This window comes from Xenopus laevis, chromosome 9_10L (assembly GCF_017654675.1).
Source record: "Xenopus laevis strain J_2021 chromosome 9_10L, Xenopus_laevis_v10.1, whole genome shotgun sequence".
Taxonomy (NCBI): Eukaryota; Metazoa; Chordata; class Amphibia; order Anura; family Pipidae; genus Xenopus; species Xenopus laevis.
This window is the reverse complement of record NC_054387.1, coordinates 136,051,398-136,161,005: the sequence shown is the minus strand read 5'-3', so window position 1 is coordinate 136,161,005 and position 109,608 is coordinate 136,051,398. Positions and strand designations below refer to the sequence as shown.

Genomic DNA, 109,608 nt, shown 5'->3' with positions numbered 1-109,608 from the left:
TTCCACTTACTGTGGTACTATAGAGAGAGTCTTGTCTTACTGTGGTACTATAGAGAGAGTCTTGTGTTACTGTGGTACTATAGAGAGAGTATTGTCTTACTGTGGTACTATAGAGAGAGTCTTGTCTTACCGTGGTACTATAGAGAGAGAGTCTTGTCTTACTGTGGTACTATAGAGAAAGTCTTGTGTTACTGTGGTACTATAGAGAGAGTCTTGTCTTACTATGGTACTATAGAGAGAGTCTTGTCTTACTGTGGTACTATAGAGAAAGTCTTGTGTTACTGTGGTACTATAGAGAGAGTCTTGTCTTACTATGGTACTATAGAGAGAGTCTTGTCTTACTGTGGTACTATAGAGAGAGTCTTGTGTTACTATGGTACTATAGAGAGAGTCTTGTCTTACTGTGGTACTATAGAGAGAGTCTTGTGTTACTGTGGTACTATAGAGAGAGTCTTGTCTTACTGTGGTACTAAAGAGAGAGTCTTGTGTTACTGTGGTACTATAGAGAGAGAGTCTTGTCTTACTGTGGTACTATAGAGAGAGTCTTGTGTTACTGTGGTACTATAGAGAGAGTCTTGTCTTACTGTGGTACTATAGAGAGAGTCTTGTGTTTCTGTGGTACTATAGAGAGAGAGTCTTGTGTTACTGTGGTACTATAGAGAGAGTCTTGTGTTACTGTGGTACTATAGAGAGAGTCTTGTGTTACTATGGTACTATAGAGAGAGTCTTGTCTTACTGTGGTACTAAAGAGAGAGTCTTGTGTTACTGTGGTACTATAGAGAGAGTCTTGTGTTACTGTGGTACTATAGAGAGAGTCTTGTGTTACTGTGGTACTATAGAGAGAGTCTTGTCTTACTGTGGTACTATAGAGAGAGTCTTGTGTTACTATGGTACTATAGAGAGAGTCTTGTCTTACTGTGGTACTATAGAGAGAGTCTTGTGTTACTGTGGTACTATTGAGAGAGTGTTGTCTTACTATGGTACTATAGAGAGAGTCTTGTCTTACTGTGGAACTATAGAGAGAGTCTTGCGTTACTGTGGTACTATAGAGAGAGTCTTGTCTTACTGTGGTACTATAGAGAGAGTCTTGCGTTACTGTGGTACTATAGAGAGAGTCTTGCCTTACTGTGGTACTATAGAGAGAGTCTTGTGTTACTGTGGTACTATAGAGAGAGTCTTGTCTTACTGTGGTACTATAGAGAGAGTCTTGTGTTACTATGGTACTATAGAGAGAGTCTTGTGTTACTATGGTACTATAGAGAGAGTCTTGTGTTACTATGGTACTATAGAGAGAGTCTTGTCTTACTGTGGTACTATAGAGAGAGTCTTGTGTTACTGTGGTACTATTGAGAGAGTGTTGTCTTACTATGGTACTATAGAGAGAGTCTTGTCTTACTGTGGTACTATAGAGAGAGTCTTGTGTTACTGTGGTACTATAGAGAGAGTCTTGTCTTACTGTGGTACTATAGAGAGAGTCTTGTGTTACTGTGGTACTATTGAGAGAGTGTTGTCTTACTGTGGTACTATAGAGAGAGTCTTGTCTTACTGTGGTACTATAGAGAGAGTCTTGTGTTACTGTGGTACTATAGAGAGAGAGTCTTGTCTTACTGTGGTACTATAGAGAGAGTCTTGTCTTACTGTGGTACTATAGAGAGAGTCTTGTCTTACTGTGGTACTATAGAGAGAGTCTTGTGTTACTGTGGTACTATAGAGAGAGTCTTGTCTTACTGTGGTACTAAAGAGAGAGTCTTGTGTTACTGTGGTACTATAGAGAGAGTCTTTTGTTACTGTGGTACTATAGAGAGAGTCTTGCGTTACTATGGTACTATAGAGAGAGTCTTGCGTTACTGTGGTACTATAGAGAGAGTCTTGTCTTACTGTGGTACTATAGAGAGAGTCTTGTCTTACTGTGGTACTATAGAGAGAGAGTCTTGTCTTACTGTGGTACTATAGAGAGAGTCTTGTCTAACTGTGGTACTATAGAGAGAGTCTTGTCTTACTGTGGTACTATAGAGAGAGTCTTGTGTTACTATGGTACTATAGAGAGAGTCTTGTCTTACTGTGGTACTATAGAGAGAGTCTTGTGTTACTGTGGTACTATAGAGAGAGTCTTGTGTTACTGTGGTACTATAGAGAGAGTCTTGTCTTACTGTGGTACTATAGAGAGAGTCTTGTGTTACTGTGGTACTATAGAGAGAGAGTCTTGTCTTACTGTGGTACTATAGAGAGAGTCTTGTGTTACTGTGGTACTATAGAGAGAGTCTTGTCTTACTGTGGTACTATAGAGAGAGAGTCTTGTCTTACTGTGGTACTATAGAGAGAGTCTTGTCTTACTGTGGTACTATAGAGAGAGTCTTGTCTTACTGTGGTACTATAGAGAGAGTCTTGTGTTTCTGTGGTACTATAGAGAGAGAGTCTTGTGTTACTGTGGTACTATAGAGAGAGTCTTGTGTTACTGTGGTACTATAGAGAGAGTCTTGTGTTACTATGGTACTATAGAGAGAGTCTTGTCTTACTGTGGTACTAAAGAGAGAGTCTTGTGTTAACTGTGGTACTATAGAGAGAGTCTTGTGTTACTGTGGTACTATAGAGAGAGTCTTGTGTTACTGTGGTACTATAAAGAGAGTCTTGAGTTACTGTGGTACTATAGAGAGAGTCTTGTCTTACTGTGGTACTATAGAGAGAGTCTTGCGTTACTGTGGTACTATAGAGAGAGTCTTGCCTTACTGTGGTACTATAGAGAGAGTCTTGTGTTACTGTGGTACTATAGAGAGAGTCTTGTCTTACTGTGGTACTATAGAGAGAGTCTTGTGTTACTATGGTACTATAGAGAGAGTCTTGTGTTACTATGGTACTATAGAGAGAGTCTTGTGTTACTATGGTACTATAGAGAGAGTCTTGTGTTACTGTGGTACTATTGAGAGAGTGTTGTCTTACTATGGTACTATAGAGAGAGTCTTGTCTTACTGTGGTACTATAGAGAGAGTCTTGTGTTACTGTGGTACTATAGAGAGAGTCTTGTCTTACTGTGGTACTATAGAGAGAGTCTTGTGTTACTGTGGTACTATTGAGAGAGTCTTTTCTTACTGTGGTACTAAAGAGAGAGTCTTGTGTTACTGTGGTACTATAGAGAGAGTCTTTTGTTACTGTGGTACTATAGAGAGAGTCTTGCGTTACTATGGTACTATAGAGAGAGTCTTGCGTTACTGTGGTACTATAGAGAGAGTCTTGTCTTACTGTGGTACTATAGAGAGAGTCTTGTCTTACTGTGGTACTATAGAGAGAGTCTTGTCTTACTGTGGTACTATAGAGAGAGTCTTGTCTTACTGTGGTACTATAGAGAGAGTCTTGTCTTACTGTGGTACTATAGAGAGAGTCTTGTGTTACTGTGGTACTATAGAGAGAGTCTTGTCTTACTGTGGTACTAAAGAGAGAGTCTTGTGTTACTGTGGTACTATAGAGAGAGTCTTTTGTTACTGTGGTACTATAGAGAGAGTCTTGTCTTACTATGGTACTATAGAGAGAGTCTTGTCTTACTGTGGTACTATAGAGAGAGTCTTGTGTTACTGTGGTACTATTGAGAGAGTGTTGTCTTACTGTGGTACTATAGAGAGAGTCTTGTCTTACTGTGGTACTATAGAGAGAGTCTTGTGTTACTGTGGTACTTAGAGAGAGAGTCTTGTCTTACTGTGGTACTATAGAGAGAGTCCTTGTCTTACTGTGGTACTATAGAGAGAGTCTTGTGTTACTGTGGTACTATAGAGAGAGTCTTGTCTTACTGTGGTACTAAAGAGAGAGTCTTGTGTTACTGTGGTACTATAGAGAGAGTCTTTTGTTACTGTGGTACTATAGAGAGAGTCTTGTCTTACTGTGGTACTATAGAGAGAGTCTTGTCTTACTGTGGTACTATAGAGAGAGTCTTGTGTTACTGTGGTACTATAGAGAGAGTCTTTTCTTACTGTGGTACTAAAGAGAGAGTCTTGTGTTACTGTGGTACTATAGAGAGAGTCTTTTGTTACTGTGGTACTATAGAGAGAGTCTTGTCTTACTGTGGTACTATAGAGAGAGTCTTGTCTTACTGTGGTACTATAGAGAGAGTCTTGTCTTACTGTGGTACTATAGAGAGAGTCTTTGTTACTGTGGACTATAGAGAGAGTCTTGTCTTACTGTGGTACTATAGAGAGAGTCTTTTGTTACTGTGGTACTATAGAGAGAGTCTTGTCTTACTGTGGTACTATAGAGAGAGTCTTGTCTTTAAAGTTTAAAGTTGTACTATAGAGAGAGTCTTGTCTTACTGTGGTACTATAGAGAGAGTCTTGTCTAACTGTGGTACTATAGAGAGAGTCTTGTCTTACTGTGGTACTATAGAGAGAGTCTTGTCTAACTGTGGTACTATAGAGAGAGTCTTGTCTAACTGTGGTACTATAGAGAGAGTCTTGTCTTACTGTGGTACTATAGAGAGAGAGTCTTGTCTTACTGTGGTACTATAGAGAGAGTCTTGTGTTACTGTGGTACTATAGAGAGAGTCTTGTGTTACTGTGGTACTATAGAGAGAGTCTTGTCTTACTGTGGTACTATAGAGAGAGTCTTGTCTTACTGTGGTACTATAGAGAGAGTCTTGTCTTACTGTGGTACTATAGAGAGAGTCTTGTCTTACTGTGGTACTATAGAGAGAGTCTTGTCTAACTGTGGTACTATAGAGAGAGTCTTGTCTAACTGTGGTACTATAGAGAGAGTCTTGTCTTACTGTGGTACTATAGAGAGAGAGTCTTGTCTTACTGTGGTACTATAGAGAGAGTCTTGTCTAACTGTGGTACTATAGAGAGAGACTTGTGCTGGTGGGTATCAGTATAGAATGGGAACAGCACAGGGACACAACAAAGATCTCTGTAGAGAATTGTTAGAGCAGCACATGGAATTATAGGGATCCCCTAATTACCAGTCTGATAACTGTACAAAAGACATGTTATTTGATATGCAAATTGTATAATTAAGGCTGTTTTTTCACGCGTCTCATACACTATTTTCTCTGTTACAATCTGGCAGTATAGAAAACTGCAAGAGCTGGACACTACAAAATCTGTTTCCCACAGCCAGTCCCTCTTTTAAATTCACTGGTATAAAAATTTAGTTATAAAAGTTATTATTTTTCGGATAGTGTTGCACAGGTCTTTTTAGATGTACAGATTGTATAAAAAATTTAAATAATTTGCTCGTCACTTGAGCATTATTTGTAGTCTCGCTGGAGTTATATAGAGACATATATATATATAATATGTAATGCAAGTCACTGGAATATAGATTTCATATTATAGATTTCAGTGGAGTATGAATTACTAGAAGAAGGCACATGTCACTTTAAGTTTTATGAGTATTAAAGTTGAAGTAAGGAGTAAGGGTGATATTGAGAAATGGGTTTTGTAACTTCTGGATGGAAAACGTAATGGTTAAATATTCGTAACATTAGTAACACCATAAATCCCTTCTTAAAGGGGAACTCCGGCTTCCAAGATAAAATGTGATAAAGAGGCCACATAACACAGAAACCCCTAATATTCCCATCACAGTTACCTGTTTCTTCAAAAAATCTGAATAAATGGCATTTTCTTGCTGAAATCCAGCTGTGAAACATTTCTTCTCTTTCTGCATCATAGGAAATCCTGGCAGGGAAGGAGGGACTAAACACTGATGTTACACATTGTACTTACAGACACATGCAGGAACTACATAACCCACAATGCATTGCACTGGGATTTCCCTTTCCTTATTGAAATGACTTGTGCAGGGAATTGTGGGCTTTGTGATGATACAAAGTAACAGTAGTCAGGCAGCTCAGCAAAGTAGTCAGACAGATCAGCAGGAGAACAGTGGGCTGGGCTTACAGAACTGTCAGAAACCATTAAAAATCATGAAAAGTCTGCATATTTTTTTATCTGATGCATATTACAAAGTTGCTTGAAATTATGTTTACTTTTCAAAAAGCTTAAGTTACGTTTTTGTGGAGTTCCCCTTTAAATTGTGAGATAAAAACTAGAAAGCATTTTACCTTGTGTCTATTTATGTATTCTTTATTTATCAGTTATTTATCCCTTTTTTTCAATATACACTGTTTTTATATTGTTGTTTTTATTATTGCACCATGGGGGGGTTTTGGGTAGAACAAAATGTCAATGTACTGAAAAGTATATTGACAATAAAGTTATTGAATTGAATTAATTAGCTAATTAGCATGCAGACTTCCCATTGTACTGAACATTTTATACACACACAGTGGATACTGAGGATCAGACTCACCAGCTTCAGGCTGTTATAACTAGCCCATATCTATACCCATGGTCCTTTTGCAGAATTTTCGTAAAGCCTAACAAAACCCAAAAGAAAAGAGGAGGCCAAAAAGCCACAGGTAACAACATGGGAAGCCCACACCTGTGTCTCCTCCCAATAATCACTAGATTGAATCTTGTGCCTCGCTGGACATATAGCGGGGGGGCTATTTTAGCACAGGGCTAGGACCATGGGGATACCCACACCTGCACTTCTTCCCAATAAGTGATAATTTACAGATTATGCGTCTTGGGGCATCAGGTAAATTCTTCTCCATTACCTGGGAATCATCCCTCTGTGTCTACACAGAGATAAAAAATAAACAAAACAAAAAATACAAAAACTGTTTTTGACTTCTATCAAAATTCACCAAAAGAGTGAGGAGGGAGATCCTACCTCCCTGTTCAATAGGACAAAAATAACTGTGGTGAGAAGGAAGTCATGTGATCATATAGGTCATGATTCATTTTGATTGGCTGTGTTATAGGTCCTACCTCCTAGTCTGTGTGTACTGACATGGAGGGACACAGACGAAAGATATTTGACCAAGGAAAACTATTCAAATAGGGATTCTGAGTGTTGCACTAGGTGACAAAAAATACATTGATCCCTGAGAGGTTTTATTGGATTTTAGTCATTTTATTGCAGTGTCAAAGTCCAGGGTCGGATGAATTCAACCCAATATGAACAAATTGTTCAGGATAATGTTCAAGCATCAGTCACAAAGTTGAAGTTCCGCTGCAGGGGTCGGATATTCCAACAAGACAATGACCCTAAACTCACTTGGAAATCTACAAAGACATTTATGCAGAGGGACAAGTACAATATTCTGGAGTCCCCCGACTTGAATATCATGGAAAATCTATGGGATGAGTTGAAGCAGACTGTCCATGCTCGGCAGCCATCACATTTAACTGGAGAGATTTTGTATGGACCAATGGTCACAAATAGCCACATCCACAATCCAGACACTCATCAAAGTCTATAGGAGGCGTCTAGAGGCTGTTACATTTGTAACTAAGTATTGATGGAATATCTCTGTTGGGGTGCCCACATTTATGCACCTGTCTAATTTTGTTATGATGTATATTGTATATTTTCTGTTAATCCAATAAACTTGATGTCACTGCTGAAATACTACTATTTCCATAAGGCATGTTATATATTAAAAGGAAGTTGCTACTTCGAAAACTCATCCAATGATAAACAAAACTCCAAAGAATTAAGAGGGGTTCCCAAACTTTTTCATATGACAGTATATATTTTCATATTTTTCATATGACTGTATATATTTTCATATTTTTCATATGACTGTATATATTTGCAACACAAGTCTACATGGACAAGATGTACAAACAAGCAGTCACATAGTTTATATGAATTAGACTCAGGGGAGAGTTATAGCAGAGGATAATGAGATGATTCCCCCTTGGTGAGTAATATTTAAGGAACTCTGAGAATAGAGTAAGTGTGGGAGCTTGTGTGATGCAAGGTGGGGGGCATGCTCCAGCAGAGCTTACAATCTACACTATCTCTTCCATAGAGACACAGGCTGGCTTATGTTATGGACTTCAACAGTACCAGTTACACTACTGTGTATAATGAGCAAGAGATGGAACCCACCCTGGTACCAACCAAACCCACGAGTCCAACACTTTGTGTCCCAAACCAACCGCTGTGTCACTGGGGATTGTTCTTAGGGAATAAATATCAGTCTTTCTTTCCATTGCTCTTTCCTTCCCCAGGGTTTCTGTTTCTCCTACAAAAAAGACAACATTACGAAATACATTTTCTGATACACAAAATACTGACTATAAATAACAGGCTGTATGCAGCACAATTTATTAAGTTAATAACATAAATGATATTTTCATTATAAATGAGACATATAGGATAAGTGAAAATCCCCCCCAATGTTGTTGGAAATTATAAATAATAAATGTAATTGGTTCATTTTGTGCTAAATCTTTAAAGGGGTAGTTCACCTTTAAGGTAACTGTTTTATGTTATAGAACAGCCAATTCTTATCAACTTTTCAATTGGTTTCCATTATTTATAGTTTTATAGTTAATTACATTTTTCTTTTGACTCTTTGCAACTTTCAAATGGGGGTCACTGACCCCATCTAAAAAACAAATGCTCTGTAAGGCTACAAACGTATTGTTATTGTTACTTTTTATTCCTCATCTTTCTATTCAGGCCTCTCCTATTCATATTCCTGTCTCTTATTCACATCAGTACATGGTTGGAATTTGGACCCCAGCAACCCGATAAGATGCAAATTGAAGAGCTGCTGAATAAAAAGCTCAATAAGTGAAAAACCTTCAATAATAAAAAATGAAAACCAATTGCAAATTGTCTCAGAATATCAGTCTCTACACCATACTAACAGTTATCGCAAAGGTGAACAACCCCCTTTAATAAATGTCCCCTTTATTGGAGCTCCCTATAGATGTTCTCTGGTCCCTGTCTGTGTTTCAAATGAGGGGTGGGCGTGTCCCTGCCAGAAGCACAGTAGGAAGGGACAGCCAATCACAGCCCTGCAGTCACACAAGCACAGACAGGCTTCAGTTCCCTATCAGGTCCTGCTAGCTGCTGATTGGTTCCTGTCCTACAGTGCAGTGAGCTGAGTGCACAGCCTGGGAATTCAGGGAGCAGCAAGTGGAAGAGAAGGGAGGGATTATTAGGGTTTTTGCAGAAATATTCAATAAATCAGCCTGAAACACTACTTTTCCCAGCACATTTCTTCTATATATAAAATAGTATATTGCACTGGTACATTCTTGTTTTTTACACCACACGTCTCCTTTAAGTTTATAGTTCAAATGGTAATGAAGTCTGACACATGAGCAGCACCTTCTGTAGCTGGCCAGCTAAGACCTGTCCTAGGTTACTATTATGGTTATATATGTATGCACCAAAACCTGCCAATAACCTCAGTACAGTTCTTATGTTCACATGTTTAAGTAAAAAGCAGAGTTTGCCTGTAATTAATGTTTCTGAATGTGAATGTTATAACATTTATATGCATTGTGTTAGCAGAAGCAGAAAAAGAAAATATACCTTTAACCCTTTCCCTGCCAGCCGTTTTGTCCTAGATGCGAACATCTACTGCCAAGCAGTTTTTAGATATTTTGCACTCTTTCACTTTAAGGGCCCTTCCTGGGGCGGTCTTTTAGTTTACCCAGGAAAACAATATATTGTTTTTTTCAGGACAACCTGAACTTTCAAAATATGCAAGAATTTTGGTGTAATTCTACTTCTGTAAAAAAATATAGGCTTCTAAGTGTCCAATAAAATGAAAAAAATCATGTTTCACAAAGAACAATCACATATATCAGAAACATTATTTACTTTATGTATGAGAACACAGCTGATTTGGAAAGGTCTATGTCTCCTGAACGCGGCAATACCAAATATATATAGTTTTATGGAGATTTCTCACTTGTATAGATCAAAATCTAAAAGCAGTACACTAGCAAATGTCCAAAGCACCGCTCCCCAAACGGCATACTTCTGATTTCAAGGCCAAACATTCCACTAACAGTAGGTTTACCCTAGAAAACTACCCATTATTAGAAAGAACAGATTCTGGTGAATCAAAAATGGGTAAACATATCGTTGTACTCCAAACTACCAAGTTGCAATTGTTTCCTAAAGTTATAATGTTTTATAGAAATTGGTGAATTTTTTGAAAAATGACCTCAAAGCTTCCAATCTACAGAATCGTATCTCCCACACATCATTAGGTATCAATGTAAAACACCCCAAATATGAAAGCCTGGGGTCCACTGAACAGTTTGATGCCCAATATGTATAGGTGTACCCAAGCACGTGACATATAGGGGCCCTAAACTGTAGACACCTCATTTGAGCTATCAGTTCTGTAATTCCAGATACTGCAAAATCAACACATTTGCATTGTTTTGGGGTGGGGTAAAAGTAAAAAAAAATAAGTTCATCCCAGAAAACCATATATTTTCGGAAAGTACACATTCCCACGAATCTAAATTGGGTATGCATGTCTTTGTACTACAAAGTACCAAGCCGCAAACGATTCCTAAATTTGGTGATTTTGGCGACATTTCCAAAAATCACCTCAAAATTTCTACCCTGCAGCATCGTATTACCCACATACTTTTAGGTATCAAGAGAAATCACCCCAAATATGAAAGCCTAGGGTCCTCTGAACAGTTTGATGCCCAATATGTATAGGTGTACCCAAGCACGTGGCATACAGGGGCCCAAAAAGGAAGACCCCCATATGGTCTGTCATTTCAGGTACTGCAAAATCAACACATATACATCGTTTTGGGGGGGTCAAAAGTAGAAAAAAGTGGGTTCATCCCAGAAAACCATATATTTTCGGAAAGTACACATTCCCACGAATCTAAATTGGGTATGCATGTGTTTGTACTCCAAAGTACAAAGCCGCAAACCATTCCTAAATTTGGTGATTTTGATGATATTTCCAAAAATCACCTCAAAATTTCTACCCTGCAGCATTGTATTACCCACATACTTTTAGGTATCAAGCAAAATCACCCCAAATATGAAAGCCTAGGGTCCTCTGAACAGTTTGATGCCCAATATGTATAGGTGTACCCAAGCACGTGGCATACAGGGGCCCCAAAAGGAAGACCCCCATATGGTCTGTCATTTCAGGTACTGCAAAATCAACACATATACATCGTTTTGGGCGGGTCAAAAGTAGAAAAAAGTGGGTTCATCCCAGAAAACCATATATTTTCGGAAAGTACACATTCCCACGAATCTAAATTGGGTATGCATGTGTTTGTACTCCAAAGTACAAAGCCGCAAACCATTCCTAAATTTGGTGATTTTGATGATATTTCCAAAAATCACCTCAAAATTTCTACCCTGCAGTATTGTATTACCCACATACTTTTAGGTATCAAGCAAAATCACCCCAAATATGAAAGCCTAGGGTCCTCTGAACAGTTTGATGCCCAATATGTATAGGTGTACCCAAGCACGTGGCATACAGGGGCTCCAAAAGGAAGACCCCCATATGGTCTGTCATTTCAGGTACAGCAAAATCAACACATTTACATCGTTTTTTGGGGGTCAAAAGTAGAAAAAAGTAAGTTCACCCCAGAAAACCATATATTTTCAGAAAGCACACATTCACACGAATCTAAATTGGGTATGCATGTCTTTGTACTACAAAGTACCAAGCCGCAAACCATTCCTAAATTTGGTGATTTTGGTGACATTTCCAAAAATCACCTCAAAATTTCTACCCTGCAGCATCGTATTACCCACATACTTTTAGGTATCAAGAGAAATCACCCCAAATATGAAAGCCTATGGTCCTCTGAACAGTTTGATGCCCAATATGTATAGGTGTACCCAAGCACGTGGCATACAGGGGCCCCAAAAGGAAGACCCCCATATGGTCTGTCATTTCAGGTACTGCAAAGTCAACACATTTACATCGTTTTGGGGGGGTCAAAAGTAGAAAAAAGTGGGTTCACCCCAGAAAACCATATATTTTCGGAAAGTACACATTCCCACGAATCTAAATTGGGTATGCATGTGTTTGTACTCCAAAGTACCAAGCCGCAAATCATTCCTAAATTTGGTGATTTTGGTGATACTTCCAAAAATCACCTCAAAATTTCTACCCTGCAGCATCGTATTACCCACATACTTTTAGGTATCAAGCAAAATCACCCCAAATATGAAAGCCTAGGGTCCTCTGAACAGTTTGATGCCCAATATGTATAGGTGTACCCAAGCATGTGGCATACAGGGGCCCCAAAAGGAAGACCCCCATATGGTCTGTCATTTCAGGTACAGCAAAATCAACACATTTACATAGTTTTGGGGGGGGTCAAAAGTAGAAAAAAGTAAGTTCACCCCAGAAAACCATATATTTTTGGAAAGTACCCATTCCCACGAATCTAAATTGGGTATGCATGTCTTTCTACGCCAAAGTACAAAGCTGCAAACCATTCCTAAATTTGGTGATTTTGGTGATATTTCCAAAAATCACCTCAAAATTTCTACCCTGCAGCATCGTATTACCCACATACTTTTAGGTATCAAGAGATATCACCCCAAATATGAAAGCCTAGGGTCCTCTGAACAGTTTGATGCCCAATATGTATAGGTGTACCCAAGCACGTGGCATACAGGGGCCCCAAAAGGAAGGCCCCCATATGGTCTGTCATTTCAGGTACTGCAAAATCAACACATTTACATTGTTTTGGGGGGGTCAAAAGTAGGAAAAAGTGGGTTCACCCCAGATAACCATATATTTTCGGAAAGTACACATTCCCATGAATCTAAATTGGGTATGCATGTGTTTGTACTCCAAAGTACCAAGCCGCAAATCATTCCTAAATTTGGTGATTTTGGTGATACTTCCAAAAATCACCTCAAAATTTCTACCCTGCAGCATCGTATTACCCACATACTTTTAGGTATCAAGAGATATCACCCCAAATATGAAAGCCTAGGGTCCTCTGAACAGTTTGATGCCCAATATGTATAGGTGTACCCAAGCACGTGGCAGACAGGGGCCCCAAAAGGAAGACCCCCATATGGTCTGTCATTTCAGGTACTGCAAAATCAACACATTTACATTGTTTGGGGGGGGGGACAAAGGTAGAAAAAAGTACGTTCACCCCAGAAAACCATATATTTTCGTAAAGTACACATTCCCCTGAATCCAATTTGGGTATGCATGTCTTTCTACTCCAAAGTACCAAGCCACAAACCATTCCTAAATGTGGTGATTTTGGTGACATTTCCAAAAATCACCTAAAAATTTCCACCCTGCAGCATCGTATTACCCACATACTTTTAGGTATCAAGACAAATCACCCCAAATATGAAAGCCTAGGGTCCTCTGAACAGTTTTATGCCAAACATGTATAGGTGTACCCAAACACGTGACATATAGGGGCCCTAAAATGAAGACCCCCCCCATATGGTCTGTCATTTCAGGTACTGCAAAATCAACACATTTACCTCGTTTTGGGGGGGGGGCAAAAGTAGAAAAAAGTAAGTTCACCCAAGAAAACCATATATTTTCGGAAAGTACACATTCCCACAAATCTAAATTGGGTATGCATGTCTTTGTACTCCAAAGTACAATGCCGCAAATCATTCCTAAATTTGGTGATTTTGGTGACATTTCCAAAAATCACCTCAAAATTTCCAACCTGCAGCATCATATTTCCCACATACTTTTAGGTATCAAGATAAATCACCCCAAATATGAAAGCCTAGGGTCCTCTGAACAGTTTGATGCCCAATATGTATAGGTGTACCCAAGCACGTGGCATATAGGGGCCCCAAAAGGAAGACCCCCATATGGTCTGTCAATTCAGATACTGCAAAATCAACACATTTACATCGTTTTGAGGGGGGCAAATGTAGGAAAAATTAAGTTCACTCCAGAAAACCATATATTTTCGGAAAGTACACATTCCCACGAATCTAAATTGGGTATGCATGTCTTTGTACTCCAAAGTACCAAGCCGCAAACCATTCCTAAATTTGATGATTTTGGCGACATTTCCAAAAATTACCTCAAAATTTCTACCCTGCAGCATCGTATAACCCACATACTTTTAGGTATCAAGAGATATCACCCCAAATATGAAAGCCTAGGGTCCTCTGAACAGTTTGATGCCCAATATGTATAGGTGTACCCAAGCACGTGGCATATAGGGCCCCAAAAGGAAGACCCCCATTTGGTCTGTCATTTCAGGTACTGCAAAATCAACACATTTACATAGTTTTGGGGGGGGCAAAGGTAGAAAAAAGTATGTTCGCCCCAGAAAACCATATATTTTTGGAAAGTACACATTCCCACAAACCCAAATTGGGTATACATGTCTTTGTACTCCAAAGTACCAAGTCGCAAGCCTTTCCTAAATTTGGCGATAAAAGCAACGGTTTTTACATTTCTGAAAATCGCCTAAAAATATTGCAATTGGCCGCATTTATCTCACCCAACTTCTTACATACAATTGTAAAACACCATAAATACTGATGCCAAGGGTCTACTGAACAGTTTTATGCCCAATATGCATTGATATACCAAGGCAGCTGGCATGTGCGGACCCCAAATGTAAATAGGGAATATGAGTTTTCTCTGCTGCCGATTCGCCTTCTGTAAACATAGACCATTGACTTCATATTATGTGCCTCAAGACCCTCCTTACAGCAAAGACCCCCCAAAACCATATGTTTTTGGAAAGTACACATTCTGACGAAAACAACCAAGATAAAGACGTCTTTCTACAGCAAAGTACCAAACTGCAAAACTTTTATAAACATAGAGATTTTTACATTTCTGAAAATCGCCTAAAAATATTGAAGTATGCCACATTTATCTCACACAATGTTTTACGTACAAAGAAAAATCACCCCAAATATGGACATCAGAGGTCTACTGAATAGTTTGATGCCCAATATGCATAGATTTACCAAAGTATATGGTGTGTACGGCCCCAAATGAAAAATGTGCATATGAATTTTCACACTGGCCAACTAAGCTGCTAAAAAGAGAACCCCAACTGTGCGTTATGTGCCGTAAGACCCCCAAACTGTAAAAAGACCCCAGAAAACCATATATTTTTGGAAAGCATATATTCTGACGGATCAATCTAAGTAAAATAATATACCAAAGCACCAAACAGCAAAACTATACTAAAGATACATAAGGAACAATAATCCAGGGATAAAATTGCAATAAAACCACAAAAATTGTGCAAATCAATGAAATAACAAAATAACTGCACCGACAGCGTAATTAGTGGCCGAAATCGATTATCCAATAGTCATGCTGCTGAAATAAACAGTTTTTATGGGTAAAAAAAACACAAATTGGTGAAATGAAAAAGTAAAAAAAATAAAATGTGTATACATGTGTGTACACTTCCAAGAATTGTGTGACAGTGTATAAGTGTGTATAAGTGTGTATATAAGTCCATATAAGTGTATATAAATGCATATAAGTGCATATAAGTGGAAAATGAAAAATTAAAAAAAACGTTTTTTTTTTGTTTTTTTTTACTACTAAAATATGTGTGTATGTGTGTATAATGTAGGTAGGTGTATGCAAGTGTGTAAAATAAAGGGCACTTACCGTTTTTGGCTGATCTAAGAGCTGGAGAAGAGAGATCTGCAGATTCACAGCAAGCAGGAAGTGTGTGGGCGTCGCTGGAACACGAGGTGAGCAGGAGGAAGCAGAGCAGCAAGGCAGACACGCGATTTGCTGTGTCTGCCTCTTTTAGGTCGGCCCTGCGACAATCCAGTCGCAGGACCGACATGACAGCCCCCCAGCCTCGTTGCCCAGGGGGCTGTCAATGCTGCTAAGCCTCTGCAGAGGCGGCTAAAGCCGCTGATGCAGAGTACAGCATGTAAAACTGCAAGCACGTACAATGTACGTGCTTGGCAGTTAAAGCCCTTGCCTGCCAGAACGTACGGTGTACGTGCTTGGCAGGCAAAGGGTTAAGAACCATTATATAGGTAAGCCAATCATAGCCAGCCTCACACTGCACAAGAGCTTCAACCAATCCCAGTCAGCTACACAATTGATCTGTGTGGGAGTTCCCCATGCCAGATCTTTCTGAGGCCATTACTTATCAGACAAAGGGAGGAAACAGAGAGTTCCAGTCAGAGATAAGTTTTATGGAAGCAGAGAAGGCCAAATAGGTATTTAATACACTTATTTATGTTCCCCTATTGTTTAATAGTGTGAGTAGGTCTGTATATTGAACCTGTATATGTGTTTACTTATAGTTCCACCAATTTCAGACCTATCCAAGTACCAATTTCAGACCTATCCAAGTACCAATTTCAGACCTATCCAAGTATCAATTTCAGAACAATCCGAGTGCCAATTACAGACCAAATACAGATGCAATTACAAATCCAAATGCAAATACAAAGGTGAATTGCTTACTGCTGATATAAAGCAAATGCACAGTCCCATACCAAAGTGCTATACCTGAGAGTGAAATACATCCACCATCTTAAGTTATCTGTTAACTGTTGAACTGCCTTTTATGGTTTTATTCACCACGTGTTTGTACATGGAATATCCGCTGCACAAGCAGCAGTGTTATATGAAGAAAGTTGAAGTTATTAAAGAAGTTATTTAAAAGTATTGGTGTGTTCTTTAAACCTACTGCCTCCATAGAACGGCGCTAGAGGAATTACACAGTAAAAGAAAGTCTGATTAGACTAAAGGGACAGAGATTTTATAATTCTTCTAATGCCACAGCGCACAAGGCTCTGTGTAGTGCTGCGCCTGCCACAGTGGAACTATAACCTTCTGAGGGCAAAGCAATAGTGCTCCTCAATTTGCACAGTAAAGAGCGCATTAGAGAAGCGGAGTGCCAGCATATACCGACAAGCAGCAACTGTTCCCTGAGTGAGCACGCAGAGATACCTCAGCGGAGCTACCATACAGGCCATAGAACGTGGGCATTAGTCAGACTGCAGCCGACTCTTAAAGTGGCAGAACGGCAAAGGCAAGATAGTCAGAGAAAGAACGCCAACCCTCATGCAATTCATAGAGAGAGAAAGAGACGCATGGTGGGAGGCCAGAGTCCAGAGCTAGAGTGTCCGCACCGCTATCCACCAACAGACTACGTCTTGAATCCAGCTAGTTTCCCACAACTAGGCCCAAAGCTTGCAGCAGCGCACCGCAAGTCATCACAGAGCATCACAAGTCAAAGCAGAGCATCGCAAGTCATCGCAGAGCATCGCAAGTCATCACAGAGTATCGCAAGTCATCACAGAGCATCACAAGTCAAAGCAGAGCATCGCAAGTCATTGCAGAGCATCACAAGTCATCGCATCAAGGAAAGACAAGTCTCCTTTAAGATTGACATTTGTTCCTGCAACCTTCAGATCACAGTATCCTGCTCTTCAAATAAGGTCAGAGCTTTCCCTTTTATAACTTGTCCTTGCACATAGGTTTTCCAAGAGACATCTTTTGTGTTCAGGAAAAACAGACTTTAAAGCAAAAAGGACAATTTATAGTATATGGACTCTAAAGTATTTAAAGTGAATGTCATTTATTCCTGCATCTACTGCCATTACATTTAAAGTGAAAGTCATTTATTTTTTGCATTTGTCAGTATTGCATTTAAAGTGACAGGTCCTTATTATTCATATTAATTATTATAGCATTAAAAAAAAAAATGGCTGAGCCTAGTATTACCACTCCACCATTAGAGGATGCAGAGAAAGATATAGTAGAAGATGGAGAGCAAGAGAACCTGTCTGAGTTAGAAAGATCTAATGTAACAGTAGTCTTGCCCCAAACAAATATAGCCCAAACAGGTGAACTAAGACGTTCATCACGTGACAGAAAACAGACCCAAAAGGTGCTAGAAAATTTGGAGCAAGAGGCAGCGCTGAAAAGAAAAAGGTTTGCCCGAATGTATGAGAGGTGGAAATTATACATCATAGGCATTCGTAAAAAGCTAAAACAAGAAAGCATAAAAGGGAACCTGTGTGAAATGATAGAGTCAGTAGAAGAATCTGAGTCAGAGCTTATGGCAGCATATGTCAACCTGCGATCGTCTATGATACCTTCCCAGGATATTGTAAGGAACATGGACACATGTACAGCAGTCACTAGGGATTTAGCAAAGCTCATGAGAGAACTATCATCTGCAGCAAACTACGATGAAGTTAAGGCACGAAAGGGAATGAATGAGTTCTTCAAGAGAGACTATGCCAGGTCCTTAGGGGGAACCACAATCTCAAGTGCGACTTCCTTTGCTAGCAGAAGTACCAGCCAAATATCAGAGTCCTCAAATACTTCAGCCAAAAGAAAGGAATTAGCTGAACAACTAGCTGCCAAGAGAGCAGAAGTAGAGATGGAATCTGCCATTGAGATGCAGCGTCTACGGATAGCCGAAATGGATGCACAACGCAATAAAATGGAATCTGAAATGAAAAGTCTGGAAAGGCAAAAGGAAGTTAAGATTATAGAAGCCAGACTCAGAGTACACGAAGAGGATATGAATCAGGGTAGTCATAGGTCCAAATCGTTACTAAGTGAAGAAGCCGACTCCTACTTTCTTCCATACACCCAGGAGAATGGAAGGAAATCTCCAGCATGTTGTGAAAAAATAAGTCGTAGTCCTTCCATCCCTGCTCTGAGAAACAAAGAGAGAGACTCACCTAATTCAGAACCAAGTGAGAAAATAGAACCAGATAACTCTATCCCCGTATGTCATGGCAACGGACACGAGGATGTTACAGCTGTTGTCCCAGCGAGACCCCAGAGAAGATTCCTCACTAGACTTCCTGTTCCGGAACCTACTGTATTCTCTGGAGACGTACTGAAGTTCATAGAGTGGAAAGCAAGTTTTGAAATGATCATTGAGCATCATTGCTTCCGTCCAGTCGACAAGTTATTCTACCTTCAGAGATATACTGGCGGAGAAGTAAAGAAAGCTCTTGAAGGTAACTTCTATAGGAAAGATGAAGAAGCCTACAAGCAAGCCTGGGAAAAATTAAATGCAAGATATGGTCATCCCTTCTTAGTACAAAGAGCCTTCAGAGAGAAATTAATAAACTGGCCTAAAATAGGTCCTAAAGAACACTTCAAACTCCAAGAGTATGGTGACTTCCTGCAAGCATGCAGCAATGCCATCCCACATGTTCAAGGACTAGAAGTACTGAACGACTATCTAGAAAACCACAGGATGCTAACCAAGCTACCTGAAGAAGTGGCTTCTAGATGGAATCGCTATGTGACTAAACAGTTAGATCAAGGCAAAAACTTCCCAAGTTTCAAAGAGTTCTCTGTGTTTGTCAATGAGGAAGCACGGATAGCATGTAATCCAGTAACAGCATCTTACGTCTTAAAACCCTTAGAAGAAAGGCCTGCAAGAGAGACAAAACGTGCAAGAGCAACTAGCTTTACAACCAACACAGCTACTAAAGGTCCAGATACCTATGAGAGCAAGTTCAAAGTCACTACTGGGATCAGTAAAGAGTTAGAACCGACAAATCTTCAGACTACCTTCAAGTGTATGTTCTGTGGAGAGAACCACTCTATACATAAGTGCCAACAATTGAAGGAAAAGTCTCCAGATGAAAAGAAGAAGTTTGTTCTTGATAACCAACTGTGTTTTGGATGTCTAAGAAAAGGCCATGTTACTAAGGAGTGCAAGAAAAAGGCCACATGCAGCGTTTGTAGAGGACGCCATCCTACACCACTACATGAAGAGCGTCCAAAGAAAGAGAAATCCTTAATGCCCAGAGATACTGAGGAAGAAAAGAAAGTATCAGTATTCTCTTGCAGAGTGAGGGAAGGAGAAATCAATGGCACGTCAATGGTTGTACCAGTGTGCATTTCAAATCCTAAAAGGAAGAACAAGAAGGTATACGCCTATGCACTACTGGATGCTCAGAGTGATGTCACCTTCATTGATCAAGAAATCTGCAAGAAATTACAAGTGGCTACAGAACCAGTGAAACTCAAACTCACCACAATGACGGGAAGAGACACATTGGTGAACAGTCAAAGAGTCAAAGGACTGAGAGTTAGAGGACTTCATTCAAACTGCATATTAGATCTACCTCCAGCTTATACAAAAGACGACATACCTCTAGATCGAGACCGCATACCTACCTGTGAAACAGCCAACAAATGGGAGCACCTATCTGTCATATCCCATGAAATGTCCCCGCTGAAGGAGTTTGGTGTTGGACTGCTGATAGGTTACGACTGTCCTGAGGCGTTGGTACCACGAAAGGTAATCACAGGAGGAAAGGGTGAACCCTACGCAGTTCAAACTGATCTAGGATGGGGTGTTGTTGGAGGAAAACAGCAGATTGCAAACTCAAGACAGGTGACAGGAGTGTGTCATCGAATATCCGTCTTAGAGTTACCAACTGTAAGTCCAGCGAAAGTAATCAAGATCCTAGAATCCGACTTTGCAGACGTAAGTTCTAGTGAAAAGAGTGTATCCCAAGAGGACATAAAGTTTGTACACACTCTAGAAGATAATATTCAGCAAAATCAACAAGGTCATCTTGAAATGCCCTTACCCTTTAGAGAACGACCTCATCTGCCAAACAACAGAGTTCTTGCCCTAGCAAGATTGAAAGGCTTAAAGAAAAGGATGGGAAGAAATCCCAAACTCAAGGATGATTATTTGAAATTCATGAAAGACATCCTCAAAGAAGGACATGCAGAGAAAGTTGATAGTCAGCCTAAAGAAGGAGAAGTGTGGTACATACCACATCAAGGTGTCTATCACCCAAAGAAACCAGATAAGATCAGAGTAGTTTTTGATTGTTCAGCAAAATACAATGATGTTGCATTGAATGATCATCTACTAAAAGGACCAGATCTTACAAACACTCTGCCTGGAGTACTCTGTAGATTTAGAAAGTATCCCGTAGCAGTCATGTGTGACGTTGAAAAGATGTTCCACCAGTTTCATGTGAAGAAGGAAGATAGAGACTTCCTGAGGTTTCTATGGTGGGAGGACGGTGATATAGATACAGAGCCAGCGGAATACAGGATGAAAGTACACTTGTTTGGTGCAGCATCATCTCCAGGTTGCGCCAATTATGGTATGAAATATCTGGCCAAACAGGATGAAAACGATTGTCCATCAGCATCAAATTTTCTGAAGAAAAACTTTTATGTAGATGATGGTCTTATAAGTCTAGAGTCCACAGAATCTGCAATTCAATTGGTGAAAGAAAGCCAAGAGTTATGCGCAAGGGGAAACCTGCGTCTTCACAAATTCATCTCAAACAACAGAGAGGTACTGGAATCCATCAGTGACTCTGAACGTGCATCAACAATGAAGAATGTAGATCTTAACTATGATCATCTTCCAGTTCAGAATGTACTCGGATTGGGATGGAATGTAGAAGATGACAATTTCTTCTTTGAAGTATCCATTGAAGAGAAAGTTCCAACTAGACGTACCATTCTTTCCACAGTGGCTTCAATATATGATCCATTGGGATTCTTGGCACCAGTAATTCTCAAAGCAAAAGAAATGCTGCAAGAATTATGCAGACAGAAATTGGGATGGGATGAACCCATACCTGAACGCTTGAGGCCAAGGTGGGAGAGTTGGATAAGAGACTTGCAAAATTTGAAAGAAGTTCGGATACCCAGATGTTTTGTACCTCCTGATTTCGGAAAGTACAAGAAAATAGAACTTCATCACTTTTCAGATGCCAGTAGTCATGGTTATGGTCAGTGCTCCTACATCAGAGTGATAGGAGAAGAAAAGATACACTGTGCCCTGGTTATGGGAAAGGCCAGAGTCGCACCAAACAGTATTCAGACAATACCAAGACTTGAACTGACAGCAGCTGTCGTTTCAGCATCAGTAAGCCAATTTCTGAAAGAAGAATTGGAATTGAAAATAGATGAGGAGTATTTTTGGACAGACTCACAAGTTGTCCTAGGATACATAAACAATGACGCTCGAAGATTCCACATCTTTGTCGCCAACAGAGTCCAGAAAATTCGAGGAACAACAAATCCAGAACATTGGCATTATATTGACACAAAGCATAACCCAGCAGATCATGCTTCAAGAGGCCTGAATGTAACAGAATTGAAGAATTCAAACTGGTTCACCGGTCCAGAGTTCCTTTGGGAAAAGGAAATTATACCCAGTGAAGGTTATACAGAACTGTCTATGGGTGATCCAGAAGTAAAGGTTGTTCAAACATTGAGCACTGCCGCCAAGTGTCAAGATGACATACTTGAAAGACTAGCCAGATGTTCAAAGTGGAATACAGTCATAAATGTAGTAGCTCGAATTCAACGGTTGGCAAAAGGAATCAGAAAGAAGAAATCGTTGAATGTAGAGGAAAGAATGAAAGCTGAAGAAACAGTCATAAGACTCATTCAACAGAGATTCTACAGTGAAGAATTGAAGAGACTTAGTCAAGAACCTAAAAGGCTTCCAAACAACCACCCATTGTACAAGCTTAATCTTGTTCTGCAGGATGGTATATTGAAGGTGGGAGGGAGACTGGAAAATGCATCATTACCTGGCAGAGTTAAGCATCCAGCAATTCTACCCAAAAATTCTACCTTCACAAGATTGATTATTGATCACTACCACAACAGATCCTTGCATCAAGGAAGAAACTTTACCCAAAACTGTTTGAGAGAAGGTGGTTACTGGATAGTGAAAGGAAGCAAAGTTATAGCAAAGTACATAAGTAAATGTGTAACCTGTAGAAAGACACGTAGACCTACAGAAGAACAAAGAATGGCTGATCTACCGGCTGATCGTGTGAACCCATCACCACCATTTCTTTATAGCGGAATGGATTGTTTTGGCCCATTTATCACCAAACAGAACCGCAAGGAGTACAAGAGATATGGACTAATATTTACATGTCTAAGCTCCAGAGCAATTCACCTGGAAATGTTGGAAGATATGTCAACTGATGCATTCATCAATGCCTTAAGATGTTTCATAGCCATTAGAGGTACTGTGAGAGAGCTTAGATCTGACCAAGGATCTAATTTTGTTGGAGCAAAGAATGAATTGAACAAGGCTCTAAAAGAGATGGATAAAGAAAAAGTAACTGAGTACTTGTTAGAGAAACAGTGTGATTTTCACATGAATGCTCCAAATGCAAGCCATACAGGAGGAGTTTGGGAGAGGCAAATCAGAACTGTAAGAAATGTGCTAAGTGCAGTGTTGAAAAGGAACGCCGGAAGAATAGATGATGCTTCACTTAGGACACTATTCTATGAAGTAATGTCTATTGTTAACAGTCGTCCACTTACAGTCGACAACATCAACGACCCAACAAGTTTGGAACCTTTAACTCCCAACCATCTACTTCACCTTAAACCTGATTACATACAGCCACCGCCTGGCAAATTCACCAAAGAGGATTTATACGCCAGAAAAAGATGGCGAAGAGTTCAATGTCTATCAGAACAGTTTTGGAATAGATGGAGTAAAGAGTACTTAGCTCATCTCACGCTAAGAAGTAAATGGCAAACACCCAGAAGAAATGTCCAAATTGATGACATAGTGTTAGTAAAAGAAGACGACTTACCTAGAAGTCAATGGAAATTGGCCAAAGTCCTAGAAGTTCAAAAGGACGAAGACGGACTAGTGAGAAGAGTATTGTTACAAATAGGAGACTCAAAACTTGACAAAAAAGGAAAACGTCTCACAATTCCACTCAAGTTGGAACGTCCAATTCAAAAGTTAGTTGTTCTGCTTGAGAGTAACAAAAGACACTTGAGAGTTGAGAACCAGATGGAAAATTCCTCAAATCCATGTTGAAATCCTACTACTGAGAACATAGAGTTGTAGGTAATTTTGGTGGGAGTGTAGCTGGCCAGCTAAGACCTGTCCTAGGTTACTATTATGGTTATATATGTATGTACCAAAACCTGCCAATAACCTCAGTACAGTTCTTATGTTCACATGTTTAAGTAAAAAGCAGAGTTTGCCTGTAATTAATGTTTCTGAATGTGAATGTTATAACATTTATATGCATTGTGTTAGCAGAAGCAGAAAAAGAAAATATACCTTTAAGAACCATTATATAGGTAAGCCAATCATAGCCAGCCTCTCACTGCACAAGAGCTTCAACCAATCCCAGTCAGCTACACAATTGATCTGTGTGGGAGTTCCCCATGCCAGATCTTTCTGAGGCCATTACTTATCAGACAAAGGGAGGAAACAGAGAGTTCCAGTCAGAGATAAGTTTTATGGAAGCAGAGAAGGCCAAATAGGTATTTAATACACTTATTTATGTTCCCCTATTGTTTAATAGTGTGAGTAGGTCTGTATATTGAACCTGTATATGTGTTTACTTATAGTTCCACCAATTTCAGACCTATCCAAGTACCAATTTCAGACCTATCCAAGTATCAATTTCAGAACAATCCGAGTGCCAATTACAGACCAAATACAGATGCAATTACAAATCCAAATGCAAATACAAAGGTGAATTGCTTACTGCTGATATAAAGCAAATGCACAGTCCCATACCAAAGTGCTATACCTGAGAGTGAAATACATCCACCATCTTAAGTTATCTGTTAACTGTTGAACTGCCTTTTATGGTTTTATTCACCACGTGTTTGTACATGGAATATCCGCTGCACAAGCAGCAGTGTTATATGAAGAAAGTTGAAGTTATTAAAGAAGTTATTTAAAAGTATTGGTGTGTTCTTTAAACCTACTGCCTCCATAGAACGGCGCTAGAGGAATTACACAGTAAAAGAAAGTCTGATTAGACTAAAGGGACAGAGATTTTATAATTCTTCTAATGCCACAGCGCACAAGGCTCTGTGTAGTGCTGCGCCTGCCACAGTGGAACTATAACCTTCTGAGGGCAAAGCAATAGTGCTCCTCAATTTGCACAGTAAAGAGCGCATTAGAGAAGCGGAGTGCCAGCATATACCGACAAGCAGCAACTGTTCCCTGAGTGAGCACGCAGAGATACCTCAGCGGAGCTACCATACAGGCCATAGAACGTGGGCATTAGTCAGACTGCAGCCGACTCTTAAAGTGGCAGAACGGCAAAGGCAAGATAGTCAGAGAAAGAACGCCAACCCTCATGCAATTCATAGAGAGAGAAAGAGACGCATGGTGGGAGGCCAGAGTCCAGAGCTAGAGTGTCCGCACCGCTATCCACCAACAGACTACGTCTTGAATCCAGCTAGTTTCCCACAACTAGGCCCAAAGCTTGCAGCAGCGCACCGCAAGTCATCACAGAGCATCACAAGTCAAAGCAGAGCATCGCAAGTCATCGCAGAGCATCGCAAGTCATCACAGAGTATCGCAAGTCATCACAGAGCATCACAAGTCAAAGCAGAGCATCGCAAGTCATTGCAGAGCATCACAAGTCATCGCATCAAGGAAAGACAAGTCTCCTTTAAGATTGACATTTGTTCCTGCAACCTTCAGATCACAGTATCCTGCTCTTCAAATAAGGTCAGAGCTTTCCCTTTTATAACTTGTCCTTGCACATAGGTTTTCCAAGAGACATCTTTTGTGTTCAGGAAAAACAGACTTTAAAGCAAAAAGGACAATTTATAGTATATGGACTCTAAAGTATTTAAAGTGAATGTCATTTATTCCTGCATCTACTGCCATTACATTTAAAGTGAAAGTCATTTATTTTTTGCATTTGTCAGTATTGCATTTAAAGTGACAGGTCCTTATTATTCATATTAATTATTATAGCATTAAAAAAAAAAAATGGCTGAGCCTAGTATTACCACTCCACCATTAGAGGATGCAGAGAAAGATATAGTAGAAGATGGAGAGCAAGAGAACCTGTCTGAGTTAGAAAGATCTAATGTAACAGTAGTCTTGCCCCAAACAAATATAGCCCAAACAGGTGAACTAAGACGTTCATCACGTGACAGAAAACAGACCCAAAAGGTGCTAGAAAATTTGGAGCAAGAGGCAGCGCTGAAAAGAAAAAGGTTTGCCCGAATGTATGAGAGGTGGAAATTATACATCATAGGCATTCGTAAAAAGCTAAAACAAGAAAGCATAAAAGGGAACCTGTGTGAAATGATAGAGTCAGTAGAAGAATCTGAGTCAGAGCTTATGGCAGCATATGTCAACCTGCGATCGTCTATGATACCTTCCCAGGATATTGTAAGGAACATGGACACATGTACAGCAGTCACTAGGGATTTAGCAAAGCTCATGAGAGAACTATCATCTGCAGCAAACTACGATGAAGTTAAGGCACGAAAGGGAATGAATGAGTTCTTCAAGAGAGACTATGCCAGGTCCTTAGGGGGAACCACAATCTCAAGTGCGACTTCCTTTGCTAGCAGAAGTACCAGCCAAATATCAGAGTCCTCAAATACTTCAGCCAAAAGAAAGGAATTAGCTGAACAACTAGCTGCCAAGAGAGCAGAAGTAGAGATGGAATCTGCCATTGAGATGCAGCGTCTACGGATAGCCGAAATGGATGCACAACGCAATAAAATGGAATCTGAAATGAAAAGTCTGGAAAGGCAAAAGGAAGTTAAGATTATAGAAGCCAGACTCAGAGTACACGAAGAGGATATGAATCAGGGTAGTCATAGGTCCAAATCGTTACTAAGTGAAGAAGCCGACTCCTACTTTCTTCCATACACCCAGGAGAATGGAAGGAAATCTCCAGCATGTTGTGAAAAAATAAGTCGTAGTCCTTCCATCCCTGCTCTGAGAAACAAAGAGAGAGACTCACCTAATTCAGAACCAAGTGAGAAAATAGAACCAGATAACTCTATCCCCGTATGTCATGGCAACGGACACGAGGATGTTACAGCTGTTGTCCCAGCGAGACCCCAGAGAAGATTCCTCACTAGACTTCCTGTTCCGGAACCTACTGTATTCTCTGGAGACGTACTGAAGTTCATAGAGTGGAAAGCAAGTTTTGAAATGATCATTGAGCATCATTGCTTCCGTCCAGTCGACAAGTTATTCTACCTTCAGAGATATACTGGCGGAGAAGTAAAGAAAGCTCTTGAAGGTAACTTCTATAGGAAAGATGAAGAAGCCTACAAGCAAGCCTGGGAAAAATTAAATGCAAGATATGGTCATCCCTTCTTAGTACAAAGAGCCTTCAGAGAGAAATTAATAAACTGGCCTAAAATAGGTCCTAAAGAACACTTCAAACTCCAAGAGTATGGTGACTTCCTGCAAGCATGCAGCAATGCCATCCCACATGTTCAAGGACTAGAAGTACTGAACGACTATCTAGAAAACCACAGGATGCTAACCAAGCTACCTGAAGAAGTGGCTTCTAGATGGAATCGCTATGTGACTAAACAGTTAGATCAAGGCAAAAACTTCCCAAGTTTCAAAGAGTTCTCTGTGTTTGTCAATGAGGAAGCACGGATAGCATGTAATCCAGTAACAGCATCTTACGTCTTAAAACCCTTAGAAGAAAGGCCTGCAAGAGAGACAAAACGTGCAAGAGCAACTAGCTTTACAACCAACACAGCTACTAAAGGTCCAGATACCTATGAGAGCAAGTTCAAAGTCACTACTGGGATCAGTAAAGAGTTAGAACCGACAAATCTTCAGACTACCTTCAAGTGTATGTTCTGTGGAGAGAACCACTCTATACATAAGTGCCAACAATTGAAGGAAAAGTCTCCAGATGAAAAGAAGAAGTTTGTTCTTGATAACCAACTGTGTTTTGGATGTCTAAGAAAAGGCCATGTTACTAAGGAGTGCAAGAAAAAGGCCACATGCAGCGTTTGTAGAGGACGCCATCCTACACCACTACATGAAGAGCGTCCAAAGAAAGAGAAATCCTTAATGCCCAGAGATACTGAGGAAGAAAAGAAAGTATCAGTATTCTCTTGCAGAGTGAGGGAAGGAGAAATCAATGGCACGTCAATGGTTGTACCAGTGTGCATTTCAAATCCTAAAAGGAAGAACAAGAAGGTATACGCCTATGCACTACTGGATGCTCAGAGTGATGTCACCTTCATTGATCAAGAAATCTGCAAGAAATTACAAGTGGCTACAGAACCAGTGAAACTCAAACTCACCACAATGACGGGAAGAGACACATTGGTGAACAGTCAAAGAGTCAAAGGACTGAGAGTTAGAGGACTTCATTCAAACTGCATATTAGATCTACCTCCAGCTTATACAAAAGACGACATACCTCTAGATCGAGACCGCATACCTACCTGTGAAACAGCCAACAAATGGGAGCACCTATCTGTCATATCCCATGAAATGTCCCCGCTGAAGGAGTTTGGTGTTGGACTGCTGATAGGTTACGACTGTCCTGAGGCGTTGGTACCACGAAAGGTAATCACAGGAGGAAAGGGTGAACCCTACGCAGTTCAAACTGATCTAGGATGGGGTGTTGTTGGAGGAAAACAGCAGATTGCAAACTCAAGACAGGTGACAGGAGTGTGTCATCGAATATCCGTCTTAGAGTTACCAACTGTAAGTCCAGCGAAAGTAATCAAGATCCTAGAATCCGACTTTGCAGACGTAAGTTCTAGTGAAAAGAGTGTATCCCAAGAGGACATAAAGTTTGTACACACTCTAGAAGATAATATTCAGCAAAATCAACAAGGTCATCTTGAAATGCCCTTACCCTTTAGAGAACGACCTCATCTGCCAAACAACAGAGTTCTTGCCCTAGCAAGATTGAAAGGCTTAAAGAAAAGGATGGGAAGAAATCCCAAACTCAAGGATGATTATTTGAAATTCATGAAAGACATCCTCAAAGAAGGACATGCAGAGAAAGTTGATAGTCAGCCTAAAGAAGGAGAAGTGTGGTACATACCACATCAAGGTGTCTATCACCCAAAGAAACCAGATAAGATCAGAGTAGTTTTTGATTGTTCAGCAAAATACAATGATGTTGCATTGAATGATCATCTACTAAAAGGACCAGATCTTACAAACACTCTGCCTGGAGTACTCTGTAGATTTAGAAAGTATCCCGTAGCAGTCATGTGTGACGTTGAAAAGATGTTCCACCAGTTTCATGTGAAGAAGGAAGATAGAGACTTCCTGAGGTTTCTATGGTGGGAGGACGGTGATATAGATACAGAGCCAGCGGAATACAGGATGAAAGTACACTTGTTTGGTGCAGCATCATCTCCAGGTTGCGCCAATTATGGTATGAAATATCTGGCCAAACAGGATGAAAACGATTGTCCATCAGCATCAAATTTTCTGAAGAAAAACTTTTATGTAGATGATGGTCTTATAAGTCTAGAGTCCACAGAATCTGCAATTCAATTGGTGAAAGAAAGCCAAGAGTTATGCGCAAGGGGAAACCTGCGTCTTCACAAATTCATCTCAAACAACAGAGAGGTACTGGAATCCATCAGTGACTCTGAACGTGCATCAACAATGAAGAATGTAGATCTTAACTATGATCATCTTCCAGTTCAGAATGTACTCGGATTGGGATGGAATGTAGAAGATGACAATTTCTTCTTTGAAGTATCCATTGAAGAGAAAGTTCCAACTAGACGTACCATTCTTTCCACAGTGGCTTCAATATATGATCCATTGGGATTCTTGGCACCAGTAATTCTCAAAGCAAAAGAAATGCTGCAAGAATTATGCAGACAGAAATTGGGATGGGATGAACCCATACCTGAACGCTTGAGGCCAAGGTGGGAGAGTTGGATAAGAGACTTGCAAAATTTGAAAGAAGTTCGGATACCCAGATGTTTTGTACCTCCTGATTTCGGAAAGTACAAGAAAATAGAACTTCATCACTTTTCAGATGCCAGTAGTCATGGTTATGGTCAGTGCTCCTACATCAGAGTGATAGGAGAAGAAAAGATACACTGTGCCCTGGTTATGGGAAAGGCCAGAGTCGCACCAAACAGTATTCAGACAATACCAAGACTTGAACTGACAGCAGCTGTCGTTTCAGCATCAGTAAGCCAATTTCTGAAAGAAGAATTGGAATTGAAAATAGATGAGGAGTATTTTTGGACAGACTCACAAGTTGTCCTAGGATACATAAACAATGACGCTCGAAGATTCCACATCTTTGTCGCCAACAGAGTCCAGAAAATTCGAGGAACAACAAATCCAGAACATTGGCATTATATTGACACAAAGCATAACCCAGCAGATCATGCTTCAAGAGGCCTGAATGTAACAGAATTGAAGAATTCAAACTGGTTCACCGGTCCAGAGTTCCTTTGGGAAAAGGAAATTATACCCAGTGAAGGTTATACAGAACTGTCTATGGGTGATCCAGAAGTAAAGGTTGTTCAAACATTGAGCACTGCCGCCAAGTGTCAAGATGACATACTTGAAAGACTAGCCAGATGTTCAAAGTGGAATACAGTCATAAATGTAGTAGCTCGAATTCAACGGTTGGCAAAAGGAATCAGAAAGAAGAAATCGTTGAATGTAGAGGAAAGAATGAAAGCTGAAGAAACAGTCATAAGACTCATTCAACAGAGATTCTACAGTGAAGAATTGAAGAGACTTAGTCAAGAACCTAAAAGGCTTCCAAACAACCACCCATTGTACAAGCTTAATCTTGTTCTGCAGGATGGTATATTGAAGGTGGGAGGGAGACTGGAAAATGCATCATTACCTGGCAGAGTTAAGCATCCAGCAATTCTACCCAAAAATTCTACCTTCACAAGATTGATTATTGATCACTACCACAACAGATCCTTGCATCAAGGAAGAAACTTTACCCAAAACTGTTTGAGAGAAGGTGGTTACTGGATAGTGAAAGGAAGCAAAGTTATAGCAAAGTACATAAGTAAATGTGTAACCTGTAGAAAGACACGTAGACCTACAGAAGAACAAAGAATGGCTGATCTACCGGCTGATCGTGTGAACCCATCACCACCATTTCTTTATAGCGGAATGGATTGTTTTGGCCCATTTATCACCAAACAGAACCGCAAGGAGTACAAGAGATATGGACTAATATTTACATGTCTAAGCTCCAGAGCAATTCACCTGGAAATGTTGGAAGATATGTCAACTGATGCATTCATCAATGCCTTAAGATGTTTCATAGCCATTAGAGGTACTGTGAGAGAGCTTAGATCTGACCAAGGATCTAATTTTGTTGGAGCAAAGAATGAATTGAACAAGGCTCTAAAAGAGATGGATAAAGAAAAAGTAACTGAGTACTTGTTAGAGAAACAGTGTGATTTTCACATGAATGCTCCAAATGCAAGCCATACAGGAGGAGTTTGGGAGAGGCAAATCAGAACTGTAAGAAATGTGCTAAGTGCAGTGTTGAAAAGGAACGCCGGAAGAATAGATGATGCTTCACTTAGGACACTATTCTATGAAGTAATGTCTATTGTTAACAGTCGTCCACTTACAGTCGACAACATCAACGACCCAACAAGTTTGGAACCTTTAACTCCCAACCATCTACTTCACCTTAAACCTGATTACATACAGCCACCGCCTGGCAAATTCACCAAAGAGGATTTATACGCCAGAAAAAGATGGCGAAGAGTTCAATGTCTATCAGAACAGTTTTGGAATAGATGGAGTAAAGAGTACTTAGCTCATCTCACGCTAAGAAGTAAATGGCAAACACCCAGAAGAAATGTCCAAATTGATGACATAGTGTTAGTAAAAGAAGACGACTTACCTAGAAGTCAATGGAAATTGGCCAAAGTCCTAGAAGTTCAAAAGGACGAAGACGGACTAGTGAGAAGAGTATTGTTACAAATAGGAGACTCAAAACTTGACAAAAAAGGAAAACGTCTCACAATTCCACTCAAGTTGGAACGTCCAATTCAAAAGTTAGTTGTTCTGCTTGAGAGTAACAAAAGACACTTGAGAGTTGAGAACCAGATGGAAAATTCCTCAAATCCATGTTGAAATCCTACTACTGAGAACATAGAGTTGTAGGTAATTTTGGTGGGAGTGTAGCTGGCCAGCTAAGACCTGTCCTAGGTTACTATTATGGTTATATATGTATGTACCAAAACCTGCCAATAACCTCAGTACAGTTCTTATGTTCACATGTTTAAGTAAAAAGCAGAGTTTGCCTGTAATTAATGTTTCTGAATGTGAATGTTATAACATTTATATGCATTGTGTTAGCAGAAGCAGAAAAAGAAAATATACCTTTAAGAACCATTATATAGGTAAGCCAATCATAGCCAGCCTCTCACTGCACAAGAGCTTCAACCAATCCCAGTCAGCTACACAATTGATCTGTGTGGGAGTTCCCCATGCCAGATCTTTCTGAGGCCATTACTTATCAGACAAAGGGAGGAAACAGAGAGTTCCAGTCAGAGATAAGTTTTATGGAAGCAGAGAAGGCCAAATAGGTATTTAATACACTTATTTATGTTCCCCTATTGTTTAATAGTGTGAGTAGGTCTGTATATTGAACCTGTATATGTGTTTACTTATAGTTCCACCAATTTCAGACCTATCCAAGTACCAATTTCAGACCTATCCAAGTATCAATTTCAGAACAATCCGAGTGCCAATTACAGACCAAATACAGATGCAATTACAAATCCAAATGCAAATACAAAGGTGAATTGCTTACTGCTGATATAAAGCAAATGCACAGTCCCATACCAAAGTGCTATACCTGAGAGTGAAATACATCCACCATCTTAAGTTATCTGTTAACTGTTGAACTGCCTTTTATGGTTTTATTCACCACGTGTTTGTACATGGAATATCCGCTGCACAAGCAGCAGTGTTATATGAAGAAAGTTGAAGTTATTAAAGAAGTTATTTAAAAGTATTGGTGTGTTCTTTAAACCTACTGCCTCCATAGAACGGCGCTAGAGGAATTACACAGTAAAAGAAAGTCTGATTAGACTAAAGGGACAGAGATTTTATAATTCTTCTAATGCCACAGCGCACAAGGCTCTGTGTAGTGCTGCGCCTGCCACACCTTCCCATTGTTACTGATTTTAGCAGCGTTGTTGGATATTGTAGGATTCTCTGCGCCACATCAGTTTCATTTTATCGACTTTATTTCAGTTTCAGGCTCTAATAAGAGTTACTTGTGCTTATTTTCATTGAATCTCTGGTTTATAACACTAGGAATTATCCTCTTATTTACAGTGACAAGTTCATGGAACTTACTGGACTCTTCAGCTCCTCTCCACAGGCCCAGAATTGCTGGGGGCTGTATCTTGGGATTTAGGCAATGGGTTCAGTTTCTGCCCCTCTGACAGCAGATAATAGACTCCTGTGGGGAGAAAGGTACAACATTATTTATATTATTATGATCTTATTGTACATCTCACACTCCCAGTTCTGCACTGGTGCCCATCTGAGTGACACTAGGGGTCATTTATTTACCACTTAGCATTGACTGGCCCCTCATTGAACTGCACAAAACCCCCATGTTCTTTAAAGCCACTTGCACCATCATGTGCTCCTTGTACTTCTGTACAATTACACTCAGTTCTGCTGCTTTCTGCCTGTTCCAGACCCAGTGCTGCTGTGATTTACCCCTGCAGTTAATGTCACCTCCAAACCCAAAATCTCCTCCAGGGTTCCCACACATGAACCACACATTGTGAAAACATTGTGGGGTAAAAACATGGGGATTATGTTCAGAAGGGCTCTTTGTATACTGGACATGCAAGTAAATGCCGCTTACAGGCAAGAGGAACTATTGGATATTCAGTAGTTACAATTAGAGGTTTTAACTTTCCCCTATACCCCTAAATTGGATCCCCCATAAACTCAAGTTAAAATCTCTGGAGCAGGTTGAAACCCTATTCCTGTACTGCACAACAGCCCCCCAATAGCCTGCTTTGCCCTACCTGTTCCCAAAAACAAAGGACTGCAGTGAAGTTGGCAGAAAATATCTCAGACTACACAATAGTGGCCATTAAGCAATTGCTAAAGCTACACATGCCCAGTTCAGCAGTTGAGTCCAGAATTTGGTAGAAAATGTTCCTGCTGTTTCTCACATGATCCAATTGCTCAGCCCATAAATGATTAAATCAGTATTATTTGCCCAACCCTGGGTCTGGCAGTTTCAGAAGATTCCCTATGGGATTTGGGACACATTAGAAGAAAGGCTCAGGCCAGATTAAACCCAATCCCCAACTCCCTGGTTCCCAAGCTGTGTAGCAAGTTGTACTTGTCTTACTGAGCATGCTGGGAAATAAAATGTTGATGGTGCCATTGGGTGCAGCAATCTCTCAATCATATGAAATCAATTCTGTTGCCAAACTACAGCTGAATCTATTCTCTGTACAGATCTGATACTGCTGTGTATAACTGGGTTATTGAACTCACACAATACAAAGAGTCACAAGGGATATTTTGGAGGGGGAGTTACATTAAGATACAAAATGCATAAATCTTAGATATTAATTGTCATTGTTATACTACATAGAGGAACAACAAGGCTACAACTGAGTCAACAGTCACTATCCCCCAAAGTTACACTTATCCCAAGTAGCCAATAGCATCACTTGTAATCACTTGGCCCCACAGAAAAATCAATCTAGGGCCCCCCTATACTTTAGCAATGAGACATTTTGTCACATAAACACTAAAACATTTATCATTCAGTTTTTCATTTGCCTCCTCCCCAAGCCTCCTGGGCTCCTCAGCAGTACCTCGGGTTACTTTTTGCACAGTTTTATCCCTATGTGTACCCCCAAGATATTTATAGGATGAAACACAGTTATTTGGCTGTTACCTCTCTCCCATTGGAAATCCCTCTGGATTGGAGAGTTTAGTGTCTCATGTTGCACCTGAGCAGTGAAGTACAAATCAAATCTATTCATCTTATCCATAAGATCAATTCCATCACATATACTGGTGAGTCTGTAGGAGCCGTCACTGTTTGGAAATAGTTTATTCTGTATAAAGTCATCAGAGATCATCCAATAATCCTTCTGCCTCCCCACAGCTTTGTGCCAGGTAATCTCAATGTTCTGTGGGTAGAACTGATCTATTTCCATGATGATGTGTCTGTACTTCTGTCTAATGTTTGTCACAACTGGGACCCCTGGGAATGAGACAGTGATTACTAACAGGCTGCTGACTGGTAAAAACAACTGAAGCAAATAAATCAACATAAAATGATAACTATTTGTTATTAATAATGATGGGCAGATATATTTGGCAGGCATGGATTCATGGCAAATTTCTGCACTTCGCCACCTGTGAATATTTTCCTGAAACTGCTGCAAAAATTCACCATGGAAAAATTTGTAGTGGCAAAAAAAGTTGCTCGTGTAAAAATTGCTGCGGATAAAAAATTTTTTGACGGCCATTGATGCATTTGGACGAAAGAGTTGCATTTGTACAATGTGTTGTGCGCATAAAAATTGTGCGTCAAAATGATTTTGACACCCATTGCCTTCAATGCGTTTTTACAAATTTTTCACCATTTTAAGAGTTTTGCAAATTTTTTGGCTAAGCTCATCACTAGTTATTAACTGTTTTTTAAAGTAAAGTTTTTATATTTAAGTTCTGTGGTTTAATTTTTTATTTTGTTTATAAGAAATGAAGGTGCCGTGTAGTGTAACTACAACTCCCACAGGCTACTGTGCTTTAACCTTGTTGTACCCAGGCTCCCTGGAAACATCCAGCTGGGTCAGCATCCAGAAGCCAAAGAGAAAGCTCCACCCCTTCTCACTTACTATACCAAAGTGTGACAGGAAGTGGTCACAACACCTCCTGGCCAATAACTGCTATATGTAAATTTCAACTAGATACATGAGCATCTTTAGGGCCATAGGGGCACATTAACCTCATGGGGCCCTACAGTACCAATGACAAAGTAAGAGGAGGGGTGAAGTCATCAAGAATGATTCAAAAAAAAAAAAACTAGGCGTAAAGCTGAGGACGAGGACTTCCCGGGTAATTTTCTCAGAGATATTACCTGTGCCATGAGCAACGCTCGCAAAAAACAAATATATACAGGGGCAACAAAAACCATGAATTTCAAAAAAGCTAATTTTAGCGCCTTGAGGGCTGCCCTACAGAGCATTGATTGGGGCATTAAGTTTTCAGCTAAAAACACAGAACAGAAATGGTTGTCATTTAAAATGATATTAAATCATTACTGTTCTCAATTTATTCCCTTAAGGACTAAACGTAGAAGCTCTAACAATCATCCTGTGTGGCTTAATACAGAAGTAAAGAAGTTAATGGGAAAGAAGAGAAAGGCATTTAATAACTACAATTCTGTTGGGAAAGAAGCTGCATTTAATGAATATAAAAACTATAATAAATGTTGTAAATCAGCAATCCAGAAGGCAAAGAAAGGAAATGAGGAGCGCATTGCGGCTGAGGCTAAGACTAACCCCAACAAGTTTTTTTTAAGTATATTAATAGTAAAAAGATGCAGGTTGAGAGTGTTGCTCCTTTAAACAATGGTTCCAGTATGGTTGTAACAGATACAGAAAAGGCAAATGTGCTAAATAAGTTTTTTCCCTGGTCACTATGGCAGCCATCACACTACGCGTATTTCCCCACCCCACATGCTGATAGGACAGCTTCCTAAAGCACCACCAATTAAATTTTTCCCTGCAACTCCCGGTACCTGGTGTAGATCAATGCAGCAGGATAATCAGCCAGACAAGTTTCTTTGCAGTAACATAAACTTGTTTATTAACAGAGAACTGTTGCAATGGAGTAGTTCACAGGTACTTAGATGTTCACATGCATAATAGGATAGCTTCAAGCAGCAATATTCGCTCCGGGGGGTACAAGGTGCTCCAGGTGAGCTAATATCCAATATATCAAAGTAACAGCAATAATAGACTTAGGAGATAGTTACCACTCTCACTAGGCACTATCCCTTCAGATGAACACTAAGGCTTGTGTTTCTCAGCCTGGGGTCTTGTCTCTCGGCACCTTATATGGTCCTCACCTCACCCACTGTATTCAGCGTGGGGTCTTGGGTCTTGGCACCCTATCTGGTCCTCAACTCACCCACTGTAGTCCCTGCTCTAGTGGTTCAAATACCACAGGGTCCTAACCCCCACTATTTCTCCTCGTTGGAGCCACATCTGCTCACTAGCTACCCTGTGCTGACTCTCACTCCTAGAGTGACTATTACCGTATTCACTAACTCACACTTAACTAATTTCACCAGCAGACCTGGACCTGTAGTACTTGTCAGTGAGGCAAAGTCCCAGAACAAACCCAGACTACATGGTGCTAAACCCCTTTATATTATAACATAGTGCCACCTAGTGGACAAACTCCCTGAACTAATGTGGACCAGCAAGGGACATAACTGCCTGAGTTAACTAAAGGACCCTTAGGTGTTCAAATGCTAAAGGGGAACAGCGCTGCCAGTGGACGATGTAGTATCCTATCTTAACCCAATGGATAGCAAAATGGAGGCATCTCTCAAGAAGTTTTTCATAGCACTTGGGGCTACAGTAACACCAGCATTAGCCTTGACCTCAGTATCAAGGGCTTTACCGGGTTGGATACAAAATGTAGAGGTAGCACAGAAAGAAGGAGTAAGTAGAGTAAAGATTCTAGCTGCGCTGTCAGAAGTCAAGTTGGTAACTGATTTCATTACAGAATCCTCTTAAGATTTGGTGAAGTCTTCATTCAGAGCTATGGCACTTTCAGTAGTGGCAAGAAGGGCATTGTGGCTGTGATCATGGAGTCTGTATAATCTACCTTTTGAAGGTGCCATGTTATTCAGAACTAGGATGGAAGAGATAATCAAAAGAGTAACAGATGGCAAGAGTGTTTCTTCCTCAGGAACGAACTCCAGCAAGAAGTTTTGACACAGGGACAGGAATTCCTGATAGAAAGTTCTCCAGAGAGTGATGGTATTTCAGAGATATGAGGCAGAATGCAAAGTCTAATCAATGGAAAGGTTCATTCTTTGAGATGCAAGCAGAGAAGAGTAATCCAAAACAGTCCAAAGAATTATTCTGAATTCGAGGCGGTCCAGTCTTCACCAATACCCATAAGATTAGAGAATTTTGAAGAGGTCTGGACGAGGTCGGTAGAAGATCAATGGGTAATTCGAACATTAACAAGAGGATATCATTGTGAGTTCAAAATGTGTCCAAAGAACAATTTATTTCAATGGTCAAAAAATCCTTGTCAGATGGACAAGAAGGAGATATTAATAGAGTATATTTGGCAGTTACTACTGGAGGGGGCAATAGTTCCTGTACCGACAGAGGAAAGAAGAAAAGGTGTGTACTCATAACTTCCAGTATTAAATTTAAGACCAATAAACTCATTTTTAAGAGTACAGAAATTCAGAATGGAATCGATTCATTCAATTATTGGGCAGACTGGATGCTGTTCTTAGATCTGAAGAACACATATCTGCACATACCAGTTGCACAAGCACATCAAAAATTTCTGAGATTTGCGATAAGGGAAGACATGCATTACCAATTCACATGTTTAGCGTTCGGCTTAGCAACTTCACCACGTGTGTTCAAGAAGAACAGGAGTCCCAATGTATCATTATTTGGAAAACATACTGCTAAAAGCCAGAGAACCAAAGGTTTTAGTGGTGGGGAGGAGAGCAGTTTCTCTAGTAGTGGTGGGGAGGAGAGCAGTTTTTCTAGTAGTGATGCTGAGAAGAACAGTTTCTCTATTAGTGGTGGGGAGGAGAGCAGTTTCGCTAGTAGTGGTGGGGAGGAGAGCAGTTTCTCTAGTAGTGGTGGGGAGGAGAGCAGTTTCTCTAGTAGTGGTGGGGAGGAGAGCAGTTTCTCTAGTAGTGGTGGGGAGGAGAGCAGTTTCTCTAGTAGTGGTGGGGAGGAGACCAGTTTCTCTAGTAGTGGTGGGGAGGAGAGTAAAGTCAGGCCTAAGCAGATTGTGGTTGTAGGGGACTCAATTATTAGGAAAGTGAATAGGGCAATCTGTTGTCCGGATCGCTACAACCGAACAGTTTGCTGTCTACCTGGTGGTTGATCGGATAGACAAATTGTTGGGTGGGGCTGGGCATGACCCAGCTGTCTTAGTGCATATCAGTACTAATAACAAAATAAATGGGAGATGGAAGACCTTAAAGAATGATTTCAGGGATCTAGGCTTTAAGATTAAGGAAAGGACTTCCAATGTCATCTTTTCTGAAATTTTGCCAGTGCCAAGTGCAAGTTTAAAAAGAAAGCGGGAGTTTAGGGAGCTAAATGTGTGGCTCAAGTCTTGGTGTAGGAAGGAAGGGTTTGGGTTCCTAGAGCACTGGGCTGATTTTTCCTTGGGGTACATCCTATACAGCCGTGACGGTTTGCACCTCAATGGAAGGGGGTCCGCGGTGCTAGGGGAAAGAATGGCTAAGAGGTTGGAGGAGTGTTTAAACTAGGCAAGGGGGGGTGAGATAAAGAATTATGGGGGAGCTAGGGTAGACGGGGCAGTGGGGTTAGTAAGGGGTCATGGGGAGGAGTGAGGGGGGGCATACAGTTTACCAGCTAAGGAGGTTACAAGGAAAACATGCTGATATGGTTATGGGACCTATTATACAGAATGCTCATGAGCTGGGGCTTCCCAGATAATAGATCTTTCTGCAATTTAGATATTTGTACCTTAAGTCTACTAGAAAATCATATAAACATGAAATAAACCCAATAGGCTGGTTTTGCCTCCAATAAGAATTAATTATATTTTGGTCAGGATCAAGTACAAGCTACTGTTTTATTACACAGAAAAGGGTCATTTGGATTATTTGGATAAAATGGAATCTATGGGGCAAATTCACTAAGATCCGAAGTTGCGCCACCGACAGCTTCGCAGCACTTTGCCGCACTTTGCCAGGCGTAGTTTCGCCAGCACTACACAAATTCACTAAAATACGAAGTTGCGCTAGCGTTAATTCATCAAGCAAAGTGAAGTTTCGCTAACGATACCTAATTTGCATACGGCGCCAAGTTAAAGTACAATGGACGTATATGTAGCAACAATACATTACACTACACAAGCCTGGGAAACCTTCATAAAATAAAATAGAGTTGTTATTTTGCCCTATACATGTGCCCACTGTATAATTGAGTTGCCATATGTTAGGAAATGTAGGGGGGAAGGAGGGTACCCCCAAAAAAATTTACAGCTTTTTTTGTGACTTAGAAAAAGTTTCAATTTATTTTGAAGCAATCTCTATCTACTCTATTGCACTTTGCCTGGTCTGAGGTGGTGAAGGCAAGTCTGGCGCAAGAGGTAACGTTCAGTAAAAAGTGCAAGGTAGTGAATTAGCGTAGTTACGTCCCTTCGCCATAGCGCAACTTCGCATGGTGTAAAGGTGTGAAGTAGCGCTAGAGTAGGTCCACTTCGCTACTGAATTTACCCAGCGCCCGTTAGTAAATCGTCGAAGTAACTAAATGGCGTCACGCTGGCGAATTTGCTCTAGCGTTAGCAGCTTCGCGCTTTAGTAAATTTGCCCCTATGGGAGATGGCCTTTCCATAATTCTGTATAAGTGTCGAGTATGAAGCCCAGCTACTCTTGCAGATACAAGTGGCTTCACAGCTGGGTCACGTTGTTACTATGGGTGACTTCAATTATCCAGACATTGACTGGGGTAATGGGGTTGCTAAGACAGAAAAAGCTAGTAGGTTTGTAAATATGCTGAATGACAACTTTTTATTCCAGCTCGTTCAAGAACCTACTAGGAATAACTCTCTTTTGTACCTGTAATAACTAACAATACTGAACTGATCTCTAACATTTGTGTGGGTGAGGGGCATTTAGGGAATAGTGATCATAACATGGTCTCCTTTGAGATTCTGTTGCAGAAGCAATTCTATAAGGGACCAACTAAAACACTACATTTCAGACGTGCAAACTGTGACAGTATAAGGGCATCTCTGCAACATATTAAGTGGGAAATGCTTTTCACAGTACATTATCACACTTTTCAAGTACATTAGATGATTGTGTGCTCTGCTGTCAATTGTATTGACTCCCACAAATAGTTTTATATTCTTCTATAGTAGACTGTGTGACATAGGCAAAAATGATAACTGATAATCACATTCACCTCTCACACTGAGGGCCCCAGTGCTTCTCTGTAGGGGTTCCCCCAGACTGGGGTGTCCCACCCGGCAGATAAACTCCGCCCCCTGATCAGTTATTGCTGACACAGAGACAATGAGACTGACTGTGCAGGAGAAGGTCCCATCAGCTTCTCTCTTCTGCTCCATCTCTGGGATCTTGTATTTCTCACTGGGACACACAGAGAATAATTCCTGCCCTCCTGCTTCTCTCCTCAACCATTTCACCTCCAGAGCATCAGGGAAATACCCCCAGATCTTACACTGGAATTTGCCCTCTTTGCTGTGTATCAGGGTATCAGGATTTATTATCTCTTCCATCCATGGGCACCAGGGGAATTCTGTAAATGCACAAGGACAGGGATAATCTGTATCATCAAACCCACTGAATAAAATCCCTTCTCCATTATTAAAGGCAAAATATCCCTCCTCCCCTGTGTGACATGAGCTTAGTCAGTTGGGGGGTATGTGGGGGGACAGATATAAATATACATGTATTATTGTTACACACACAGCTGATTCCTCACATTGATAGGAACCCCAATACTGTGTCTGTGGAAAGGGAAAATATCAATTTTGAAGACTGTCTACTTTCCTTTGAAGACTGTCTACTTGTTATTCACGCTGGGTTATCCCTATGTACTACCGTTAGTTCTACTTCAGATTTAGATCAGAACCATTAATAAAAGGTTAGTATTAAAATGGCAAATTCCTAAATAATTTGGCACAAAACTGATTCCAAAAAATTACCAAAACCTTCTAACATTAGACAATATATATATAATACACAAAAGCCGTGAATATCTTGTAAATGATATCCTTATAAACGGTGGGTTCTGATGTCATCAGTTATAAACAGTGAGTTCTGATGTCATTTCTGTCACATGACTCACTGAAATTTGTGTATTATAATAAATAAAGTAGCCCCAGTTGCAAAATATGAGGATATTAGAAGTTACATCGGAGTTCCATGACCTGTATAACTCGGCCTTCAGCCTCGTACTTTTATATGGTCCTGAAACTCCTCGGTAACTTATAATTTCCTTATATTTTACAATAGGGGGTACTTTATTCACTATATAAACTTGTTTTTTGTCACATGACTTACTATAATGTGTGTATTATAATAAATAAAGTTCCCCTTGTTGGAAAATATGAGGATATTAGAAGTCACCTCGGAGTTCCATGACCTGTATAAAAGCTTTTATATAGTCTTGGAACTCCTCAGTGACTTATAATATTCTTATATTTTACAAAAAACAGGCACTTAACTCACTATATATCCACTATATATCCAATAAAAGTTAGTATTCCAAGCATGGAAATCTTGTTACCTGGATCCCATGCAGAGAATTCCCTGGACTCCTCCCCATCACTGGATTGGTGGTTCCAGGTCACTCGCACTTTGAATCCTGGATCTTTGAAGAGATGTCCTGGGAGCTTACACTCACTCTCAATATTAAAGGAGGAATTAGGATTGAGAGTAAATGTTTCATTGGACTCCAGTTGTTGGTAGTGTCCAACTCCACAGCTCCATCTGATCTGGATGTCTCTGGGGTAAAACTCCCTCAGGGTCAGACAGCTCAGAACCTCTCCTGACTCACTCAGGGAAAACTTCATGGAATCCTTGGGCTTTACTGGGAAATAACATGGAAATATATGTCAGTGACAGGAACATAGATTCAGTATATTATATAAATGCCTCCATTACTTTTACTTCCCATGAGGCACCACTTTACCATGGACAGTTTTTTGGTAACTTTAAGAGCCCAATTTCTGTTTCAATGATATACTGTTATAATGATTGACCCCATTCTACATTACTGGTATCACTTATATTGTATTTTATCAGGTGAAACCCTTTTTTAAAATGTGTCTTGTGTGTCTGTTAGTGACCAACTCAGGGAGAGAATTCTACAGCAAATGGAATATCAATATGTCAGTACTTACATACGATAAAGGAACAGTCTAGTCTTTGCTCTTTGGCTCTTCCATCACAGACAAACTTGCAGAACACAGACTTCTTCTTGATCTTTGATGCTTCAGGGGTGAAGCTGAGGGAGGAGGTGACATTGTGTCTCCCGTCTGTCTCTGTTCTGTCTGTTCTTACAGAGAATTCCTGATCCAGCAACATATTCCCTTCTCCTTCTGCCTGGGGCTCATCCTCTGTTATCTCCATCTTCTTCCCATCATTCTCCTCCACTGTCCATATCACCTGGGGGTCCTTAGGGCAGTCAGAGGCCACACAGTACAGAGTCACCTTCTCCCCATCCAACATCTGACTCCTGTGTATGTGACTCACCCGGAATCTCTGGAAATCTAAGGAGAAGTCATTATCTGTCATTGTCTTACTATTTCTATTAGTCCACCCTAGTAACTTGATAAGTGTTCCATCTAAATATAATATACATGGAACGTCCTCTGCTCATTAGTCACTGTCTGTTTGTATTGATCTGTTGTTTATTAGAACAATATATACTGCCAGATGCAGTTTACTAAGAACACGTGCTTGCATCCAGCAAACCTGACATTGGGAATATCTGAATTTGCAATGTTTGCAGCAAACCCTGTGCAAGGAGTGTGAGGTTCTAGTTGTAGTTATTATGTAAAATTACTATATACTGTACAGTTGTTAAACATTTCATTCATTTATATTAAAGTTCATTTAGGCGTAGAAGCCTAAAGGGTCACATTGTGGATGACTGGTAAATATCCCCATTTGTTAGGTTCTAAAATGATCCCTTTAAGAGCCACCCCTTTAAGAGCCACCACGAGGAGTAACCAGCCAGAGGTGGGCTGGACATCCAGGGAGGTTTTAAGGAGGTGAGCAGCAGGTGAATGGGGTAAGAGAGAGTAGGAGATCCATGTAGGAGCTGCCTGATAAATTGCACTGGCTGAATTCCCAGAGACCAGCTTGTTTTAGTCTAATGTTCTAAATAGGAACATTCTGTTGTGTTGAACTTTTGTTGCTAAATACAAGCTCTTTTCTGTTGTCATTATTCTGCTGCTGAAAAAGCTTATTTGAGTTGGAAAAATAAACGGACTGTTTTCCTTCACTCTAGAGTGGCCGACATTTATGGTGCAAATCCCTCTGTGATCCCCCAAACTTCACATTGGTTAAACCTTTCCTTCAAACTACAAAGAACCCCTACAAATGCTTCCTATTGGTTCTGCTGAGCCAACAGCTGACAATTCTCATAATTAGCAAGAAATGATGTAACTAAAGAACATGATTATTCAGTGACTTACATTTCTTCTTGTAAATGAGAAACCAGAGCCCCGCACTGATCCCGGCCATGGTCAGCAGAATGGTGAGAAATATGGCCCCCGCAATGTTCCCTGCAGAATATTTCCCCTCGTTGTCTGGAACACAATCTAGAAGGAACAGCATTGCCTCTAATGAGTCAGTACAGCCCTGTTACAAACATTAATTATACAAAATCTATTCATTATAGAGTTCTAGTTGCTCCTTGCTGTGACCAGGCCCGGACTGGCAATCTGTAAGTTCTGGCAAATGCCAGAGGGGCTGCTATAAGTTGCCATAGAAAATCAGTATTTAGTGGGCTGGTGGGGGCTGTTTGGGCCCCTGTGTGGGCTGACTGGGTCTCTGTGTACCTGAAATGCCTATTTTAATTCTCAGTCTGGACCTGGATGTGGCCCTGGGCTGATCTGGCTACTGAAACACAAGTGAATGGCCAATGGGAAAGAAATGTGTCTCTCTGGTATGTCCTGGTCTGTCATATTGTTCCTTGCAACATGAGCAACTCCATGTTTTCTGCAGAAAACTGCTTTAGAGGAACTTATTGTGAAGACTGAGCTAATAACCAGAAACAGAGTCCTTAGGGATAGAATAAGAACTGTACTTACCTGCAGGGTTGGTCTGAATTCAATATGGCGGCTGGTTATTGGGTATGGGGGGTAATGAAAAGACTTACATTAGGGGATACACTGTGAGTATGATGGGGGTTATACCCAGAACCAGAGCCCTGAGGGATAGAATAAGAACTGTACTTACCTGCTGGGTTGGACTGAATCCAATATGGCAGCTGGTTATTGGGTATGGGGGATAATGTACAGACTTACATTTTGGGATACACTGTGAGTATGCGGGTTATACCCAGAAATATAGTCCCGCAAACTGTGTTTCTGATGAGGCTCCAGACTTTCAAACAATCCCTTAACACTCACTTTTTCATTCAAGTCCGTAACCTAAACCTCTACAACTTGCCCACCCACCTACCCCCTTACTCTTTGCTCACACACTCACAATGAAATGTATTAATTCCAATGCTATGTACAACACCATTGTTCCTGTGTGACAGTTGTGAATTTGCACTGTTTTGCTACGCCAAAAAATCCGGGCGAATAAATTCACCCATCACTAGTTGTGAGGAGACAAAAACATTATAGCCAATGTTATTCACATGAAAAGTAGTGTCTGAAAATATATTATGTAATAAATGCTTTTCCCATACTGTGAAGTTATCAGTTTGGAGACACAGAGGTGAAGCTAATGTTACCTATTCATGGAAACCATCATTTTATCCCAATTACATAATAAAATAGGAATAACCTGGAGATACCTAAAGCTAGGTGAAGTGATTGGAGTATATTAGAGTTGTGGGTAATGTGGTTTGGTGGGACATTTTGCATTACATTTGTAGTTTCATGTAGTGAAGTGAGTAAACAGGACTGTACCACATGTAAACACCCATGGTAAAACCACCCCATAAAGCCCCCCCCACACACACACAAACTGGTTCAAGTAACTATAAGCAAAACTCTTACACTGGCAGGAGCCAAGAGTTTCCCCATGTTGGATAAGAGAAGAGGTCCCCAATCCCAACATTACAGGAATATCTCCCTGAGCTGTTGTAAGAGGAGGTTTGGCTGTTGAGGAACATGTGGATTAGTAGAATATCTTCCTACTCACACTGTTTAGGAGTAAAGTGCTGGTAACTGTACTCAGGGGGGCAAAGTTTATTGAGTACAAATATTTGAGTGATCAATTATAGCTACTGAGATTCAGCAGAGCAAGTTATAACCATTACTTATCTTACCAGGGTGATGCTTAGGGGCCACACAACTAACCAATAGTGGTAGCTAAATTCTGATGAAATAAGAAGCACTACTATGGCTAACGGTAATGGACTCACCACTATACACCAACTGGAGATCCTTGAGAAGAGGCTTTGGCAGAGACTTGTGTTCCACTTGGCAGGAGTAAGTCCCATCATTCTGGCCACCTCCAGGGGCAACACTCAGTGAGTTGTTCAGTGTGTATGTGCCGTCTGCATTGCTCCATGGTCTTAAGTCTTTGTCTATATTAGAGGAATGAGGTATGGGCTTCCCATCTCTGAGCCAAGATACCCCTATATCCACAGGGTAGAACCCACTCACTGAGCAGTAGAGGTTCTCCTCAGATCTACTTATCTTTATCATGGGAACAGCTGTATGAAATGATAAAATAAAAGGGATTTATTTGTGCAAAAGTACAGACCCCCCCCCCCAAACAAATTAAATTTTTTCACATTAAGAGCAAAATTTATATAAGGTACAGGTATGTGCATCTGGTAACTGAGATCTGTAGCTTTGTTTCTTATATGAGAATTAGAAGTCAAGAGAAGAAAACTAATTTAGAAGAGCAAAATACTTCTTTATGTTGGTGCTGTACCAGTGCTACTGGGTTATGCCAAGTACAACAGAGACCAGTTTCTGACTTCTCTATAGGGCCCTTTAGTTTTCTCATAAACACTGTAGCAATTAATATCTAATTATATTAGTTCTACTGATCCTAGTCACTCATTCACAGCTTGACCTCATTCTGTAGCCCATTCTACTATTTCCATGTATTGTTTTTTAGTTTGTACTTATATATGTATGATTATATGATTGATTATATAGAATTTATTGACCCTTTCACTATTTTTGTATCTGAATCTACTCATTGACACCCTATTATTTCATTTTATGTTGAATAATATTTCTATATTATACATCTTATAAAAAAAAACATCATCCAACATTTTGTCTGTCCTGTTCTCCCTCAGTCCTTCGAGATTTTGTGTAATATCTGCCATATTATATTCTTACACTGACACTATTCCTTTTCCTGACTTCTAACATAGGCTGCCATACTACTCATATTCTTGCTGATCTGTTAGAGAAGAAATATTAAGGACACAAATTAGACCTCTGTCCCCATACACTTCTGTATGAATCAAGTACATGATTTGCTGTAATACTTACCTTCAACTTCTAATTTCACCCCTTGTTCTTGTTTTAAACCATAACTCACTCTACACGTGTAGGTTCCCTCATCAGAGACAATTACATTGGAGACTGACAGAGACACAATCCCTTCCTCTATTGTCTGAACATCCAGAGTCAGTCGGGGTTGGAAGATGGTCAGAGTCTTGTTGTACCTAAGAATCTCCTTGTCTCTGAAGATCCAGATAATGGACAACACTGAGTGGTCAACTGGTGGGAAGGTACAAGGGAGAGAAGCTGTAGAACCCAGAAGTGCTTTGTGAGATGAAGGAACTGATACCATTGGTGCAGAACCTGCAGGGAGACATATTGGGTCAGTTCCATGTAAAAATTCTGCCTTGGGTGTTACTTCTTATGGGCATATTTATCGAAATGTGAGTTTAGAGTGTAATATATAAAAACTATTCATTCCTTTTCTATCAAATAGCGAGTTCTAACTTTCACCCATTGATAATTACAATTCAAAAAAAATCCCGTAGGAATGAATAGAATGTGGATGAGTTTTTATTTATTAAGCTCTAAACTAACGTTTGGATAAATCTGCCCCTTAATCATCTTTTCAGCTTTTTCTCATTATTTGTTGTTCACAGATTTCTGCTGAACAAGTAGCACCAATATCACTATACAGTTGTGTGTGTGTCTGTGTGTAACCCTATTGACTCAGATGACAACACAATAAAATCTATACACTATAAGGAGAACCCCCAGCAAAGTCACAGTAATGGAGAAAAGAAAGGTTGTCCGCCATTCAAAACTCTGCAATATATAAGTTAAATGCCTGGAAATATCGACTGAAATAATCATCCACATGAAATCTTTATGGCAATTCCGTAAAGGGCACAGCCCGGGGTGTAACAGAACAAGCAACAAGAGAAATTGTACCTAAAGTATTAAGTTATGTACACAGTGTAATTTAGTTATTTCTAGATGGAAAGGACTATGTTTTTAACTATAATATAGTGTTTTCCTTAGAATTCAAGCCTCATAATGGGCACTAGGGATGTAGCGAACTGCCGATTTGGTGTTTGCGAACGCCGTTCGCGAACACCGGCAAAAAATGCTAAAGTTCGCGGACAGTTCGCGAACTTCGAACACCCGCTAAAATCGTTCGATTCGAACGATCGAAGGATTTTAATCTTCGATAGAAGGATTTTCATTCGAATCAAACGATCGAAGCCATTCGATCGAATGCTTTTCATTCGATCGAATGCTTACAATCGTTCGAACGAATGGAAATCGTTCGATTTTTAGCGGTCGAAGGAATTCGAATGGTCGAATGGTCGAACGACTTGTATTCGAATCGAACGCGAACTCAAAATGCGAACGTTCCCAAACGTTCGCGAACATTCGGCGGACGCGAACGGTCGAAGTTCGCGCGAACTAGTTCGCAGCAGAACAGTTCGCTACATCCCTAATGGGCACATATTAGGGGTTCAAATTATGGTAGAGTGCCAAAACAATGTGGGAAAAGATGTGTTTTCCCTTTAAGTTCACCATAGTAGGAGAGGTAGGCACCAGGAAGGGTGTTACTAAACAGAGAATAGGTTCTTTGTTTAAAAGCTTTGGTTGCCAGGTCCTGGAAGCTGGAGTATTCTGGAAAGAACAGGCAAGCCAGGTACTCCGATCCAGAAGTCCAGCTCATGGATTAGAGCTCACCTTCCACAGGAAGGCTGTCCTGTGGAAAGGTATTTAGTTCTAGTGGGCCTGTAAGGAATCTCGCTCAGAGCAGGACTCAGAGCAGGAAGGACCCCTGCCTGTGTGAGGAACTCCCAGAGGGGCTGGGGGTGCCATTTGCTACTGCAGGGTGCGGAGAGAGGAGACCTAGTGACAGAGGGTCTGTCTGTATGACTCAGGAAAGCCAGGAGGCTGAGCAATCCCCCAGAAGAGTACAGGGGTGACCCCTACTATGTGTTTTCTTACTGGTAGTCCACAAGGGGCCCAGTGTAGTAAGGGAACTCTTCATGTGTAAAGGTAGCGCCCAGTGGGCAGGATTTATTTTTATTATTTGTTTTGTATCCTGAAACGGTCACCCCTGTGTGTAAATAAACTGCCTTAAAGAGAAGAGAAGTGTCTGTCGTGGATCCCGCAGCTTACTATATATATATATATATATATATATATATATATATATATATATATATATATATATATATATATATATATATATATATATATATACACACAGAACATGCAGGAGTTGCCAAACTGTTGTGCAATTTCTATTAATCCTTATGTATCACCTGCTGTGTTACTAAGTTTAAATTAGTAGCAATTTAGGGGCCCAAAGATGTTGGTGAAACAACCTTCATATGAGAATGTATACATATAGTATATCTACTATAGACCTGTAAATAGGAAACAAACAGAGGGGTAACAGTTACATAGTTACATAGTTAAATTGGGTTGAAAAAAGACAAAGTCCATCAAGTCCAACCCCTCCAAATGAAAACCCAGCCCCATACACACACCCCTCCCTACTGTCACATAAATGATATATACCCATATCTATACTAACTATAGAGTTTAGTATCACAATAGCCTTTGTATTATGTCTGTCCAAGAAATCATCCAAGTCCCTCTTATAGTCATTAACTGAATCATCACCCCGGCAGTGCATTCCCCAACCTCACTGTCCTCACTGTGATGAACCCCCTACTCTGTTCCTTTAAATGAAACTTCTTTTCCTCTAGTCTGAAGGGGAGGCCTCTGGTACGTGATTCTCTTTATGGGTAAAAAGGTCCCCTGCTATTTGTCTATAATGTCCTCTAATGTACTTGTAAAGTCTAATCATGTCCCCTCACAAGCGCCTTTTTCCCCCAGAGAAAACAACCCCAACCTTGTCAGTCTCCCCTCATAATTTAACTCTTCCCTCCCTCTAACCAGTTTAGTTGCACTTAGTCTCTGCACTCTCTCCAGCTCATTTATATCCCTCTTAAGGACTGGAGTCCAAAACTGCCCCCATACTCCAGATGAGGCCTCACCAGGGACCTATAAAGAGACACAATTATGTTTCATCCCTTGAGTTAATGCCCTTTTTTATACAAGAACTTTATTTGCTTTAGTAGCCACAGAATGACACTGCCCAGAATTAGACAACGTGTTATCTACAAAGACCCCAAGATCCTTCTCATTTCAGGAAACTCCCAACACACTGCCATTTAGTGTAGAACTTGCATTTATATTATTTTTGCCAAAGTGCATAACCTGCATTTATCAACATTGAACCTCATTTTCCAGTTTGCTGCCCAGTTTTCCAGTTTAGACAAATCACTGTGCAAAGTGGCAGCATCCTGCATGGAACCTATAGTTCTGCACAATTTAGTCTCATCTGCACAAATAGAAACAGTACTTTCAATGGCCACCTCCAGGTCATTAATAAACAAGTTGAAATGCAAGGGACCTAGTACAGAGCCCTGCGGTACTCCACTAACAACACTGGTCCAATTAGAAAATGTTCCATTTACCACCACTCTTTGTAGTGTATCTTTTAGCCAGTTCTCTATCCAGGTACAAATACTATGTTCCAGGCCAACATTCCTTCATTTAACCAGTAACCTTTTGTGTGGCACTGTATCAAATGCTTTAGCAAAGTCTAAGTAAATCACATCCACTGCCATCCCAGAATCCAGGTCCCGGCTCACCTTCTCATAAAAAGAAATTAAGTTAGTCTAGCAAGATCTATTATGCATAAAACCATGCTGGCACAAACTCATAGTATTATGATTTGCTATGAAGTCCAGTATCTTATCCTTTATTAACCCTTCAAAAAGCTTTCCTTTCTAACTGGCCTATAGTTTTGAGGCTGAGAACGGGATCCTTTTTTGAATAGAGGCACCACATTAGCAATTTGCCAGTCTCTCGGCACTATGCCAATGAAAAATTAAGTAAAGGGGTTTGGCAATCACAGAGCTCAGCTCGCTAAGTACCCTGGGATGAATACCATCTGGCCCCGGACCTTTGTTAACCTTAACATGTTCTAGTCTCTTTTGAATTTCATCACGTGTGAACCATGCATCATTAGTTGTATTACTAGAATTGGGACTGTTAAGAAGGAAACCTTCACTTAATGGTTCCTCATTTGTGTAGACAGATGAAAAATATGAGTTCAGAATCTGCGCTTTTATTTTGTTTTCATCAACCAGCTGACCCCCCTCTGATAGTTAGGGTCCCACCCCTTCCTGCTTAATTTTTTTACTATTAACATATTTAAAAAATAATTTTGGATTTTTTTTTGTTTTAGTCAGTCAGTCAGTACCAGCCTGACACTCACACACTGGGTATAGGAAACAGACAGAGGGGTAACATCAGTAAGTACCAGCCTGGCACTCACACACTGGGTATAGGAAACAGACAGAGGGGTAACATCAGTCAGTACCAGCCTGGCACTCACACACTGGGTATAGGAAACAGACAGAGGGGTAACATCAGTAAGTACCAGCCTGGCACTCACACACTGGGTATAGGAAATAGACAGAGGGGTAACATCAGTCAGTACCAGCCTGGCACTCACACACTGGGTATAGGAAACAGACAGAGGGGTAACATCAGTCAGTACCAGCCTGGCACTCACACACTGGGTATAGGAAACAGACAGAGGGGTAACATCAGTCAGTACCAGCCTGGCACTCACACACTGGGTATAGGAAACAGACAGAGGGGTAACATCAGTCAGTACCAGCCTGGCACTCACACACTGGGTATAGGAAACAGACAGAGGGGTAGGATCAGTCAGTACCAGCCTGGCACTCACACACTGGGTATAGGAAATAGACAGAGGAGTAACATCAGTCAGTACCAGCCTGGCACTCACACACTGGGTATAGGAAACAGACAGAGGGGTAACATCAGTCAGTACCAGCCTGGCACTCACACACTGGGTATAGGAAACAGACAGAGGGGTAACATCAGTCAGTACCAGCCTGGCACTCACACACTGGGTATAGGAAACAGACAGAGGGGTAACATCAGTCAGTACCAGCCTGGCACTCACACACTGGGTATAGGAAACAGACAGAGGGGTAACATCAGTCAGTACCAGCCTGGCACTCACACACTGGGTATAGGAAACAGACAGAGGGGTAACATCAGTCAGTACCAGCCTGGCACTCACACACTGGGTATAGGAAACAGACAGAGGGGTAGGATCAGTCAGTACCAGCCTGGCACTCACACACTGGGTATAGGAAACAGACAGAGGGGTAACATCAGTCAGTACCAGCCTGGCACTCACACACTGGGTATAGGAAACAGACAGAGGGGTAACATCAGTCAGTACCAGCCTGGCACTCACACACTGGGTATAGGAAACAGACAGAGGGGTAACATCAGTCAGTACCAGCCTGGCACTCACACACTGGGTATAGGAAACAGACAGAGGGGTAACATCAGTCAGTACCAGCCTGGCACTCACACACTGGGTATAGGAAACAGACAGAGGGGTAACATCAGTCAGTACCAGCCTGGCACTCACACACTGGGTATAGGAAACAGACAGAGGGGTAACATCAGTCAGTACCAGCCTGGCACTCACACACTGGGTATAGGAAACAGACAGAGGGGTAGGATCAGTCAGTACCAGCCTGGCACTCACACACTGGGTATAGGAAACAGACAGAGGGGTAACATCAGTCAGTACCAGCCTGGCACTCACAAACAGACAGACAGACAGAGATCTCAGTATAAGCTCTGGAGGATACAATATATCAGGGAGTATCTGCAGCAGAATCACTCCCCCGTCCACATCTCACGCCCCCATTACCCAGCATGCACAGAGATACATTATATCCAGTAACACTTACACACTGAGCTGCAGCAAATCCAGCAGAGAAGGAAGATTTTATCCAGCGCCATCTCCCTGCTCCCTCTGAATGTCTGGGATATGAGCAACTGTTACTTTCACTTTGACATTCTCACACAACAGAAAGGGAGGAAGCTCTGTGTATTGGAAGTGGAGTGTCCCTTCCCCCTCATTGAGATAAAGAAATCACTGAATTCTCTAACAGTTGTTGAGATCAGGGCCGGGCCAAGGTATTTTGGTACCCGAGGCAAGGGCTTCATTCAGCGCCCCCTCCCCCCATTCAGCATTACCATTTCCCACCTTACCATTACGGTTTTATTTTTTAATAAAGAAATCTTACAACACATTAATGAATGAAAGTTTTCATTTCTATAAATACAAATATGTAATGTCGACAAACAAAAATTAGGTACATTAACCTTTTAACCTTTTAGAGCCACTCGCTCTGTTCCTGTTCGATCCCCTGCCCCTCGGCAATGAGCAGAGCGGGGGATTGAGTGGCCCCTGGGGTGCGATCACCCAGGGGCCCCAAGGCAGTAGCAGACATGTGAGTCCTACGTGTTCTATTGCTGAAAGTCGGCTGATCTCTTCGTGGGACCATTTTTCAGTGATCTGCAGCCTATTCCCCAGGTTAGTGTAACACTAACACACAAACAAACACAGAAACACACTTATTACACTATTATTCACATATACATTTTTGGGGATTGGGGGGCACACACACTCGGGGGGGTCACACAATTTACCCATTGTACACGCACATATGCTGTTGTTTTTTTTCTTACCACATTGTTGTTGTTTTTTGGCTAAAAAAATGTTTTATTGCCATTGCGAATATCATATTTGCTAGCCGTACTGTGCAATACATTTTGTATGTTATTTCAGTGATTGTATTGCAGTTTTGGGGATTTTGGTGCATTTTTAGCCATTTTATTGCATTTTCAGCTCTGCATAGGTGTTGCTTGCTTTTTTCTGTCTGTAAAACCTATTTTGCCAAGCTAAAATATTCAAAATGTGATTCTCATGGCTTATTACACTAGTCTGGGGGGAAAAAGCATTGATTTTTGTGGTTGTATTGGATTTTAGTAATTTATTTGCATTTCACACTTTTGTCTTATTTTGTTTTGCCTTGTAAATTTGATCTACTATATATCCATCGGGGGGTCTCTGTGTGCCACATAGTTTGGTAAATCTATGCAAATTGGGCATCAAAGTGTTTTATGTTTTATGCTGATATGTTACAAAATATGGGCCATATAATGGGGTAAAATTCAAGCTTTGCGACAATTTTCAAAAATTAGATAAAAACCGTTAAGTTTAGCATTGTTTTACAGTTTGGCAGTTTGCAGTAGAAACACATATGTACCCATATTGGATTCGTCTGAATGTGTACTTTCTGAAAATATATGGTTTACTAGGGTCTCCATACTGTAAGGGGGTCTTATAGGCATAATACACATACCGGTGCTTATATTGAAGCAGTGTCATACGTGAAAATTCATATGTACTACTTTCCTTTGGGGGTCTCCGTATGACACCTAGTTTGGTAAAACTTTTCATATCGGGCATCAAATTGTTTAGTAGACCCCTGACATTCATATTTAGGATTTTTCTGGTATGTTACAAAATGTGGGGTATATAATGGGGAAAAATGCAAGCTTTGTGACTATTTGCTGTTTGGTGATTTGCAGTAGAGAGATGTAATTACCTGCTTTAGATTTCAAGGGTCTCCTCACTGTTAGGGGGTCTCATGGCACATAATATACATACCAGGAGCTTATATTGTGGTAGCCAGAGTGTCATACGTGAAAATTCATATACACTGTTTGAAATTGGGGCGTCTTTGTATGCCACCTAGTTTAGAAAATCTATGCAAATTGGGCATCAAACTGTTTAGTAGACCCCCGTGTTGATATTTAGGATGCTTTATGCTGGTAATGATACATGGACAATACGATACTGGAAAGTTGAAGCTTTGAGGCAATTTTCAGTTATTTCACCAAAACCGCCAAATTTAGGAAAGCCTTGCGTAGTTTGGAGCAGAAAGACATGGGTACCCATTTTAGATTCAGCAGAATGTGTTCTTTCCAAAAATATATGGGTTTGGGGGGTAAACATATATTTCTGTGTTTTTACCCCACAAGAATGCAGTCAATGTGTTGATTATTCATTAGCTGAAGTTTCCCAATAGGAATATTTGTATGCACTAACTTCATTTTGGGGCCTCTAAATGCCAGATACTTTGGTAAACCTATGTACAATGGGGATCAAACTGTTCACTGGACCCCTGGCAATCATATATAGGGTGCTTTTTCTTGGTACATTATGATAAATGGGCGATATGATGTTGTAAAGTTGAAACTTTGAGGCAATTTTCAGATATTCGGTAAAACCTACAATTTTGAGAAAGCCTTGCGTCTCTGTAGAATGTAGCCGCAAGGCATGGGTACTCATTTTAGATTCTGTAGAATGTGTACTTTCCAAAAATATATGGTTTTGGCGGGTAAATGTGTTGATTTTTCAGGAGCTGAAGTAAAGTCCTGAACAATTTGGATGCACTAACTTCATATTGGAGTCTCTAAATGGCAGATACTTTGGTAAACCTATGCACAATGGGAATCAAACTATTCAGTGGACCCCTGGTAGTCAGGCTGCTTTTTCTTGGTACCTAATATAGTGTGGGATATGCGGAGCAGCAAAATAAAACCTTTGAAGTGATTTTTCGGAATTTTGAATTGTTTTTTATAAAAACCACTACGTTCAGACAAGCTTTGGTGGTTGGTAGTTAGTAGTAGAGAGACATAGTTACCTATTTTGGAATCAGTAGAATGTGTACTTTTCAAAAATATATGGTTTTCTGGGGTAAACCTACTGTTTCAGGATTTTTTTGCCTTGGACTCTATAGCATGCCATTTTCTGCCTTAGTGCTTTCAAAATTCAGTAATATACTGCAGGGAGCAGGGATGGGCGAATTTGACCCGCTTCGCCAAAAATTCGCCGCCGGCGAAATGTCGCAGACGCCCATTAAAGTCTATGGGCGGCAAAAATTTTTTATTGCGCGGCGAAATTATTTTGTCGCGCGTCTTTTGTTTTTTGACGCACGTCTCCATACAAGTCTATGGGCATCATTTTTTCTCGCGAAACGAGGCGAAAAAATTCGCCCATCCCTAGCAGGGAGCTTTTGCTGTACAGAAGTCCTAAATCTCCCTAAAACTATACATATCTGGTATTGGCACGTTCGAGAGACATAAGACTTTCCAAATCAGTTGGATTTTCATGTGTAAAATTAAAAAATATTCTGGTATAAACTCATATATTATGAAAAATAGGAATTTGTCTTTTTCTTTTGGTATTTAGCGCTATAAATCTTTTTGCAGAGGTGGAAATACATGAAAACTCAGGCAGTTTTAGAAAGCTTAGTTTCTCCTGAAAAAAAAAACAATGTATAGTTTTCCTAGGTAAACTATAGGTTTCCCCTCAGAAAATGCTACTAAAGTGAGAGAGCACAAAATGTTTCAAAAATGTCTCACATTACGCATAACCAAAATGTGAAATTCTGCTGGTTAAAAATGTAAGAAAAACCAACACACCTGGAATGTCCTCAACTCCTATGTACATACCTCCAACATTTCGGAAATAGAAAAAGGGACAAAAAGATTTGCCAAAATGTTTTTGACCTTGCCCATTGTGTGGCCACACCCCCTAATTACCATGTTCATTTTACAAAATTGGGCAGGTTATGGAAGTTTGAACACATTTCTGTGTTTTTTATGTGTTACAGTTTTGCTAATGAAGGTGAATTGCCCTTTATGCTGCAAGTCACATGTCCCCCAAGACACCTGCTTATCTTAAATTGTTACAATTGTTTATTTGCTTATCTTAAATTGTTACAATTGTTTCTTTGCTTATCTTAAATTGTTACGATTGTTTCTTTGCTTATCATAAATTGTTACAAATGTATCTGTGGAGTTGTCATGTATTCTGGGCTCTCTGCCAAAAAATTCAATTAAGTTAGAAACGTATCTTTTTCTGGCTGTTCTGTGCCGGAGATCACAGAGAAAGTTGGGACATTTCAAAATCAGGACTGTCCCGCAAAAAACAGCCCAGTTGGGAGGGATGTATTTAGTACAAAACCTCCGGCACAGGGAGTATTTTCAGTGCCACAAACAAGGGAAACCAAAATACACCCCTTACCCCCTCTTCAACCCCAGCAACTGCCATAATACAGTTCCCCTTGATAGAAACAGGAGGCACCTGCAGGAGGGCAGCCTCTCAGCTTAAGTTTGTATTAAACACATTTCAACAAGCAAAGCGAGTGTTTGTTTCTTTAACAGGTTAGACCAGAGTATTCAGGAAGGGAATATAATTCTGGTCTATTAACTCTTACACTTACACAGAGACCTACCTAGAGAGAGTGAGGGAAGGAGGTCACATGACAGGAAGTGAAGTATATATATTTCCTGGCCATCCCCCGTCAACATGAAAATTCACTAATGGGTTAATCTCCTGCTACTCCCAGCCTGGACAGAAGATAGTTAATTTTAAGAAGCCATAAAGCCCACCCCCTCCTGGCTCACATCAGTCTTTTTCTTCTGTCCCAGCCTGGGCATAGTGTGAGAGGGTTAACAGTTTAAACTAACTCTCTTTTCTTATTTACAGGACAAGAAAGTACTCACTTATTTGCCAAGTTGTAGATTACCGGGTGCAGTTTTGTTTCTGGAGGTTCTTTCTCCACCCATAGCCCCTGTTCCGTATTGATAACTGCGTTGTCAGGAAGGGGACCCTGTGCGGCCGGGGTATTATTGCTGCTGCTTTGCAGTGTCTGCTGGTGCTTTGCACAACCTGTATGGAAAGCTGTTTGGCCCCAATCTGGATTTTCCTTGCTGCTGCTGCTACATGAGCACTATGAGGATCTGGCTGCATCTAAAAGAGCCGCTCCAAACACTGCCGAGTGAGTACCAGGCTTTGCACTTTGAAAAAATAAGAACCTCCAGAGTGTTCTGCTTATTATACATTCTACTACTCCTACTTCTGATGAGCCCAGTAAAAGTGGGTAAGTGAGATTCAGAAGCATTTAACAAGTCTGCAATGAAGGGCATAGGATTTGTAATACATTTTCATTGAATATCTTTCTAAGAAGGTGAATTGTTTCACATTATGCAGCCATTCCTTCCACCTCCTTGCCAGATCAGGAGTATTTAATTAAGAGAGCAGTATCCCAAACTCTTAAAGAGACAGTGCTTCTGCTTAAGATCTCTCTGTGCCTATCAAGATTTTCTCTATCTAGGAAATTTCCTTTAATATAGGGCCAGCAGCTAAGCTCAGTTGCCATGGTCTGCTATTAAAGAAAGCTACAGCTGTACTCATTTGCCTTGTAGAAAAATCAAAGATGCACCTTTTATACAGCTTAAGAAGGGGGGCTGAGAGAGAGATCTTGCTATTTGACCAAAAGCTTTTAATCCCCTTATTAAGACTGTTAAATGTACCCTCAACCTGGAGGAGTTTGACCAACTAACTACTTCTCTTCTTTTTCCAAGGGCTCAGACCTTGTGGCACAGCGCCTGGTTTACGGCTGTGGAGCTTTGAGTTCGAATACCGGCTGTGATCCTTTGATGAATACTTAAGTGCCAGATTTTATTCAGGCAGAGTAGTTTAAAATCTCCAAAAGAGTTCTGGTTGAGAGAGAAGTGTAAGAGCTTTATTCTTTTTTTCAGGTGAGACGAGTGGATCTGATGGCAGACTCCAATGGCTAGATTAGCTAGGAAGGCGACTTTGCCAATAGATGACATTTCAGCACTGAAACATCCCAGGAATTAAAGAAATGTTATATGTCTCCTGGATGGCCTATAGCCGACTGTAGCTCTGTGGCAGTTACAAAGGCCGTTCTATGTGGGCAAAGAATCTGGAACAAGTCATTGAGGATAAAGTTCCCAGAAAAAAACAAAAAACAAACTAATTATTTAATAAAACTTAAAAGGTCTGGACGACTTCAGAATAAGCCTCTCTAGAGCTTGTCCAGCTGTCAGCTTGCTCTTTATCATTGAAGTAATCGAAGTGGAACATATAGAACAGAAACTTACCCGACCCGTGTCTTTCTGTGAAATATCAAAGAAACCATAATTACGGAATGTGTCTAAACATTAACCATTTGTGTGACATTTGTGGGAATATCTGTCCGTGATTTAACACAACAACAATAAAAATAACCTAAACGTGTGTGGCATATATCCTAGTTATAAATATATAGCCCTATTAAATTTACGTGAAATCACTAAAAAGTAGAAGTTAACAAAATACTTAAATCTATCAGGTGCTGTTCGTGCACAATTTATATAACAAAAATCATTTAAGACATAATAATAGAATTTAAATGTTAAGTTTAGTGAAGCGGAACTCAAAAATGTAGATCTAACGTAAAGAAAAAAGGTGGGATCTAAATAGAGCAAGTCAAATCAAACTTTATATTTAAACCCGATGGTTGCCGCGTGTTTAAAGTAAAAATCCAAAAGGCTTCTCTGTGTAGCAATTTAGTTGTTAAATCACCACCTCTATTCGGAGGCTTGATCTTTTCAATCCCTTGAATGGTAACCTGCGAAATATCACCACTATTACAAGCTGTAAAGTGACGTGAAACTACCGAGGTGTTGCTACATGAGACTGGTTGATATGCTCTCTCATCCTACATTTTAAATTTCTACTCGTACAGCCTACACATTGTAGTTTGCATGTCAGACATGTAAGTAAGTATACTACAAACTTAGGGGCCAATTCATTAACTTCGAGTGAAGGATTCGAAGTAAAAAAACTTAGAATTTCGAAGTGTTTTTTTGGCTACTTCGACCATCGAATGGGCTACTTTGACCTTCGACTACGACTTCAAATCGAATGATTCGAACTAAAAATCATTCGACTATTCGACCATTCAATAGGCGAAGTACTGTCTCTTTAAGAAAAAACTTCGACCCCCTAGTTCGCCACCTAAAAGCTACCAAACCCAATGTTAGTCTATGGGGAAGGTCTATAAAATCCTATTATTAGTCCGTCTTAGTGTTCCAGCATAGATTTAATTACATGACAATAGAAATTTAAGGTAGAAATCAATTCAAAGAGGGCATTTTAGATAATATTGCTTAAACTGAAATTATTTATATGGGTGCTATTTTCACTCCTTGACTCTTCAATCCAGTAAATGAACTTCCGGCATTCCATTTATCGCTTATTAATTCAAATGAATTGAGAAATTGTATAAAGCGGATGTGTTCGAATTCATTTCAAGGGTTAAATTGTTTGTGTTGTTATAGTCAGGGTTAATTAACAGTGTTTTTTCAATTAAATAATTAATGAAGTAATGTCCGTTTTTTAGATATAAATAAGCCAATGGGCACCCCTGAGTGTTTTGCCTATGACTACGTATCGTGGATACAAAACGCGTCAGGTGTTTTGCTTTTAACCAGTTGAAATACATTTTTGATTTTACCCTTTGTGTGGACCTGGAGTGCTCGCCGACTTTGTACATATTGCTACTCACCTCAAGCTACGGGCTCGGGGCGATGCACGGCCACCCCCTTCATTTGGTCAGTACCCCCTGCTTGTATTCCCTCAGCAAGTAAGCGGCAACAGCTGACCCAGGAGCGGGACCCGGGGTTCATATACTGTACACCCGGGTCACTGTGTTCAATGGGTGAGCAGATTTTTATTCTTGGGATGGACCGCTCCTATATATACTGTATATTAAACTAATAATGCTTGCATTTGGCAAAGTTCCATTAGCGGTAACCCCTTGACGACTGATAAATACATTTTAGACGAGCTGGATGGAGCAAAAACCCCCCTTTTCTTTCTCTCCAAGAGATTGGCTAGCCTCTTTAGATTAAAGATGTTTATTTGCATGTGTCCATTGCTTTAGAACACCACAGATTTCTACAATTTTGTCTCTAAGACCAACATTACCAATTTTACTGTCTTCGCATTGAACTTGCTACTTCTCCCAGAACTTTAACCTAAGTTCTTGTTGTGATAATAGCCAAGCTAAAGGGCAGGAGAACATAGAGATCTACCATTACCTGGATGATTTACTTTAGGGGTGAGTGATCCAGCCACATCACCATCCATCTCATAAAAAGGCGGTTTTAGAGAAGTTTGGCTGGATCATAAGGGTAGCCAAAAGTCAGATGATACCATGCCACAAAAATGGCATACCTTGGAGCTCAAATTGACACCTGTCCTTCAGGTAATGCAATTTTGGGAGAGGTCATTCACATCTGTGAAGTAATTCGTGATCATTCTGGGCCTTCTGATTTCAACTATAAACTTGGTGAAATGGACCAAATGGAGGATGAGGTCTATTCACTTATTTTCTCAGGCAGTAGGATCCTATAGCTTGAAACTGGCAATTCAGATCATCATGGAGTGCAAGAGACATCTAGCCTGTTGGAAAATGCCCAGCAATCCCTGCAAGTACTTTCCCATCGGGAAACCAGCTTGGATAGAGGTGTTCACAGATACCTCAGGGGCAGGTAGAAGACCTTTTCCGAGATACTGACCAATATCCTGGAGCTCAGTGTGTTTCTCCTAGGGTCTGCAGTGAAGATCAGACAATGCAGTGGCTGCATCTTATTTTAGAAATCAAGGGGAACAAGGATTAAGTTCTTGCTCAAAGAGACTGTCCCAATCATGGAATGGGTTTAGATCCACCTTCAAGATTTAACTGCTCTGTACATTCCAGGAGCGAATTAAAATTGAGGCAGATTATCTCAGTCAGCATCTATTGGGACTGTCCGGAGCTGAATATGATGGCGATAGATCTGAACTCCAAGCTTCAGATCTTCCTTTTCAGAGTCCCTTGTGTGGGACTGTGGCAGTGGATGCCTTCTCCCAGAGTTGAGAGGGTCTGTTTGCTTACATCTTTCCTCCAGTACAGATAATATTGAGAATCCTGCAAAGGATCTTATTATCAAGGATGGACATGATGACCATTCTTCCACTTGGCACAGAAGACCTTGGTATCTACTCCTGAGAAGTCAATTGTGTTTGTTACTGCTTCCACATCAGAGGTCTCCTTCTCCAGGGCAGTTGGAAGCATCCAAACCCAATCACCAACTGATGGTGTGGAGGTTGAAAGGAGGATCCTAAGAGAGTATAAATGTTCTGATCAGGTCAAACCCTTATCAATGCCAGGAAATGCAATACAAATTGTAAATAGTATAAAGCATGGCAGATATTCTCTTACTGGGCTGTTGAGATGCATCTTAATCCATAACACCATCTGCAGTGGATATCCTGAAGTTTCTTAACACAGGGCTACAAAAGAGTCTGAGTCTCAGCACTCTGAAAGACCAAGTCTCTGCATTGTTGGCTATTTGGAGAAGAGCTGGTTGAGAGATCCATTAGTAGATACGTTTTTCCAATCAAAACTCAAAATTTGTCCACCGACGAACTGGTCTATATGTCCAACCTGGGGTCTTCCTCTTGATCTGAGATCCCTCTCTACTGCACGACTGAGCATTTAGATCAAGTTCTTTGTGGTTGCTTACTCCTAGTTAGCTGTGATGTCAAACTTTTTGACGTCAGCCCTTCGAGGGCCAGGCCCTTCAATAGATGCTCCTTACAGGATGTTCCATGAGGAGAAAGTATTTCTCAGACTAATTACTATCCTGCCTTAAGTTGTTTCTAAGTTCCACATTAATTAACCAATTATATTGCTGTCCTTGGAGCCTCCAGCATCCTCTTGGGACGAGGATTCAAATATAGATATAGTCTTACAATGTTTTGAGATTTATTCAGAAGAGAAGACTTCAGAAAGTCTAGAATACTGTTTGCTGTGCCAGCAGGAAGGAGAAAAGGGGAACTTGCCTCCAAGTCTACTCTTCCTGGATAGTCAAGACCAGTGCTGTCCAATTTACATGGTACAGAGGGCCGGAATTTTTCTAATCTACATGGTAGAGGGCCGATAATGGAAGCCAATTTTAGCCACTCCCTGTTTTTAGACCACACCCACTTTAAACCACACCCATGTTACCGCAAGACCATGCCCACATTAATAACACACCAAAAAACCAGATGGTTAGTGCTCCCTGCAGGGATCAGGGCTGGAACTAGGGGTAGGCAGAGTAGGCGGCTGTCTAGGACGCCATCAGTGAGGTGTACACTTTTAATGGGGTTTTTTTTTTCTTTTTTTTCAAGAGTTTATTTAATCATTTGTTTCAGTAATCATGGTCACTCAGTTGTGTGGAACCCCCCTCCTTCACCTTCTCCCTCTTGACAGCAAGTAATAGCTCCTTCTGTGAGGTTTGGCAGTGTGTATATGCGTCAATGATGTCACTGATGTGTTGGGTGACAGAGAGAGGCAGAGAGCTGGGGGGCTGCTTGGTGTGACTCTCGCTGCTCTCAGACTTGCACTGAACTCAAGACTTTCTTTCTATTACTGTAAAGTGTGAAGCTTCCTACTGGCACAGCCATGTACAGATTTGGGGCCCATATATTTGCTGTTGCTGTTGGGCTGGGCGCTGGCACATACCCATAAATCCATATGCCTCCTCCTCCCCTGTGTATAATACAGTACCCCAGCATATGATTAAACACCTTAGGGGCCACTAACAATAATTTTCAAATGTTAACAAACCCCCAGCACAAATACCAGACTTACGTTCCATAGGGATCATAGGTTAGACAGAGTATGTCACACACAGGGAGCAAAGAGCAGGCAAAGTATGAGACACACAGGGAGGGAAGACAGAAGAGAGCAGGAGACAGGGAAAGCTCTCAGTCTAATATGTACTACATACAGTGACACAGTGCTGGGGCCCCATTAGCATTTTGTATAAAGTCTGAACAGGAGAACAATGTGGCAGTTTCAGTCTGGGTCTCAGGTAGAACAGTACAGGGGCTTTAGGATATAAACAATAGAGGGGTCTCAGGTAGAACAGTACAGGGGCTTTAGGATATAAACAATAGAGGGGTCTCAGGTAGAACAGTACAGGGGCTTTAGGATAGAAACAATAGAGGGGTCTCAGGTAGAACAGTACAGGGGCTTTAGGATAGAAACAATAGAGGGGTCTCAGGTAGAACAGTACAGGGGCTTTAGGATAGAAACAATAGAGGGGTCTCAGGTAGAACAGTACAGGGGCTTTAGGATAGAAACAATAGAGGGGTCTCAGGTAGAATAGTACAGGGGCTTTAGGATATAAACAATAGAGGGGTCTCAGGTAGAACAGTACAGGGGCTTTAGGATATAAACACTAGAGGGGTCTCAGGTAGAACAGTACAGGGGCTTTAGGATAGAAACAATAGAGGGGTCTCAGGTAGAACAGTACAGGGGCTTTAGGATATAAACAATAGAGGGGTCTCAGGTAGAAAAGTACAGGGGCTTTAGGATAGAAACAATAGAGGGGTCTCAGGTAGAACAGTACAGGGGCTTTAGGGTATAAACAATAGAGGGGTCTCAGGTAGAACAGTACAGGGGCTTTAGGATAGAAACAATAGAGGGGTCTCAGGTAAAACAGTACAGGGGCTTTAGGATAGAAAAAATAGAGGGGTCTCAGGTAGAACAGTACAGGGGCTTTAGGATATAAACAATAGAGGTGTCACAAGTGTGAACAATACAGGGGGATCACAGTCTGAATTTGAGGATTAAACAATAAAGGGGATTAATCTGAATATGAAGATTAAACAATACAGGGGCCAGTTAATCTTTGTACTGATACCATTTAAACCTTATATATGGTAATCAGACACAGCAGGCAGACTTTGAAATGGAGGCCACATAAAGGGGGGTCCCCAGTTGGACAGCCCTGGTCAAGACCATATCAAGGGCTTGTAAATAGCAGGGTAACTATTTGCCTAGGGGAGTAAGGTACATTAGACACTTGGTGTGGCCTCATGGGCATCAGAGCCAGGGGGCTCTGCTGAGGGTGAAGTCCCTGGTCCACCTTCTGCTCCCCCTCCACCCCCTGAAGCTCCTCAACATCGGAAGGGCATGGAAGGGGACACGGTCCTTTCCGAGGGGGACAAACGTCCCTAGCTCCAGTCTGTATCATTTTCCAACTGACACTGGCCTCTTTGCCTATTTTCTCCTGGTAACAAACTTTGCCCTATTGACGCTTCAGGTATCACTTTGTCCGTTACTCAGCGATGGGACTGACTCCCAAACAACACATCCCATTGTTTACTCTGTGCTCCATTCTCATCACTGAGGGGTCAATTTTAACATTTATTAGAACCCTTTCCAATTACATCTGGAAAAGCATTTCAACACATCTAAGTGCATTTGCTCTAACATATGTATATACGTATGGTGTTATCAGCAGCAAGGTGTGCCATATCTAACATCCATTGGTGCTCTTTCTAATAACATCTGGAAAGCACTTACAAACATCACAAAGTGCATTTGCTCTAACATATGTATATACGTATGGTGTTATCAGCAGCAAGGTGTGCCATATCTAACATCCATTGGTGCTCTTTCTAATAACATCTGGAAAAGCACCTACAAACATCACAAAGTGCATTTGCTCTAACATATTTCTATGGTGATGCTGCAGTGTTGCCCAACACATTCACTTGGCCAAAAAATGTTACCTGTAAGGGTCAATGAATTCCAGTCATTGCAAGTTTATGACTACACTTTTTATTGTGTATTTATCACTAGTGCAGTGTTGCTTCAAAGGTAACATATGCTAATCAAGCTCAGTATTGTATGTGTTTTACATGTTATGTGCATTCATGTAACAATGGCCTGTGTTCTGCAACGTCCAAGTGAAAACAGTGTACCTTGTGCTTTGCACTATGAAGTATTGTTGGCTACCTATGGCCTACATTGACTACTCAGCACTCATAATATGTGCTATTGCTTACTACTAACTCCTCCTCCTCCTCCTGTGGTACTTAAATAGCAAGTCCCAGGTATATGATATGCCTTAAAGGCACAAAGCGTTGGTTGTTACTTTGTACTATAAAGTATTGTTGGCTACCTTTGGCTACCCAGCAATCATAATATGTGCTATTGCCTACTACTATCTCCTCCACCACCTCCTCCATCTGTGGTACTTAAATAGCAAGTCAAAGGTATATGATATGCCTTAAAGGCACAAAGTGTTGGTTGTTACTTTGCACTATAAAGTATTGGCTACCTATGGCCTACTTTGGCTACCCAGCACTCTTAAAGGCACAAAGCGTTGTTTTTTACAATGAACTTGCAACTATTCCAACACATTACCTGGCCATTACCTGCTGATACTTTCAAACATCCCATATTGTCATATATTGACAAGTGTCATTTGTAAATCATATTGATTGTTATATCCTTGTTTTGTACACAGGGCTCCTCAATGCCAAACTTTTTTTGTCTTCTTTAATTTATATTAACTTGCCCAGCATGGACACAGGGGTACATTATGAATCTCATGCAAGAAATAGTTGCCCGTAACCCACTAAACCCTTTGTAAAGCTCTGGCCTTTAGTTCTCAATGGGGGCTGCTATATATTGAAATGAATGTTGAGACCACATTCCTCCTGTGTGTTACAGTTCGGCTTCATGTTTCATTGGTTGTACAAATGCTTATGTGGTGTTCAACAAACAAATAAACAAACTTTTGTCACAAATCCATATTGTCCTTTTATTCTTATAAAAATGTTAGAGATTTTGAACAAGATTATGTCAATAAACCCATAAAACCAAAAACGGTGGCTGTTTCTTTTTTCACTTTTGCAAAACTGCAATACACACGGATAATGTCATTTGAAAAACACAGAGCAGGTACATCATTTTTCAGGGTATTTACCTAACCCCCTTTTTTGCAGAGTTAACACTTCAGTTCCAAGTTGGACAACAGAAGAAGGGGTTAAATAGGACCAAAAGCCTCATGAACTGACATATAAGCCCTATGACAAGACCAACATATTAAGGCCAAACAACAGACGTAGGTATTAGTGCATTTCAGTCATTATTGAGTTAATATGGATGAAGATATAGATAAGCATTGATGAGCCTCTCACACACTCTTCTCTGTGGTTGGTTATCCCTCCGTCTGCCAATATTCCCCACAATCCTGGAGTTGAAGATCCTCATGAATCTCTTGTGTGAGACCAGGCTGCACTGTAACATGACAAACACAATGCTGAGGTGCAAAACCTTCCAGGGCCAATAAAGCTCAGCACCCCAGTGACTGAGAGGCATCGGAAGTGCAATTTCATCAACAACTTGGTAGGAGACATTCCTTCCCTTCCTTATTAATTAATTCATTTAGGGCTCTTACTCATAAGCGTTTTTCGGCGTTCAGCCGCAGGGGAGCGCAGGAATAGACGCATTTAATTTTTTCAAATGGGGCTGTACTCACACAGGCGCATATATTCGCCGAACGCAGGTTGAGACGCAACATGCTGCATTTTTCCTGCGTTCGCCGCCTACATGCGCCTATGTGAGTACAGCCCCATTTGAAAAAATTAAATGTGTCTATTCCTGCACTCCCCTGCGGCTGAACACCGAAAAACGGAACACAGGGGAGCGCAGGTAAAAACGCTCATGAGTAAGAGCCCCTACTCACATCCAACCTCCAAGTCAATCAGGTGCCATTAATTACAATCCCTGCCAAAATCACTTAATTGCAGTAAAGTACAAGTCCCAAGAAGCATAATGTATTGTTACAAGATTGTAGCTGGTCTATGCCAAATACATGCACATTCCTTTAAAGGAATCTTTCAAATGGCTTTATAGGAAATATAACATATAAGTTACCCACAAGCCAACCCTCTGGCATTTGTTGTTGGGTGAAGAGGTGATTGGGAGCTGAGTGAGGAGGATAGTCCTGGACACTTCCAGGAAACCCAGTCTGTTATAATGGGATCTCTTACAGTGACGTTAGTGCTCCTGTTGATGGGGAGGTGGTGTGTGATCAATAGATGAATACAATCAATGCGTAATCAGTAATTAGGGAATTGTCCGATTTAGAAATAGTCCTGCTTCAATGTTATCCACTCTGCCTGGATTGAGGGTAACAAAATGAGCCTAGGTGATGGCCTCTTTTAAAGTAAAATAGCATCAGGTGTAGGTTTTTACTGCTAATCCAATGTTTTCCCAGCATTCCATGGACCCATTAACCATTTACTGAAGCCTAAGTATAGATAGGCTCAATCGAATATTCTAATTAAAAAAACTTTGAATAACCGATCATCGAAGTGGGAGATGGAGTTCAGCAGGTCAAAATTGGGGAACAAATAATTTTTAAAAAAAAACTTTGAGTGAAGATTGATAAATTTCGATCCTTCAATATTTGAATTCGATGGTCGAAGTCGAATAGAAGGATCGTATAGTCTAAGAAAAAAACACTTTGACATTCGAAGTTTCTTACTTTGAATCAAAGTTGGACTGTTCCCTAGTCGAAGTACACAAAAATTATTGTGTGAGTAATAACATGTGCCTGGATAGGCCTAATGGCAGTTTCCTTTACACATAGGCTAAACTAGTGAAGTATTGGCCTGGCGCCAAGTGGAAATGGAGAGATGGACTTTCTTATTTTATTGTTACATTTTTAAAAAAAAAATAATATTTCTACTACACGAATATTTCACAAATCGATGGATTTTAAGTGAACTTTTTATGGACGCTGGAAAAATTGTTTGTGTTATTCACACTAATTGATTTAAATGGTTTAATCAACACCATTTTTGACTTACCCACAATGCATCACATTAGGTGAAAGGTCACGAAATGCTTAAATACCCACACCTTGTATGTTCCTGCACACTTGATAAAGGGCCTAGCCCGAAACATGTTGTGTTTTGCACATTCCCAATAAAAGATTTTGCAGTCAAAGAAAACTGCTGTGGATTAGTCCTGCACTTGGATTTCTATTGTTTGATAAATCTGCCCCATAGAGAAAGAGAACCAAGCTGACCCAATGTGCACTCACCTCTAAACTGCACCTTAGAACTATCTTGCCTGGGGGTGGGATTTATATTGAACCTGACAAACAATCTCTTCTTTATCAAAGGTGTCAGAAGTGGTGAGAGTCAGGGTGCTGTTGAGTCGGAATGTTCCATCTTCATTCTGTTGAAGGGGGCCCATGACTGAGTTGGGTAAAAGCTTCCCGTTCCTGAGCCAAGTCACAGTGATGGATTGTGGGTAGAAATCAGTCATTGAGCACTGAAGGAAAGTTCCCTGGTTCTTAAGGAGAGATCTCTTAGCAACCACAACATCTGGCACCGCTAGAGACACAAAGACAGATTCAAATCAGGTGCCATATGTTATTTATTATTTCCTATAGGATGAGGATTGTAATGTAGCATTCAATCTGTGTGGGTTCTTTGTAGAAGAAGTACTGATTTTATTTTATGTTTAATAAAACCTATTGGCCCAACTAGTAACTAACCCCATAACTGGGCAGTGAAATGTCCTTGTAATGACCCTGTAGTGAGGGTTCCTTGTGCTCCCCCATATATAACCAGGTATTTATGGGCAACTCCCCTTCCATAGACTCCTCCTTATTAATCTGAATATTTGTGTTTATTCATATGAGTGGGAGCTGCAATGATTGGAAACACAGTGGTCCAGTGGGCACATTATGATGGCATGTGGCAGATGTGTGGTATAGAAAATATCACTTATCAGGTTACCAAGTAAGACGTTTTGCATGAAAAATATGTAACTTTGTGATTCTTTTGATTCACTGAGTTAACATTGGGTTGGATTCATTTTCAGCACACATTTAATTATCATTATAAAACCCATGAGCAGTGGTTGATCTATAGAGAGAGAACCAAACTGACCCAATGCTTCACTATATGAAATGAATTCAAAGTGCACTCACCTCCATACTGCACCTTGTAACTATCTTGCCTTGGGGTTGGGAGGGATTCATGTTGCACCTGACAAGCATATATTGGGTTACCCCGGGTGAAAGAGGGGGTGAGAGTCAGGGTGCTGTCCTGTTGGAACATTCCATCTTCATTCTGTTGAAGGGGGCCCAGGACTGAGTTGGGTAAAAGCTTCCCGTTCCTGAGCCAAGTCACATTGATGGGTTCTGGGTAGAAACCAGTAATTGAGCACTGAAGGAAAGCTCTCTGGTTCTTACTTACTGACCTCTTTGCAAGCCCCACCTCTGGCACCGCTACAAACAAAAATACAGCTTCTCAGTCCATGTTACATGTGTCTGTAAATCTGTCTATATATTTGATGAGGCAGAGAGATTCCTCCATGGTGAAAATCAAACTTACAATCTATAGTACATAGCAGAATCAGATATCATATGTCATTTGTTATTTATTATTTCCTACAGGATGAGGGTGAAAAAATGTGCCCTTTAAGTAATATAGAGCAGAGAGAAATGATGGGGGGGGGCAAGGTACACCAATAGCTGAGGAGAATAAACAAGGAAGAAGAGAGATGAGGAAGAAACGAGAATAGAAAAGATGGGATATGGATTAGGAAGACAATGGCTTGCATATATAGAATGGGAGAGAATGAAAGGGAATGAGAAAGAGAAAGGCCAAAAAGTTGGGTGAACATAGAATCATGGTAAGAAAGAGAGAAATATGAAAACAAGTGCAAGGGTAAGGGAAGACAGAGGGTGAATGAAGAAAAGAAAATGGCGAGAGATTCTCTGTCTAAAATTCTTTCGCAGGGTCCCATGACCCCAAGTCAACTCTGCATGTCTGTTCCATTTTCAATTAACCTCAATTGGAAATCCAGCAGTTAATTAAACTAACCCACTCACTCATTACTAGTCTAAATGGACAATCATTTGAGTTGGAGATGAACCAATGTCCTACAATGTTCCAATGTATCAATGTTCGGCATTTGATTTTCATATTCCTGGTACATACTCAGAACTTCTCTGTATTAGAGAAATGTTTTACGGGCTGTTTTGCGAGACAGTGCCTCAAATTGTGGTACAAGAAAGTGTAAAGGCTGATGAGAAGCAAAGCTTGTGTTACATAGACGCATGGCAGGTGGAAATGAGATCTAAAATTTGATCCACCATTTTATCCTCAGTCTTGGGAGATAAACTGTTGCCTAACATTTAAAACAGTGGTTTTCAAAGTGTAGGACTGACATCCCCCATGGGGGAACTTGGAGCAGTGACAGGGAGAGGTTTAGCCAAAAGGCCAGTTAGGATGAGAATTGGGTCAGTGGCCATTTTATGTTAGATAGGATGAAATTTGAAACTATCACTGATACAATTATATTTATATTTTATATTTAGAGTTAAGTGGAGCCCTGGACAAAGCCTGGATCTTAAAAAGACTCATTTCAACACACACACACAAACAAATATATTTCCCTTAGAAGATACTGGTAACATCTGGGTCCTTACTGACTGTTCAAATAGAAGCTCCTCTCGCACTCCCTGGCCTACGTGTTGATTGCCCGGTGCACGGTGATGAAGGGATCGGCACCCCCCAACTGCAAGTAGGTAACAAATCACTGGCACTAATAGCCTTCTCTCACAACAAAAATGTTATGCTTGATAAAGGGGCATTTTCTGCTAATAAAACGCAAGGGACTGTCCCTGCTTGTACCTGCCCTTTGAGTGCCAGTGATTTCTTACCTCCTTACTGACTGTGCCAAATGTCATGTAATAACAGAGCAAATTTCCAGCTGCTAAATATGACAGAATTACAGTAGGTGAATCTTCCTGGTCTTCATTCCTACCATGAATGTGCAGCCTGATCTCCTTCTGTTGGGTGTTTGGGCTGTAAATGACTGAGCACCTGTAGGTTCCTCTATCAGAGATGGTCACGTTGGAGAGAGACAATGAGACATTGCCTTCCAGTATAAGTTTCTCATCTATGAATAACCGGGGGCTGGAAACCTTCCCTTTGTTGTCATATCTCAGAACCTCCTTGTCTCCAAAATGCCACAAGAGAGCGAGGAACTTGGGATTCACTGGAGGATTATCCACTCTGAATGTGCAGGGAAGTAGGACATCTCTTCCAATCAGGGAGGACTGAAAGGGGGGAAGTGTTACCTGCAAGGAGGAACCTAAATATTTACAAAAAATAAGTTAATTTGTTATGCGTGTGCAAAGAAGACCTAGATCAGTTTATTTTGCTAAATGTTGTGCAACTGTTGACTGTTATGATAATGACTAAAGGTTGGACCATAACAGGTCGGACTGTGTGACCATATGACTGGTTAGATAGTTGGGTTCTACTCTCTTGGCCTGATGATTCAGTCACTCAGACTTTCTATTGTTAGTAAATAAATGAATGAATATGAGCTGTCGCCTTGGTACTTCACCATATGGTGTGAGCAAATTCTGAAGATTTGGTGGTTAATCTGGGAGGGGGGAGTTTGTGTTTTTCAGTGGGAAATGTAATTGATCAAGGACGACTGTAGGATATGGAGCAAGTAGTGATAGGGAAGAGAGAGAGAGAGAGAGAGAGAGAGAGAGAGTGAAAGAGAGAGAAAAAGAAAGGAGAGACCCCAGTACATGAGAGAGAGGAGAGTAGTACTTACATTGCTGCTGCAGCAGGAGGAGCAGAAAGAAGAAGAGAAATTCCAGCACTTTCCCAGTGACACAATTTTCCATGTTCTCGGCTCAGGTCTCTGCTTCTTATTGACTCATCTCGTGTGAATGTAAATTGAATGTAAATGTTTATTGGCTGCTGCAGGGCAACATCACATGCTTCTCCTTCTTTATTTGCTCTACTGAGAGAGCCTGTGAATTCTATCCCTGCTAATTTGGGCTCTCTGGGGCCAAAATCATCAGGGCTGGAACTAGGAGTACACAGAAGAGAGACTTGACTGGGGAAATATGTTTATTCTGGTTTATTGCCATTGTATTGCCCAAATCCAAGTAACAATTAATAACAGTGCCATGCCTTTAGGAAACATGTACTACTTGACCTTTGGCACCAAATACAACTCCCATAATGTCCTGCACCTGTACCCTGTGCCCAACCAACTGCCCATGTACAAACACAAGCCTATTCATTGCACTCATGTTGTACAAGGGGGATACTGTCCCTTTAATGATCAGCACAAGCCTATTCATTGCTCTCATGTTGCACAAGGGGGGGGATACTGTCCCTTTAATGATCAGCACAAGCCTATTCATTGCACTCATGTTGCACAAGGGGGATACTGTCCCTTTAATGATCAACACAAGCCTATTCATTGCACTCATGCTGTACAAGGGGGATAATGTCCCTTTAATGATCAGCACAAGTCTATTCATTGCACTCATGTTGCACAAGGGGGATACTGTCCCTTTAATGATCAGCACAAGCCTATTCATTGCACTCATGTTGCACAAGGGGGATAATGTCCCTTTAATGATCAGCACAAGTCTATTCATTGCACTCATGTTGCACAAGGGGGATACTGTCCCTTTAATGATCAGCACAAGCCTATTCATTGCACTCCTGTTGCACAAGGGGGGATACTGTCCCTTTAATGATCAGCACAAGCCTATTCATTGCACTCATGTTGCACAAGGGGATACTGTCCCTTTAATGATCAGCACAAGCCTATTCATTGCACTCCTGTTGCACAAGGGGGGATACTGTCCCTTTAATGATCAGCACAAGCTTATTCATTGCACTCATGTTGCACAAGGGGGATACTGTCCCTTTAATGATCAGCACAAGCCTATTCATTGCACTCATGTTGCACAAGGAGGATACTGTCCCTTTAATGATCAGCACAAGCCTATTCATTGCACTCATGTTGCACAATGAGGATACTGTCCCTTTAATGACAGGGAGTAGGTGAGAAGCACTTACTGTACATATCCATAAAGTCTCCCCCGACTGGTGCTGCCATATGAATCTGCCCACACTGACCCATCATTAATTACCTCTAATAACTCACATAGACTGAAGTCTGTCTTTCCCATTCTGAAGGCAGAACTGTGATTGGCTGGTCACATCCTATTGGTGTTTTAAGTAACCAATGTTAGGACACACCCACCACTCATTTGTGGGGGACACAGAGCATAGAGAATGGGGAGCTCCAATAAAGGGGCCATTCTAAGGTAAAGAGTCATTTTAGCCCAGGTGCTGTATCTGCTGCATCATTACTGACATGTAGGGTTGCCACCTTTTAGATCTGGCCCTCACAGGCCGGTGATGTAGAGGGTGGGGGAAGGCCAGAGAGGGGTGGGGGTTGTGCCATTTTAGGGGCTGGTTTTGATGTTTATGGGGCGGGATCATTACATTTAGGGGTGGAGTCCCAGAGGTTTGCCAGGAAGGGACTGCAGCCCTTGGATTAGATGAGTAGGGGAGTGGGCAGATCTGAGGTAGGCCAGGGGCAGAACAATAAGTATTACAAATTTACTGGCTAATACATTGAGGGCAGATTTGTAATACCAACCCCGGCCTTGGCTGGTATTTTACTGGCTAGGCCAGTGAAATACTGGCCAGGTGACAACCCTACTTATTGGGGGGTGGGGGCATGCTCCAGCAGAGCTTACAATCTACACTATCTCTTCCATAGAGACACAGGCTGTCTTATGTTATGGACTTCAACAGTACCAGTTACACTACTGTGTATAATGAGCAAGAGATGGAACCCACCCTGGTACCACCAAACCCACGAGTCCAACACTTTGTGTCCCAAACCAACCGCTGTGTCACTGGGGATTGTTCTCAGGGAATAAATATCAGTCTTTCTTTCCATTGCTCTTTCCTTCCCCAGGGGCATTTCCTACATTCTGTTGCCCATCACTGGGGGTGTTGGGGTTTCTCCTATAAAGTAAAGAGTTACAGATGAGGTTACATAGGAAATAAGCCCCCAAACCTTTTCTCTTCAGTTTTCTATTAATGACACTTTTGGGGAATCAAAATGGAAGATCAGCAGATGAGAACATTAGGAGGATCTTCAGGATGTCTTCTCTTCTTGCTGTTCTGTTGCTCAGCCCAAATGAATGAAGAACAGAAAGATGGTCATACTGGGTATATTGTGCCACTCTTATGGTCTATTCAGTTTATTATTTAGATACAGTACAGTATCAGCCTATGTATGGGTCATTGTTATGCTCTGATCTACTCAATAATGAATGGAATTGTATATTTGCTTCAGACGCTAATGACAGTTGCCACGATGCAAACTCAAGGCATCAGGAATGTCTATGACGGATATGTAGGACCTGGAAATTACCATCTTATCCACAAGAATAAAATGAAGATCCTCATAATTGGATTGTGACAAATGACAGAGGGGCTGCTGTAAATTGCCATAGACACTGACTATTTAGTGGGCTTATGGGGGGCTGTTCAGGCCTTGGTTTTCTAAAAATGCCATGTCCAGTTTGAATGCCAGTCCAGAACTGCTCACCTGCTTCTTCAGCTCCTCTCCACATGCCCAGGATTGCTGGAGTCTGTATCTTGGTATTTAGGCAATGGGTACAGTTTCTTCCCCTCTGACAGCAGATAATAGACTCCTGTGGGGAGAAAGGTACAACATTATTTATATTTCTGTATATCTCAGCCTCCCAGATCAGCACCATAGCCATGCTATTAAGTAGACTCTACTGAGTATATCTCAGTGGATATCTGATATTGTGTAGAAAAGTGAGTGATGTGGGGTCAGGAAAACCTTAACCTGTACCCAACGTGTATCCACATATTCCCACTCTATACTATACTTTTGTGTACGTGTCTCTTGTTCCAGTTGAACAGAGGAGGAGTCCAATGGCAATGTCAGTTTTTATTAATAGAGCAGGGCAACAAGTAACAGGGGATTTGTCCAATGAAATAATTTTGCTACTGCTACCCAACTGTTCTGATTTCATTGACACTGAGATCAGAGTTGAGATCACTATCAGGCAGCCACTGCTGGTCAAGGCAAGACAAGTATTAATGATATTGTGTTGTATGAGTGCAGTTCCTCAGTCTAATCCAAACCCACCCTGCTTGCCCAAATTTTGAGCCTTAACCCACCCAACCTATGGGTTTCCGTTCTGTGTAGAACAGTTTCCATATGGACCAGGATTAACTCATTCCAAGTTGCCATCCTTTGCTTTTGTATAATCCCAACCAGTACTTAGGATCTCTAAAGGGTTCATTTATGAGTGCAAGCACAAGTTAAATTGAGGACTAGAATTAAGACCTGTCTTAGAGATATTACTTCCCAGGATACCCTTAGTGGGTTCTGCCCGCTCCCACATCTGACTTGTACCTAGTGATTCACATGTTCCTATTGACACTGTTCACTGAAACCACAACATGATTGACCAAATCAGGTGCTCATTGAGGTCTGCGTTGGAAAGTCTTGTGCACATCGCAGTGCATGCAATTCTGCAGCAACATGTATTACTCTGGAATTCTAATTAAGACATTGCATTGTGGGTATTTTCAGAATCCTGGATTTTTCCCCCTAATCTCTCACAGTTACAGGTCAGTTCCCCTGAATTAAAGGTAACACAGCTATAGTAAACACTTGTAAATGCTCCCAGATTTTACCTAGCCCCTTCAGATCTGGGTGTGATTGGGTGTAACCAGGCATAACTGGATTTGATTAAAAACAACTCCTGAAATTCTACTATGGAAAATTGATATTGTGATGTCATATGGACAGAGTCACATCACCTGATCCCCAAAATTTTGTTTGTATCATTGCCTGTCAGGAACTGTCATCCCTGCCCAACTGGCCAATCCCAGTGAGAGACAATCAGGAAGTGACATCTCCCTGAGAAAGGAAGTGGGCAGAGTTGTTGGCTCAGAGAGACTGAGGGAGACTCAGGGGCACAGGTGGATCCCACACAGAGACAGTGGAACAAGTGGATGTTATTAAGGTCAGTGCCAGTAATTGGCTGCTCCATAAATAACACACATCATCCCAGTGTGAGAGCAGAATAAGGGCATAGTGCTGCATTCCCTCCGGCATTCTTCTACTGTTTTGGGGAGCAATCTAATACCCATCCTCTAATATCTGGGGCACACTTCTCTAAAAACTGTTCAAGTAGGCATAGTTGATATAAACTTGGTTAGCGGTAAACCATTGATCAAAGGTTCTCCTCAGTTTGTTCAAAAAGTCCCAGTTGGTGTCTCCCCCCACTTTGCAAGTTTTGGAAGGACTAGCAATACGTCTCTGAGGATATGGCATAGTTATTTAACAATGCTTTCTTCACTTCCTCATAGTTGGCAAGTTGTGGGTATGGAATTTCCCCATAGGCATCATTGCCTTACCTGTAAGTTTCTCAGCCAATATCTTGGTTCACTCAGTTTTGGGAACCACATAGTCCTCACACATGATCTCAAAAGTTTACCCATCAATGTTTTCTCTGCTATCTTCAAAAGAGGGAAAATCAGCATGGGTTAGTATTACTACCAGCTTGGGGTTTGCATAACCAATCTCATTTGGTCAGATGATAAGTTTGGTGCTGAGGCCCCATGGCCCTCTTGGATGGTTAGTTCAAGCCATTTCAGTCGCTTAACGCCAGTGAAATCAGCACCCAAAGCAGCCAGACATGAATGATAATGGATCATGATTAGGTCTTCCTCAAATGGGTTGGGTGTAATACCTTGAGCTGCAGCTTCTGACTCCAGATCTTCAGTGTTGACAAGTTGTGGGTTTGATTCCTGTTGAGGTTGGACTGCGGTTAAAGAAGATGTTAGGGACTCTCTTTGATGCTCTAACAATAAATCTGCCACATCTGGTTGGCTTTCCCAATGATTCCTGGTGTGTTATGCTATCAGTGCAGCTATTTGGTCCTTTGTGATTCCATTGAGATCAATTTCTAGGCTACAACATAAGCCTTGTAGGATTGGAGAGCTCAGTTCAGTGAGTTCACGTTCCATTTCTACCTGGTTTATTCTGGGATGATCTTATCCCAATGCTGACACCAGTGTGAAGTTACACTTAGGAGACTCGTCAGCAGATAACTCTCAAATGTTTTATTGAAAAGAATGGTATAAATATGGGAAAACTGTATGTAAATATTGGTGACGATAACAGTGGCATGAATAACGCATCCCAACATTTATATAACAAAATAGTGGAAACAAAAATTGAGAATCCATACGTCATTCTCTCTGGATGGTTATTAGGTAGTTGCAGCTGTTGGATCCACTAACAGTGACGCAGCAATAGACTCCCTGTGTGTTTATTCATGTGCAACTGGTAGTAATGGGGAATATAGGGTGTAATTCCAACCAGAGGCCACAGGGGGAAGCAAATAGATTTCCTGTGTGTTTATTCATGTGCAACTGGTAGTAATGGGGAATATAGGGTGTAATTCCAAACAGCAGCCACAGGGGGCAGCAAGCAGTATCACTCTAACCTGTAATCCAGCACATGTACAGGCTGCACAGTATAGTACCATAGAGAACACAGTATAGTTCCACAGTCTCTCCTGAAGATGTGCCAAGCACAGGGCAGTGCAATGTGTGGGCACAGACTGATCACAGTCACATGAAGTGCTGGTTGTAGAAATCCCAGAGGACAGGGGAAATGATTTGTCCTTATTCTTCTCTCACACTGGGATGATGTGTGGGATCCATTACTGACACTGACCTGAATAACCAACAGTTCTCACTGTCACACTCGTATGTGTCTCTGTGTGGGACCCACTCGTGCCCCTATATCTCCCTCTGTCTCTCTGTACCAACAGCTCCGCCCACTTCCTCTCTCTGGGAGATGTCACTTCCTGATTGTCTTTCCCCACCCTCAGGGGCAGCCTCTCACTGGGATTGGCCATTTGGGCAGTTATAACAGTTCCTCACAGGCAATGATTTGGTTTTGTTTGAGTTCAGGTGATGTGACTCTGTCCATATAAACATCACAGATATCTCCAGTAATCAGTAATAATGAGTGTTTTATGGTGGGACTTCTGCTAATTTGTTTGGTGTCATATTGATAGATTTTACTAGAATTTGGCTGTACTGAGAAACAATTTTGTGTTATTCCTATACCCAACAAATCACAGGTAGTCCCCATATTGTAATATGATTACTCTTGTCCTGTTTGTCTGTTACCTTTCTCCCATAGGAAATCCCTCTGGATTGGAGAGTTTAGTGTCTCATGTTGCACCTGAGCAGTGACGTACAAATCAAATGGATTCATCTTATCCACAAGATCAATTCCCTCAAATATACTGGTGAGTCTGTAGGAGCCGTCACTGTTTGGATATAGTTTATTCTGTATAAAGTCATGAGACCTCTGATTATAATCCTTCTGCTTCCCCACAACTCTGTACCAGGTAATCTCAATGTTCTGTGGGTAGAACTGATCTATTTCCATGATGATGTGTCTGTCCTTCTGTCTAATGTTTGTCACAACTGGGACCCCTGGGAATGAGACAGTGAGATATAAGATATACAGTCCTATGTAAAGTAGTAGAATCTGGCTGTCAATAGGGCACATTTTAATTAAAAGTTAAAGTCATATGCAAATGCAACTTTGCAAGAAATGGAAGAAATGGAAGAAATGGAAAACTGTGATTTGTTACTTTTCCCACCACTTTTCCTGCCACTTAAAGCAATTATAAATTGTGCATAGATATACACAAAACAAAGGTAAATTGCTTGAAAGTCACAATGGAGGAATTTTGTTTGGTACAACTGCATATTGTTTTATAACTGTGCCCTTTATTGTTTGTTTATCCCAAACAGTGAGTGACTGATCCAACAATTCTAGTGAAACCAACCCCTGTACCTGGGGAGCTTAATGTCTTGCTAGAGATAAGATATATATTCAGGATTATGCAAATGTAGCCTTTCATTGGCAATTTCATAAAGAACTAAGGTAGGGAAATATGTATATATCTCTATTTTCCTACAGTACTTTGACTATTTATAAAACTTTGAAAATACTTTTTTTTCTGATGCATTGATTTTTGGTAAAATAAGTCAAAAAGATTGGGCTAAATGACAGTACAGCATCTCATTAACCAATGCAGTTCCCTAGGACACATTCCTATCCTATGCAGATAACCTTACGATCTTATTCTAAAATGCCCAATATTTCATTTTGAGTGGGATACCAACATAACAAGAGAAGTCTGCTTCCCAGAGACCCTAATCTGATTTTTGAATTACAGTCGCATCTTACCAATGTACCCTTCACCCCTGGCCATACTTGTCCTGGATCCCCCATCATTCCAATTAGACTACACTCCCTATTCACTCTTCTTGCTCTGCCTGTTGCTGAGGATTCTGTGTGCCGCCTCTAGTCATTTCAGTCTGGGTAAGTAAACATTAGGAGTTGACATGTGTGTCTTACAGGTCTTGTTGTGCATAAAAGCCACTTTAGGTGCTATGGTGGTGCTCATAGAATCCCTGATTCTGGTTATAGTATCTGCCAGTCATGAAGGAGCCTGGAGTAGTAGGAATGCAGGTATAAAGGTTTTGCTGAGGGACACCTTCCACTGAGGGTCAGAGCTGTCAATGTCAGACCAAGGTCAAGTCACTTCTGCACTTAAAGGTTTTATTATGGCTGAACCCAGACATGGCCAAGAAGTCACCAGTCTCTATGAGTTAATGGATTTGCTCTTAGTTCCAAATACAGACAGTCTGTCCAGTGAGTGAAAGGTGTAACCCATTGGTTTGGGGGAATTATGGGAATTTCCATAGCCTATAAAACTGTTGTTCTCTGTCTTTGGACTCCATCTTAAGAGAATGGAAAGACAAGAGGAAGACTCAAGACGTGAAAATAGCTTTAAACCCCTAAAGTAAACCAACACATTAGTGAAAGCTGAGGGAACAGGTACTCCATAAATGGGTTTATCAAGCGTCAAACTAGAGCTCAGTGTCAGGGCCAGGATTAGTTTACAAAAGCAGTTGTGTCCTCCACCGATGTGAGATAGTGTGGGAGTAAGTAACACCCCAGAGTGTGAAGGTGTTTTTAATACAGTTGTTCTTATCACTAGCAGCCACTCACTTAGGGATATTTTTTCTTTTGTAAGTGCAGTTCACTTAGGATCAAGTTGTCAAAAGATTCTGACTTTTTACACAAATTGGGTTTTGGCAGAATTACATTGAATTAACCTGCAACATCATCTGTGAAGAAAGAAATCAGCCATTGCTCTTGTTTTCACTAACTTTGACACTCACCTCTCACACTGAGGGCCCTGGTGCTTCTCTCTAGGGGTTCCCCCAGACTGGGGTGTCCCACCCGGCAGATAAACTCCGCCCCCTGCTCAGTTGTTAGTGACACAGAGACAATGAGACTGACTGTGCAGGAGAAGGTCCCATCAGCTTCTCTCTTCTGCTCCATCTCTGGGATCTTGTATTTCTCACTGGGACACACAGAGAATAATTCCTGCCCTCCTGCTTCTCTCCTCAACCATTTCACCTCCAGAGCATCAGGGAAATACCCCCAGATCTTACACTGGAATTTGCCCTCTTTGCTGTGTATCAGGGTATCAGGATTTATTATCTCTTCCATCTGTGGGCGCCAGGGGAATTCTGTAAAATTACAGGGATATGGATAAGCCTAATGCTAAATATCTGTATTCAATTTTAAAAAAAATGTTAAATATATTAAATATATATTTTCCTAGCATGGTACATAAAACCTCTAATGACATTCAAAAATTCAGTGTTTCAGGTTATGTGGTATAAGATTGGATAAAAGTCAGATGGGATGTGGGAGGGAATTCCAGAGAAGGGGGTACTAAACACTCAAGTACTTTAGAAATAAAGAGAAGCAGAGAGATGAGACGAAAAGGTTTTTTTCTGAAAAGGTTCTTGTTTACATGATTTCATTGGGAGATTCCATCTGAGAGGGAAAGATTACAATGGGATAAGGCTTTAATTAAACAAGGGTTGGGATTGAGGAAGGGTTTGGAAGGAATGGGAAGGAGAGGGCAGGTAGTGAGGTGTGAGGAGAACAGAGGTTTAGGGTCTTCTCTTATTCCCCCCTCTTCCCATATTTTTGTTTACTGTTAAAACTCCATAATTTGGCCTTTCCCGTTCATCAGGGAGGCAATATTTGGCCCCTTACATGTGCCGTCAGTTATGGAAAGATGCAGTGGCAGTTTTGGCAAATTGAAAGCCTTATGTGTCTCCCTCAGTTTCACTCTTTATCTGAAAGGGTCTTTAACATTCAGTGCACAGTTGATTAGGGATGCCTATACGTAAGTGTGAGGAATTGACTGAGTTTCAACAGTGTAAAGAGAGGGGACAGCTGAGCTGAGGCAGAATAAACAGATGCAATGACATTATTTTTTAACTAGACTAGTGTTCCAAAAACAACTCATGACATATAGCTTTTGTTAAAAGTAATAGGTGATTATAATGAAAGGGGTCAACTATGTGATGAAAGTCTCACTTTAAAGAAACAACATGCAGGGATGGCAGGTGGTAATGGGTAGACCTTTGATAAAACAGAGTTAAGGTTAAAGAGTGACTGTAAATAAATGTAAAGTACTACATCGTTACTCCTCACAGACTTTGTGTGGATGACAGAACTATTAAGACACTTTGGAACGAAACGTCAACTATGTAAATATAATGAAGCACATAAATTATGCTGAAAAAAAACCACCAGAACCTTCAACAATTAGAACATTTTTGAAAATTTAGGAAAATATATATTAATCATATAGTTCAACAGCTCATTCAACATGAAGACCAGTCTTGTTACCTGGATCCCATGCAGAGAATTCCCTGGACTCCTCCCCATCACTGGATTGGTGGTTCCAGGTCACTCGCACTTTGAATCCTGGGTCTTTGAAGAGATGTCCTGGGACTTTACACACACTCTCAATATTAAATGTGCAGTTAGGATTGAGAGTAAATGTTTCATTGGACTCCAGTTGTTGGTAGTGTCCAACTCCACAGCTCCATCTGATCTGGATGTCTCTGGGGTAAAACTCCCTCAGGGTCAGACAGCTCAGAACCTCTCCTGACTCACTCAGGGAAAACTTCATGGAATCCTTGGGCTTTACTGGGAAATAACATGGAAATATGTGTCAGCAACAGGAACATAGAATTAGAGCTTGTTATTTTCACAAGACATGGCTGAAGGTTTATATTTTAGGACTAACAGTAATGTGTGCCACTATGTGATATAATATTTTTCAAAAATTCATTAGATAAAGCAGGAATGTGCCTCACAAAGTTGTGTCTCTGGTTACTTTATTGTAATTTTCTGCAAAATCCCCACTAGTCCCTCCCATCTGTTCCACTTGCTGCTGCCTTCTTTCCCAGGCTGTGCAGGGGATCCAGCGACATTCAGCTCACTGCACTGTAGGACAGGAACCAATCAGCAGCTAGCAGGACCTGATAGGGAACTGTAGCCTGTCTGTGCTTGTGTGACTGCAGGGCTGTGATTGGCTGTCCCCCTCCTACTGTACTTCCAACAGGGACCATTAGGGACACGCCCACTCATTTGAAGCATGGACAAGGACCAGAGAACATCTATATGGAGCTTAATAAAGGGGCTATTTTTAAAGATAATATTAATGTTTAGCACAATGTGACACCAACACCACATATTATTCATAATTGCCTATAAAATTAGGCTTTTTTTCTTTATCTTTTATGTCTCCTTTAATGTGTATTTGTGCTCTATTGTCACTCTTCTTACTTATCTCCCAAAATGATGGATTGTGGGGACATTGTTCCTTGAATAATGAGAAGAGCAGCTCTGGTTGTCACAGGAGTTTTTTAAGTATATATAATATTCGTTGAGGAAACAATAAGAATTTATCAGTATTTCATGACACAGATCATACGCAACCTTAGGGGGCACATTTACTTAGCTCGAGTGAAGGAATAGAAGAAAAAAACTTCGAATTTCAAATGTATTTTTTGGCTACTTCAACCATCGAATTGGCTACTTCGACCTTCGACTACAACTTCAAATTGAACGATTCGAACTAAAAATCGTTCGACTATTCGACCATTCGATAGTCGAAGTACTGTCTCTTTAAAAAAAACTTCGACCCCCTACTTCGCCAACTAAAACCTACCGAGGTACAATGTTAGCCTATGGGGAAGGTCCTCAATTTTCTGATCGGAATTTGTTCGATCGATGGATGAAAATCCTTCGGATTCTATTAAATCATATGCAAAAAATAAATACTGTATATACTCGAGCATAAGCCGAGTTTTTCAGCATCCAAAATGTGCTGAAAAAGTCTACCTCGGCTTATACTCGGGTCAGCGGGCAGTAGCTGAGATTGCAGTCACTTTTAATCATTCCTATACCAACAGTTCACTTGGGGAGAGACTGCAATATCCCACAATGCCCTCTGTTGGTTATATGAAAGAATAACAGTGACTGCAATATCATACAGTGCCCTCTGTTGGTTATATGAAAGAATAACAGTGATGACAATGTCACACAGCGCCCTCTGTTGGTTATATGAAAGAATAACAGTGCGCCCTCTGTTGGTTATATGAAAGAATAACAGTGACTGCAATATCACACAGCGCCCTCTGTTGGTTATATGAAAGATTAACAGTTTCGGCAATATCACACAGCGCCCTCTGTTGGTTATATGAAAGAATAACAGTGATGGCAATATCACACAGCGCCCTCTGTTGGTTATATGAAAGAATAACAGTGACTGCAATATCACACAGCGCCCTCTGTTGGTTATATGAAAGATTAACAGTGATGGCAATATCACACAGCGCCCTCTGTTGGTTATATGAAAGAATAACAGTGACTGCAATATCACACAGCGCCATCTGTTGGTTATATGAAAGAATAACAGTGATGGCAATATCACACAGCGCCCTCTGCACATGGTAGTGGGACAATGCACACAGTAATCCATTTGGCAATTCTCTGTCACCATCAACTTTGCAAAGAAGTCCGGTTGATCGCTGGGGGGGTCGCTTTGGCGGAATGTGCGCTGCTGGGAGACAGGGCTGTAGTTGTGTCTAGGCTTATACTAGAGTCAATAAGTTTTCCCAGTTTTCGTAGGTAAAATTAGGTACCTCGGCTTATACTCGGGTAGCTTATACTCAAGTATATATGGTAAGCCTTTTGGCTTAATTTAAAATTATTGTTACTACAGTCTGAATTTTTGATGGTTCTTTCTCTATCGTTTACTATTGGTTAAAAAAAATAGACACATCTTCCAGTCTATTTCTAACACAAAGATTTTGTTGTTCTCGGGTGAGATTATTTAACCTGGTTAATGACTAAAGGAAATTTCATGTGTGGCGGAAAGAGGTGTGCAGTATGCCCATACATGAAAAGAAGTGATATTTTTTCGGACAACATAAACAGCAGAATACACAAAATTAAACATTATATCAACTGTAACACGAAAAATTTGATTTATCTGATTAGATGTACAAAATGCCAAAGTCAATACGTAGGGAAAACCTCCCGTAAACTGAAAGAGAGAACTCGAGAACATATGTCTGACATTAGAACTGGAAAAGAAACTAACGTTTCAAAACATTTTCATTTATGTAACTCTGGGGATCTGAATTTTTTCAGTATTCAAGGTATAGAAAAGATAAATCTTAATTGTCGAGGTGGAGATATATCTAAAATTCTGTCTAGGAGAGAAGTTTACTGGATTTTCTATCTTAAAACTAGAATACCTTTTGGTATGAATTCTGAATTTGATGTAACTTGTTACTACTCGTGAGAAACTGTCTATGATGTCCCTGTTCAACCTAATAATTTGTCTGAACATGAGAGAATATATTTTGTATATATGGGTATTTTATATATATTTTTCCGTCTGATACATTCTCTGTAAATACTATGTATGTCAATATACTGTATATTCTTTGTATTTTTTTTATATATCTTTCACCTACTTTCTCTATACTTTTTATAGATACATAAAATGATTTTAGTACTCCTCTGTAATATCTAACTTTCTGGAGAAATTTAGTCTTGTGGATCCGTTTGAGAGCCGGTCAGCCCTGCTTCTTTATCTTCTGAGATTATTTAACTATCATCTAAAAACCTAATCCATCAACTCAACATTTTACATTCTTTTTTTTTGTGCCAAATTCTGTATGTGTACATAACTTGCCCTATTAATATGTATAATTTATTTTATAATTTTCGTGCAACTTTTGCCTTTTACGTTTCTGCTCCTATTGTAGCATGGATTTATTTTAAAACTTTGTACCTGAATAAATGGGTTTCGTTCCTCAACCAACATTTTCTAAGCATACTGTCATGTCGGCACCCTATATCCAGAACCCAAGCTAAGCTCCCTGGTCTCGGCTCTCACTTCTGCCTTTAACCGCCGCCTTTCACCTCAGGATTAGTGATGGGCGAATTTGCGCCGTTTTGCTTTGCCGAAAAATTTGCGAAATTCGTGAAATGGCGAAAAATTCGCGAAACGGTGCCAGCGTCTCGTTTTTTCGAAAAAAAAATTTTGACGCCGGCGAATTTTTGCCGCAAATTTTTGCCACAAATTTTCGCGGGCGTTTTGCGAATTTATTCGCTGGCGGGGAATCGCACAAATTCGCCGCAAATTCGCCCATCACTACTCAGGAGGAGCCCTCGGCTAATCGGATGCCGCCAGATCTTAACAGAGAGAGGAGCAAAGCTAACGGTTCTGGACGAGCAAAGGGGCACAATCGTCTCCCCAGGATACTAGAAGGAAGAACCACCACCAGGAACAGGCAGGCCGGGCAGCACAAGCAGATAAAATAGTCAGACAGGCCAGAATCAGGATTAGAGATCGTAGAATAGTTGGAGGACAGGCAAAGGTTCAGGATTGTAGAGGTCAATGTCGTTTCAGACAGGCAAGGTCAGGATTGGAGAGGTCAGAGTAGTAAGCAGGCAGGCAAGGGTCAAACACAGTAGATCAAACAGGAATCACAAGTAATAAACACCCAGGAACAAGCTAATTGAACATAACAACGGGCAACTTGCTGAAAACCAAATTCCCCTTAAATACTGTTTGAATTTCGCGCCAATGCACGTGGCGTCATCATGCCGGCGCATAAACCATGAAGCGTGCGCCATAGAGGAACCGGCAGAGCAGGAGACAGGAGCAGCGCAGCGGGCGTCCACACCGAAGGAGCGGCGTTGGACCCCGCTGCCCACTAGACCACCAGGGTAAGGTTCCCTTACACAAACTGACTGATTTCCAGGACAATCTTATTGGGCTGATCATAAAATCTGTGTTTGTTTACCATTTACAATTTAATTATTTTATTGTATCATCCAGAAATTGGTTATTTGTAGATACTACTATGTATGGCCATCACATTAAATTCTGTAAAACATTATCTGAATTTCCCTCCAAAAGGAAAAAAATCCTTCAAGACTCCAAAATAGAAGTCCCTGGATCAATCTTGCACTGAATTTATTTTATATGGTGCAAATATTTCTTGAAACTTGCTATTGTCTGTGCCAATACAGCTGCTCAGGGAGAGAAATCCACAAAAGAAGAATTATCAAGATGTGATGATTACTTACATAAGATGAGTGAACAGTCTAGTCTTTGCTCTTTGGCTCTTCCATCACAGACAAACTTGCAGAACACGATCATCTTCTTGATCTTTGATGCTTCAGGGGTGAAGCTGAGGGAGGAGGTGACAATGTGTCTCCTGTCTGTCTCTGTTCTGTCTGTTCTTACAGAGAATTCCTGATCCAGCAACTTCTTCCCTTCTCCTTCTGCCTGGGGCTCATCCTCTGTTATCTCCATCTTCTTCCCATCATTCTCCTCCACTGTCCATATCACCTGGGGGTCCTTAGGGCAGTCAGAGGCCACACAGTACAGAGTCACCTTCTCCCCATCCAACATCTGACTCCTGTGTATGTGACTCACCCGGAATCTCTGGAAATCTTAAGAGAAAAATCATTATCTTAATGCACCCATGTGCTAATGGACACTGGGACATTGGATAATCTTGGGCAAATGCATTTTTGTAGTTGTTGGAGAACATCATGAATAGTTTATGACTTCAGTTCAGGAAATAAAAAAGGAAGAATAAAAGAATCATGCTGGTGCAGCCCTAGACAGTTAACTTACATAGTTAGTTACATAGTTAAATTGGGTTTCAAAAAAGACAAAGTCCATCAAGTCCAACCCCTCCAAATGAAAACCCAGCCCCATACACACACCCCTCCCTACTGTCACATAAATGATATATCCCCATATCTATACTAACTATAGAGTTTAGTATCACAATAGCCTTTGTATTATGTCTGTCCAAGAAATCATCCAAGCCATTCTTAAAGGCAAATTTTAAATTCTAAAGAATGGTTAATTAATTTTAGAAAGGGCAATCTTAGGTTTTTTTATTTTAATTATTTAAGGCACTTTTAAAGAGCCCCCCTAGTTTTGCTTTAGAAGTTGCTGAAAAACTTAATTATACATGGCAAGTGCAAGGAAATTCACCAATGAGAATTCTACTGATCACAAGGTTCATTATAAATGCAAGAGAACAGACCAATGAGAATGCAGATTCCCAGCACTGTAACTAACATATATTTAACAGTTACAACTCGTAAACATAATCCCACATTAAAATATGAAAAAATGCCAGTGTTTCGGGTTTTTTTATCACTATTACGGAATACAGGATATGATGTCACTGACATAATAATGTTGAGAATGTGGCTTTGTCTTATCAATTGACAGTTACAACCTGGCGAAATAGACTTTGGCAAAAAGGGGAATAAATTGGAAAGTTCAAACTTTTAAATAAATTTGTGGATTAATTATTGTTCACCTGAGCAAAAATTCACCTGGTGAAACGACACTAAAGTTCTGTATCGCTGAGCTTTTTCACTAGTGAATTGTCTAGCTGTTTGGTAAAATCTTACTTGCCATATAACCTTTTTTCTCTTTTTCCTGTGGAAGTATATTTTTTTAATAATAGTAAATTGTGGAATAATTGTGGAATAAACTGTAGAAAAAAGCTGATATTTACATTTCTTCTTGTAGATGAGAAACCAGAGCCCAGCAGTGATCCCGGCCACTGTCAGCAGAATGGTGAGAAATATGGCCGCCGCAATGTTCCCTGCAGAATATTTTGCTTCGTCGTCTGAAAGAGAATCAGGAAGGAGAGTGTGACCTCTAGTTGGTACAGTGTATGTAACTATTCTAGAATGGCCATAACATACAAATAACTTGATATCCAGAGCTCATAAGTGCAACGATGAGTGCTAAAAAAATAGTCAATCGGTGTCAAAATTGTTTTATGCATGAGAATTTTTTTGTCTTGGCGACATATTTGATGCTGCAAAATTTTTCGCAGCCGATTTATGCAGCAGTTTTGCAAAATATTTGCAGATTGCGAAGTACATTATTTACCATGAATACATGCCTGGCAAAAAATTTCACTCACCACTACTAAGGGGCAGATTTATCAAGGGTCGAATTTCCAGTTGATGGGAGTTATTTTAAATACCCATCAACTCAAAATTCTAATAAAAAAGACCAACCAAAATGTAATAAAAAAATCAAGTTTTTAACTTCGGGTGAATAGACTGTATTCGCTAATTCTAATCGAATTCGGATCCTATTCGATTCAAAGTTTTCCCCCAAGAAAACTCAAAGTCCACCAAATGACTCCATATTGGTTCTAGGAGGTCCTCCATAGGCTAAAACAGGAATTCGGCAGGTTTTAGATGGTGAATAGTCAAAGTCAATTTTTTAAAGAAACAGTACATGACACATTGCAATATTCAAATTTTCAAATTTTTTTCAAATTCTATTCGAATTTGGACTATTCCGTAGTTGAAGCACAGTAAAATAACCTCAAAATTCAAATTGAAAAATTAGAGAAAACAAATGTGCTCTGTTGACAGAATAACACACAGATGATTTATGTTGTTTAATCTCGCCCTTGTTTGGATCTTTTCAAGGGAATTAGGGAATGGGTTTGTGTGCAAAGCCTTTACAGCCTGCATCGGGTGTTGGGTTAATTCCCAAAATGTTTGTGTGTGTTAACTGTAAGATGTTTGTGAAAGTTCTCAATCATCCAGGTCATGGTATATCTCTAGAAATAAGTCAAATCAACTGGACTTGCTGTGTTTTTTCTTGAAGACGTTTCACCAGTCATCCAACTGGCTTTCCCAATTCAGAATAACTTGTACATAGGATCTTGCTTCACTTTATATCCTCTAGAATGTTGCTCCAAGCAGCATAATCTGTTTATCATAATCCACAATGATGAACTTGGTCCTCCCATATGTAGCTGGGGTGTCGGAAAAATTCAGAAGGATTTTTAATAAACACCACGTCCCTATCTACTTTAAACCCATGGCAAATTTTGGTTTTTGCCATCTGCTAATTTTGTTGGGAAACTACAACAAAATTTTGCAGTTTTTCAATTTTATTGGGAGGCTCATTGGATAATCATAGCCTTTGGGCCAGATAAGGAACAGTTCCGCAGACTAAAGTCTACCTGCAAACTCAAGAATAACAATGAACCAGAACCTACTTGTAACTTGCTGCTTGGAGTTGAACCAGGGACCTGGTGTTCATGTGATGTCTGAATTACTTAATGGTTCATTCCTATGTCTTTGCTTTGTAATTACAAGTAGGAATGTAATGCCAATCTGGCCACAGGTGATCAGTGTAAGTCATTAGTCTGCCTATAAAACCCTCTTCCCCTGTCTCATTGCCCAATGTAGGTCTATTTTATTACTTTCCGGGTGCTATTCAAGCTATAAACTGTTCCTGACCTTGATCTCACCTGGTCTGTCTCCTGTCCTGACCTTTGCCCATTCACTGACCATTCTTCAGATTCTGATTTTGTACTGTGCTACTGTTGGTTCTGACCCGGCCTGTGACCCCGACTACCTCATTGTTTCCTGATGTTGTACTGTATTGCCTGATTGGTACTGATTTTCTTCTGAAATCATGAAATACAAAAAATGTGAGCACTTTCGAGATTTAGGTATTTGCAGCAGTAGATTAAACAGAAAAAAACAAAATCATTGGAACTAGGCATGGATATTGGTTGGTGGCACAGTCAGTAGGAACACAAGGCTGACACAGTGATACAGTGAGGGGACAGTATATTGGGTTTGGGGGTCACTCACCCTCTTGTCTCAGCTGTAGAGTCTCAGTGATGGGATGTAGCAGAGTCTCATGTTCCACCTCACAGGAGATGTTTCCCTCTTGGCTTCCACTCGTTGGGTTCATCAAGTAATAGGAACCTTTTTTATACCCCCCATCTTCAGCAATTTTCCCATTCAGGATCCATTTTATCTGCACTGGTTCTGGTTGGAACTGACTCGCTTCACACACCAATACCTGCCCCGGCCGTCCATTGATCTTGGCTGAATAGACTTGTACTGACGGAGGCACTGGGGAGACACGGCTCACAATTAAGTGTAGGAAATATATCATGGTACTTGTATGGGTTACAGAACCAATCTGGACCAACTACACTGCTTCTGGCCAACACAACACTACATTATCACACTGGGAAGTCTCATTGAGCACAGTGTATTTTTATGACTTGATGTAGGAGGTGTATTTGTTTACATGCCCTGGTGCAACCCAACATATACACAATACTTATTTATATCTTCCCTTATATCAACATTTAAAACATTAGTTTCTGTTTCAGATTCCCAAATTAAACAATACAAGTTCTTATCAGATTGGACTTTATAACATTCCTATAAAGAGGCAAAAGCAAAGATAAGAAGGTCAGATAAGTGGAAGGTTCAGTGTCACATGTATAATATGCACATAAGTAACAAAGCACTAAACTTATAGAGCAAGTACATCAGTGGGATCTGTTATCTGGTTCTGATAATAGATCCTATATGTGAATTAATTTTCTTTGCATAATAGAAATAGTATTCACAGTAAAAAAGAAGAATCCTAGAATAGGTTTCCCCTGTACTGAGTCAGATTCATTAGCCTGATTAAGAATCATTAAACATCATGGTGGTGCAATAGTGGAATCTGGTCTTGCTGGTTAATTCCCAGTCAAGGGACTAACTCAGAGATCTTGTATGTGTCACGGTCGGCACCCAACACCAGAACAAACACCAGGCCTGACCGCCTTTGGGCCTCGGGAGGAGCCCTTGGCTTACTTGGATGCCCCCTGGACTTAAACTAGAGGTGCAAGATGAGGGTTCTGGATAGGCAGAGGGGCACGACAGTAAAGCAAAGTCTTTGAACAGAAGATCGCAGTACAAGGCGTTTAGGCAATAGAGTAGTCAGATCAGGCCGGGTCGAGGCAGGCAGAGAATAATCATTATCAGAGAGGCAAGGGTCAAACCAGGGAGTCAATCAGAGGGTTAATCAGAGGCGGTAGTCAGTAATCAGGCAAGGGTCAGAATCCAGAAGTCAGAATAGTCAAATAGCCAGGCAGGGGTCAAAAACAGGAATCAAACAGGTTCAGAATATAGCAAAAGCTCAAAAGCACCAGGAACAAAATCCTATCACGGGCAATGAGAAAAATCCAAACTGTGCCTTTAATACTTTTAAATTTTGCGCCACTGCGCGCTGACGTCACACGCCAGCTCGCATGCGCACATAAAACAGGAAGAGATGCGCCGCGCGTGCCCTAACTATCCCCTATTTGCGGCCCAGAGGAGCAACGTGGCGGGCGTCCCCGCCGAGGGGGCTGCAGGCGTCCCTGCAGAACCCCTCCCACTAGACCACCAGGTAACGTTGTTACAGTATGTTCCCCATATAAATGGATTAATCTGGTTCAGTGCCACCATTAAAAGGTGACAGTTGCTACTCAAATCAATGGCTCCGTTGCAGAGAAAAGTCCCAAAATATACAAAAATGTGATACAGAGTTTGGGTGGATCATGGGAAGGATTTTGGCATAATAGTTGGGCTGGATCATGGGGTAAGTATGCACCCGGCATTTTTCTTTTTCATTTTAGCCCCATTTTACTTGTGGCAGGGCCTACCTCCCTACCAACAGGTTATGGGATCACCTACCAAGAGAGGGGGAATGAGTGATTCATTGGTGGGAGGAAAGGAGATTTCACCATCAGCATAGGAAAGGGTTCTTTACTGTAAGGACAGTCAGGTTAGGGGATTTTCTACTAAGAGGGGGGATGAGTGATTCATTGGTGGGAGGAAAGGTGATTTCACCGTCAGGTAGGGGTTCTTTATTATAAGGGCAGTTAGCTTATGGGATTCCCTAAAAAGAATGGGGAACTGATGATTCATTGTTGGGGATGAGAGGAGATTTCACCATCAGCATAGGATGGTTTTCTTTACTTAATCCAGAAAGAGAGAGAGAGACCCAAACTGACCCAATGTCTCGCTATATAACATTAATATAGTGCACTCACCTCCATACTTCACCTTGAAATGATCTTGCCTGGGGGTGGGGAGGGATTCATGTTGCACCTGACAGACAATCTCTGGGTTATTCAGGGTGTCGGAGGGGGTGAGAGTCAGGGTGCTGTTCTGTCGGAACGTTCCATCTGCATTCCGCTGAAGGGGCCCCAGAGCTGAGTTGGCCAATAGCTTCCCATTCCTGAGCCAAGTCACAGTGATGGATTGTGGGTAGAAATCAGTCACTGAGCACTGAAGGGAAGTTCCCTGGTTCTTAAGGAGAGTTCTCTTAGCAACCGCAACCTCTGGCACCGCTAGGGACAAGGACACAGATACACAATTTGCAGAGAAATGAGAAAACAGAAGAAATATTGAAAGAAGGTTAAAAAGTCAGAGGTGCCTGTGAGCAGAATTTCCTGGGGGCTCCTAGTCCCCCACTCAGCACTGTTCCTTTGTTACATTGTTATTCACTATCATTTCAAATCTACCAGATCATTAAGATAATAAATGTAACTTAATCATTAGTATCCTATGTAGATCCCCTTTAATGCTGATTAGAGATGTCACTTGAAGATGAGTTTGGGCTGAACAAGTATTTTCCAAATTGTCACCCACCCTCTGTTCCTGATCCAGTTTTCCCCCTTTGTACAAACAGTATTACCCAGCAGCCCTTGGTTTAGAGAGCAGTAATGTATGTGGCCCTATATCAAGCACAACCCATTAGTACTAAGGAGAACGGGGTAAAAGAGAAAGAAATCTCTCATTAGCCAGAACAGCTGCCAAACTTCCAACTTGTAGAAGAAATATTTTGGTAAACCAAATTTTGAGGGGTTGAATGTAGGAAGATGTTCCTGGGTTCCTACCATGAATGTGCAGCCTGATCTCCTTCTGTTGGTTGTTTGGGCTGTAAATGACTGAGCACCTGTAGGTTCCTCTATCAGAGATGGTCACGTTGGAGAGAGACAATGAGGCATTGCCTTCCAGTATAAGTTTCTCATCTATGAATAACCGAGGGCTGGAAACTTTCCCTTTGTTGTCATATCTCAGAATCTCCTTGTCTCCAAAATGCCACAAGAGAGCGAGGAACTTGGGATTCACTGGAGGATTATCCACTTCGAATTTGCAGGGAAGTAAGACATCTCTTCCAATCAGGGAGGACTGAGAGGAGGGGGCTGTTACCTCCAGGGAGGAACCTAAATAATGAAAGAAATACATTGAATTGTTATCAAACGTATGTGATTAGTTACATATAGGATCACAATGAATGAATACAGGAGCCCAAGATCTCTGGGAAGCACTGGTGCAGGTTCTACACAGGAAGGAATTAGAATGTACCAGTAGATGCCACCAACCACTGGATGTTCCCTTATTATATGACACGGCCCCTCCATCAACTCACTGTCCCATGTAACACAAAGCTTTTTGGGATGAAGATGTAGTTGCTGTTGTGGTTCTGTGGGGGGGCTATTAATGTAATGACTGAAGGTCACAGCTTTTGATCCCCTTTAACCTGCCTGTACTGAGTGCTCAGTATTATCAGTAACTTGCTCCTCTGTGATTCTCTTTATGGCACAAAACTGTCCAACTTATTCCAATTTCTAAACAGCTCCTAGAGAAGTGGGGGGTCAACTTATTTTGGCTTCAGGTCTCCACAGTTGGAAAAGGTGGATGGAGGTTACGTACAAGTTACATTATATGGACCTGTTGGTTGAAATGGAAAGGTCCAATAACAACGTTCCATTGGTCATGTCTGTATATTGTGCCTCAGAGGAGGAGCTTTTTTCCAGAGGGGTATGCTGATGGGGTACAGTGGGTATTTAAAAGCAGTGATGGGCCACAGTAAGTTCTAACTCACATTTTGGGAATGTAGCGGTGACATTTAGGGGCAATATGGCAGCAGCCTATGAGGGTTCAGCAGAGATCTGTTTCCCAAATGCAAATGGTTGTTGTTAGAGAGAGGGGCACAAAGTGTGGGAAATGTGCAAAGGTTTATTATATGGTGAGAAAACTGATTCGGTGGTATTGGTATGTAGGGGTGGGGAATAAACAGAAATGATGTGATGTGGGATGATTGGCATTTATTGGCAAATGGGGTTTTGGAAAAAGCTCCATAAATCAGGTTCCTCTCACACACTAAATACTCACAAATAAATCCTCCTTACAGTTCCTTCCCTCAATGTACAAACACCCCATAACATCACAGACACCCCCTGTCTCTTCCCTTCACACTCTTCCTCCTGTTCCTCAGCTCACACTGACCCAACAGAACCCCCTGCCCTGAGCTTTTACTGATTTACTGGTGCCATTTCCCTGGAAAAGTAAAAATGCTTTACTCCCAAATTTTGACTGAAAAAGTCCATTGTTGGTGAATACAGGTGTATAAAGAAAAGACTTGGGCAGCAACGAGCCCTACTACAGAGTTTACACTCTCATTGCAGTTAGATTATTGCCCATCATATTGTCAGTGTTACTAACTCGTCCCTGTAATTGAGATTCAGCTTTATCTACACAGGTTGGATCTGACACATTCATCTCAATGGGAAGAGACACACAGACTCCCAGTGTCCCACTCTCAGCAGTTCTACATGGTTTTCTACAGTAATCAAACACTGAAAAGAAGGGGGCACAGGACACACTGTATTAATCACTCACCACGTGGAACAGGGGGTCAGCCAGGTCTGAATTAGGCAGGGCCTCTAGGCCCCCGTCATTCATCACCCCTTCCCCTCCCTTTGATTCGCTCAAATTGTCATCACTGGGACCAGAGAAATGGGGATTGGCGTACGGGAAATTAAAAAAACGATTGTATCTCCTGCTCATGCCCAGTGTTTCTGAACCAATGTGGGTGTGGTTGGACACTCAGAAAAACTCGAAAGGCCATCAAAATAAAGTTAAATATTTAATATTTATTGTAGACTCATTAAAATAGGAACAGTCTCTCCATTGACCCTACGCATTTCATGCATCCGAGGGCACTTAGTCATGGGCTATCTTTACCCCCCTGGAAGTAGGTATTTATAGTAGACATGACCAATAAGAAACAAGATACAAAACATATTCAAATTCAAAGAAAAAAAGGGGGAATGTGTCTTAAAGGGACACAATCTCCAAAACTTACATATACATACAGATTCAAACACTCAGGATAAAAACAACATATTGTTACATCGTATGTACAAGTAGGAGAGAGAAGGAGAATAACAGAGGGTATTGAATGAACAAATACTTTAAATGTAACCCCGTAGACATGAAATAATGAGACAACTTTGATTGAACATTTTACATGTTACGCCTGTGGGTAGAGTGGAGTAGAAATACAGGTGAAGGGTGGGACAGTTTGCTCACATTATATATGGTATATACACACCCAATATACATATACATATATAGGGTGAATTTTTTGTTTGGGGAGGCTAAAGATGGACCTAAAGCTAATCTCAGACATTGATCTGCTGGCAAATACTTCTAGCAGTGTCTACTAACTGCTTTACTAAAATGCTCAGGATGTAAATATACTCACACGTGCACTTCCATGAGATTCCCACTGAGGTCACATAAGAGGGGTTATCCATCCATCTATGTTCACAGTTATTCCCCTTAATTCTAATAAAGGGGTGTTAAGTGGGAGCTTTATAATTCACTTTTTCTAAATTGAAAATGTGCTGTAGACTGAAATCTGGTTTGTTTGTATGGGTTCTTAGCCTAAATCAAACACTGCATGTATTTTATATATTTTATTTTATATATTTTTTTAACCCTAAGGGCTAAAAAAAAGTATAAACTTTTGGAACATGAAAGCATTGTGTCCTAGGTAAGTTAGCTTAAATGTGTTTTTGTTTTACAGAGAGGAAGAAAGTGGGTACTGACACTCCAGGAACATTATATGCAGTGAGATGCAGTAGGTAGGCACCCAGACTAGTGATGTGCGGGCCAAGCCGATACCCACGGGACCCACGGGACCCATGGGTCGGGCTAAGGTCGACCTCGCAGTGCTCCTGCTCTCCTCGCATGCCACCTTCAAATGCCGACATCCGACTTCTGATTTCCGGTTTTATAGTGTTGCATCTGCTCGCCCCGCCCCTTTTGTGACGTCATTGTGACATCATCAGTGCGGGGGGTCTATAAAAGGACCCCCGGAAGCGGGTGCAGGCAGGCGCAAGTATTAGCAGGGCGGGTTAGGGTCGGGTGCATATCACTATCCCAGACATACTGTGGATCATTCACTAAGATACGTAGTTGTGCCAGGCGTAACTTAGCCGCACTTCGCCAGGCGTAGTTTCGCCAGCGCATCGCAAATTCACTAAAATCCGAAGTTGCGCTCAGGGGTAGCGTAAGGCTGCGAAGTTGCGCTAGCGATGATTCGCTAAGCAAAGCGAAGTTATGCTAGCAATGGTTAATTTGCATACGGCGCCAAATTGAAGTTACAATGGAGGAATATGTAGCAGCACTACACAAGCCTGGGAAACCTTTAAAACATCAAATAAAATTTTTTTTTTGCCCTAAACATGTGCCCACTGTATAGTTAAGTTGCCATGAGTTAGGAAATGTAGGGGGGAAGGAGGGGCGCCCCAAAAACATTTTCAATCTTTTTCAGCCTATCACCCATAATGTAGAAAACACGCCAGCGTTTTTTGGGACTTAGAAAAAATTTGAACTTTTTTTGAAGCAATCCCTATCTACTCTATTGCGCTTTGCCTGGTCTAAGGTGGCAAAGGAAGTCTAGCGTAAAAGGTAGTGTTCAGAACAATGCGCGCGTTAGTGAATTTGCGTAGTTAGGTCCGTTGCGCAAATTCGCCAGGTGTAAGGGTGCGAAGTAACACTAGCGAATTTATGCCAGCATTCGTTAGTGAATTTGCGAAGTAACGAAAATGACCAACGCTAGCGACTTGACGCTAGCATTAGGCGCTTCAGCGTATAGTGAATTTGCCCTATTATATCCAGTGGGTACTGATGCCAGACATTCAGACACCCCCCCCACACACACACACTGTCACACTTAGAAAAAAACAAGAAAAAAAATTCAAGTGCAAAAGCAAAAACACCCCAAAAAGCACATTTTTTTTTTCAAGTGAAAAGAGTTCATTTAGGACTAATGCAAGGGTGAGAGGAATATTACTGATACTAGGTGACAAAATGTGAAATTCAGCAAGTGAGGCAGCTTTTAGAAGGTAGAACAGTGTAGTACCTTAGAACCTGTGGGAGTGGGATGAAATGTGCAGCACATGAGCTAGTGGGGTACTTTGGCAAAGGTTACAGCAGACACGTCCCCTTCAATACGATCTCCCCAGTCCCACCTACATCTGTAGCCTTCATTGGTGCATTTTACTGTCTGTCAAGAGAGCACAGCCGGTTGCAGCAGAACCGGGAAGGACCGCAGTGAGATTTCCACTTTGTTTAAAATAGCAGCGGAGGTCAGTAAAGGAGCAAGTTTTTTTTTAAATATTATTATTTAGCCTCCCCAAGCCTTATTGAAAATCCGCCTATGCACCTCACTACCAGTAACTACCCAAATACTCATGCACCAGTAGAGATGTCGCGAACTGTTCGCCGGCGAACTTGTTCGCGCGAACATCGGGTGTTCGCGCTCGCCGGAAGTTCGCGAACGTCGCGCGACGTTCGCCATTTTGGGTTCGCCATTGTTGGCGCTTTTTTTGCCCTCTCACCCCAGACCAGCAGGTACATGGCAGCCAATCAGGAAGCTCTCCCCTGGACCACTCCCCTTCCCTATAAAAACCGAAGCCCTGCAGCGTTTTTTCACTCTGCCTGTGTGTGCTGAAGAGATAGTGTAGGGAGAGAGCTGCTGCCTGTTAGTGATTTCAGGGACAGTTGAAAGTTTGCTGGCTAGTAATCGTTTTGATACTGCTCTGTTATTGGAGGGACAGAAGTCTGCAGGGGTTTGAGGGACATTTAAGCTTAGGTAGCTTTGCTGGCTAGTAATCTACCTTCTACTGCAGTGCTCTGTATGTAGCTGCAGTGGGCAGCTGTCCTGCTTCTGATCTCATCTGCTGACTGCTGCAATAACAGTAGTCCTTGTAAGGACTGCTTTTATTTATTTTTTTGTTGTTTTACTACTACTACTACTACTACTATAAGAGCCCAGTGCTATTAGTCTAGCAGTGTTGGGGAGTGGGACTGGTGTGCTAATCTGCTGCTCCTAGTAGTTCAGCAGCACCAACTTTAATTTTTTTTTTTAATATTCATTTTTTTTTTATTTTACTTTTTTTTATTTTACTACCGCTGTAGTAGTGTATAAGTTGACCTTTTAGGCATTATTTGCCCTGTAGGCATTATTTGCACACTGTTTTCTTCAACCCGCCATCTAGCTGTGTGACCTTGTTCACATTCTGTCTAAATATCCATAATATTACCGTCTCCAGAAAAAACACCGGAGTGACTTTTTTCAAGCAGCCATAATATATTTTACGTAATCCGTATCCACCGTTGTAGTAGTGTATACGTTGACCTTGTAGGCATTATTTGCACACTGTTTTCTTCAACCCGCCATCTAGCTGTGTGACCTTGTTCACATTCTGTCTAAATATCCATAATATTACCGTCTCCAGAAAAAACACCGGAGTGACTTTTTTCAAGCAGCCATAATATATTTTACGTAATCCGTATCCACCGCTGTAGTAGTGTATACGTTGACCTTGTAGGCATTATTTGCACACTGTTTTCTTCAACCCGCCATCTAGCTGTGTGACCTTGTTCACATTCTGTCTAAATATCCATAATATTACCGTCTCCAGAAAAAACACCGGAGTGACTTTTTTCAAGCAGCCATAATATATTTTACGTAATCCGTATCCACCGCTGTAGTAGTGTATACGTTGACCTTGTAGGCATTATTTGCACACTGTTTTCTTCAACCCGCCATCTAGCTGTGTGACCTTGTTCACATTCTGTCTAAATATCCATAATATTACCGTCTCCAGAAAAAACACCGGAGTGACTTTTTTCAAGCAGCCGTAATATATTTTACGTAATCCGTATCCACCGCTGTAGTAGTGTATACGTTGACCTTGTAGGCATTATTTGCACACTGTTTTCTTCAACCCGCCATCTAGCTGTGTGACCTTGTTCACATTCTGTCTAAATATCCATAATATTATCGTCTCTAGAAAAAACACTTGAGTTACTTTTTTTCAAGCAGCATTCATATATTTTACGTAATCCGTATCCACCGCTGTAGTAGTGTATACGTTGACCTTGTAGGCATTATTTGCACACTGTTTTCTTCAACCCGCCATCTAGCTGTGTGACCTTGTTCACATTCTGTCTAAATATCCATAATATTATCGTCTCTAGAAAAACCACTTGAGTTACTTTTTTTCAAGCAGCATTCATATATTTTACGTAATCCGTATCCACCGCTGTAGTAGTGTATACGTTGACCTTGTAGGCATTATTTGCACACTGTTTTCTTCAACCCGCCATCTAGCTGTGTGACCTTGTTCACATTCTGTCTAAATATCCATAATATTATCGTCTCTAGAAAAACCACTTGAGTTACTTTTTTTCAAGCAGCATTCATATATTTTACGTAATCCGTATCCACCGCTGTAGTAGTGTATACGTTGACCTTGTAGGCATTATTTGCACACTGTTTTCTTCAACCCGCCATCTAGCTGTGTGTATTATCGTTTCCAGAAAAACCAACTGAGTTTTTGTTGTTGTTGTTGTTTTTTTAAAAATAATGCCAGGCAAAGGCAGGCCGCCACGCAGAGGCCGTGCTAGGGGCCGTGCTGCTATGCAATCCTGTGGCCCTAGCAAATTGCCCAGTTTTAAAAAGCCAATGACCCTGAACTCCCAAAATGCTGAAGAGGTAGTTGACTGGCTTACACAGCACACCCCATCCTCTACCGTTTCTAACTTTACCACAACATCCTCCTCATCCTCCACTGCTATGGCCACCCCACGTAACACTTCCTCCACCACCGGTGCCCCTTCTTCACTGGGGTCAGAGGAGTTATTTTCCCATGAGTTTCTTGAACTGAGTAATGCGCAACCATTATTGCCAGAAGAAGATGAAGGAGATGAGGACCTTACACCAGATTTAATTCTGGCAGAGAACACGATATAGATGGACATAATGAGTGATGAGGAGGAGGTCCCCGCTGCTGCTTCCTTCTGTGATGTGTCAGAAGAAATTGATGCATCTGAGGAGAATGATGATGAGGAGATTGATGTTTTGTGGGTGCCCAGTAGAAGAGAGCAAGAGGAGGGTAGTTCAGATGGAGAGACGGAGAGTCAGAGAGGCAGTAGGAGAATAAGACTTAGAAGAAGCAGGGAGGACAGCCCGCAGGGATCAGTAGGGCAACAACATGTATCGGCACCTGTGTTCAGCCGGCCAACGCACCCGCCATTGCCGCCAATACCGCCAACTCCGCCAACTTCTACTGTTACCGCCAGATCGCACACTTCCAAAAAGTCAGCAGTGTGGGATTTTTTTAATGTGTGTGCCTCTGACAAAAGCATTGTAATTTGCAATGAGTGCAGTCAGAAACTGAGCCTTGGTAAGCCCAACAGCCACATAGGTACAACTTCTATGCGAAGGCACATGAGCGGCAAGCACAAAGCACTTTGGGAGCAACACCTCAAAGGCAACAGGCAAACTAAAAGCCACACTCCTTCTGGTCCAGCATCTTACTGCTCTACCTCTGCTCTCCTTGACCCGTCTGAACCACCCTCCACTCCGCCTTCCACCTTGACCACCTGTTCCCATTCCCAGTCATCTGCCACCAGCCAAGTTTCTGTGAAGGCCATGTTTGAGCGTAAGAAGCCAATGTCTGACTGTCACCCCCTTGCCCGGCGTCTGACAGCTGGCTTGTCTGCACTCTTAGCCCGCCAGCTTTTACCATACCAGCTGGTGGACTCTGAGGCCTTCCGCAAATTTGTAGCAATTGGGACACCGCAGTGGAAGGTACCCAGCCGCAATTTTTTTTCTAAAAAGGGAATACCACACCTGTACCAACATGTGCAGAGCCAAGTTACCGCATCTCTGTCACTTAGTGTTGGGCCAAAGGTCCATATGACTACTGACGCATGGTCCTCCAAGCATGGTCAGGGCAGGTATGTCACCTACACTGCCCACTGGGTGAACTTGGTAATGGCTGGGAAGCAGGGAATGGGTAGCTCAACAACAACAGTGGAGTTGGTGTCACCACCACGGATTGCACGCGGTTCTGCCACCACCTCTACTCCTCCATCGCTCTCTACCTCGTCTTCTTCTTCTTCTTACTCTGCTGCTGGGTCCTCCTTCTCCTCCTCCACACCTGTGCACCCCCAGCTCCCCCTAGGCTATTCGACGTGCCAGGTACGCCGTTGTCACGCTGTCTTGGGGATGACGTGCCTGGAAAGCAAAAACCATACCGGATCTGTACTCCTGTCATCTCTGCAGTCACAGGCCGATCGGTGGCTGACCCCACACCAACTGCAGATCGGAAAAGTGGTGTGTGACAATGGAAGCAATCTGTTGGCAGCGTTGAGACTAGGCAATTTAACACATGTGCCCTGCATGGCACATGTGTTAAATTTAATAGTCCAACGTTTTGTCTCCAAGTACCCAGGATTCCAGGACGTTCTCACCCAGTCCAGAAAGGTGTCGGCCCATTTCAGACGTTCCTACACAGCCATGGCACGCCTTGCTGACATTCAGCAGCGCTACAACATGCCAGTCAGGCGTTTGATTTCTGACAGCCAGACTCGCTGGAATTCAACGCTCCTTATGTTGGAACGTCTGCTGCAACAACAAAGGGCCGTCAACGAGTACCTTTTTGAACTGGGTGGTAGGACTGGATCTGCACAGCTGGGGATTTTTTTCCCCCGTTACTGGGTGCTTATGCGCGATGCCTGCAGGCTCATGCGACCTTTTGAAGAGGTGACAAATATGGTCAGTCGCACCGAAGGCACCATCAGCGACCTAATACCCTTCGCTTTCTTCCTGGAGCGTGCCGTGCGACGAGTGACAGATGAGGCTGTAGACCAGCGTGACGAGGAGCTGGAAGCGCACGATTTCTGGTCGGAATCACCAGAACGAACCCAGGCACCTGCTGCAACGCAGGGAGAGGTGTCAGAAGTGGAGTCAGAGGAGGAAGGTGGCTTTGTGGAGGAGGAGGAGGAGGACCAACAGGAGCAGGCTTCCCAGGGGGCTAGTGGTGACCTTTTGGGGACCCCTGGTCTTGTACGTGGCTGGGGGGAGGAGACCGTGGATGATGCAGTCCTTGATAATGAGGAAGCGGAGATGGATAGCTCTGCATCCAACCTTGTGAGAATGGGGTCTTTCATGCTGTCATGCCTGTTGAAGGACCCCCGTATCAAGAGGCTTAAGGAGAAGGACCTGTACTGGGTCGCAACGCTACTAGACCCTCGGTACAAGCATAAAGTGTCAGAAATGTTACCAACATACCACAAGTCCGAAAAGATGCGGCATTTACAAACCAGCCTGCAAAACATGTTGTACAATGCTTTTAAGGGTGATGTCACTTCAGGAACTCATCAACATTCCAGGGGCAGAGGTGCCAGTAATCCTGCCACGAGCAGACCAGCAAGGACAAAGCCCTTTGGCCAGTCTGTAACGTCAGACATGCAAATGTTTTTCTGTCCAAGGCAGCGCCACAACCCTTCTGGATCCACCCTCAAAGAACGCCTCGACCGGCAGGTAGCGGACTACCTGGCATTAACTGCAGATATCGACACTCTGAGGAGCGATGAACCCCTGGACTACTGGGTGCGCAGGCTTGATCTGTGGCCAGAGCTGTCACAATTTGCCATGAACCTCTTGTCTTGCCCAGCCTCAAGTGTGCTCTCAGAAAGGACCTTCAGTGCAGCAGGAGGGATTGTAACTGAGAAGAGAACTCGCCTAGGTCACAAAAGTGTCGATTACCTGACCTTTATTAAAATGAATGAGGGGTGGATCTCGGAGGGTTACTGCACGCCGGAAGACTTGTTCTGACTTCTATGCAGCTGTCCTTCTCTTCAAGCCTCATGACTCCACACACAGCTGTCCTTTAGCGTCCTCCTCCTCCCTCCGCCACCGTTACAAACTAGGGTGCAAACCCTACTGGTTTAATTTTTTCTGGCCTCTGTGCTTCAGTGGCTGCAACCAAAAAAACTGGGCAAACAATGTCTACAAGGTCAACGTATGGCAAAAAATGACTATTTTCAGCATTTATATGGCATATTTTTTCTGGCAACTGTGCTTCAGTGGCTGCGTCCAAAAAAATGCATATTTTCTGCATTTATATGGCATAATTTTTCTGGCAACTGTGCTTCAGTGGCTGCGACCAAAAAAATGCATATTTTCTGCATTTATATGGCATAATTTTTCTGGCCTCTGTGCTTCAGTGGCTGCAACCAAAAAATTTATATTTTCAGCATTTATATGGCATAATTTTTCTGGCCTCTGTGCTTCAGTGGCTGCAACCAAAAAAATTTATATTTTCAGCATTTATATGGCATAATTTTTCTGGCAACTGTGCTTCAGTGGCTGCGACCAAAAAAATTACTATTTTCAGCATTTATATGGCATATTTTTTCTGGCCTCTGTGCTTCAGTGGCTGCGGCCAAAAAAACTGGGCAAACAATGCCTACAAGGTCAACGACGTTGACCTTGTAGGCATTGTTTGCCCAGTTTTTTTGGCCGCAGCCACTGAAGCACAGAGGCCAGAAAAAATATGCCATATAAATGCTGAAAATAGTCATTTTTTGCCATACGTTGACTCAACGTATATGGCAAAAAATGACTATTTTCAGCATTTATATGGCATATTTTTTCTGGCAACTGTGCTTCAGTGGCTGCGACCAAAAAAATGCATATTTTTCTGCATTTATATGGCATAATTTTTCTGGCCTCTGTGCTTCAGTGGCTGCAACCAAAAAAATTTATATTTTCAGCATTTATATGGCATAATTTTTCTGGCAACTGTGCTTCAGTGGCTGCGACCAAAAAAATGCATATTTTCTGCATTTATATGGCATAATTTTTCTGGCCTCTGTGCTTCAGTGGCTGCAACCAAAAAAATTTATATTTTCAGCATTTATATGGCATAATTTTTCTGGCAACTGTGCTTCAGTGGCTGCGTCCAAAAAAACTGGGCAAACAATGTCTACAAGGTCAACGTATGGCGAAAAATTACTATTTTCAGCATTTATATGGCATATTTTTTCTGGCAACTGTGCTTCAGTGGCTGCGTCCAAAAAAACTGGGCAAACAATGCCTACAAGGTCAACGTATGGCAGTTGTTTAAAGAGAACAGTAGATTACTAGCCAGCAAAGCTACCTAAGCTAAAATGTCCCTCAAATCCCTGCAGACTTCTGTCCCTCCAATACAGAGCAGTATCAAGCAGATTACTAGCCAGCAAGCTTACTATCATCTGTCCCTGAAATCACTAACAGCTCTCCCCCTACACTATCTCTTCCAAGCACACACAGGCAGATTTTTCAGATACATTTTTGCCCTTGATCCCCCTCTGGCATGCCACTGTCCAGGTCGTTGCACCCTTTAAACAACTTTAAAATCATTTTTCTGGCCAGAAATGTCTTTTCTAGATGTTAAAGTTCGCCTTCCCATTGAAGTCTATGGGGTTCGCGAACCGTTCGCGAACCGCTCGCATTTTTGCGCAAGTTCGCGAATATGTTCGCGAACTTTTTTTCCGACGTTCGCTACATCCCTATGCACCAGCTTACACAACTACAGCAATCTCTTACTGCCACCATTTCCCCAGCAGTTTCACAGGCTGAAGTAACTGCAGTTTGAGAAATACAAAGAGACCTAGGAGACCTGGGTGAGTGCACTGACAGCCTGGAAACTTACACTGACGACAGCTCAAACAGTAGCAAACCTAGGAGAGGAAAATAGTATATTAAGAGGTGAAATCATACAGCTTAGAGACACCTCTGAGGATCTTGAGAACAGATCTAGGAGACAAAATTTAAGAATGCAAAAAGATGCAGAGGAATACCTGAGGACATTGGGGGGCCTGATATTCCAAAATATCTGCAAGATCTTTTTTGCCACATATGCCCAGACAAACCTCAAGATTTTTGGCCCCTGGACAGGGCACACCGCTCATTAGCACCCGAGCCTCCATCTAGCAGACCTCCAAGAGATATTATAGTGCACTTTCACTATTATGAAAGCAAAGAAGCACTTTTCTCATTAACACACACTGCTGATGACTTGGTTTCCACAACAGGGAGTCATCGCCCCATCTCCGCTAGCGACACATTAATAAAATGTAAATAATGATAAAACTAGTAGCCTTGAATGTTAAGGGACTAGAGAGTATTGCTTAAAGATACCTGACTCTCAAAGAGTTAAAGAGTCTGCATGAGGACCTACTGTAGCTTTCATCCAAGAGACCCACTTTGATGCAAACAGACCCCATAAATGAAGCTCGAAATATTATCCAATGAGCTATTATACTTCTCAAATGCAAAAGAAATCAGGAGTGGCAATCCTAATCCATAAAGACTGCCCTTTAGTGGTAAACCAAGTCCATTGAAGGTCATTACATTCTTCTGTTAAATGGGGATCCCACTGAGCTTACTTAGTATATATGCCCCTAACAGCCATCAAGCTGCATTCCTACGTAAGATACAGAATACAGGATATTTTACACCCCTATCTAGTGCTAGGGGGTGATTTCAACATGGTATATTCCCAAATTAAAGGAGAGGGAAAAGTTAAAACTAAGTAAGCTTTATCTGAAAGGTCTATAAAAATACACCAGTAACCCCTCAAAGTAATGCTGCTCTGAGACCTCTGTCTAAAGAAACATCACATTTCTTTCCTTCTATTGTGTACTCATGGGCTTCTGTATCAGACTTCCTGTTTTCAGCTTAAACCTCCAGGGCTAGGGCTTGAGCATGCTCAGTTTGTTCCTCTCTCCCTCCTCCCTGCTGTAATCTGAGCCCAGAGCTATGAGTGAGCAGGTAAAGACTCAGGCAGGAAGTGATGTCACAGCAAGTTAATATGGCAGCTGCTATCCTAAATAAACAGAGACAGTGTCTAGAGCCATTTACTAAGGTATGGAAAAGCATTCTAAAGAATAAAAGTAGCAATTTAGCTCGCACTGTTGTGGCTAATCTATTGGCAATAAACTGGCTTAGTAGCATTACTTCTCCTTTAAATATCGCACTGATCAATCCCAAGACCACACATCTCACAAAACCTCCACATTTTAGACAAATAATAAGGCAATTTTCCTTAATAGACCCCTGGTGGATCAATCATCCCAATGACAAACAATTCACATATTTCTCCAACCCTCACAAAGTTCACATGAGACTAGATTATTTTTTTATTTCACACCAATGTCTGAACCTTGAATACTTCACTGAAATATTTCCCATTACATGGTCGGACCATTCCCCCAATTGTCTTACATTTGAAAATAACACCCCCCCCCCTACAAGAACCACACTGGCCATTAAATAAAACTATGACCTGGAGACTGTCAAAAACATAGAAAATCTCTGAGAGAATATTTTAGACTGAATGAAGGCTCAGTGGAATCACTAGCCGCACTTTGGGAAGCACATAAAGTGACCATTAGAGGCCATATTGTAGGGAAGACAGCGAATGAAAGAAAACAACACCGTTCAGCTTATCACACTATCCAAACCCAACTACACACCTTGGAGCAGAAATACCATAACCAACAGTCAGAAGCCCTGCTATCTAACATTCTAGGACTAAGACAACAGCTAAAAAAACTAAAAGTTAAAGACGAAGAGAGAGAGAGAGAGAGAGAGAGAGAGAGAGAGAGAGAGAGAGAGAGAAAGGAGAGACCCCAGTACAAGAGAGAGAGGAGAGTAGTACTTACATTGCTGCTGCAGCAGGAGGAGCAGAAAGAAGTAGAGAAATCCCAGCACTTTCCCAGTGACACAATATTCCATGTTCTCGGCTCAGGCACAGACCCCTCTCATTTAGCTCCTACTCTGTCTGTCTGTCTTTCGCTGTCTGTCTGTCTCTCACTGCTTCCAAGTAATTTAGAAATGAATATAAAGATCAGCTGCTCCCTGACACAGTTCCACTTCTACTAACAGGAAACTCAGATCTGTATCACACGTCTCATCATTAAACACACATAATAATCTGGAATTAATACACATTATACAAAACTTACACTGACCCACCCACACACAAGGATATTTGTACAGTCAGTATAAAAGTGCAAGTGAGAGACATCAGTTCATATTCACACAGTCAATAAGAAATTAAAGGTAAGTACCACTGCCCCCCACCTTGGTTTCATACCCCTTCAGCTTTAAGATTGTAAGCTCTTATGGGCAGGTCCCTCTTTACATCGTGTATTGATTATCAGTTGCTTTTTGTGTATGTCACACTGATTTTGCTTTATGTTCCAGTTTGGAATTTCAGCAGTCTCTTGGTACTGAACAAGAGACTGCAAAGTTTGTGGACTATTGTAACATGAATGATTGCAATTTATGATTTACCCATACTGTACACAACAAAAAGATTGACTTCTTAGATATCACACTTGAAGGCACAAATAGTAGTGATATCAAAAGTGACCTATATGTAAACCCAATAGCTAGGAATACATTGTTGAGAGCAGACAGCTGCCATAAACATTCGGTTCTGGGGGGCATCCAAGTGGGACAATTTTTAAGACACATATGCCCCACGTGGGATGACTTCCAGAACCAAGAAATGATACTTTGGGATAAACTGGTAGAGAGAAAGTATGATGTTAAGGTAATTAAAGAGGCATATGAGAGGGCAGTGGGTACCTCCAGACATGATTTGTTATATCCAGTAAGGGACAATAGAAATAATAATAGAAACAAAAGGCATAAAAAACATGGTGGACAAAACATGTATTTTATTACCAAATATAGCAACCTGTCAAACCTAATAAGAAAAATCATTGATAAAAGATTGGATATTTTGAAAATGGATCCTTTATTGGATAATACCATGTTAGGTGAATTAAAATATGTGTTTAAGCAAGGTAAACCATTTCCAGTGATATATCTCCGAGTATATACCGACCCAAAACTAACAAAAAGAAGGAAAAGAAAAGAATTGGTTAGAGATGAAAGGATCTTATAAATGTGGGAGAAACAGGTGTAACGTGTGTAAATATATAATAGTACAAAATACCTTTAAAAGCAGCACAACAGGAGAGAACTTCCCCATTAGAAATTACATAAATGACATGATACTAAAGGTGTTATTTACCTGGCCACCTGTAGCTGCACTGTGCGGAATGTATGTAGAACATATAGATCACTTACGGAAAGGGTCAGAGAACACCTTACACCCTTGGACCCAGATAGATTAGAGGAAACAAATCCAGCTAATAAACAAATCCAGCTAATAAACAAATCCAGCTAATAAAAGAACATCAGCTATAGGTGAACATATCATGTATAAACATGGAGGTGATTTTAGCCATATCAGATTTCAAGGCATAGAGAGTATTAAACTAGGACCATGTGGAGGAGATTTTAAAAGGACAATTGATCAAAGAGAAATATACTGGATATTTACTTTAAAAACACTGTACCCAATGGGCCTCAATAATGATTGGGAAGTAACATGCTTTTTCCAAAACTAAACACTTGTAATAACCTTTTGTGAAAAATGTTCATATGATGTTTGATAAATGTATCCAAACTCTATTTATTGTAATAACTGTTGTAACTCATGTGATATGTA

The 109,608-nt window shown here is 41.2% G+C and overlaps 5 protein-coding genes across 6 annotated transcripts; 2 read left to right on the top strand and 3 right to left on the bottom strand.

The window, feature by feature from the left end:
• Window positions 1-7,573: 7,573 nt before the first annotated feature.
• LOC108703823 lies at window positions 7,574-52,971 on the bottom strand. Its single transcript, XM_018240128.2, has 10 exons — window positions 52,829-52,971; window positions 47,010-47,324; window positions 45,917-46,210; window positions 44,010-44,135; window positions 42,711-43,079; window positions 42,095-42,397; window positions 40,748-41,101; window positions 34,480-34,791; window positions 32,901-33,006; window positions 7,574-8,083 (listed from the first exon to the last, which is right to left on the bottom strand). The coding sequence occupies exons 1-9, from the start codon at window positions 52,878-52,880 to the stop codon at window positions 32,909-32,911; spliced, it is 2,223 nt and encodes a 740-aa protein (XP_018095617.2). The 5' UTR covers window positions 52,881-52,971; the 3' UTR covers window positions 7,574-8,083; window positions 32,901-32,908.
• LOC121397888 lies at window positions 22,336-25,080 on the top strand. Its single transcript, XM_041575928.1, has 2 exons — window positions 22,336-24,082; window positions 24,170-25,080. The coding sequence occupies exon 1, from the start codon at window positions 22,590-22,592 to the stop codon at window positions 23,625-23,627; it is 1,038 nt and encodes a 345-aa protein (XP_041431862.1). The 5' UTR covers window positions 22,336-22,589; the 3' UTR covers window positions 23,628-24,082; window positions 24,170-25,080.
• On the top strand, window positions 30,376-32,698 carry LOC121397889. The gene is made up of 2 exons (XM_041575929.1): window positions 30,376-32,122; window positions 32,210-32,698. The coding sequence occupies exon 1, from the start codon at window positions 30,630-30,632 to the stop codon at window positions 31,665-31,667; it is 1,038 nt and encodes a 345-aa protein (XP_041431863.1). The 5' UTR covers window positions 30,376-30,629; the 3' UTR covers window positions 31,668-32,122; window positions 32,210-32,698.
• Window positions 52,972-66,440: 13,469 nt separating the features above from the next.
• Window positions 66,441-72,815, bottom strand: LOC108703824 (signal-regulatory protein beta-1-like). 2 transcript variants are annotated; one of them, XM_018240129.2, is made up of 5 exons: window positions 72,281-72,815; window positions 71,474-71,803; window positions 69,630-69,929; window positions 68,733-69,027; window positions 66,441-66,919 (listed from the first exon to the last, which is right to left on the bottom strand). In XM_018240129.2, exons 1-4 carry the CDS (start codon window positions 72,351-72,353, stop codon window positions 68,753-68,755), a joined length of 978 nt encoding a protein of 325 aa, XP_018095618.1. In that variant the 5' UTR covers window positions 72,354-72,815; the 3' UTR covers window positions 66,441-66,919; window positions 68,733-68,752. The 2 variants fall into 2 exon arrangements, with proteins under 2 accessions (XP_018095618.1, XP_041431864.1); XM_041575930.1 differs by lacking the exon at window positions 68,733-69,027.
• A 1,206-nt stretch (window positions 72,816-74,021) lies between these two features.
• sirpg.L (signal-regulatory protein gamma [provisional] L homeolog) lies at window positions 74,022-108,340 on the bottom strand. The gene is made up of 11 exons (XM_041575908.1): window positions 107,747-108,340; window positions 93,781-94,110; window positions 92,932-93,231; window positions 90,701-90,967; window positions 88,582-88,695; window positions 87,122-87,490; window positions 82,352-82,654; window positions 80,818-81,171; window positions 78,742-79,053; window positions 75,101-75,206; window positions 74,022-74,511 (listed from the first exon to the last, which is right to left on the bottom strand). The coding sequence occupies exons 1-10, from the start codon at window positions 107,817-107,819 to the stop codon at window positions 75,109-75,111; spliced, it is 2,520 nt and encodes an 839-aa protein (XP_041431842.1). The 5' UTR covers window positions 107,820-108,340; the 3' UTR covers window positions 74,022-74,511; window positions 75,101-75,108.
• Between the last annotated feature and the right edge of the window lie 1,268 nt (window positions 108,341-109,608).

Coding starts and splice junctions, on each gene's coding strand:
- LOC121397888 (XM_041575928.1), top strand. CDS start 22,590: ATGGCTGATCTACCGGCTGATCGTGTGAACCCATCACCACCATTTCTT.
- LOC108703824 (XM_018240129.2), bottom strand. CDS start 72,353: ATGGAAAATTGTGTCACTGGGAAAGTGCTGGAATTTCTCTTCTTCTTT. Junction 69,930..71,473: donor GATCAGGCTGCACATTCATG/GTAGGAATGAAG, acceptor TTTTGTTTGTAG/CGGTGCCAGAGGTGGGGCTT. Junction 69,028..69,629: donor TTACAAGGTGCAGTATGGAG/GTGAGTGCACTT, acceptor TTGTGTCTCTAG/CGGTGCCAGATGTTGTGGTT.
- sirpg.L (XM_041575908.1), bottom strand. CDS start 107,819: ATGGAATATTGTGTCACTGGGAAAGTGCTGGGATTTCTCTACTTCTTT. Junction 94,111..107,746: donor CCTCCTGCTGCAGCAGCAAT/GTAAGTACTACT, acceptor TTCATTATTTAG/GTTCCTCCCTGGAGGTAACA. Junction 93,232..93,780: donor GATCAGGCTGCACATTCATG/GTAGGAACCCAG, acceptor CCTTGTCCCTAG/CGGTGCCAGAGGTTGCGGTT.
- LOC121397889 (XM_041575929.1), top strand. CDS start 30,630: ATGGCTGATCTACCGGCTGATCGTGTGAACCCATCACCACCATTTCTT.
- LOC108703823 (XM_018240128.2), bottom strand. CDS start 52,880: ATGGCGCTGGATAAAATCTTCCTTCTCTGCTGGATTTGCTGCAGCTCA. Junction 42,398..42,710: donor AGACTGTTCCTTTATCGTAT/GTAAGTACTGAC, acceptor GTTATTTCCCAG/TAAAGCCCAAGGATTCCATG. Junction 34,792..40,747: donor TGGGGCCCTCAGTGTGAGAG/GTGAATGTGATT, acceptor TCTCATTCCCAG/GGGTCCCAGTTGTGACAAAC.